This window comes from Capricornis sumatraensis, chromosome 4 (genome assembly GCF_032405125.1).
Source record: "Capricornis sumatraensis isolate serow.1 chromosome 4, serow.2, whole genome shotgun sequence".
Lineage (NCBI taxonomy): Eukaryota > Metazoa > Chordata > Mammalia > Artiodactyla > Bovidae > Capricornis > Capricornis sumatraensis.
In genome coordinates, this window is record NC_091072.1 from 67,852,928 (window position 1) to 67,955,412 (window position 102,485).

The window sequence follows — 102,485 nt, forward strand, 5'->3', positions numbered from 1 at the left end:
ACTAAAGATCCCAAGCGCCACGACTAAGACCAAGTGCAGCCAAATAAATAAATACGTTTTTCAAAAAGGAGAGTGGACTTTAGAACCTGACCACATTCTTGTTATCCACCTGCCCCCAACCTAGGGATAAAGACGGCAGTGCTGTAAAACAGAATACACTTGTTGACAGAAAGCTGCTTAGAACCTGAAAAAGGAGATGCCCTTTTCTAATCCATCAGCCCAGATCTGGAGCCACTTTTAATTTGCACAAGAAATTAGGCCAGTGGCAGCTTTATCCTTCCCCACCCCTGTGCTTAAAATGTGACACTGTTGCACTTCTAGGCCCAAACAGTTTGAGAAAACAACAAAATCCTAAACCTGCAGTCATATAACTTATTCATTTATTCAACAAGTATTTACTCAGCCCCTACTGTGTGCTCTGGAATATTTCCTACGCCTTGCATCCCCTGGGCTGCCTTTAATCTCTGTGTTCTACCCCTATGTGCTCTGCAAGCCTCTAGCCTACAATCTATTTACTGTGTCTTAGCCAGCATCCACCTCCTGACAAGCAGGTCTGCCATCCTTTTCCTTCAGAATAGAACATTCTTCTATACTTCCCTGTCCCCCAGGCTTTACCTCTTCATGGCTTAATTCGAAGCCCTTCATCCTTTTAGGGCTCAGTTCCTCTTGCTTCCTTTCCCCCATTTCCCATATTCTATCACCAGAATCTGATCTCAACCCCCACACAACAGCCTCTAGAGAGAAGAAAGGAGGTTGAAAGAAAGTAACTCATTTGCTGTGGTTACCCAATTCATGAGTAGTTCAATTCAACAAATTGTGTACAAATAGTAATGGTAATGATAATACCGTTATAATACTCACTTGAAACTGAGATGAGAGATAGGTCACAATTATTGATAGAGGACAAGTCTAAGGATTGACCATGGGAGTGAGTGCCATGAGGTGGGGTTGGGGCAGGGTCGTGGGAGGAGAGAATCCCCACCCCCCAAAAAAACAAGAAAAGATTTGAAAAAATAACCCATGAGGTTAAAACAACCATCAGGAAGTCTGACAGGAGTGATGTGGAAAAGCGGGATCTGGAGCTACACGCTTAAGGAATGAAGGTGTATGTGTGAAGGAGGATATGGCAAAAGACAACAAAGTGGAAAACAGACGGGTGACTTGAGAGCGAGAGCCAGGGAGGAGAGCTGAGGATGGGGATGGAAAATGGTCTGGAAGTAGTCCTGAGAATACCTCTGGTCTTAATCTGTTTAGGCTACTATCACAAAACTGCCAGAGCATGGGTGGCTTACAACAAAATTTATGTCTCACAGTTCTAGAGTCTGAAAGTCCAAGATCCAGGAGTCAGTGGATTTGGGGTCAGGTGAGAACTAGCTTCCTGGTTCATGGATGGCTATCTTCTCCTGTGTCCTCTTAAAGTGGAAGGGACAGAGGGAGCTCTCTGGGGTCTCTTTTATAGGGGCACTAATCTCATCCATAAGGGCTCCACCTTTATGACCTAATCATCTCCCAAAGGCCCTAATACCATCACACTGGGGATTAGGTTTTAATGCTAATTTGTGGGGGTCACATTCAGCCCACAGTATGTACCCTGCTTGTAGGCCCAAGTGAAAAGTAGCGGGACCCTGTGGTCCTTCCCTATCAAGGTCTTCCACCTGCTTTTTGTCTGTGGAAAAACTTCAGTCAAAGAATACGTTTAATCAGAGAAATGAGAAAATGCAGAAGCAAAGAAAAATAGTCCAACAAGACTAAATAATAATAGTTTAGTCAGTAAACAAAGTCCTTCTCTAAAAGAACCTTTAGTTCCTTCTCAAGGGCTATAGATAATATTCTGAGCCATATCCTGTGAGCTGTCTTATAGATACTGAAACTCCAACCAGGCAGAAGAAGTTAACTACACAATGACCAGACTGTTGTACTTAGTCATTCAAACATGTCTGGTTCTTTGAAGCCCCATGGGCTGCAGCCAACCAGGCTCTTCTGTCAATGGAGAGTCTACAGGCAAGAAAACTGGACTGGGTTGCCTTGCCTCCTCCAGGGAATTTTCCCAACTCAGGGACCAAACCCACGTCTCCTGAATTGCAGGCAGATTCTTTACTGACTAAGTTACCAGGGAAGCCCAAGAATAGTGGAGTGGGTAGCCTACCCCTTCTCCAGGGGATCTTCCTGATCCAGCAATTAAACCGGGGTCTCCTGCATTGCAGGTGGATTCTTCACCAGCTGAGCTACCAGGGAAGAAGATCAGACTGTAGCCATGACATAAACTGCCACAATTCCAAGAACTGGCCTCAAAGAAATGGAAACAAACTGACCTTGGAACTGAAGATTAACTGCACGTAAAACAATCAAAGTGTCACTGGTCAGACCACCAATGACCAGTTTCAAGATGACTGTCAGAGCTGACTGTGCTGTTTCTGCATGTAGCCCCTTCCCTCTTGCCTACTGACTGTCAGTAGGGAGAGTCAACCTTTGGACAGGGCCTGCCCTCCTCTACCCAGTTGCCAGCATCCACAGTAAATCAAGCTTTCCTTTCCACCAACCTTGCCTCTTTATTAGTTTTTGAGTGGTGAGACGCCAGACCCCACTTTTAGTTACACAAGGAGTGTTGGAGAGAAAATGGCCAACACCTGCAAAAGAACCAGTGTCCTGGGGAGAATCAGATCTCCAGTGTAGCAAGAAGGTGAAGAGAATATTCAGAGAAGTGAGGTATAGAGGGGATGTTGTGAGGCTACCGTGGAAGGGTTTCGAAAGTTGAGGAGGAGTGAGATATAGAGACAGAAAAGGGATAATGAGGCCATGTGGAGATCAGAGTCCGAAGGCTGAGAGATGACTGGGGAGATTGGGGCTGACATAAATGGAGAGGAAGGCAAGGTGGATCAGTGCAGGACCCCAGGCATGATAGTAGTGGCACAGCTGTGGGTGGCGGGAGCCAGTGGATGAGGGTTGGCCTGGAGCACTCAGAGTTCTTGACCATTGCAAATTTACAATCTGTGGGAGGAAACCCATATAAAGTGACAGAACAGTGTACCCCGGACTACCTTTGGGATTCAAAAAGTATGGAAGCCTATAGGAAGGTCACCCAACTCAAATAAGGAGAGCCAAGGAAAACTGATGGGGGGCAGGGAGGGAAAGAGAGAGAGAATAGAAATAGAACTCCATAAAATTACTGACACTACCAGAAAACAATTGAGATACTGCTACAGCAATGAATCTTTGTACTACACATGATCGTAGCCAAAAGGCCAAGTAGATATGCAGTGAGTCTTTGTACAAATGAACCATAAACTAAAAAAGTTGTACAATACTTTATATTCACATTATTTGAATAGCCTTTGATGTTGCCAGAGTGAAATTTATTGCCTTTGGCTAGAGAACTTTTCAAGATTTACACTTAAGTTGTAAAATTCTAAATAGATATAAATTAGAGATTTTCTGAGTGTAAAAAAATGGAAAACATTTTAAAAGCTAAGAGTTTAATACACCCCTCTCTATTACTTGAAATGTCTAAAATTATCTCTGGTATTTAGGGTGATGGTCATAAACAATCAAATTGATGGAAACTTCCTCAACTCCCCTATCTAAATTATCTGTCCTCTTTCTATGTCAACATTTGTTAAGCGCTTAAATGTACCTTAAGTAATCCTCATAACAACCTGAAAGATAATAATTTCCATTTTTAGATAAAATAACCTGCCGTGTTCCACAGCTAGTGAACAGCTAAAGCAAATTTACAACTGTCTGTTAAAACCACTGCCTCTTCCCTTACACTGTGATGCAGTAACATTTTCAAGACTTTTTAATTGCAAAAAGCTATTCATGTTGTCCACACTAGTCAGTGATCCACTAACCACTTTCAGAAGTCTCAAGGGAAAATACTATTGATTAGATCCAAGAAGCTTTTTATACGACTGTTAATACATAAAGCAGAATAAAATACAATGGCAAGAATCTCCCTCTCAGGTGCAGATCACAGGCTAGTTTAGTGAAGTGAATCTGGTTGTGTTCAGTAGAAGGAACACACTGGAGATAGGCTGACAAGGCTGGCAGCAAGAAAACCCTAATGGGAACACTCATAACACCATATCTAGAGAGCTGGTGTTGAAAATAGACTTAGTCTACAAAGCATCCTCATAAAAAAAAACAAACAAATAAAAAAGGTATCTGTCGGCCCATAAAGATGGATTGCTAGTCTAATGTAGAACATTTATTCATCCTAAAATAAACCCATGAGATTATGTTTTATAAAGACAAAAAGTTTCAATCAGGGATGACTGGAGACAGTGAAAAGTTTCAATCAGGAATGACTGGAGACAATGATGTATCAATCTTCATCAGCATCTATAAAGTTCAGACAAAATATTTGCAAAGCCCTAATTCATGTCAGATGATAAACCCCAGGGTTTTGTGCAACACAGTTTAAACAATTAAAATTATGTATTACTATCCTTTGCATGGCTGTTCTGTTATTTAAATAATTCCCTCTATCAGTTCAGTTCAGTTCAGTCGCTCAGTCGTATCCGACTCTTTGCGACCCCATGAATCGCAGCAGGCCAGGCCTCCCTGTCCATCACCAACTCCCGGAGTTCACTCAGACTCACGTTCATGGAGTCCGTGATGCCATCCAGCCATCTCATCCTCTGTCGTCTCCTTCTCCTCTTGCCCCCAATCCTTCCCAGCATCAGAGTCTTTTCCAATGAGTCAACTCTTTGCATGAGGTGGCCAAAGTACTGGAGTGGGGGCATTTAATTAGTTTCTATTTTTCTCCAATGTATACAGTGTTATAATCAATGCCCTTTTACTTAAGTTTTGGCATAATTGTTTCTTTAGGATAAATTCCTAGAAATCTGGGTCAAAGCACAGACACAGTTTTGAAGCTTTTGATAGATATTGCCAAAATGTCCTCTAAATATTCAAATACACAATGTTCAGATTTCTAGCTCAATGAAAGTTTCTAGGATTCTTCTAAGGAAGACATTAGATCCAGAATCATGGGCTTGAGCCCTATCTTTACTGTTTGTTAGCTGTGTCACTTGAGTCAAATTACTCAATTCTACTGTTTCTATTTCTTGAACTATAAAATGGGTGTGTGTGTGTGTGTGTGAACGCGCATGCACAAGCACGCACGCAGTTGTGTCCAACTCTTTGCGACCCCATGGACTATAGCCCTGGTACCAGACTTCTCTATCCATGGAATTTTCGAGGCAAGAATACTGGAGCAGGTTGCCATTTCCTCTTCCAGGGAATCTCCCCCACCCTAGGATTGGATCTGAATCTCTTGGGTCTCCTGCACTGGCACGCAGATTCTTTATCACTGCGCCACCTAGGAAGTCCATCTGAGAAACTTGGTTATAATATCAGTATTCAACTCACAGAGTTCTTTTACTGTCGTTGTTCAGTTGCTAAGTCATGTCCGACTCTGCAACTCCGTGGACTGCAGCATGCCAGGCTCTTCTGTCCTCCACTATCTCCTGGAGTTTGCTCAAATTCATATCCATTGAGTCAACCAACCTATCTAACCACCTCATCCTCTGCTGCCCCCTTCTCCTTTTGCTTGACTCTTTCCCAGCATCAGGATCTTTTCCAATGAGTAAGCTCTTTGAATCAGGTGGCCAAAATACTGAAGCTTCAGCTTCAGAGTCAGTCCTTCCAATGAATAATCAGGGTTGATTTCCTTTAGGAATGCCTGGTTTGATCTCCTTGCTGTCCAAGGGACTCTCAAGAGTCTTCTCCAGCACCATAGTTCAAAAGCATCAATTCTTTGGCACTCAGCCTTCTTTATGGTCCAACTCTCACAAAATATTTTTTAAACCCAGTACATAAACAGCACTTCATAGAAAAGATTATATTTTAATAACACTAAAATTTAGGAAGAACACAATGTCAGAATAAATGACTTTTATTCTTACATTTAACTTTAAGATGAAATTTTTATTTATACTTGTTTTTCTCATTTCTCCATGGAGCAGTGAATACGTTATTTGTTCACTGTGTTTGAGAACCACTGGACAGCCATATTTTCCAAAACCCCTACATTTCTATTTTTTTACTAATTCATAGTTAAAGGTTTTAAACTTAAAAAAAAAATGAATCATAGGATTTAAACAGTAGCTTTTGTGAACTATGCAAATAGAAGATAATAGAATCATAAGGTCAGCTTTGTGACTTTGCAAGATGCAAATAATAGAGAAAAAACATTATTTTTATATGGTTCTAAGAGAAAATAAAAGTGAAACTTAAACCCATTCTTTGGCCATGAAGCTTGAATAGAAGCTACTTCTATTCTGAGAGGAATTCCTATAAAGTTCTTGAAGTAGAAATGAAATTTCTGAGCACCTAAGAGCCAAATCATTTGTGAAAGATCCAGACCTTGAATTAACTCCAAGCAAGACCTAGAAAGGAACACAGAATTCTTAGGGAAACCACATAACCTAATGGCAGCAAAGACATTAACCACCAATCTCTCCATCCATAATTGTCTCCATCTTGAAAACAATTTGTTTGGGATGAAGGATGCTATTGCATGATTTGTCAATCAGCTTTTCAGGTCACTCACTAATTTTCAGGTACATATTTACCAAAGAGCTAATGGTAACAACTAGCATTTGATGAGCACACACTAGGTGTCTTGCAGTGTTTGTGGCCTCCTCTCCTTTTATCATCACGGCTATTCATATTGTTCTCACTTCTATTTTAAAGGTGGCGGAACTGAAACTTGGAAGACATTAGAAACTTGGCTCAAAGTTTACACACATGAAACCAGATCACAAACCGATACAGCTAACTCCATGGTCTTACTCTTAACCGTGGTGTCACACTACCGTTCTAGACCCTATTTTATTGTTTTTAAATCTTAAGGGGAAATAACAATAATACTTCCTCATCTCACAAGAAGAGAAAACATGCACCAGTCATAAATGAGCATCCTGGAAACGACCTGAACTACAGGACATCTTCCATCACAGGCCAGGCTCCCTACTTTGTTACCCTTGGCAGATCCCAGCCTTGGCGTTCTCAGTTCTCTCTTTTTGAAATGAGTGATGTCTGAACAAACAAGGAATTCATAGGGGCAAACGATTCAATCAATTTTTTATTTCCTTAAATTCAAAGTTGGCTCCTAGTTAACAATTTAGATGGGGGATAGTGTAGGAAAGGAAGAAGATGCTAAGATTCTTCAGTATTATTTTAGGAAATTGGCAATCATTTCATTTCTTTTAATTATACAGCTGCTGCTAAGTCATTTCAGTCATGTCCGACTCTGTGCGACCCCATAGATGGCAGCCCACCAGGCTCCCCCGTCCCTGGGATTCTCCAGGCAAGAACACTGGAGTGGGTTGCCCTTTCCTTCTCCAAATTATACAGCTAGTAAGGCCATTAGATCCGATCAAAAAATGGACAGAAGACCTAGAAAGACATTTCCCCAAAGAAGACATAGATGGCCAATAGGCACATGAAAAGATGCTCAACACCACTAATTATTAGAGAAATGCAAATCAAAACTACAATGAGGTACCACCTCACACCAGTCAGAATGGCCATCATTGAAAAATCTACAAATAACAAATCCTGGAGAAGGTGTGGAGAAAAGGGAACTGTCCTACATTGTTGGGAATGTAGGCACTATAAAAAACAGTATGAAGAGTCCTCAAAAATCTAAAACTAGAGTTGCCATATGCTCCAACAATTCCACTCCTGGGCATATATCCAGACAAAACTATAATTCAAAAAGATACATGTACTTCAATGTTCACAGCAGCACTGTTTACAATAACCAAGACATGGAAGCAATCTAATGTTTACTGAAAGATGAGTGGATAAAGAAGATGTGATATATATATTATATATATATAATATATATATTATGGAATACTACTCAGCCATAAAAAAAGAGTGAAATAACGCCATTTACAGCAACATGGATGGACACGAGATTACCATACTAAGTGCAGTAAGTTAGAAAGAGAAAGACAAATACCATATATCACCTACGTGTGGAATCTAAAATATGACACAAATGAATATATCTATGAACCAGAAACAGACTCACAGACATAGAGACTTGTGATTTCCAAGGGGGAGGGAGAGTGAGGGAAGGATGGATTGGTAGTTTGGGACTAGCAATGCAAACTATTATACATAGAATGGATAAACAAGGTCCTACCATACAGCACAGGATATATTCAATATGCTATAATAAGCCGTGATGGAAAAGAAATTTTTAATTTTAATTAAAAAAATAGTAAGGTCATCAGAATGATAGGCACACATGAAGAAATTTATTTATGAATTATGGTACTGACAGCCAAGGACTGTGAAGGCTCTGAGATTATGCCCCGCAAATTAACCTGTAAGCCTGCCATGGATTCATGAATGATGGTACAAACCATGATACTCCTGAGTAAGACACAAAAGAATTTACTACTCAGACCAATACTGCTAACCAAAGTAACAGCACATTCTTGCACTGGTTCCCAGAGTCCCAGAGTTCCCACAGGATGACAGGAAAGGGGCCAGATAACATCTGCACAAGCACTGGTTTGCATGACAGGAGAGGAACCCTGACTCTTTCACACCTTTCATTACATGTGTGTGTTCTGTCATGTCAGACTCTTTTGCAACCCCATGGACTGTAGCCTGCCAGGCTCCTCTGTCCATGGGATTTCCCAGGCAAGAATACTGGAGTGGGTTGCCATTTCCTTCTCCAGGGGATCTTTCCAACACAGGAAGTGAATTCGTGTCTCCTGCATCCCCTCATTGCAGGAAGATTCTTTACCTCTTGAGCCATTGGAGCTTCCAGAATCTTTCATAATTGGCAGCAAATAAACCTGTTCCTTTGCTGCAGGAAGTAGTACTTCTATTTTCCAAGGACATTTACTATACAAATATCTTTGAAAAGAGGGGCTGGAACCAGTACAATCAATGCCTCTGCTCATAAGACATGCAGAAATGTGAGAGACCCATGGGAAACTATCACCCAACAACAACCATTCTGCTTGTTACAAAAGTACATGTTTGAAGGCTGTATCTTGTTTAGACTCACGGACTTTTTCTAAATGCTGCAGCACCCAGAAATTATTTGCCACGCTCTTGGACTATTCCTTTTCGAAAGGGTCTGTTTTGCCACTACGCTTGTATTTTATGCAGATCCTAATGAGTCAAGATGGCTGGATGGCATCACCGACTCGATGGACGTGAGTCTGAGTGAACTCTGGGAGTTGGTGATGGACAGGGGGACCTGGCGTGCTGCGATTTATGGGGTCGCAGAGTCGGACACGACTGAGCGACTGAACTGAACTGAACTGAATGAATCAATGGATTCTAGAAATAAAATGTTCACACAAATGCAGTGTGGAAACTGACCCAGAATATTCCAAGTTAACATGCTGTAAATGTACAGTGTAGGTGGTTATACCAAGAAGACTGTTGTATACAATTTTCAATAGCAAAATGATCTCAATAAACAGTGATGAGGCTCTTTTTGGCCCCATGGTGTGGCTTGTGGGATCTTAGTTCCCTGACCAGAGATTGAACCTGTGCCCCCTGCACAGGAAGCATGGAGTCTTAACTACTGCACTGCCAGGAAAGTTCCCGTGAGGCTTTTTTAAAAAGTATGATTCTTAAAGTCCGGACTGGGGCATATTGAATCCCCATCTACTCATTATCTCTTTTGAAAGATCAACTAAAAAGTAAAGGAGTATCCTCTCTTAAGACCAGTTTTCTTAAATGAATCCAAAATTTTGAGCTATGATATATATTGCCTACTCTACCCTTTATATGAACCAGAAATTAGACCTGCATTTAACAATCATTATGCTTAATTATGAATAAGAACACTATAAACATATTATTCCTTTATCATAGACCGAAGTATCACAGACCAATCTCATAGATGAGATTGCACATATTTGTCCAAGTGAATAAAATAAATATTATTTTCTTGTATTGTATTGACAGTCTCATTTATTTATTCAAGTCATACCACACAGCATGCAGAATCTTATTCACCAGCCAGGGATCAAACTCACATCCCCTGCACCAGCAATACAGAGTCTTAACCACTCGACTGCCAGGGAAGCCCCAATAATGATGATTCTTAATTGCACTCAAGTCAAACTAAATTTTGGGCAAAATACATTCATGTTAAAATGACATGGAAAGGCAGATGGTGGTTGTCAGTGTCGGGCCATGGGGTGGGAGAGGTGAAGGTGGTCAAAGGGTGTAAAATTTCAGTCATAAGATAAATATATATATTACATTGGAGTTAATGTACAGCATGGTGACTATAGTTAACAATGCTGTTTTGCACATTTGAACGTTGCTAAGAGAGTGGATCTTAAAAGTTCTCCTTATAAGATAAAAATTATAACTGTTATTGTGGTAATCATTTTGCTATACACATATATCAAATCATTATGTTGTACACCTAAAACTAACGCAGTGTTATATGTCAATTATATCTCAGTTTTTAAAAAAGAAAGAAATAGAATGTATAATGGTAAGAATATACCAAAGCCTATCAGTCCCACTGGCATTTTTTCAGATTTACCACAATCCAGTAAAGGGCCTCACACGTAGTTGAAGTAGATAGTTGTCAAATGAGGAAAAATATTGATGTCAATGAATAAGCACTCTTCTCTGTCATTTATACCTTGCTTACCCCATTTCCTCCTAAGGAATATTGGTTTCTTTTCCTCTCACCCATCAACACTATCCTCACCCAGAAAACTGCACTAGTTCCTTCTTCCCAGTGGCTCACATGATTCGGAGTCTCACAGAACCATCTTCCAATAATTAAAAGCTTAATATAATGAGGTTCAGAGATCTATATTCAGAACATTCCTTGTAAGTATTTCTTTTGCTTGCCATAACTCTAGATAGCAGGCCTGAATTACAAAAATTAGAACAACCAATGAAGCTTAAAGGCAAACCATTCTGTTCCTCATATCCATAGGTTTATAGCTGAACTCCATGCAAGGCATTTTCATTGTCATTTCTCTAAATCTTTTGAATGTTGCTCTAAGTCTTATACTTTCCCATTTATTCCCACATGCAATGCCCCACATCATTCATAAAATGAAACAGTAGCAAAGATTTGCTGCTTCAAAATGAGGACATACTGACATTTCCGTAAATTCATTTTACCCAGGTATAAATACCCAAATACTGACAAAAAAACATGGGAAAATGTGTCGTGATATAGAATTGCACCTCAAATATAGTTTTTTGATGGTGTTTATCTGGCAGAGTCCTATATATCTGTGTTTCTGTAGCTTTGGATACACAGCCCTATAATACATGAAATAGAATTGTCTCCTAATTTCAATAAGGCCTGCTTTGGCAAATGGTGAGAAATAAACCCAAAACTGACTGAAAGACAATTTGTTGATGTTTTAAGAAATGCAACATTCAATGGAATCAGAGGTTAGTCTCAAAAGAGATGTCATTCTCCTTCTTTGAGTCTCATAAAACACGAACACACACAAACATAAATATACACCCTGGAGAATACTTACCAAGAGCTAAGCTCTAAAATTAAAGAATGTGTAGAAAATACAATGATGCACCTGAAAATATTGCCTCAGTATTTCAGTATTCAAGTTTTCATTCTCTCTTTTGTGTGATATTCAATTACACAGAAAGAAAACAAATGGAGTAAACAATGAAAATGGCATATGGGATTTTTTTCAATTACTATAAACTGCACTCTAAAACAAAAAGACCATTTATGTAGCAATTGCATCTAATGATGTGCATTTTTCTCCTGTCAGGCTACCCTTGATTTTAAAAATACCTTCTTTGGAGCCTCAAAGTACTAAACCCAGTCATTAACTCCTTTATAACAACAAATTATTTCTCCCCATAAATGCAAACAATAATAATCTTGCTCTAATCTTGACATTTCTGTCAAAAAAAAAAAAACTTTTAAAACTTTGACATTTTACTAAGAAAGACTCAGTAAGGTATTTACATCTTTCTAGAAATATTTCATCAAGCCCACTGTGACCATTCTAAAAGAGCAAAAAGGAAAAGTATGAATCTTATTGCTTTAACTTAATGTGTTGCTTTAGAATAAGAAAAAAGAAGCTACTCATATACAAATGCAACACTGATAAAAATATCAAAGCATACATCTATAAGATTAATCTTCTAGAATATTAAAATACTATAATTCTTGTTTAGATTCACTTAAATGGCAATATTTAAGAGATGACTCAATAACAATTAAAATTTTGCTCCAAAAGATGAAAAAAACTAATTTAACACATTTAGACAGAAACTCTATATAACTCTCTCCATATAAATATATATATAGCTATATATGTAACTATATATTCTATGTGTATAGAATACATGCAACTGTAATGATATATTTATATAAGTAATTATATATTATATAAGTAACTATATTTATATAAGTATAGATAATATGAGTATATATTCATAAAAGTATTTTTATATATTTATATTATACATGTAAATTAAATATATATAAGGGTTCAATCCCTGGGTGGGGAAGACCCCCGGGAGAAGGGAATACCCACTCTAGTATTCTGCCCTGGAGAATTCCATGGACTTTCCATGGGGTCCCAAAGAGTCAGACACAACTGAGCAACTTTCACTTCCACTTTCAAGAATATATATATGTATATGTATTCACTGTCTAACTTACATCATTTGAACTTGAACTGGTAAGTACTTACCATAGATGCCCACTCTCCCCCACAAAATTTCATATTTTAATAGGAAACATTCCTTTGAGTCAAAAAGAACTTAAATATCAATGAAAAGCTAGCGATGACATTTGAAACTCTTCTGCCACATGGAAAGCAAACTCTAGCACCCATCTTCTCCCACACCTCAAAACAGTACTACGTACCTGCAAAAGTTTTGGAGTTCCACCCATATACACCTGCCACAGTGGGGCAGTCAGATAACAGATGTCACCACCAGCCAGTCTTCCTCCAGGAGATGATGCAGTGCAGTTCAAGAGCAATGGGCTCTGGAAGCCACAAACCTGGAATCCAATCCTTTTGCTAATGTTGAGTCTTGGACTGTTACTTCACTTCAGTCACTCAGTGGTGTCCAACTGTTTGTGACCCCATGAACGGCAGCACGCCAGGCCTCCTTGTCCATCACCAACTCCTGGAGTTTACCCAAACTCATGCCCATTGAGTCAGTAATCCCATCCAGCCATCTCATCCTCTGTCGTCCCCTTCTCCTCCTGCCCCCAGTCTCTCCCAGCATCAGGGTCTTATCCAATGAGTCAATTTTTCGCATGCAGTGCCCAAAGCATTGGAGTTTCAGCTTTAGCATCATTCCTTCCAATGAACACCCAGGACTGGTCTCCTTTAGGATGGACTGGTTGGATCTCCTTGCAGTCCAAGGGACTCTCAAGAGTCTTCTCCACCACCAAAAGCATCAATTCTTCAGTGCTCCGCTTTCTTCACAGTCCAACTCTCACATTCATACATGACCACTGGAAAAACCGTAGCCTTGACTAAACAGACCTTTGTTGACAAAGTAATATCTCTGCTTCTCAATATGCTATCTAGGTTGGTCATAACTTTCCTTCCAAGGAGTAAGTGTCTTTTAATTTCATGGCTGCAGTCACCATCTGCAGTGATTTTGGAGCCCAAAAAGATAACGTCTGACACTGTTTCCACTGTTTCCCCATCTATTTCCCATGAAGTGATGGGCCCAGATGCCATGATCTTCGTTTTCTGAATGCTGAACTTTAAGCCAACTTTTTCACTCTCCTCTTTCACTTTCATCAAGAGGCTCTTTAGTTCCTCTTCACTTTCTGCCATAAGGATGGTGTCATCTGCATATCTGAGGTAACTGATATTTCTCCTGGAAGTCTTAATTCCAGCTTGTGCTTCTTCCAGCCCAGCCTTTCTCATGATGTACTCTGCATAGAAGTTAAATAAGCAGGGTGACAATATACTGCCTTGACATACTCCTTTTCCTATTTGGAAAAGGAGTTGTTCTATGTCCAGTTCTAACTGTTGCTTCCTGATCTGCATACAGGTGTCTCAAGAGGCAGGTCAGGTGGCCTGGTATTCCCATCTCTTTCAGAATTTTCCACCGTTTATTGTGATCCACACAGTCAAAGGCTTTGGCATAGTCAATAAAGCAGAAATAGATGTTTTTCTGGAACTCTCTTGCTTTTTCCATGATCCAGCAGATGTTGGCAATTTGATCTCTGGTTCCTCTGCCTTTCCTAAAACCAGCTTGAACATCTGAAAGTTCATGGTTCACGTACTGCTGAATCCTGGCTTAGAGAATTTTGAGCATTACTTTACTAGCGTGTTTAAGATGAGTGCAATTGTTCGGTAGTTTGAGCATTCTTTGGCATTGCTTTTCTTTGGGATTGGAATGAAAACTGACCTTTTCCAGTTCTGTGGCCACTGCTGAGTTTTCCACATTTGCTGGCATATTGAGTGCAGCACTTTCACAGCATCATCTTTCAAAGGATTTGAAATAGCTCAACTGGAATTCCATCACCTCCACTAGCTTTGTTCATAGTGATGCTTTCTAAGGCCCAGTTGACTTCTTATTCCAGGATGTCTGGCTCTAGGTGAGTGATCACACCATCGTGATTATCTGAGTAATGAAGATCTTTTTTGTACAGTTCTTCTGTGCATTCTTGCCACCTCTTCTTAATATCTTCTGCTTCTGTTAGGTCCATACCATTTCTGTCCTTTATCAAGCCCATTTTTGCATGAAATGTTCCCTTGGTATCTCTAATTTTCTTGAAGAGATGTCTAGTCTTCCCCATTCTGTTATTTTCCTCTATTTCTTTGCGTTGATCACTGAGGAAGGCTTTCTTATCTCTCCTTGCTATTCTTTGGAACTCTGCATTCAAATGGGAATATCTTTCCTTTTCTCCTTTGTTTTTCACCTCTCTTCTTTCACAGCTATTTGTAAGTCCTCCTCAGATAGCCATTTTGCTTTTTTGCATTTCTTTTCCATGGGGATGGTCTTGATCCCTGTCTCCTGTACAATGTCACAAACCTCCATCCATAGTTTATTAGGCACTTTGTCTATCAGATCTAGTCCCTTAAATCTATTTCTCACTTCCACTGTATAATCATAAGGGATTACTAGTTGCCTTCTATCTCTGTGAGTTTCAGCTGTCCTCATCTGTAAAATGAGGAAAATAAAACGAGCCTTCAGTGTTGTAGTAAAGGTAACACATACAAAGTTTCAGGCAGAGTTACAGGACAGAGAAAGGCAGGCATGAGGGAACCCTCCTGATGGGGGAAGTAAGACAGTTTCCAAAGTCTGAAGCAACGAAAGTATTTGTGAGATCTCCAAACACTTTGTCTTGGGCCAATCCTGAACACCATTATTAAGGATGGAAATTATTTTCTTTCATGCATTCACTCATCTGTTAGGTCCACAATTACTGAGCTTCTTATCTATGGTAGCAAGGCTAACCCTAACCCTAATATATATACATATATATATATATATATATATATATATATATATACACCCATATATAACTATAATACACTATAATATACTATAATACACAGATGCTATCACTGGTGAAAGGGTGAAGCGAGGGCTAGAGATGACAGTCAGTGAGGCCTTAAAAACAACAGGGAACATTTCAGGTCAAGTCACATAAAGTCAAAGAGGGATTAGTAGAAGGACACTGCCAGTGGGTATCAGGGCCACATACAAGTGGTTCACACCAATCTCTCTAGGAATATGAAGCTGGGAGCAATTGTACCAGAAGATCAGTGGGACAGTCCCTCCATCAACATCATGACAGGGACTCAGATGAGGAGTGGTCTGGCAAGTAGTGCATTCAGGCCACAAGGGGTTCTAGGCCTTTTCCAGACCAGCTGGACCATCACAATATGAATGTCCTTCAGTTCAGTTCAGTTGCTCAGTCATGTCCAACTCTTTGTGACCCCATGAACCGCAGCACGCCAGGCTTCCCTGTCCATCACCAACTCCCAGAGTCTACCCAAACTCATGTCCATTGAGTCAGTGATGCCATCCAACCATCTCATCCTCTGTCATCCCCTTCTCCTCATGTCTTCAATCTTTTTTTCCAAGTGAGTCAACTTTTCGCATGAGGTGGCCAAAGTATTGGAGTTTCAGCTTCCATCAGTCCTTCCAATGAACACCCAGGACTGATCTCCTTTAGGATGGACTGGTTGGATCTCCTTGCAGTCCAAGGGACTCTCCAGAGTCTTCTCCAACACCACAGTTCAAAAGCATCAATTCTTCAGCTCTCCGCTTTCTTCACAGTCCAACTCTCACATCCATACATGACCATTGGAAAAACCATAGCCTTGACTAGACGGACCTTTGTTGGCAAAGTAATGTCTCTGCTTTTTACTATGCTGTCTAGGTTGGTCATAACTTTCCTTCCAAGGAATAAGCGTCTTTTAATTTCATGGCTGCAGTCACCATCTGCAGTGATTTTGGAGCCCCAAAAAATTAAGTCAGCCACTGTTTCTACTGTTTCCCCATCCATTTGCCATGAAGTGATGGGACCGGATGCCATGATCTTAGTTTTCTGAATGCTGAGCTTTAAGTCAACTTTTTCAGTCTCCTCTTTCACTTTCATCAAGAGGTTCTTTAGTTCTTCACTTTCTGCCATAAGGGTGGTGTCATCTGCATATCTGAGGTTATTGATATTTCTCGCAGCAATCTTGATTCCAGCTTGTGATTCCTCCAGCCCAGCATTTCTCATGATGTACTACTCTGCATAGTACAGTACAACCAGTCTGTTGTTCTTAGATACCACCAATTCAAGAGGGTAGGTTAGTTAGAAAGAAGAACCTGCAAGGGAGTAGAGAAAGATTTCTGTTAATATAACCTTCCAGATAGAGTGAGGGAATCAGACTTATTTTATATTTGATAATATGAATAACCAATCTAAAAGTATCAAATATAAATTAAAATAGAACGATGAATGATAAAGTGATGTTTATTCTGTTTGATTCTATAAATTTCTGATTGTGTTAATTGTGGTGATGATGATAGAAAATAATAGCAGTTACCATATCCTGTGTATTTCCTGTGTCAGGAAATGATTTAAGTGCTTAGTATTTACCTTTCACAACAACCCATGAAATCGACAGTATTACATCGCCACTTTAAAAATGAGCAAATGTAGAAACTGAGAGGGTAAGTAACTAGCTGAAGGTCACACATATAGTAAGTGATGGAGCTGGTTTTCAGACCCAGAACTGCCTACAACTCCAGAAACTTCACTGTTTCTTACTGCATATATGCTAACTGGATTTCTAAATGGCTCTGTGGACATTCCAAAAAACAAGAACTTAACAAAGTGCTATTTACTAATCTTTATTATCACATAAATATTACTAACATTACTATGAATGTGATAAATTTCTCTCTATATATATATATTAAGAGCTTTAGGTCTCAAAGTGACCTTTGAGGTAAATTTAATCAACCCTCAAATCTACAAACAAGGATCTGAGCTATCTCAAGTTTCATTGAACAATAACTAAACCACATTAAAGTGCTAGACAAAGTGAAACTCTGTTTATATTTGTTGACAATGATGATAATTACAGTTTGAAATAAAGTGACAATGCACTACCAGGATAGGATCTGCTTACTCTGGGATTTGACACAAAAGGTTGAAAAGTTTTCAAAGCTCATTAACTAACTTTGTTGCTGAACAACATGACAAAAATCAAGGGGCTTCCTGGACACAGGTTATTTGGCTATCTCTTAATCATTCTGAAATTATCAAAGGTATGTCCTGGTTTAAATTATCCTTAGTGAATTAATTTTTATTAAAAAACCTGGTTGTCCAAAACTGAATTTATTTTTCTCTCAAGCAGAGCAAACCCTTTCTAAAAGTAATTGAAAATAAAAGCATTATTGAAAAAGCAAAAACTAATCAAAATCAATTACAGAATAAGGCCAATGTCAACCATTATAGAATAAGACCATTGGCTAAAAGTAAGAGAGAGAGAAAATTTGACTAGTGGCTTTTAAAAATTATTGTTGATTTGTTTTTTAATCTCTCCATCTTTAATAGAATAATTTTTTCCCATAACCAGTTTACTAGTTATTTGGAAAATGTATTTTTTAAGAAAAAATTTACTATCACTATAAAATGACAAAATTAATCCTCAGAAGTTTTCAACCTCATTAATAATAATAAAAGACTAAAATGAGATACCATGTTTATGCTGTGAAATTGACAATGATAAAAGACTTTCCCCACCCCAAATTCTTTATGTTGGTGGGGGTGTGAGAAAACAAGTTTATGTGTTTTAATAATACTAGGAAATAAAGTAAGGCAGTCTTTCTGGACTCCATTTGGCAATATTCCTTACAGTGTGTTTTTTCAAAAATATGTACTTTACACAACAATTCCACTTCTAGGAATGTGATCCTATGTTGCCTTGTGTGCAAAGTCTTGCTTATAGTGACAGTAATATCTGGGGTGTTCATTATAGCAAGAAAGAAGGAAGGAGGGGAGGGAGAGAAGGAGGAAGAAAGGAAGGAAGAGAATTTAAAAAATCAAAATACCCATCAGTAGGAACTGCTTAAATAAATAAATATCATGCAGTGCATTCATAAAAAATCAATATTATTTTTCCATTAAAAGTGATATTGTGGATAAATATTATTGAAATAGAAATGACTCACCTATGTTACTATTTTTTAAAAAATACAAAACTCAATGTAACTGTATGCTTCCATTTATATGAATTTCAAGAACAGGCAAAACCAGTCTGTAGCAATAGGTATCAGAAGAGTGTTTGCCTAGGAAAGTGGAGAGCAGGTGAAGAAAGCAGACTTATTTGAAAAGAGGTGAGGGAACTTCTGGATTGGTGGAAATGTTCCAACCTTGGAATATAGCTGGAGAGGGAAGAAGAGAAACAGGGTAAGTACATATGGCTTAAGACTCATCAAAAGGTATGATGATTTGGAGAGGACTTTTGGGTGCTGAAATTGTGTTTGTTTAGCTTCCTTTTTTCTTTTTTTCCAAGCTTGTCAACCAGCATTTTAATAGTTAAAATAAACACAAATATACAAATGTATTCAAATAAGCATCAATGACCCTGAAAAGAGAAAGTGTTAGTCACCCAGGCATGTCTGACTCTTTGTGACCTTATAGACTCTAGCCTGCCAGGCTCCTCTGTTCCTGGTATTCTCCAGGCAAGAATAGTAGAGTGAGGAGTCATTCCCTTCTCCAGGGGATCTTCTCTTGCCCTTAATCCAGACATTTCTTCCCACCATCTCAACAGGTAGTGTGTGGATTACCCAAAGCATCAAGGAGCTACTTGAGATTCACAGAGCCCTACGTTTCTGTGGAGGGATACCACTGAGTATACCTGCTGGGTGGAGGTCCTTCCTGGTTTGCATTCGCCAGTCATTTGTTTCATCTTCCAGATAGCTTCACACACCCAAGTCACATAAGAATTTGGTCATTTTGAGGCGTGCTTTAAGTAGATCTTATTAATAGAACCCAAACTCCTCTTAGGTCCAGAGGAGAAACCTTCAAATTACTGAAGGCAATGCAAATGCTTTATGGCCCAGAGAAATTCTTTCACAGGTGTCCCGCAACCTTCTAACTATGATTTTGCCATTAGTTCCAGCACCATGAACAGCGGAGCCTGAGCTCCACCCCCTCCAGTAGAGAGGCCTATTACAGAGAAATTAGCCCATCTTTACCAGATAGGGAAGCCTTCTGTGCCAGATATGTTCAAGGCCAAGGCTGGGTGTCTGCCACTTCTTGCTGGAAGACATGTTCACATGCAGTCCACAACTCTCAGCATGGGCTGCTGGGTGGTTAACCATGCAGTCACAACTGCCTCCTAGCAATAATAGCACAAACAACCTTGGGGCAGTTAGTTGACAGGTGAAAGAGAGAGGGAATAGTCACATGAAGATGAAATGTAATTACATTCCTCCTCCTTCAAACCTCTACAGGATGGATACAAATTGAGAACTGAGGTATTTGGGACAAGTGAGAATGGAAGTCTAGTGTCTCCTTGGGATACAGCCAAGGAAGCTGGTGAACAAACAGAATTAAGAGAAGCTTGGGCTCAACAGTGTGGCTTGGGTCTGGATCAGGATGTCCACAGGATCTGTCTCACTAGCTGCTAGACATCTTGCCCATAGGACCTTAGATTTACCTGGTCTCAAATTGAACATCCCTGCATTGCCTCTGTCCCGCTACTTCCTTTGCAAAGCCATCTCAGTGAATGATACCCCAATCTACCGCTTTATCAGAGAAAGAACCTAGAAGCCATTTTATACTTCCTCCCTCATCTTCCACACCTATCAGTTACCAAGTCCTATAGATTCTATCTTCCTAAATAATCTTTCTGACCAGCATTTCCTTCCAGTTTGTGCCCCCAGCTGTCACAAAACTTGTTCTCTAATGTATGCCTGACCTTATTAAATTACAGATTGGATTATGCCATCCTAGTCCAGTCTTTCCATGGCTCTCCATCATCTACCTGGAGGTTTCTTAAGACAATGCCTTCTGCTGCTGCTGCTGCTGCTGCTGCTAAGTCGCTTCAGTCGTGTCTGACTCTGTGTGACCCCATAGATGGCAGCCCACCAGGCTCCCCACTGCCAGGTATTTAAATGTGCAAAGTTAATGATATGATATAGCCAAGCAGGAGGCAGTATGGACCTGGAAAAGACCTATCCCACTTAGAGGCATTCAAGCCTAAAGCTATTTTACAACAGCTGCGCTGCCCCAGTAAAACTCTTTCTGAGGTTATTTTGATACTCCTGTCTATACAACACAGTCCAAACTCCTTAAACTCCCTGCATTTAGCTCTGTGAGGTAGCCAGTATCTGCTTCTTCGGCCTTGTCTTCAGCTATTCTCAGTAAGTAGCTTTCATTTTCCTAGATTCTTTTTCACACAGCAGTGCCTTTGAACATGATCTTCGCTTAGCCTGGGCCCCTCTTCTTTCCCTATCTTGCCTGGAAACTCTCATTTTGAGACCTCTGCTGCTGGCCTTCTGGAGTCCCAGGGGGAGTAGCACTCTGGACATCCATCTGTTATTGTTCTTCTTTCTCAACTTACAAATATTTATTTTCCTTCCCTACTAGACAGTACTTAGGGAACTTGTCTAAACTGCATAAATTATATGCTACAAAATAAACAGCAAAGGCAAAATTTTCTAGAGACAGTTTTCCTCCACAATATTTTAAAGGTTGAAAAAATATTGCTTGAATATCACAGAACACTTTTATTTATTTATTTATTTATTTGGTGTTAATTTTCAGTATGTTTAGAGAGTTAATGGAGAATTTAAGGGGCATCTGAATATGCACTACTCTATGACTTTAGACAGTCTCTGCCCACAAGACTTTACTGAATATGATATTGCAACAATCTCTTTCTTAAACTTACTATTTTGTACTGCTGCTGCTGCTGCTGCTAAGTCGCTTCAGTCGTGTCCAACTCTGTGCAACCCCATAGACGGCAGCCCACCAGGCTCCCCCATCCCTGGGATTCTCCAGGCAAGAACACTGGAGTGGGTTGCCATTTCCTTCTCCAAAGCATGAAAGTGAAAAGTGAATGTGAAGTCGCTCAGTCATATCCGACTCTTTAGTGACCCCATGGACTGCAGCCTACCAGGCTCCTCCGTCCATGGATTTTCTAGGCAAGAGTACTGGAGTGGGGCGTCGTTGCCTTCTCCGATTTTGTACTGGGGTATAGCCAATTAACAATGTTGTGATTGTTTCAGGTGGACAACAAAGGGACTCAGTCATACCGTATACATGTATCCATTCTCCCCCAAACTCCCCTCCCATCCAGACTGCCACATAACATTAGATATTGCAAAAATCTTATGCAGGAAAGCTGCTTTAGGCCTTGATCAGTTTCACAAAATGTTAACAGGATAATATTAATTATTATTGTGAATTTTTAGTGTTCAAAAGAAAGAGAGGAAGAAAGAAACTGTTACAAGTTCCAGTGCCTTTTAAAAAGTCACTTGAAGAAATAAAAGGGAACTCAACTCCACTCCCACAACTGGGTCACAAGCTCCATTGGCAGAAGCAGTTGAGTGCTCAGTCACATGAAATAGCTCTATTTCTCAGAACTTGTCCAAAGGGACCTCTCCTGCCTGCAGAGATAGAAGTAAGGAAAAAAGAATCTTTCCTGTACCTTTAAGTTTGTCCTGCTTCATTTGTTTCCCTCCCTTCCTGCCCATTGATTTAAGTCATTGGAGAGACATGGAAATAAAATGGGAAGTTGGAAAGGAAAGAGATAGTAAAGGATGAAGCGGGGGGCAGTAATGGGGTCTTTCGAGGTATCCATGCCTGCAGTGGCTGAGGTTAAATGAAGTCTATTACAAAGCTACAGTAACCTCGCCACTTTCTACCTTGCACATAACAGGTTGAGCTCTAGCACTGACTTAAAGGTGAGTGGTCTGGAGTGAACTCATTCATTCGTTGTTCACCAAATCCTCCCAGAATTCTTCTTTAATAATTATTGTTAAGATTATACATGATTTTATTCTTATTAACCAATGTGAAAGTGATTAAGATTTGGCTGGGAAAAAAATACAAAGGCATTCTATTCTAATATAAACATGCTAACAAAAGAAAATTGGGAAAATATAGAAAAGCATGCAGGAAAAAAACCCACCTATACTCAAGGATCTGTATATAATTATGACTGTATTGTATGTACTTCTTACACTTTAACTTTGTTACAAGCTCTTGCCTTGTTTTTAGAAACTAGTTTTTTTAAAATAGTTACAAATTTTGAAGTGGATATTGTAATTTATATAACCATTTATTACTAGATTTGTTTTTTTCAAAGATTCTGGAATAGCAATATGGATTTAACCCTTTTAAAAACCCTCAATACCAGCAATGAGTAAACAAGAATGCCTCCAAGATGGTCTAGGCAGCAGTAGGAGAAAGATTTAGAAAGCTTTTAGCCATTGGTTTCTTTTACCCAAGAAAAACAAGTACAATATCATGAATTACAGACAAAAGCAGGAAATACTCTGAAATTTCCTCAAGAAAAATGTACTTAAGTCTTTATTGACTTGAAGTTCCCACCTTTAGCAAGGCTTTGGGGGAAGAGAGGAATGTTAAACAAGGAATACAGATAAATGAGGGGTGGTGTAAAGATATGAAGTTGGGAATAAGAAAACACAGGCTCTTAAGTGACACCCTGAAGAGTTTTTCTCCCATTGCTGCCTTGGATGGTGACTAGACTATCTGATAAGCTTGCCACAAATCCTTAGGTGGAACCCTTTCTTAAAGAACTTTAACAACCATTTGTTAACAGTAATCTCCTTTCTACCCTAAGTGTCTTTTCTCCAAATCATTCATCTTTTCCCACGCTCTTTATACTTTACCAGCAACGGAGTAAGGGGCAGATGTTGTTTCACAGGATGCATGTGGCTGGAATCACTACTGTGGGAAAGAATGCTTTGAAAGTAATAGAGACTTTAGAGTCTCCCTAAACAGAATTTTCCTGGACTTTTGTAGCAGTCTGGGGGAAACGTGCGACTACTATTATACTTTCATTTGATTTTCACTTAAATCAAATTTTTTCTTAGATAGTTATCTTAAGGGACTTCCCTGGGAGTCCAGTGGTTAAGAATCTGCCTTCCAATGCAGGGGCTGTGGATTCAATTCCTGGTTGGAGGACTAAGACCCCACACGCTGCGGAGCCTGTGCACCACAACTAGAAAGAAGACTACACACCGCAATGAAAGGCCCACCTGCCACAACTAAGACCCAGCACAACCAAAGATAAATAGATATTTTTAAAAAGTTTATCTTAAAATTTTGAACTCATTCTGTTTTGCCAAAAGCGTTTTTAATTATTATCGCAGTTTGTCCTCATGAAACTCTGAGAGATGGGGCGGGGGGGCAGGTATTAATACTTCCACTTCAGAAAGAAAACAGTTGGAGATAATAAAGGAACTGCCATCAGAACCCAGAGAGCTTGTCTTTCAGCCCAGTGTGCCGTTCCCTATAGACTAGACTGTCACAGTGGCTTTGGCAAATGGCATTGTTAGAAAACTTAAGGACAAATGGCTCGTGCTTCTGTGATCAGGTATCTCACAACAGTTTTGTACCACAGTTTCAAACCTAACATAAACCCTGAGAATTTTTCTCAAGTACATATTGATGTATTCTGTCTTAAAACCTCCCTGTGCACATGTGCTATATCAGTTCAGTTGTGTTCAACTCTGTGCAACCCCATGGACTGTAGCCTGCCTGGCTCCTCTGTCCGTGGGATTCTCCAGGCAAGAATACTGGAGTGGGTTGTCATGCCCTCCTCCTGGGACTCTTGCCCACCCAGGAATCAAACCTGCGTCTCTTATGTCTCCCGCATTGGCAGGAGGTTCTTTACCACTAGAGCCACCTGAGAAGCCCCAAACCTCCCCTAGTTTCTTCAAATGTGAATTTTAAAAATCTTTTATCTAATTAACCCACCTATAAGTAGAAACCAAAGATAATTTTATCATTAATTTTTCTAAAAAGTTAAGAGAGATAAAGACAAATCTTCATATACAGTACCATATTTGAAAAACTATGGTTGAGATTTAAATGGTAAGCAAAACTATGAAATGCAAGCATGTCTCTTAAATGCCGAAAAACTACACTATGTGTGGCTTAAATAAATGAATATTTATCCTGACATTACCGGACTCGGTCAAATAAAGTAGAACAATATTTTTTTTTGATGATTAGCTATATAAATGTTCAGCCTGAAAAATTCATCAATAGAAAACACATCTGTGTATGGATGTTTGCCTTTTAAACTAATGTGACTTGATAAAAAACTGGAATATAGAAGACCCCCGAAGAAGATAAAACTGAAATGGAAGATGTCTTCTAAACACAATACTTTAATGTATTACTAATTTTCTTTTCAAAAATGAAAGGAAACTGATCATGCAAGCTACCTTCACTAGAGATGGGGGAATCTGTGTATGCATATGTGTACGCATGTGTGTGTTACTGTCAAAGAGCAATTTTCAAGAGCCCTCAGCTAGCCTCTGAATATAGTTATAATTTAGCACTTGAACACCCTGAATTAAATGCTGTACTCTATATGGAAATACTACTTTGTACTGTTTCATGTTTCCTGAAAAGACTGCAAGTGTCTTCAGGTTAAGAACTCAGTCTTCTATTTCTTTCGTATCCTCCACAGAAATATTGAATTTAAAGAAATAAATTCATCCAGTGTTCCATGAGAACCAGTCCAACTAACCATCCAGTCTTTGAAATGTTATTCTCATTCTCTAAGCTATAAAACCCAAACCAAATGTTGTCATTATTATTTTGTGGAACATCTTGACCCTACAGTAATCTTCATTTGTATGATATGGTTTCAAGTATGATGATGATAGTGATGATGACTTTCCTATGGTCACTCCCTGAAGGTTTTAAAACCTCAGACATATTTGTAAATGTAATGAAGATGGTAAGGCAGTAACTGAAAGCAGGGAGTCCAGCATCGTTGAATCTCTTGTAGGTTGTTCACAGCATGTGGAGAGACCTCTTAGGAAGGAGAGTTGGAATAATCACATAGTTATCTGGGAGCTCAGCCACATTAACTCATATTGACCTGTAAGTATTACTGGAAAAACTCTTGTCTTACTCAAATCTATAATCAATTCCTTTTCATGTGACAGGTATTTACTAAAACTGCCTTTGCTGTGTTCTATCTGGTTCCAGACAATTTCTGTCCCTATAATCTGAATTTTGATTTACAATCTTATGAGCAACTCATGACTGTAATATCTTGTTATTGAATGCCACATCTGGACTGACAGTGTCACCTGATTCCAACTTTGACTCTAGCTTCCTAATAAAAAATTCAGACTTGTTTTGCCCTTGTCTGGGACTTATAGATAGGTCTGCTTCAGATAGTGGTCCTTAATCTTTTTGAGGGGTTCCCTGAAAATATATGAACACTGTGAACTCATCTCCTCTAAAAAAGATATATATGTTCACAAACACACAGAGATTTGCATACAATTTCAAGAGGTTCATGATCCTTTAGAGGCTCCTTATATGGAACATCTACTGGTAGTAACCTACAGTGTAAAAGAAAAAAACCAAATCCTACAAAAACAATGCACACCTGTATAATCTAGGATTGGTTTTTATATCTATCAATGAATAAGTTCCTTTCGACTTACAGATATAAGGGAGAAAGAGATAAACTCAGCTATGCAGAACCAAATTAATGAACTTATATGGCTCTGACCTACAAGTTTCTAAACAGCCAGAAAAGGTCAAAGACCTCCTCTGTTTCAGTCACTACAAACAGATACAATTAACCTTTACTGGAGTTTGATAAAAGCTAGTTCTTGTCTTTATGACTTCCAAGATTTCCCTCCTAAAAAAAGTCACCAACGTGATATATGTATATTGTAGAAATGCTGGAAAGTGAGGAAAAGCATAAATAAGAATTTTTTAAATCCCTCACAATCCCAGCAATAAAGACACCCAATTGTCCATATTTTAGTGTACTAATTTTCAGTCTTTTTTATTTATATTTGTTAGACTTTCTCAACCTCCTTCCTTCAAATTCTCCTTCACTTTTATATAAGAACCTTTTTTGCATTCAAAGACTTAGTTCAATATTCAGGCATATACAAAACTTCCAGGTGGTCTAGGACTTGTCCCAGGCCTGCACACTTTTGAGCTGTGAGTGCAAATTCACCTCCCAGTTATCTTTATCTAAACAAAGCATGGTCTTTAGCTAAAGGTTAGGCATCCATAAGAGACTGCTATTGTGTCTTCTGTTTATTAGCTCTGCATCAATGTTTGTCACTGTGATGATAATTATAGTTCTGGAATCCTGAGTTCTACTCTTGTGTCCACTGCCATCTTCCAGTTTTGTGAACCAGATCAATTACTTAACTCATCTGTACTTCAATATTCTCATCTGTGAATGAGCACCTGGAAAGTGTGTAGAGCAGACTCTAGGAAGCACTCGGCGGATGCTAGCTGTCACCACGACCATTCATACATTGTTGTCTCCGTTCCTCTGTGACCTTTTCTGTGTTGTGTTAGTCCTGCTGTCACTTTTGATCAAAGACGTAAAGACTCCCCTTTTTAAACATGATCACGCCCCCCAAAGTAACTATAATTATTTAATATCATAAAATATTCAGTGTTCACATTTCCTAATTGTCTTCTAAATGCCTTGTTGTTTGACTCTAGAGCAAAACAAGGTCTGTACATTGCAACTGATTAATATGGGTTCTCTTATGAGCAGACATCCTTTTTTCACCTTTATTCCCAAACGCAAATGTAAAATTGTTGGGTAGCAAAAACAACCCTCTTCAAATGAAGCAGAAGTTCAAAATGCTGTCCTGGAGGAGTCGGTGAAAATGTCAAGTCATTGCCTTTGCTGAGGAGATAAGCACTCAGCGTATACCTTTCTCTGAGTGATAAAGACGGAAAGGAGGAAATGTGCTTCCCAGTAAACTTTTTTATTAGCCACAGAGAACTGCATTACAAACATGATGCTCATGAAACAAAGTGCTCTACAGTAAGCAGGAATTGAGGAAATAGAAAATGGATTGCAAATCTGGAAACCATTCCTTTATTTCAGTGAAAGAGAAGATTCTAAATGGTCAAAACAGTCTACTTTTAAAGTTCTGCAAATGGCGGTTGGCTTGATGAATCCTATTTAGGATTTTTAATCCTAAAGCTTGAACCTATTAAGGCTTTTCCATTTTCAAACTTTTCTCACTCCATTCTAGTCTGTCTTTGGTAAAAGAAAAAAAAAAAATCACTTTAGGTGACAAGAAATTAATCCAAGAGTTCCACTTTCATTGTTAAGACTGTCTGTTCCAGATTCCACCTTAAACAAAGCTCCCTTTTCATTTTAAAACAGAAAGAAACTTCAGTGTTACAACACAACACACACAAAATAATTATCATGTAATAGAAGCAAGATAAGCACACAGTAATATAGTGTAGGGGTTAAGAACCTGGACTGCAAAGACAGAACACTGCCCTCTGTTTCTTTGCCTGTAAAATGGGGACAATAAACAGGAATTGCTTCATAGAAGAGCTGCTGCTGGGGTCACTTACATGAGATCATGAGAAGCACCCAGCACTGGCTAACACTCAGTAAAGACTGGCTGTTATTATGATGAGAAAGACTCAGGAAAGGACCTTTTGTCATGACTGGTTTTATCACAGAAGTTTACTTCATGGTAACATTGTGAGTCAGTTACCACAGAAGGCAGCAAGCTCGCTGCACAGACATTTTTAAAAGAACCCAGGTCAAAGAAGTATTCTATACAGGCAGTGTTAAACTGTTTCCCTCTCTGGGGTTCCAAACATTTGAAAACAGTACAAGAAGAGGCTCTGTGTATAGTAAGTTCTAGGTAAGACAATACTGTGGTAAGCGAACTAAACAGCGATTAACTTGAAATCGGACTCTGATCCCAAAGGGAACCAGCCAGAGTAGCCCAGTTCTAACTGGCCCTGAGGAGGAAAAACAAGCTTGCATCTATCTCAACTATGATCTGGCTAGATATGATCTAAGCTTTGAACAGTGCCTTTCAGGTGGGCAATACACATTAGACAACACTAAGGAGGGAGCTTTGAGCTGGGGTGTGAGGAACCGACACAGGGAAATGAAGACCTAACACGTGATTCAGCCTTTCTCTACTCCCTCATTTCAGTCACACAAGTTTCCTTTTCTGTTAGGTTTCTCTCAAATAATTGCAATAAGGTATTAAGTTAATCAGTTAACAAAAAGGGGTGGTAGCTGCTACTCATAGTATCATTCAATGATTTGTTGCAGAATTCCTTTTAAATGAAGTTCCCTCCCTCATAATGCCAAAACCCACAGCCCTTCCCAAGGCCTTCTCCATTAATCCTCAAATCCCTGAGGAAAGGAGGGAGAAAGAGATCTTCAGTGAAAATTTCCTTATTAATACCTTAATCTTATGTTTCTTTAAATGCTTTCTAGTTTTAAAGGACTTTTAGATCCATGGTTGTAGCTTAGTTAAGCTTTGTCCAAGATAGTATAAGTACTACACATTTGAGAGGTGAGGAAAAGCTACCTATGGTAGTTAGGCACGTGTGAGACTTGAATTCAAGAAGCTTTCAACCAAGTCCTACAGTCTGGAGCCAGAAGCATGTAACCCTGTGCTCACACTCACTAGTTTCGTGCTGCTGCCTTTCCTGCCTTTGGTGAGCTGATTCCGTGCATCTTCCTCTTTCCTCCCCAGTTAATCCTGATTGGTGTTTCACCTCACATAATTACTACATAGGAAGGGCTTGAGGGAACCAACATTCACCCAACCAGCATTTATTGAACACCACCTAGAAACCAGACCTTTGAAGAGTTTTAAGCAGAGAGAAACTTAGTCGTTCTTGTCACTTAAAAAGACTACAGTGAGATTAATCACTTTATCAATTTGAACCAATGATCTAAAAATAATATTTGCATGTTAGCTGTACTGGGGTCCCTACCTAGCTGTGCTCTGTCCCTGTTTGTAAATCTGGAAATAAACTTCAAGTGGCTTCTCTAAGAAAGTTAAGGCCTAGAAAATGTCTCTGCACAGCCTTGATAAGGTTTCCAATTGTGCCTTGGTAAAACCTAATTTCTCCTTATTTAACATTAAGTCATTGTACAATCTTGCACCTGCTAGGTTCTGAGGGCAAGATGAGTTACATGCAGTAGTTCTTAAACTAAAGGAGGTCAAGGCCTAGAAAAACAAGACTAATGCCCACTCTGAGCTCTCCAAAGCCTTCCCCCTCCTCTGAATGGTCAATCCTCACAGTTCCCTGGGCCAGAAGGGGAACCCACCTCCCCAAAACCGTCTGCAGGCACACTAGTCTTTTTCTTTCATTTCTGAGGACTCTCATTCCCTCCCTCTCTGTTCTTCGCGTAAGTCCAGTTCCCTACGCCTTGAAAATGCTCCCGGTCAACTTAGCTCCTCCTCCTCCTTCAGCCTCAGCTCTTGGCCTGCTGCTTTTTTCTGACTTGCATATCTGGTCAAATCTCCCCATAAAACCCTCTACCACCTGAGACCTTGTCAACATTTGTCGTTTTACACGTACTTGGGTGATTGCTTAATATTTGTCGGCTCTCAGGTGCCTACGCTCCGGGCAGGGCAGGGGCTGGTTTGAGATGCCAGGGCCTGGCACTCAGGAGGCCCTCCAGGAATGAAAACTGAACTGTTAGATGAGGCTGGACCTAGGTGGCCCAGGCCCTGTGGAGGTGACAGGATGGAGCGGGGTGAGGGGCTCCCCTGGGCGTCCTTACCAACTTCCTTCACATTAAGGTAGGTCTCCTGGCTCCTTATCCTGGCGCTTGTGAGAAAACACAAAAATCGTTTGTCCCAAGTCCCCGAGAGACTGAGCGCCCCTAGATAGCAGACATTCCATTCTATTTGGTGATGGCGGCCCCAACACCTGGCCATGTCTGTTACTTAGCAAGAGATACACTCAGAAGGTATTAGCTGTAGCCAGCATTAATGAGTGCATTCTGGAAGGCGGGATAAAATGGGAGCCGTTATCCAGGGCTTCTAACAAACGTCTAAGCTTCAGTTGACTCTTAAAAGAATACAAGTGATGCTACCCCCAACCAAAGATTAAAAAATAAAAAGGAAATGTGCTTTCTCCCTTCCCCTGCAAAACAAAAACAACAAAACGTCTTCTTCAACGTCTTCACCTTTCCAGGCCTCACTCGTCCGCCCTACACTTGACGGGCGCTCTCTGGACGTCTACACAGTCACTACAGAGGCTGCCAGCGCAACGAGGCCTCCAGGCGTTTTCTGACCAGGAGCGATTTTGCCGAGGAGGTATGCGGTTAGGCCCCGCTCGTGGAGAGGCTACTTAAGGTCCTCGCAGGTAACATTACGAGACTTATAAACACTGGGGGAGACTTCTTTGCTTCTCTCCATTCGAGGGCACCTATCTAGAATGCCGGTTCTCCCGCGCTGGGGCGGAGCACCAGCCCGCCCGCCCCGCCGAAATCCTGCCGCCTGAAGGCTGAGGCCCCGCCCCCGGCGCCCTCCCCCGTCGCAACGGTTCCCGGCGCGCAGGCGCGCAGGGCGGTGCGCCGAGGGGGGGCGGGGCGTGCGCGGCCCCTTAAATACGGCGAAGGGGGCGGTGCGAAACTGTCGCGGCGCTGCTGCCCAGTAGGCGCCAGTTCCTGCAACTGTCTCCTCGTGGCGCGAGCCTGGAGCCTCGCTTTCTCCGGCAGCGAAGGCGGCAGCAGGAGAGAGCGGAGGCGAGCGTGCGGCGGGCTCCATGGAGAGCGGCGGACGCCCGGGCAGAGGCGGCGCTTCCACCCCGGTTCCCGGGCTCCAGTGACCTACGCTCGCGCTCTGCCCCGCGTCGGAGCGGTCGTCTGCTCCGGGACTGACCCGGCCTCGCTGCCCTTCCCCGCGCCGCCTCCTCGCTTCCCTGCGCCCCGACTCGCCCTCGACCCCACTGCCCGGCGGGGTGGCGGGGGCCGGGGCAGCAGCGGCAGCAAGAACCCTCCTCTATGATGAAGTTCAAGCCCAACCAGACGCGGACCTATGACCGCGAGGGCTTCAAGAAGCGGGCGGCGTGCCTCTGCTTCCGGAGCGAGCAGGAGGACGAGGTGAGGGCGGCCGGCGCGCTTGGTCCCCTCCGCTAGGGCGCCGGGGCGGGGTTGGTGTGGGAGTCCGGGCTGGCCGGGATGGGAGGTCTTTGCGCTTGCCCTTCCCTTTCTCCATCCCCTTCTCAGCAGACCCTCCGTCTAGCCTCAGGGCTGGAAGGGATTAGCCCCCTCCCTCCTTCCCTCCCGCCCTCCCTCTCTCCTTCCTTCCTTTCTCTGGGTTGATTGTGGAAACAAAGGGGCTCACCCAGCCCTGCGCTCTCCCACGGGGTCGTGGTTAGGACGGGAGGCCGAGACGCCTCCTGGCCCCCTGGAGGGTCCCGGGCCGTCTTGCTCCCGCCTAGCGGGAGTCACCACGTTAACCTGCAAATGGAGCGTGAAACCAAATAAAACCTTGAGTGCTAACAGAGGGTAGAAATGGCGTGAATGTTGCAGCCCCAGCCCTTCTGCCTCTTGTTATATTTTCCTCTCCCCTGAAATAGCAGTTTGCGGCTTCAGATGAATGTAGGCATGATTATGGAATATCCAGACAGTCCCCGTGCTTTAGAAACCCATTCGGTCTGGTCCTATCAGTTCCACTTTTTGGTGGATCCTTTAGTTTACAAGCACTTGGCGTATTTATACTGGATTTAAAAAAAAAAAGCCTCCTCTTTTAAAGTTTTCTGACTATAGAATGATGGGTAGTGAAAAACGTGGAATCACCAGAAGGGAGAAGGTGGACTAGAGGTGGGCAAAGTTGCCATTTTCTGACGGTAATCTCTACCTTTGCATATTTATCAGAGCTTCTTTGGTATGTTTTTCTTGACATCTGGCGAGGAGCAGTCTTTCTTGTTCTAAGAGGAAGCAGCAGTCTTCTGTTAATTCACTCATCAGCATTGGGTTGATAGTAAGGCCGTTGAGGTTTTTCTGGAGAACAGTTTATACGTCTGTTTCGTTTATTTCATTTAAAAATGGTTTACTAGTTTTATTTTGCGTGGAGCAATAAAGTCGATTGGTAGCTGATAAAAATCTTGTAGCATTGCCACTTCTAAATGGTTAGACAGGAAAAGCATTAACATTGAGTTCTGTTTCCATATCCAATTATGTCCAATAAAATATTAAGCTAAAGCTGGAGGCAGGAATTTAATGGCCTCCTTATTGCTAGTCCCTGTAGTTAGGATGAGTATGACATAGTGTACTCTCAGTGGCTTATATTGTTATGCTAACAAAAATCAAAGTACCTCAGAATAGTGCTCTTCAAACTCTTTATTTTTTTAAAAGAAACCAAGCCTTTTAGTGTTGATCTCATGCTCAGTTGAGGGTCTCTATTGGAATTTAAATTTAAATTCCAAAGGAGTTTTCTAGAGAAGTTGATGTTTTGGGGCTGGGCCTGTTTAGGAGAGCCAGAAAGTAGAAAATGGCTTTTAACATTTACAAAGTCAACGGGCTTTTTAAGTGCATTCTGTTAAAAAGATTAGAAGGTCCTTGAGGGAAGGACCACGTTAGCACAAAGCAAACTTTAAATATAAAATAATACTTACCAGAAGTGATCAAGATAGGTCAAGAATCTTATCTGATTGGCTCACTATTGTATAATTATTTTCTTAGTTGAGTGCTTACTAGGTGCTGGGCACTGCCTGAAGACATTTAAGTTTGTTACATTTACTCCTCTTAACTGCAGCTTTATAGGTGAGGAGACAGTTGCAAATCAGAAGTACTTTGCCCAAATGAGGTAATTAGGAAATGGTAGAGTTGGAATTCAGCATCTGGTCCCTGCTGATGCTGGGCTCTGAGCACAGGGCTAGGCCCAGAGCAGTTGGGTGCACAAGGTTTGCTGAATGAGTGAGATCATCCAAGGCTGAGTTTGGAAGACTTTAAAGTAGTGACTTTGAAGTCTTGCCATAATGTGAACATGGAATTCAGGCTTTGTAAAAACGAAGGTTCCCAGGGGAAAATATGGGAAATGGGAGGAAATTGAAACAGCTTGTATTGTGTGAATGGTAAAGCAAGAGTCTGAGGAGAGCATCAGAAGTTGATCGTAGCAGATAAATGAGTTGGTTTTCTGCTTTGAAATTGTTTCTACAGTAATAACAGAGAAGGCAATGGCACCCTACTCCAATACTCTTGCCTGGAAAATCCCATGGACGGAGGAGCCTGGAAGGCTGCAGTCCATGGGGTCGCTGAGGGTCGGAGACGACTGAGCGACTTCACTTTCACTTTTCACTTTGATGCATTGGAGAAGGAGATGGCAACCCACTCCAGTGTTCTTGCCTGGAGAATCCCAGGGATGGGGGAGCCCGGTGGGCTGTCGTCTATGGGGTCGCACAGAGTCGGACACGACTGAAGCGACTTAGCAGTAGCAGCTACTGTAATAAATGCTAGATTCCTAGCCTCTAGTGGAATCAAGAGACCAGTGCCATTATAAAATAAAGTGCAAGATTTGAAGAATTTATTAGATAAGCTTATTACGTAAAACTTTGTAAATGTGATAACCCGGAGGTTGCGAAACCAAGTCAGTTTGTTAGAGAATATGCTCTGAGGGAAGGCTCTGGAATTCTTTAAATAATGCACAGCCAACTTTAACGTCTGGTTTAGATCTTCAGGATCTTCATTTCTGTTGTTGTGTTTATAGAGTTAAGTGAAATAAAATAGTAATTGCTTTTCGACCCTCAAGCTGTGCAGTGTTCCAGTCTGGCTCTCTACCTAAAGGGGTTCTAAGTAGACTTTAGAATAGGTTTTTGTAGGACGGAAGGGTGTTCTCACAGCAGTTTTTATTCTTTGGGGTGTGGTTTTATGTATTTTCCCATTGCATCTCTTTCTTCCCTGTGAGGTAGATAATAAACATTAGCATCTGTAAAGGAAGAAATTAGGCAATGGAAGTAACTTGTCTCAAGGTCACAGAAGCTGACAGATCATTTGAGCCCAGGCCCTTAATTTCTAAATCTCTTGTTCATTTGATCCTCTCCAGCTAGTTATTTCTATAGGGAACCTCCCTTTTGACAGTTGGGCTTCCAGTCAAGACAACAAATAAGTATTCCATAGAGGAGCTGGGATCTCTGCCTTTGCTGTGAAAGTGGACAGTACATTCACGAAAGGAAACCTGAAATGGATTCCATTGAATGTATTTGCATATATGATGGTTGGAACCAGGTTGCAAGATGAAAAGTGCTGGCTCCTAAGGAACATGCTCTGTATAGCAGGAGGTTAGACAGATGACTGATACGAAAAGAAAAACGTATCCGACAGTTTGCAACCCCATGGATTGTAGCCCTCCAGGCTCCACAAAAAATTCTCCAGGCAAGAGTACTGGAGTGGGATGTATTCTTGTATTACTAGTACTCTAGTATTTTTGCCTGGAGAATCCCATGAACAGAGGAGCCAAGAGCACTACAGTCCACAGAGTCGCAAAGAGTCAGACATGACTGAGCGACTTAGCATGCAGGCAGAAGTACCATGAGGAGCTCCAGAGTTAAGATCCAGCATGAGTCATTTGGAGTTGGATTTCAGTGAGTGGGTAAGGAAGGACCAAACATCGTAAACAGAGCAAGACTTGGGGCTGTGGTCTAATTGAACTGTAGCTTAGGAGAACAGAGAAAAAATAGTGGCTGAAAAACGAAGAGCACCTTCAGTGTAAGATTAAGGAGTTGCTTGCTGTATTAAAGTTTTAGATTTATTCAAGTTTGGGGATTATCTGGCAGCAAAATAGGATAGAATTCTAAAGAGAGAAACAGAAATGACTTGATCCTGGGTGGAATCCAGGCACAGTTGCAAGTGAGAAACATACAGTCTTAAGAACTTGCATTTGGACTTTTTGCTGTAATTGGCTTGTAAGCTCGCTGAGCCAGTAGCCTTGAAACCTGTGGAACTCTAAACCAGAGCTCTAATAAACAGAAACTAAGCCATCCCTGTAGCTCAGGTGGTAAAGAATCTGTCTGCAATGCAGGAAACCCGGTTACATCCTCGAGTCAGGAAGATCCGCTGGAGAAGGGAGTGGTAAATAACTCGAGTATTCTTCCTTGGAGAATCCCATGGACAGAGGAGCCTGACAGGCTATAGTCCATGGGGTTGCAAAGAGTTGGACACAACTGAGCAACTAACACTACTACTAAGAAATATTATGGCCTCTCTCTACTAGTACTTTAATCCCTAGAATCAGTAAGCCTTTTCAGACATGTATCAAGAGCGTTGAGTCCTTGAAGGTTCTTACTTCAGATGGAAACCACTTTCATCAGAATTAACTATCCAAAGGTGGCCTTTTCTAACTGCTGGGAGATGTCACCAGCCTCCTTCATCTGTGCCTGCAGCTTTCCTAGACCTAGAGAAGGGCTGCTTAGCCTACCCAATCAGCCACTTCTTCAAGGGAAGGCCCTCATGTACGATTTGCATCCGTATTTATTCTTACGGATTTTGGTGTATCACCAAGGCTTTCTCCAATTTTGTGAAAGTTTATCCCATCCCCAGTGGGAAGTTTATCCCACTTCAGAACATTAACATGCTGGGAGAAAAAAGTCATGGTCAACACAGCTTACCATTATCTACCAATCCATATAATCTGGGTTAAGTACATTTTCACAGAATGTGTCTTTATTTCTGATCTTACAGCACTCTGCCTCTGTAGCCCAAAAAGTAGTACTAGTTTGCTGAGTAATAGAACTTGGTAGTGGCTAGTGGATATATTAACTGTTATTGTAACTTACTACCTTTTAAAATGTATATGTGCATAGTGGGTGTTCCCAATATACTGCTGCCCTAATTTTGGCCAAACGCCTATAAAACCGTTAAGTACAGTAGAGATAGTTTTAACCATTCGTGTTCTTCTTGTTTGTGATAATGTGGGAAAGAAAGACCAACAACCCCGAAACAGCTTCTAAATATACAGATACAATTTGCAAAATAAAATCCTTTATTCTTATATTTAGGGATCACTTCAGGGGTTCTCTGAATAGCTTTGTGTTTTCTGAGAAAGATGTGGTAGTTTATAGTGACTACTTGTTCACTTCCCTGGTGGCTCAGATGGTAAAGAATCCACCTGCGATGTGGGAGACTTGAGTTCCATCCCTGCGTTGGGAAGATCCCCTGGAAAAAGGAACAACTGCCACTCCAGTATTCTGGTCTGGAGAATTCCATGGACAGAGGAGCCTGGTATGCTAGAGTCCATGGGATCGCAAAGAGTCGGACAGGATTGAGCAGCTTTCACTTTCGCTTGTTCCTGGAGGCAGGCTGTGACCAAGAGCCATCGTAAGGGTAAAAGCTGAACCACAGGGCAGTTTGGGGCCCCTTGGTGTAGGGAACCAACAGTCCCATGTACCTCCCACCTCTGAGGGCATGGCTGTATTAGGTAGACATCGAACAGCATATCCTAGTTTACACGCTTTTACACATCCCTCAGTGAGGAGGACTTGGGTGATATAGAGTAATATTATAGAATATTATTGGAATATTGAATTTGAGCAAACAAGGAGATAGTGGAGGACAGAGGAGCCTGGTGTTCTGCAGTCCCTGGGGTTGCAAAGAGTCAGACATGATTTAGCAACTGAACAACAACAAATACTGACCAAAAATATTTTATTTGGATTTTTACGTACCATCTTATGGAAAAATCTGAAAGAACTTTTCTCCCAACCTAATACATAAATATATTCATTCACATATATATATTTAGTGGCAAATATCAATAGACTTACCTCATAGCAGCTGCACACCTTTTGTCTTGCACAACTTCCAGCAAATTTCACCACTTTCTCTCAGACTTTGCATCACAGACATCTAAGAGCCAACCTAGGATTGTGAAGCCAGTAAAATTATGAATACTTTTTAGCTGTCTGAGAGTAGAAAGAAGTCTGTAAAGGTTAATGCAGCTAGAGTGAAGTCGTGAGTGAAGTCGCTCAGTCGTGTCTGATTCTTTGTGACCCCATGAACTATAGCCCACCAGGCTCCTCTGTCCTTGGGATTCTCCAGGCAAGAATACTGGATTGGTTGCCATTTCCTTCTCCAGGGGAACTTCCCGACCCAGGGATCGAACCCAGGTCTCCCGCATTACGGGCAGACACTTTAACCTCTGAGCCACCAGGGATGTTCTAATGCAGCTATAGAATTTAAAAATTGTGATAAGCATTATTTTGAGACAAAAGTATGGATAGAGGTGGATAGTCTGAGAACCCTTCTCTCTAGAAGTTTTTGTTTGTTTTTAGTAACACCTTTCTTAGAGCATTAGTTTGCATCCTAAAGCTGCATTGTAGATCTGGTACACTGGGGATGTTATAGAATGTTAAGATGGCTTTGCAGGAATTGAGAGGGAGATACTGAATAATAATATTCTGCGGTGTGGGTTTAGATTCTTCCAGTCTATAGTAGGGGTTTTAACTGCCCTTATCTCTGCTTTTACTGTTTAGATTTCTTTTCTTAATCCCACCCACCCTCTTCCCCTACCACATAGCCTTGACCTCGTCTGCACTCCCAGGTACTCAGAATGAGTAGGCAAGTACTTAATAACATATCAGTTTCCAAATCTGTACCATCACCAAAGCCTCATTATCAGATCTCTTAATCTAGTTGTTTAGATACTGATTATCTAAACATTTGGATGCTGTACCTTAGGTATTACTCATTTTAAATTGATCATTTTGGGAAAGATACATTTGGAGTTAATGGCTTGATAAAATTTAATCACTTTAGAATGTCAAGAGACTCTTGCAGCACAATTTCTTGGTTTCTCAGCTAAATCATTTGGAAGAGAAGTTCAGTCATATGACAGTGATGTCCTGTAGATAAAGATTTGGTTTTAAATTGGAAGCTTAAATGTTAGTTCAGAAACAGACACAGACTGTTCTAATGGTTTTTCAAGATTATTAACCTTATGTAAATTAATTCTTAAAGATTGTTGTGGTCAAATAGGAACATATTAGTCATTGACCTAGATACATGACACTGAATTTCATTTTTTTTCAGAACTCAAATGTTATGAATATCGATGGTTTTGAAACTCCCTGTTTACTCAATGAAGATGTACTTTTCTGGTGGCTAGTTCCCTGCACCACCCTGTTGCATTATGAAGGTGATCAAGGAGTTTGCTTTTAGAGCATAGAATTAGGTAGTACGAATTTTATCCAGATACTAGAAACCAGTTTATCCCTAACTCATGCCTAGGAACCAGGAAAAGAAGCTTCCAGCTCTGTGGTCAGAACTGGTGGTTACCATTTGCTTTTTCTATGATACAGGATATAACACTTTTGTACCTTAAACGTTTTTTGTTCTAATTTAAAAACATATTCATTTGCCAGTCTTGATATAGGGTCACAGCCTTTGAATACCATAGACAATTGGCAAGTATACTTTTTGAATAAAATCCAAAGGTGAAATCTGATTTGCAGTTCCACTTTGTATAAAGTAGGATTTTAACTTTCTAGATTTTTAAAATTTCCTTCTTCTGGTCTTTTTTTTTTTTTTTTTTTTAAGTAATCTTAGCCATACTTAATTTGATAGCAGTTTTTAACAACCCATCTTTAATGAATTTTTGCAGAGCCTTTTTGATAACTACTTCCTGCCCTCATTTTATCATTAACGTTCAGTGATTACAAAAACAAGTGCAACTGGCAAAATCTGGGGAACAAGCTTGTCTTGACAGATGAATCCAACTCAGTTGGTGGGAAAGCAGAAGATCCAACTGTGATGGCCAGCAGTACTCACGGTAGTGGGTACAGTGAGGCCCATTGTGCTTGGCCTACTCACATGGGCTAGGATCTGAGGTATGTTATACTCCTTAACACTCAACAGTCTTGCAAGGCTAGTTACTTCTTTTTGCAGAGGAGGATGCTGTAACTAAGAAAGCTTAAATTTAAGGCTGTCTTACATTTCACTTTACCAAAATTTCTATGTTGGGACTTGGTGGTGCCCTCAATGTCAGCCATTTGGGTGCTCAGTCATGTCTGATTTCTTTGTGACTCCGTGGACTGTAGCCCACCAGGCTCCTCTGGCCATGGGATTTTCCCAACAAGAATATTGGAGTGGGTGGCCATTTCCTCCTCCAGGGGATCTTCCTGACCCAGAGAGCGAACCTGCGTCTCCTGCATTGGCAGGTGGATTCTTTACCAGTGAGCCATCTGGGAAACCCCGTTAGTACTTTAGCTAAGGCTCTGGCAATTGTTAATTTACAGTGCTTTCTCTGGACGTGCCTCTGTTCTGCCTGTTATATACTTGGAGGAGTGATGTAGTAAAGTCCTGTCCAGATCAGAATTGAGAGAAACTGTGCTCAGGATTCTTGAGTGTTAGTCAATCCACCACTATGTGGTGATGGTGTGTCTATAGGCCAAGGTGTGCTGCCGCTTTTCAGATCGAGGGGAGTTATGCATTTGAAGTTCTTCCCTCATCTCCCAACCCAGTTTTCTTGAGGTTTGGGGGAAAGGTGGGACTTGTAAACTGCTGTCAGCCTGGAAGTTTCCATTTGGGCAGATTGGGTTCTGGAGCTTACTCTTGTAGGTGAATCCTGGGCTGGCTATAAATTCCCAAGGGCCAGCCCTTTATCTGGCAGTAGGGACAAAGCTGGGCAGACAGTTGGCACAGTGTCAGAAAACCAGAATCCGCACTGAGGATCAAGCTTTGCTGTCAGCTGATTAATTTCTGGAGAGAACTGTTTGCATTTGCTTGAAGGCAATATACTAAGGTAATTTTGCAGACATTTCTGTTCAAGTTGGTCAAGACGCCTGCCTGTTACTTTCATAAACATCATTTGGTTATTTATCATAGTCTTTCCCCACCTCCGTCCTCTCAACTTGGGTGAATTCCAACCTAACCTAGTGCACAAATTTTCACTTACAGGATGGATGTTTACTTCTTGTTTCAGATACTGTTAAAAAGTGAACTGGCAGGATACTACTCTGTATTAATACAGTGTATGGGGTTTTTCGTTTGTTTTATAACTGTGTACACATTTCAAGCTTAATGCTGTTCTTGACCTGGATTTGCAGAGTTTCCTATAAAGGCCAAACAGTATTTTAGGTTTTGTGGGCCATACAGTTTCTGTTGAAATTGCCCAACTCTGCTGCTGTAGCATGAACAAATAAATGTGAATGTCCGTAGTACTTCTGGGGCTGGGGTTTACAGTTATGGTCGGGCTTGCAGGTCCTGTTGGTGAGCAGCAGTCGGTATCCAGACCAATGGATTGTCCCAGGAGGAGGAATGGAGCCTGAGGAAGAGCCTGATGGCGCTGCTGTGAGGGAGGTTTATGAAGAGGTAAGATGGAGAGTAGTGCATCCTGGGTAAGGTTCGCAAACAAGGCAGTTTGCTAAGTACACCGAGGAAGAGGCATGAAGACAGGCAGGCCACACAGTGCTGTTTGGTTGTCTAATTCAACATTTTAAAGCACGTGACTACAGCTAGCACTTTGGTAAGCAGATTATTTTTTTCTACCTGGTAAAATAGTTAAAGATCAATGTGAAAATCCCCCAGAGCTGAATAACACAGTTATATAACAGTTAGTCTCATCAGTGATCAATATATAACATGATGGCCTTGCCCCAAAGCAAGGTTAGTGTTAACTAAGCAAAAATGTACAGAGAAAAAATTCATCATGTGCTAGAATTCATTTTCAGACATACATATAGGAAGCCAGTTGCTTTTATTTTACTGGCTTTGTCTTAAAGTTCAGTAAAATGAGGGCACACACATGCACAGAAGCACACTTGGCCTGCTTGTCTTCTCACAACTGATAGGAGATGGAACTTACTTTTACTCAGGAGCAAAACAGCATAGATCAAGGGCGATAAAAACTTCTTGAACAGCAGTTAGAGCATAATGAGAAGTGAGTGATAAGGCTCTCATTGGGTGTTGGTGTGTAATTGGAAAGGTTTTCTAGGGACGGGTCTTAAGGGATAAGCATTTTCAGAGAAAGCACGTGCCAGTCTGTTAGTTTTCATTCTGGGTTTGTGGCACACACTGAAGTTCCAGTCTGTCACCGTACCAGGTAAAAGGAACAGGACTGTGCAGTGGAAGGGGAACACAGAGAAAATAACTTGCACATAAATTCTGTTACATAAAAATTTTATATTTCGTCTTTTTTTTAATAGGCTGGAGTAAAAGGAAAATTGGGCAGACTCCTGGGCATATTTGAGGTGAGTTACAAAAGTAATCCTCATCTTGCTGATAGAATTAATGACTTCTTCCTTCCTAACAGGCCAGATAATCGGCAGCAGCCTGAACTAGATATTCCTCTGAAGCTACCAGTAGGCAAGGAAGTCATAAGGATTTAGGAGGGAGGGAAGTGGAAGCTGTTTGACTTTCATATACTATTACTACAATATTCTCCGTATCCCCTAAGGGCTTAGGTCTCTCATGGATACTGCCTGGAAATGAACCCTTTGCCTTCAGCATGTAACACTGGATGATATGCCTAACGACTTTATCCTGAAAGGACACCGTGAGGATGCAAAACTCAGATGCACAGACTAGACACTAGGATAGAATTCTCTGCTATAATGTGTTACTACTTGAGGCAGAATGGAATTTTGTGCAGAGGAAATTTGAAAGTGACAGGTATTCCATGGAAGGTGGGGAGAAATGAGGTCAGGTCATGAGACCCAAGCTGTTCTCAAATATATTTTCATACAAGATTCAGACCTAGATACATGGTATATCAGACACATTGTGATTTTTTTTTTCAAGATACCCTTTAAGTGTTAGCTTAGTCCTGCTGATAGGACTATAAATACAGTCCTTAAAGATTTTATCTTTTAGCCTTTTTCAGAAATCAGAAAAAATTCTGATTGTACAGCACCTGGTAAAATTGATGACTCCCAGAATACAGTAACTGTGGAAGAGTAAAGTTCATAAGGTACTATAATTTTCCAGAATTCACCACTTGCCTTACCCAGTTAAATAGCACCATCTCCTGGTTAAACTGAAAAACACTGAGTCTGCTGTAACTGAGTAACCATGGTACACATTAGTGCATATGTGAATGTGCTGACAAGATTTTTAAAGAAAACTTCTCATGTTTGTGTAACATGGAAGGCAACAGTAATAAGTGCTTTATAATCACGATTTAAATTTCATAGAATCTGAACAGAAAATGGTAATCAGTGTACCTTTCCCTTTAGAAAAATATAAGGGAAAATTAGAATGTTCCTGCCTAGTCATCATGGTGATTTTGATTAATTTGTGAACATAGCAAATAAGTGTATTGATTTTCCAGGCATAGAGTTAAGATGGCAGATCCTTAAACATAATGTTTTAAGTGAGAGAGGCCCCTGTTTTATTCCCGTTCTCTTTCATTCCCAAAGACATAAGATACTGATTGAGTGAATTACTCGGGTGATTTGTGGTAAAAAAAAAAAAATTAGGGCAGTTGTCTGACATCTTAGACTATAGCAAACAAGGTTACCTTTAGTCGAGGTGAAGATGGGCCCCTTCCTTTAAGGCCAATTGTGTTTAATTTTGAACCTAGACACAAGGCTAGGTGGCAGTTTTAATAGGAGTAAAAACTGAGTTGGAGCATATAGGACATGGCATTCTAGAAATGGACTGTCCTCATACGATTCTCAACTTTCGCTGTGCGTAGTTCACCAGGAAGCTTTTACATACTTAGGCCTCCTCTCAGACTAACTGAATCAGTGTCTCTTTAAAAAAAAAAAAAAGAAACAAACTGCGTCCTGGGTGATGAAATAGATGGTCGAGGTTGAGAGGCCGTGGTCTAGGTTAGGTCTGCTCATGTTTTGTCTTACATAAATTCACTCTGGTGCCGAGGGTTGTATGACTAAGTATACTTGCCTGTGTTGGCAAGAAAAGTATGCTAATGTAGGCCGCACTGAATTCTTCACTCGAAACATGTGCATGACTAGCTTTTGTAGATTAAAATGCTTTTCTTTTTATATTCAAGCAGAACCAAGACCGAAAGCACAGAACATACGTTTATGTTCTTACTGTCACTGAAATACTAGAAGATTGGGAAGATTCTGTTAATATAGGTAAATTCCCTTTCCTTTTGCTATCTGAATTCTTTAAATTCATACTACATGTGTATATTCAGTTTACATCTTAAATTAGTTTCTGGCTGCTTTTTAGAGAAGATCAATATACATCTCCCAGTTTGAGTTATCTTACAATTGTAAGTTAACTTCATTTATTTTTATTATATATTTATTTCTTTTTATTTCATTTGGTGTTTTTTAGGAAGGAAAAGAGAGTGGTTCAAAGTAGAAGATGCCATCAAAGTTCTCCAGTGCCACAAGCCTGTACATGCAGAGTATCTGGAAAAACTAAAGCTGGGTTGTTCTCCCACCAATGGAAACTCTACAGTCCCTTCCCTTCCAGACAGTAACACCTTGTTTGTAACTGCTGCACAGACCTCTGGGCTGCCGTCTAGTGTAAGATAGAGAGAATTGGAAAGACCTCTTCCACCCTGTGCAGTCTTGTGGGCAGAGGCTTCTTTATTATCCTTCACAAACATCTGAATGACGCTTGCAAACTGTCTGAATTTGCCATGCAGGATTTTCAAACAATTTGCATGTTTTTCAGATGCTTTCAAATCTTCTTAAAAAAAAAAAAAAGATAGTGTAAAATATTTTAATAAGCCAAAGCCATGTGGAATTTTTTTTAGATGCCTTAACTGTACCCCCTTTACTCCAGTCCACCCACCCACCTTGTTATTTTGGTTGGCATTTTCACAGCATTTTTTTTTTTTCAGTTTGTCCATTTGCTATCAGTCTGTGGGTTTTGTCACATCAGCTTATTTGTGGGTACGTTTTCCCCCCTCAAATTGTTTTAACAAAGCACACACACACACAGACACAAAATCATTTTCACATATTCAACAAATCCTTCTGTTGTGGGAATTTATGACAATAATTTTTGATATTAAAGCAGTCCATCAACCCAAAAACTTGTTTCATAGGATCACAATTTTAATTCATAGATCCCAGATTTGGACTGTTTTTTCTATATGACCCTATTTTCAGGAATTTGTCAACTTGTGTCAATTTTCCCAAGTGGTATTACATCACCTGATATGGCCAATTCCCGTAAAGGGACTCAACAGTCACTCTAAGACAAAGTTTACCTCTGTAGAGCTAGTGATTGCTAGGCAGGTACCATGAGCAAATTGCATGTAGTAGATAACATCTTACCATGAAAACTGCACTCCTAGAATTTGCGTGAACATGCTCCATGGCCAGTTCCCTTTATCCATACTCTCTCTTCACACAGAATACATGAGAACTATACGTCCCTCAATGTAAAACTAATTTTAAAAACATTTTGTTTTCTAATTTAGTGACATCGGTTAAACTTGCTGGTAAAGGCCAGTCGGTGCTGACTGCATCACAGTTGAGTGAAATGGCCTTCTCGTTCAGCTGTTACAGACGTAGATTGTTAAGGCACCTTAGAACATCTCATCTTTTATAGCTGGTCAGTAGGTATTATATAACTAAATACTGGGGCTCTGGAACATACCTGGACTAAGAATTTGTCTTACACTTGTCTTTATATTCACTTAAATCCAAGAATCCCATCTAACAGAAACACATGAATGCCTTGTCTGTACTTCGCTGACCAAGCAAGATATGAGGTGGGGCAAAGTGATAGATGATTCTATATGTAAACATCATAACTGGTGAATATAAAGTAGAAAGTAAGCATAGTTACACATTTGTTCTCTAAATTGTCAACCTTTAAAACATAATTGCTGCTAAAAATAGAATACTGTTACACTTAATTGGTGCCACTGTTTTGAAAATGAGATCTTGTGCCGTAAATGCAGCTGAACTAAATATAAATATTAGTTCACAAATGAATGCTGTCAAAGGAATGAGTAAAGTAAAAAAACTTAACCAATGACATTTCATCCTAAATTATGTAATGTGATCAAACATGATCATCCAGAATTTTTATATTTTTCTTTGTACAGAGGTTATGTATTCTGGGTGTTTTTTTTTTTTTTTTTTAAAGGAAACATTTTAAATCCCACAGATTGACACTTTGTAGTTTTTTCTCAGTAATCTCTGAAGTTTCTTTAAATTATATACTTAACACAGCAGAGAGAACTGGATTGTTTTTGTATATAAGACTTGTGTCCACCTGAAATGTCAGAAGTACTGGGGGAGGGAGGCTGGGTATCTTGTATATGATATTATTAGAGGTAATAATGCATGAACTTATTTTATAAACTCTTGGACTATGTATTTGACATGTAAAATATGTACAGTATTAATGTCAGCCATTTCTTAAAAGTGAGCCTATAAATATTGTTGTATAATTTTCTTTGGTCAGAAACATTTGGAGTAAGTAGAACCACTGGGTCAGGATTTTCTTCAGTGCTGTTTAGCAAACCACCTGTCTTTAGTCTGTGCAACTAGGAAAAATTTGTATAATGCATCAAAATACTTCAGTTGTCACACTTTAAATTTCACACTTCACTATTCTTTTGGAACCCAGCCTAGCAAAATTTCCTAGAGGAAAGGCCCTAAGGAGACTTATTTCTGTTAAGAGAAAAAGCTGACTTCTGCAGACTCAAGAGCCGAACCTACTGCAGATAACAAATAGTGTCTACTAGCTCAACTCTCCAGAGCTTACAGAGTGCTGGGGCTGTCACCTGTGCTTTCTCAGGGGTAGCAGGATAAATTTGGGCAGCTAGAATTTTCAGTTCATTGTGCCTCCTAATTAAAGAAGTTTATAAAATAACTTGTAGACACAAAGTAGCAACTGGCTTGCATGTTTGTTGCTGGGTTGTTGGTTTTTTTTTGTAAACTGGTGAAATTTTTCAACCAGGCATATGCCATTCAATTTTCTGTCAATCACACAGAACTGAAGGGGAAATGATTGTTGTATACACTTCGCTTTGCATGGTCTCATTTGAGATAATTGGTGTAAGAATCTTGACTTTTTTTATATTTGGAAACATCAAATAAAAAATGGAAATGAATTTTTTTTAACACAGTTTAGCACTATCAAAGTGAAAACTTGTCTGGCGTTGCACAGTAACAGCTTTACTCACTGCCTTCCCATTGACGGCCATATAATTTTCTGTTAGTCGTTTATTTACACACTTGCTTTTTATGATTCTTACTAGTGGAATTAACTAATGTAAAAGGAAGGGCTCACCGGTAAGGTGTTGCCATTACTCTCCACTCTTATGTTTTCCATCTTATACAGGACATCAGTCATGCCACTGTGGTTGTCTTATTTATTGCTGTTCTCCTTTCCTAATGGAGTTTGTGTTAAAATAATTGTTAATCTTCAAGGGGCTTGGCTTATCCCGAGTACTTTGGTGTACTGTGTTGCAGATACTTTCTACACTATGGTCACGTTAATTATTACAGCTGTTTTAAAAAGGTGATGGGTGAGGCCATTTACCCAAAATAATTGTTTACATAAGAGGAACTTTAGAATCCTCACATAAAAGTTCTACTCAGATCTCATTTGGTTTTGATTAAGATTGTTGAATTGGAAAAGAAAAAGCCTGGCATTTTCTAATGTCTTCACATTGGAATACAAGAATCTTCTATAGATCTCTTACATAGAACTAGTTAGTTGAGTTTATTAAAGTATGATTTGTGACAGATACGTTACAGCTGGAATGTTGTAGCTGACTGTCCTCAAATGAAGCTTCCATCCAGTACAGTCCCTTGTTTCATAAATTCTTAATGCAGCATTCACCGTTAGCTGCACAATGGTCAGCATTTGCTTTATGCCCAGCGTTAGTGCAACAGCATAGAAAAGTTTCTACCCTCAAGGAGCTTATATTCTAGTGAGGCATAGAGGTAAGTTATTTATACATCAGAAAATGTCCTTGAAGATGTAAGCTCTATTTTTTAAGACATGTACCATTTTCAAAAACAAAATCTTTATTTGAAAATGTGATTCCCCATCAAATACTTTCATACATTTTATATGGAACTGTAGGACAAAACTCAGGTTGAAAAGTGATCTCATCCCTGGTGCTGCTCCTCTCCTTACTTTTAGTACCTTCCTGACTAAATTCCCTTGCGGCTCAGCTGGTGGAGTCCGCCTACAACGTGGGAGACCTGGGTTTGATCCCTGAGTTGGCAAGGTCCCCTGGAGAAGGGAAAGGCAGCCCACTCCAGTATTATGTAATTCCATGGTCTGTAGAGCCCATGGGTTCGCAGAGTCAGACACAACTAAGCAACTTCCACTTTTACTTGACTAGTTCCCTTGGCTAAATTTGAGCAGTTAAGATGGGAAGGCCCCAAGTGCTATCTTGGCACTGCATTATGGCAAAGACCCTAATTTACTCAGAAACAGTCTTATATTTCTCTACTTTGATGTGATTTCAACTGATTATGATCCTAAAAGTTACTCTTCCCAATATGTGGAGTACTACCCTCTGGACATCACGTTGTCTGGTTCTAAACACTAGTGCCAGACATAGTACTGTAAATCTTTCTGCTTTTCTCAATTTTTACTCAAATTCATTCCATAGTCCATGAAATAAATACTTTATTTGGCTATTACTGTAAAACAAGAGGTATGTGGTAATTAAACATACCTTTTGATCAAGTTACTACACCAGGAATCTCATCTCTAGGAATGCAGACACAAATGTACCTACCAAGGTAAGGGAACCAAACTGGTGAGGCATGGAAATAAAATGCCCAGGCCCAAAGGCATGATGGTTAACTAGGAATGTGTCCACATGGTGGAATATTATACAGACATAAAAACAGCATTCAGGTTAAAGAAGCCAGAATAAACTGGCATGGCAATGTAGTACCACTATTAAACTTTTAAATGCAGGCCTCCCTGGTGGCTCAGTGGTGAAGAATCCACCTCCCAGTGCAGGAGACACAGGTTTGATCCCTGATTCAGGAAGTTCCCCACATGCCATGGAGCAGCTAAGTGCACGTATAGTCATTGAGTCAGTGCTTTAGAGCCTGGGGGCTGCAACTTCTGAAGCCCACGTGCCATAAAGACTGTGCTCAGCAACATGAAAAGCCACCACAATGATGGCCCATGCTCTCCCCAGTTAGAAAGTCTGTGTATCAACAAAGGCCTGACACAGCCAAAAATTTAAAAAAAAACGCATATAACTCACCTACTTCTGGGAACCTAGTCAACAAAAATGCGTCGTTGCACAATCAAAATATGGTCAAAGGTGTGTACTGCATTATTTATAAAACATCAACTTAAATGTATAAATTGGGTGGGGCTGTTAGTCATCTATTTGATAGATAGCAAAGAAATGTGCTGCCAGAGATGGAGTTCCTTTCAGTAATTGCTAATTGAAAAACACTACACAGAATTTCCTGTTAAAGGTCACTTTTAAAGAAGCCTGTACAGATTTTAAAAATCAAATCCTGTATAATTTTGAACATTCTGAGTTCAGTGTTCATTCCTGTGAACATTGAGAAATTTGGCATGAAAATATATCACAAATGAAAAAATCAGGGCTTGATAAATGCCCAATCTGTATAACTTGTCAAAGTACGTTAATATCAAAGCAGAAAAATGAAACCTGCACAAATCATTCCTGTTACTGGAGTAACAGTTAACATCACTTTCAAAAGGCTTCCCAGATGGAGCTGGTGGTGAAGAACCTGCCTGCCAATGCAGGAGACCTAAGGAGATGCAGGTTCACTCCCCGGGTTGGGAAGATCCCCTGGTGGAAGAAATGGCAAACCACCCAGTATTCTTGCCTGGAGAATCCCTATGGACAGAGGAGCCTGGCGGGCTATGGTCCACGGGGTCACAAAGAGCTGGACACGACTGAAGCAACTTAACGTGCACACATCACTTTTTAAAAGGGGAGGGGGAGACATATCTTGCTTATAACACAAGAGCAAGTAATCAGTCACTGTCAAGTAGGTAGGGGTTAACTCAGCCTGGTGCCCGCATGCTCGGTTGTGTCTGACTTTGTGACCCTATGGACTAGCTCGCCAGGCTCCTCTGTCCATGGAATTTTCCAGGCAAGAGGCAAGAATACTGGAGTGGGTTGCCATTTCCTTCTCCTACAAGCCAAATGGAGACCCCAGCCTGTTTTTATATATTCCACAAACTTGGAATGCTTTTCACATTTTCAGTACTTGGGGAAAAAATACTTTGACATGAAAACTAAAGTTTTGTCAGAGCAGAGAACAGCATGCCCATTTGTTTATAACTGTCTTCTCACCACACTGGCAGAGCTGAGTAACTGAGACAGACCCATGGCCTGGAAAGCCCAAAATATTTACTGCTTCAGAATGAAAAACACGGATTGCAACCATTTGGTCCTACTCCTTTGGTTACTCACAGTTCTAATACTTCCTGCCAAAATATAAGGAAAAGAGCACCAACTTGAAATCTGGTGCAACCAACCTATCACGTCTAAGCTGCCTGACAGATCTAACCAAGTCTTCTTGAGTAGTCTACTCTTAGAACATAAACCAGTATACTTTGTGAACTTACTAGATTATAATGACACTTAGAGAGCTATTGGAATTTACTAATGACACGCAAGTTCATGAAGTGTTCCATTTTTACGAGATGGTTGGATGGCATCATCGACTCAATGGACATGACTTTGAGCAGACTACGGGAGATAGCGAGGGACAGGGAAGCCTGGCGTGCCTGGGGTCCATGGGGCCGCAAAGAGTTAGACATGACTGAGACTGAACCACAACAATCTAGATCATGAATTATTTATTTCAATAGGAGTCACATGGTGGGTGATATGGATCAGGAATATATAAAATGGAAATACGCTGGTTATTCTACAACAGGGAACCTGAGCTACCTATCAAGTCTCATATTTCTAAAGCTTTTTTGTCCCATAGGTAAAAGTGATTAGCAGAAAATGTTAAAGCTCATTAAAGAGCACCATGAAATAAACTAAGATCATGGGACTCAGTTGTTGCTCTGCTACAAGAGACAGTAAGGTCTAAATATCCAGGCACTTACCGTATGCTTCTCCAACCAATCAGAAACTACATAAAGTCCACAGATGCTCAGCTTGGTTATTAGCAAGTCTGCATTCATACACTTGAAATGCTACAACTGGCACATATCAAATTAAATCAGCTAATGGGAGCAAAGATGAATTGCCAGGAGGAGGAAGGACCCAGACTCTTCAGGTTGAGTTCTATACTTAACAAGGAAAATTTTAGTCCAAATCCCAGTTTTGCAGCCAATGGGGAACTTGTCCAATTTGTAACATAAAGATGTAGCAAAACCAACTCTTGGAACAAATCCTCCTGATTTCCGACCTCAATGATAAAAAAAAAAAAGGAAATTAATGCAGGGGGTGGAAGATATAGTTAAGGAAACAAAGTATCATCAGTCTGGGTGGTGGTGTACAGATTTTTATTCTTAATATTCCAAGTTATTACATTCAACATGTTTTGTTTTTGTGATCATTGTCATTTAAAAATAACCCCCAATATAATTTCTTAAACTAAGCGCATGCTGCACGGTTAAATGAAATGTTGCCCCCAGTCCCAAAATACATTATTCCAATGAAATTACATTTTTTAAAATAGATTGTTGAATTAGCTGCCCTATAATCATGGCATTTTACCTTTTTCTTTTGGCCAGCTTTTATAGATAAGGCTGTATTTTTAAACCTTTGCAACTGCAACTAACAAAAAGTTGATGTGGCTAGAGTTAAGTAGCCAATTCCTATTATTCCCATACCATTTAGTTCCAAAACTGTTAATGTTTTACAGGATTTCCCACCCCATACTCTCCTTTGCTAGTGCTAAACCATAGCACCTATGGCTTTTTTAGGTATAGTGTTTATTTTTAAACGCTTCTGAAATTTTGTATTAAAGTATGTTCTTGGTCTACAGCATGGTTTAAGTTATACATATCTCAAATCTAAGATCTCATTAGGCAGCTTCTGAGCAGACCAGCACTAACTAGCATGGAAGTAAATCACAGCAAAGGAGACGACAAAATTTAAAAATCACATGAAAAACATAAGGCTCCTATCAACCCCTCCAGATTTCAGAAAAGCTTTTGAATGGGCAGCTGATGTTCAAGAAGCCATTTATCAAAATACTCAGATTCTTCTCCTCTCCCAGGGCTCTGCACAAGCTGGTCCCCTGCCTGGAGGTACTGAATCCAGAAGAGCAGTCCCTCCCAAGCGCGTACTTCCCCTCTCCATCAGAGCTGCCACTGCTCTCTGTCCATGTGCCCCACCCGCATCCCTCATTAGATGAGGAGGTCCACGAGGGAACATCCTGTGCCAGTCCCATTCACCTCATCACCCCTGACAAACAGTAGTGCATCCATAAGCTAAGCAGTTACAAAGTCAAAGGCTTACCAGGGAAAAGGATTACAGAGAGGAGCAGGTGGGCTGGGAGGGGATTCTAACCGGCCTGAGAATCACTTAGTAGAAGAATGACAAGCTCATCTTAGGAAGGCGACTACTCAGCTCCTCCCAGCAGGTGCCTTGCATAAGGCAGGTCACGTCTTCCTGTTGTCAGAACTTTAGATCATTCAAATTACCAGAATTATAGATTCTCATGCGACTCTCCCAATTTTTCTAAAATGTCAGCATTGAACTCAAAATGTTTTGACCAACCATGCCGTGTGGGCCAAAGAGAACAGGCCCCAAAGCCAGACATTGCCACCAGCTTTCACACTCTCTCCTGGCCTCTCCCAGAGCCCTTTAAGTCTAAGAAAGCCCAGCCAGCACACTGGCTCCGGTTTCATCCCACTGGTTGGGAAAGCAAGTATTATCAAAACCATGAGGGCTCTTATCAAAATTACAAAGGAAAAAACCATGTTGCCGTGAAATTAGGAATTCACATATTTGTACTTCTATAACTCAAAAACTCAGTAGACATCAGAGTCCTATTTTAGATACATTTTTGTGGATCAATAGGTTTAAATCTGGAATTTTATAACTTATAAACCACTATGTCATACTAGCTATCATCTGAGCAATGCCACCTGCAATAAAAAAAACTAATCTCTATTTAACTGCTTGAGTGTTCAACTCATTTTGGCGCCAGTATGAGATTCAGTTCCCATAGTTGTAAGACAACCTCTAAAGAGATCAACAATTGTTACAAATGACAACTGCTGTTAAGCTTTTAAATTTATATTTGGTTATGAACAATTTTACTCTGAATTAAACTAATATTTGTTTCCAAGCAACGCATTTATTGAAGGATACCAGTTACCAGTCATCAAAAACTTTTGTATGTTGAAAATGTAATTTTAATAGATATTCTTCATCTTACATAGGAGCACAATAAAATACACCACATTCTGAAGAAACTCCAGAAGGTATGAGAATAAGAGTGGGGAAAATTCAGATCGGCTACAATATCCATTACCTTAAACTGCAAGAGACAAAGGTTCCAACCCACAGGTTAACATGTACATACTTATTTATGACTGACTACATTAATGTCTTAAAATAACAAGACTCAGGCATTAGATATGGAAAGGTGGGAAAGAACAGCTTTGTGGTGGGGAAGAACTCTGTCAATGCAGATAACTGCAGATTATCAAATTAAAGAATAAAAGGAGCTCCCGCACCAAATATTACAGGGATGACAGTAAGGATCATGAACCGAGGATCTGATGCCCTCTAGGGAAGAAACCTTTCTGATGATGCTTATGCAAGCTGACTGCTTGAGATCTGCTCAGCAGGTCTGCAAGAAAGAATGATAAATGCCTCAGCAAACCCCAAATGATTACGAGATTGCTGTTTTCTAGTAACAGTGGTCACACACGAAGTTTTGAGACAAGAACTAAGAGCAAGGTCATAACCCAAATGCCAGACACAACTGTGGCACAAGTAGAAGCCCCACACAAAGTCAGTCACTGGGGTGGCTGTGCTGTGACTCTCCTGAACAGTGATTTCCAAACACTGTGGCAAGACACCGATGATCGCCTAACCAATCAGACGACACACACACATTTATTTCAAATTTCTAGGAGGTAAAAAAAAAAGTCACATACTGATGTTTTAGGCATGCTCAGGGCCAGCTTATAAATACTTCATTCAGTGATATATCTTAACACAAATCTGCATCAGTGAAAAGAGATTGGCAAAATCTACCTCTCACCATTCAATTTGTCAGATGGTGAAGATCAAAATAGAATGTTCCATCAGTTTTAATTTTTAAAAACGATTGTCACATTGGGAAAATGAAATAAACCCAGTAAAAGAAACTGTACAAAGGCAAAGTAGAATAACAAAAAATATTTTACTAAAACATAAGATTTACAGGAGTTTCCAGACAAGCCATACAAAATGGTCACAAGCTTTTTCTTGAAGGGAGGATTCTACACTTGACAGCAAGGTCACAATGTTATTAGTGAGGGCTGTGATGTCTGTTTAATGTTCCCATTTTGGTTCGAACAATCAAGCTTGTCCATCTACAGCGTCTAAATAAAGTTAGACTTGGCTAGAGAGCATATTCTAAAGAATTGGTTAGCTGCTTTTAACCAATGCAATTAGATCACCATAAAAAGGGGGAAAGGAGCCCATAAAATTAAAATAAAACTACCTTCCCCCCCCACCAAAAAAATAATAATAATAATAAAGAAAAACACCCACACCCCTGCAGCTAACCCTGACAACTACCTTCATTCACAGTGCTTTATACTTAAACCATGATGGGGGAAATGCATAAAAGCAGAGAGGGGCCACTGCTTTTAAACGTTTCGCAACAATCCAGATGATACTTCTAGCCTCTGCTCATGCTTTACAACAGTGAATCAGGACAAGACATAGATTTGCTAATGTGCATTTAATCACCAAAGGATTGAAGATGTCTGGGTTTTTATTCTGTAATGTTTCTAAGACTGTGTCCATTAAATGCAAACAAAAAAGGAAGAAGTCTTGGCAGAACAGGAGAAGTGATGCACGCTTGACGATCGAATCGATTTAAATATTATTCATGGCATATAGCCTAGTCCATGCTCTAGCTGTGGACAAAAACAAACGTGATTATTACTTAAGTTCAATATGTTCCTTTCCAAATTCTATACAAAGTAAACAAACAGAATTCAGTTAATTATGAAAACAGCATGCTATAATTTCTTAAATTCATGTCATTTTCTATAATCTAGGTCAGGGCAAAAAGACTGTACCAAAACATTACAATGGAATTCAAAAGTTCTACAAAATTCTAAAGGATGAAAAGAGTTGTCTCTTTCCTTTCTCATATGATGCTCCTCGTTAACTGTTAAAATCTGTAGCAAGAAGCTTATTGCTTTCAAACTCTCTAACTATAAATGGACACATAGTTTAATTTAATCAAACAGATTGCAAAAACAGCTCAAGGAAGTTTCAAGGTCTTCCATTATCTTTACACATTGCTAAATGAATGGCAGGCACTCAGGCATTCGTTAAATCGTGTGTAGACCTGGGAGTCATGTAGTGGACCATAAGATGGAATCTGAAAATCTTTTGTTAAGAGGTTATTTACGTACTATTAAGAGAGATCTGATCTCCTTTTAACGAATCTTTTCTTTTTCTGGTTAAAACTAAAAGTTTTTGAAAAGGTGATACACAGGAATTCCCTGGCAGTTCAGCGGTTAGGACTTGACACTTTTACTGCCATGGCCTGGGTTCGATCTCTGAACTGGGACCTAAGACCCCTCAAGTAGAGCAAGACACAACCCCCCGCACCCCCCAAAAAAACTGTGGTACAGGTTGTTCTTAAAGTGGAAGTGGTGTGAGGAGAATGAACAGTAAGTACCTGTTTCTATGGCTTGGGCTTCATTGGTCTTCCACTGCTCCGCTACGTCATTTGCTAATGGATCGTCTGGATTGGGAGCACTTAACAACGCCTGGATCGATAGCAGAACTGTGCGGATCTGCAGAGCTGGGGACCACTTATCTACAAAGGCAACAGGCCCAGAATGACCATGCATGAAAACAACAGCCCCAGAGCGGCTGTGGTTCCCTCCCATACTTCTGCAGTCTTCACATAAGGTAAGATTATAATATTCAGATTCTCAAAACGGAATGTTTACGAGAAAAAAGGAAAAAATCTTAACAGCATATGATGATAAAGATAACACTTACCTTTCAAAATATCTAAACATATTCTTCCCAACTTGTCTACATTAGGATGATAAATTTTGGTCATGAAACGTACTTTAGGGGCTGCCATTGGGTATTCTTCTGGAAGGAATAGTTCAAGTTTAAAAGTCCCTCCCTCAAAGGGGGAATCCTGAGGGCCGGCAATGACCACATGAAAATAACGGGCGTTGCTCTCATCTGGTTCTGCTTTAATGCCGGGAACTGGTTCTGCCAGCAAACGCTGGGTTTCCTACAACAGAAAAACATAACACATTTGTGAAACAAATACCATTTTGCTAAACACCAAAATAAAAATTAGAGAAATTTACTTCTTGGAATTGGATATAAAAGAACCTCTCCAATCTCTCAATGGGTTTCTATTTACCTTATAAAATGTAAAGTTCAAAGAAAACAACATAAATCATCGTAAGCAGCTGCAAGCAACCGCCAGCAAATACTGATGACATCATGTACAACTGCAGCTACAAATGTCTACAAATATGCGGAGAATAAGATTAGACTAATGACATTGATCTTATACCCATGAGAAAGAAAAGGGGAAAAAAGAGAACAATAGGATTACTACACAAGTAAGGGAACCTGCTCTGTTTAAACTTAACCAAAACCAAGCTGTTTAAAAAGCAAAACTAGTTTTTAAAGTCACTGAAAATCTCCCCTCTGAAAAATCTAATGGAACAAACGCACTTAAGTGCCGAGGCACTTAAACAGGGCTGGAGATCGGCTGGTCTCCAAGCTGATTAGTCTCTAAAATCGAAAATGAACCAACCTTACTGCTCCCCCAACAATATCATTAGTTCTCTTTTCCATCTTTCTCCCTGTCCTAATTGACTGAACATTCTTTCTCCTGTCAACCTCCAACATCTCCATCCACATCTTCACTTTTGGCTGACAACTCTGTTTTGTACTACAGGAGAAAACAGAAACCCCTCCTGCAGTTCTCACTGTCGCATCTGCACATCAACCTGCATCTGCGGGCCCAGGTGCTCTGCACCTTTTCTTCCGTTGCTAAGGGTGAAAGGACTGTCACTCTGGACTAAGACCAATCTCTCCTTTAGATCTTATCTCCTCACCTCCTCAAGGACATTGTTCTAGCATCGCCTTCCTCTCTTGAATCACTGTTTCCCCTTTATTGGATTTTCCCCAAACTGTACAAAGCTACTGTAACTTCTCAAAAAAAAAAAAGAAAGGGGGGGGGAGGAAATGACCCTGACTTGAGTCGATGCCCCCCACCCTCGCTGCTGTCCCACTGCTTTACTCCTGTTTGAAAGTCATCTAAACTTGCATGTCTCCAACCTCCCTCCTCTGCTCTGGTCTTGAACACCTCTCTCGAAGCAGGCTTTAGCTGCCAGCTTGCTTGTTGAGGTCATCGATGAGTCCCACATGGTTAAAGCAAACGGCTAACACTGAACCTTCATCTTAACTGACTTAAAAGCACCATCTTACCCAGCTGGTTTGTGCTCTCCTTGCAAGACTTTATCCAGCTCCTGCAGCCACTCTCTCCTGGCTTTCTGCCTAGATGCATGGTATCAACCTCATGCCAACACTCAATATAGAAGGGCACCAGGGCTCTGTCTCAGGTCTTCTACTCTGCCTACACACTCTACAGTGATCTCATCTAGTCTGATGAATTTAAATAATCAATCCACTCCATGTATGAAGCCTCCCCAAATGCATATCCTGCAGAGATTTCTCCCTGAATCATGCCCCTATTCATAACCCTGTGCTCGACAGCTACTCTTGAATCTCTAGTAACCATCCCAAACTTAGCATGACCTTCCCCACCCTTAACCTGCTCCTCCTCAGAGCATTCCTTGAGTCATTCAGAAATCCATCCTTCCAACTGATCCAATTCCTTCATACCTCACCCATCCAATCTGATCAGAAATCCTGTTGCCTTAAACTTCAGAATCTGCCCATGACTGGACACTGCTATACTTCTGATCATCACTCCACTGCTAGACTTGTGACCCAAGCCACCACCATTTCTTACCCAGCAGGCTGCAACAGCCAGCTAACTTATTCTGCCTGCTTCCGATCTTGAGTCCCCCAGCCCCTACCTAGTTTGTATTCCACAGACCTTTTAAAAATCCAAGTCTTTATAACCTCCACGCAAAAAGAATGCATTTATTCCACCTACCTCTTAGTCATCTTCAGCTATGCTTCCCAACCCTCACCGCCCTCCTTATCTGCTTTGTTAAAGCAGGACTAGCTGCTTTGTGCGTCTTCAACCTGTCATGCATACTCCTCCTTCAGGAGCTTTGCATTCTTTTTCCCCTAAGTGGAATGGCAAACCACTTCAGTATTCTTGCCTTGAGAAACCCATGAACAGAATGAAAAGGCAAAAAGATAGCAGGACACTGAAAGATGAACTCCCCAGATGGGTAGGTGCCCAAAATGGTTCTGGAGATCAGTGGAGAAGTAACTCCAGAAAGAAAGAAGGGAGGCAGCCAAGGCAAAAACATCCCCCAGCTGTGGATGTGACCGGTGACAGAAGCCAAGTCCAAGGCTGTAAAGAGCAATCATGCATAGGAACCTGGAATGTCAGGTCCATGAATCAAGGCCAATTGGAAGTGGTCAAACAGGATATGGCAAGAGTGACCGTCGACATTCTAGGAATCAGCCAACTAAAATGGACTGGAATGGGTGAATTTAACTCAGACCTTTATATCTACTACTATGGGCAAGAATCCCTTGGAAGAAATGGAGTAGCCCTCACAGGGAATGAAAGAGTCCAAAATCCAGTACTTGGATGCAATCTCAAAAACAACAGAATGATCTCTGTTTGTTTCCAAGGCAAACCATTCAATATCACAGTAATCCAAGTCTATGCCCCAACCAGTAACGCTGAAGAAGCTGAAGTTAAACGGTTCTATGAAGACCTACAAGACTTTCTACAACTAACACCCAATAAAGATGTCCTTTTCATTATAGGGGACTGGAATGCAAAAGTAGGAAGTCAAGAAACACCTGGAGTAACAGGCAAATTTGGTCTTAGAGTACAGAATGAAGCAGGGCAAAAGCTAATAGAGTTTTGCCAAGAGAACGCACTGGTCATAGCAAACACCCTCTTCCAACAACACAAGAGAAGACTCTACACATGGACATCACCAGATGGTCAATACTGACATCAGATTGATTATATTCTTTACAGCCAAAGATAGAGAAGCTCTATACAGTCAGTAAAAACAAGACCAGGAGCTGGCTGTGGCTCAGATCATAAACTCCTTATTGTCAAATTCAGACTTCAATTGAAGAAAGTAGGGAAAATCACTAGACCATTCAGGTATGACCTAAATCAAATCCCTTATGATTACACAGTAGAAGTGAGAAACAGATTCAAGGGATTAGATCTGATACACAGAGTGCCTGATGAACTATGGACGGAAGTTCATGACATTGTACAGGAGACGGATCAAGACCATCCCCAAGAAAAATAAATGCAAAAAAGCAAAATGGCTGTCTGAGGAGGCCTTACATAAACCTGTGAAAAGAAGAAAAGCAAAAAGCAAAGGAAAAAGGAAACATATACCCATTTGAATGCAGAGTTCCAAAGAATAGCAAGCAGAGGTAAGAGAACCTTCCTCAGCGATCAGTGCAAAGAAACAGAGGAAAACAAGAGAATGGGAAAGACTAGAGATCTCTTCAAGAAAATTAGAGATACCAAGGGAACATTTCATGCAAAGATGGGCACAGCAAAGGGCACAAATGGTATGAACCTAACAGAAGCAGAAGATATTAAGAAGAGGTGGCAAGAATACACAGAAGAACTATACAAAAAAGATCTTCATGACCCAGATAATCACAATGGTGTGATCACTCACCTAGAGCCAGACATCCTGGAATGTGAAGTCAAGTGGGCCTTAGGAAGCATCACTACAAACAAAAGCTAGTGGAGTCGATGGAATTCCAGTTGAGCTATTTCAAATCCTAAAAGATGATACTGTGAAAGTGCTGCACTCAATATGCCACAAAATTTGGAAAACGCACCAGTGGCCACAGGACTGGAAAAGGTCAGTTTTCATTCCAATCCCAAAGAAAGGCAATGCCAAAGAATGCTCAAACTACCATACAGTTGCACTCATCTCACACGCTAGTAAAGTAATGCTCATAATTCTCCAAGTCAGGCTTCAACAGTCCTTGAACCATGAACTTCCAGATGTTCAAGCTGGTTTTAGGAAAGGCAGAGGAACCAGAGATAATTGCCAACATCCACTGGATTATCCAAAAAGCAAGAGAGTTCCAGAAAAACATCTATTTCTGCTTTATTGACTAGGCCAAAGCCTTTGACTGTGTGGATCACAACAAACTGTGGAAAATTCTGAGAGATGGGAATACCAGGCCACCTGACCTGCCTCTTCAGAAATCTGTATGCAGGTCAGGAAGCAACAGTTAAAACTGGACATGGAACAACAGACTGGTTCCATATAGGAAAAGGAGTACGTCAAGGCTGTATATTGTTACCCTGCTTATTTTACTTATATGCAGAGCACATCATGAGATGCGCTGGGCTGGATGAAGTACAAGCTGGAATCAAGATTGCCGGGTGAAATATCAACAACCTCAGATATGCAGATGACACCACCCTTATGGCAGAAAGCAAAGAACTAAAGAGCCTCTTGATGAAAGTGAAAGAGGAGAGTGAAAAAGTTGGCTTAAAGCTCAACATTCAGAAAACTAAGATCATGGCATCTGGCCCCATCACTTCATGGCAAATAGATGGGGAAACAGTAGCTGACTTTATTTTGGGGGGCTCCAAAATCACTGCAGATGGTGACTGCAGCCATGAAATTAAAAGACACTTACTCCTTGGAAGGAAAGTTATGACCAACCTAGACAGCATATTAAAAAGCAGAGACATTACTTTGTCAATAAAGGTCCATCTAATCAAGGCTATGGCTTTTCCAGTAGTCATGTATAGATGTGATAATTGAACTATAAACAAAGCTGAGTGCCGAAGAATTGATGCTTTTGAACTGTGGTGTTGGAGAAGACTCCTCAGAGTCCCTTGGACTGCCTGGAGATCCAACCCGTCCATCCTAAAGGACATCAGTCCCGAATATTCATTGGAAGGATTGATGCTGAAGCTGAAACTCCAATACTTTAGCCACCTGATGGGTAGAACCGACTCACTGTAAAAGACCCTGTCGCTGGGAAAGATTGAAGTTCACTCCCTCAGATCCCAAGATCTCCATTCAGATGTGCTTTCTCAGTGAAGCCTCCATAACTGAATCTGCAAACACCTTTCCACCCTACCCCACACTCTCCCTCTAGCCCTGCTCCTTCTCACCCCCTACACAGTTTATCTCTAGGGCTCTAAACGTACTATATCTCTCTTATTTTGTTCGGAAGGGGGGGATTTGTGTTTGTTGCATTTACTTCTGAATCCTGAGCTTTGGAACAGTGCGCAGTACTATAGATGTTCCGTAACACTTGCTGAATTATGAATCTATTTAATGATACAAAGAACAAGGAATAAACCATCAGAAATTTCATCTTTAACATTAAAGCAGTTTTTATTCAAAGCAGGATGCACACAAGAAAAAGAATCCACTGAGGTACAAGGAGAAATAATCTATATTTATAAATATTTAGTCAGAAAAATGTTAATATTCAATACACAAACTGACAATAGTATGTATAGTTTTATATATTAGCTCATTATTGACCAGGGGATTTTTGCAGAAACTAATGCCCGTGACTGGCGATTTTTCTCTTGGCTGACCAAAAATTAATAATTTCACTAACAGTATGCAGGTTATTACATTCAATAGTTACAACTGACACAGCTGAAAAGTCTTACAGTTTTCATGAAATTCCTTCAGTCCACTCTTCTATATAAGCAAAAGCGCTCACTCCAGAGATGTGAGTTTCATTTTCACTTTCTGTATCAGAATCAATCACTAAGGTTTTCTTTTTGTTGGTCTAATATTCGTATCATCTTAATCAGAACTATATTCTGAAGACCGATCATCTTCTGAGACATTAGTATACATGTTGCTAGGCTGACAAGAGAACCATCTACATAAAATTCACTAGAAAACTCTTTACTCAAAATTTTGTGATGCATCATTTTTGAAAATTTTATGTTTATAATATATACACAAGGTTGGAACAAAAACCTAACAGAACAAAATGTGAATGATAACAACAACCACAAGTTGTATAATGAACTCTTGATCAAGTTTAAGCTCTAACAACTTCCCATGGTAATGTTAATTGCATCACCCTCTAAAAATGTACTGATGTATCTCCAGTCAATTACGCATTAGCAGTACATTTTCAGCGCTTTCCTGGTTGTTCAGTGGTAAAGAATCTACCTGCCAATGGAGGAGACGCAGAGTTCAGTCCCTGGGTTGGGAAGATTCCCTGGAGAAGGGAATGGCTTCAGTAGCCTTGCCTGCAGAATCCCATGGACATAAGAGCCTGGCCAGCTACAATCCACAGGGTCGCAGAAAGTCAGACACGACTGAGCAACTGAGTGCACAATACATTTTCAACATTTTGAATATGTACGTGTAGTCAAAAAGGCTTAGAACACTGCAGTATTTAAGCTTCTAGATATGAAAAACAATGAATGAGAATACTATACTGCTTTCACTTAAGAAAAATTACACACCTTACGCTACTTCATTCTACAGCCTGTAATGCATATACTAGAAAAGATTTCTCTGTTAGTACAGTTATATACTGAAATAGTCATAAGATGCAGGTATAAAATCAAATTCTTTTCCAAAACTCATAGCCATTTAGAGTAATGCTTCAAGACTAGCCTGCTTGATTTTAAGCATTCCAATGCCAGGGCAAATAAAAAACTGAAATGCTATAAACTACTTTCAGCAAAATATTCTTTAGATTTAAACAAAGTCAAACATTTTTGGAGCATTAAAAATCTCAAAAGGCAATAAAGAAGCCTCCCATCTTAGGAAGTCTTCCAAAATGTAACTAGAACAGGAGTCTGGTCTTCACTTTTAGGAGAAAAAGGAAAGCTATTAGGATGAATATTAGGCGTAAAGGAATGAGAAAAGTGGATGGTAAAATTCCTTGAATTTTGACTCCTCACCTCCATCTTCCTTTTGTTTTATCCCAATTCCTCATATTTTTAGAAGAGAGAGGCTGGAGGAAAAAAGCTGGGGTCCAAGAGTCCCAAAACACCACTCCCTGGTTACACAAAATAGTAGCAGCTCTATTCAAAGCTATAAAAAGCTGCCAGAAAAGCCTCCAAGATCACATCTGAAAATAGGTTCAAAATCACTCAGTACAATTATCACAGGCAGATGGAGCTTCACTTCCTCATCTTCAGTTCACCCTCAAAATCAGACACTCTTTCTTAAGAACATACATATTAAATGTATCATGTGACCTGATCATGTATCAGATTTAATCAGAACATATTCTAGAATAAGCTCTTGGGTATGCAAAACTTTTTGAAATAGTTTTTAATGTGCTCTCAAGTTCTGATAGATTTTGATATAATGAATACCCATGCATAATTATTTCACTACACAGCACTGATTTCCCAAACCCACAGCATAAATTATAGGAGGAAAAAAAGAATAAAACCCAAACCAAATGGAACAACTCTCCCCCCCCAACAGAAATTGTCGATTTTTTTTCCCTAAAAGGGAAAAAACTGGGTAGGAACTAAAATCCTTCTGCTACTACTCACACACAGTTAACTTGAGACACATCCTAGTTTTATACTATCCTTTGGCAGAAAGACAGCGAAGTATTCAAGTCTTAGAAACAACAGGTTCGAATTATTACTGCCTCACTTAACTACATTCCTGCAGAAATTCACACTGCTCTGAGCTTCAGCTTCCTCAGCTAGCTATATATAGTTAACATTACCTCTCATGTACAACATTGTAAAACGACTTGACAAATGAAGTCCCATAAGAAGGCCAGTCTGCACAGAACCAACTCAAAAATAATACAGGGTGAGAACAAAGCAAAGAAACAAGTCTCAAGATTTATTAAATAACAGTATTCATTTTTAAAGAAAACAGAGTAACTTTTAGTTGCATTTTGTGATCCTATCTGTTTAAAAGCAATCCTGGGACTGAATCTCAAGTATAACTCGAGTTAGACCATGCAACATAGGAAGTAATGTAGACTATGTTTAGAGAATCCACGCAAAATAGAAAGTAATATAGACTATGTTTAGAAAACTGGTTACTAAAAAATAGAAAGGGAAGTACATAAAAGCAGAATATGAATTTAAGTGGCAACAAGATTAGGTCTCAAGGAAAATATCTTATTTTACTGAAGCCATACAGCAGTTCATGCTACAAATACTTTCAAAGGAATTAAATAACATCAAATTGATCTGATTATCAATAGCTCATTGGGACTCCCAGAATGACACCACTGTAAATAATAACACTAAACTCCATTAATTAGGACTTCTTCTGTTTTTAGATTCAATAATAATGTGCGTACACTTCCCTGGTGGCTCAGCTGGTAAAGAATCTGCCTGCAATGCAAGAGACCTGGGTTTGATCCCTGGATTGGGAAGATTCCCTGGAGAAGGTAATAGCTACCCACTCCAGTATTCTGGCCTGGAAAATTCCATGGACAGAGGAGCCTGGCAGGCTACAGTCCATGGGGTTGCAGAGTTGGACACGACGGAGCAATTTTCACTTCACCATGAAATAGTGTAAGGTCTCACACACTCTACGGTAATGAATTATGTACAGTAAAATTTTAGATAACAGTATTTTTAGAAAGAGTGGTAATCTGCTTGTGTGAAAAGTTGCCCCATTTATTAACTATTCATATATACACCTCCTAATGGCTCAGACAGTAAAGAATCTGCCTGCAATGCGGGAGATCCGGGGTTCAATCCCTGGGTTGGGAAGATCCCCTGGAGAAGGGAATGGCAACCCACTCCAGTATTCTTGCCTGGAGAACCCAGTGGACAGAAGAGCCTGGCAGGCTACAGTCCACGGGTTGCAAAGAGTCCGACACAACTGAGAGACTAACACACTTCGCAAATAAACCCCCAACATGTTATACCTACAGCAACTGGATTTTTCCCCATTTAGAATATTCTCTGAAACACAGAACTGCAATTGTGAATCTTTTAACTCATCTAAGATCTAAGTATACTAAATAACTCATCAATTTCTTATCGTAAGTCATAAAATGAGAAATGCCTCAATGATGCCTACTCTGTCTACTGCAACCTGTCACTATATCTTTAAATGACTCTAAAATATTAATAGGGAATTCTTTGGGGAGATTATCAATAAAGCAAAGATCAATTTTTCATTATAAACACAACTGTAAATTACTTGAGGGCATCTGCAAGTTCACCCTTGACATTTAAGTGGGCATTTAAAAAACATAACCAATGTTTTTTGAGTATTATGCTCCTAACATTTTATCCATGAGCCCTATGATTTTTACCATGTGATTTTGCTTATTAACACAATAAATTTTAGAAACACGTATGTCTCATTACAGAAGTGACCATATGTATTCTAGCTGCCTTAGGAACAAAACCAAAGTTGTGCTCAACTTCCTCATTGTATTCCTTCCTTACAAATCATGCCAGGTAGAGGTACATCATGATAAAAATGGGTCAGTGAATGCTTTTCTCCACAGCAGTGCTGTTGACAAGAACTACAATATGAGCCACAGGTGTAATTTAAAATTTTCTAGTAGCCACATTAAAGAGTAATGTGGTAAAAAGAAAAACATAAAATTAATTTTAATGTTTTATTTCACCCAATATAGTCAAAATAGCATTTCAACATATAACCAATGTAAAACTTACTGACATAGTTTATAATCTTTTTTCATACTCAGTCTTCAAAATCCCGGTGTGGTTTATACTTAGAGCACATATCAATTTGAACTAGCCACCTTTCAACTACAATCTGCGCATGAAGCTAGTAGCTACCATACAGGACAGTGAAACAGAAGACAATCCTGTTATATAATAATTTTACTTACAGGTCATAAAGAATAACTTACTTTACTTCCTATAGTGAGCAAAATTTGGTAGAGAAACTTTAAAGTATCCCTGTGTGGGCTCAGTCGATCAGTCATGTCTGACTCTTCATGACCTCATGGACTGCAGCCCTCCAGGATCCTCTGTCCATGGCAATTCTCTAGGCAAGAATACTGGAGTGGGTTCCCATGCCCTCCTCCAGGGGATCTTCCCAACCCAGGGATCAAACCCAGGTCTCCCACATTGAAGGTGGATTCTTTAGCGTCTAAGCCACTACGGAAGCCCTATTTTCTGCTCAGAAAATTCTTCACAAACAAGTAATGTCAGGGTAATTCCTTGGTGCTGCAGTGGTTAACACTGGGTGCTTTTACTCCAAAGGGCAGAGGTTCAATCCCTGGTCAGGGAACTAGGATCCCACAAGCCAGAGGGTACAGACAACAACAACAACAACGAAAAACACAAAAAAGAGTAAAGTCACAACATCTGAATCACTAGAGACAGGAATGTGTGTTACTGTATTTGAAAATGATGACTTATAGCAATTAAAAAACACTGCATGGAGAAAAATTGATTCAAACAAGGCAAATTCATGATGAAACAGGTTAATCAGTGAGAAATAATTTTAATTTTTATGGCTCACACTACCCCCTAGTGGGTATAAGACATAATCTACTTTCAATTCCTTTTCCTTGGTAAATGAAAAATCTGATGATCATAAAAATTAATCATGTTATCCTAACTCATCGTTTTTTAAAAATGGCTTATTCTAAACTTAGATGAGAATGATGATTCTCAAGGCACACCCTCCTCTTCCTCCTTTTTCTCCCTTTTTCTACTCCCACATACTTATTTTTAGGTGATATATTCAGAAAAGGAAAAATGGAGGTTACTGTTTCAAAGGCTCTGGATACTAAGGACTAAATCTTAGATCTTAGACCAAGGTATCACACTTTGTTGAAAAACTTTATTTCCCATCAGACTGCTAAGTAAGTGTTAGGAAAGTAATACCTATTCTACTTGGAGTAATACCCAAGAGATAGGATGGGATGAGGTGCACAAGAAATCTGTTTTATTTTTTCTCCTCTACCCAAGACCAGATCGAGACTTTGGTGTTAAGTTCAGTGAAAAGGAATGGAGACTTAGGAGCCAAAGAAGGACTTTTCAAAGGCTAAGTACATCTGATCAACTTATTCCTCAGGTATGAATTAGTCTGGAAGCATCTGCCCTGTACTCCCAGTTTCCTGTGCATTAATTATCTCCACTCCTCTTATTATAACTAGCACAATCATTTGGTTAACTTGTTGGACCCTACACTATCTGAAGATGGGCATTCCAGCTAGCAAATGGTAGTTTTAAGTGCTAAACACAGGTTTCTTCCAGGAATAAAAGCAGGCACACTCAGGTTCCACACAGAGCTGATGAGAAGGATTACCATACCTGCTGTGTTAGTAACTTCCACCCCAGGAATGGCATGTACGATTTATTCCAATCACTGACAGTGGACAAAAATCTGAAAATTCTTACTAACAAACTGTGCATCCAACAAAGAAAAGTGTTAGGCTGAATTCCTTGATTTCCTTGTCTGCTGTCCCCCAGCTCTTCTGCCCCACTAAATGCATGAGGACACGCTGCAGTCTGTTTCTTATACTCCCCCATCACTAGTCAGTGAATTCCATAAGGTCAGGGACTCTACTCAATTATCAAGCAAAGTCCCTGATTCACAGAGCATATAAAAGTTCAAGTAATAAAACAAACTAGGTCAAATACTGATGTTTGAAATGTATCATTAACTCATTTAATCCTCAGACCCATTCCACACATGAGGAAAATGATGAACTAAGAGTGACCACTTAACAGGGACTTCCCTGGTGGTCCAGTGGCTAAAAGACTCTGAGCTCCCAAAGTGGGGGTCCTGGGGTTCGATCTCTGCTCACATCATGCAGATCTGATATCTCTGCTCAGATCAGATCTCTGTTTGATCATGCACACAGCAACAAAGATTTCCCTCTCTGCAACTAAGACCTGGAACAGCCAAAGTAAAATTTAAAAAGGAAAAGAGTAACCATTACAGTATAACAACAGTAAATCTCAAATGTTTGCCATGATGATAAAATAGCACAGAAGTTAAGGAAAGGTTTCATGGTCATGTAGAAGTGCTTCATGGAAAAGGAAAATTAAACCATGTCACCTTTATTTTCCTTTTGGGTCTGTCAACTGAAAAAGTATATAGTCTTATTAAAACAAATAAGGCAGGAAAAATATGCGATATTTGATTTAAAAATTGGCATATATAATTCTGGCTTCCCTGATAGCTCAGTTGGTAAAGAATCCGCCTGCAAGACAGGAGACCCCGGTTCAATTCCTAGGTTGGGAAGATCCGCTGGAGAAGAGATAGGCTACCCACTCCAGTATTCTCTGGAATCCACCTGCAGTGTGGGAGGCTGGGTTTGATCCCTGGGTTGGGAAGACCCCTTGGAGAGGGAGAGGCATACATAATTTTGACCTCAAACTATCTGTTCTATGGTAAGCCATTTTCTCTCTCATATTGCACAGATCATTGTGCTCTGAAATGTTCTTGTGACTCTGAAATACAAACTTACTAACAAATGTATTAATTCCTTATTTTGCTCATAGTATTACTGTATCAACTAACTCTGAGTAAGAGAGTCCGTTGCCCCCTCCCACCCCAGGAATTTATTTCAACATGAGTGTAAAGCATACACTGTTCTTGACTTAAAATTTCATAAAATATACATAGAAGTTAGTCTTTTAAAAGATGCATTTTAGAGTGAGAATATCAAGGACTTGAAGCAGGTAAAGGTTTGAGTTAGAGACACTGTATGGACAACAGGACTACATCAGGGCATATTTTTTCTCGGCTATTTCTAAAGACACTTTACATGTTTTCTGGAAACTTTACATCTCCATCTTTTTTTTCCTTCGTTTTTTCCATAAGATTTGTAAATATTGACATCACAGTTAAAGACAATATCAACTACTCCTTCATATAACACTCATGAAATTCTTGGTGGTAAAAATGTCCTTTGAATACCCAGCACTGTAATTAGACATGAGTAGACTCACAGAAGCTATTTCTCCATTTCTCCTGATTTCTTGTTTGATGGATGCCGTAAAACTTCATGGCCTGAACTGACTGTAGCACAAAAAATGAAAATAAGCCTTTAATGATTTGAGTAACGTAACTGTCTTAATGAATTCTGTCTTCGGAATGGTATCTTAGAACTCTGAATGAAGGGAGGACTGAAAAACAGTAAAACTTCATCACTGGGATTGCTATTGCACCAAGGTACTTAAGGCACCGTTAATAAACTTATGCAAACAAAAAAGAAAACTCGCATATTTAAGATTCTGTGAGGGGACCTGTAAGGGTGTCTTCTGAATTCATACTGAACAGAAATAGGGGAAATTTTTGAATGCCTGTTCCTGTATGGTGAACACTAATTATGAGCGATGGTACACCAGCAAAAACCAGTGAACCTGTAACATTTTAAAAAATTCAGCTAAGTTAACAATGATCTAGACTATGGGTTTCTTACTTCAAGCTTTAACTCATTGTTTGAAGTTGGAAATTCATTTTAAGGCCTGTATGTGTAAGCTTAGCCATGTATCTATAAATTGGTCCACTATTAAGCAATGATAAAAATTCCCCATTTGTTCACAACTTCCCCTCCTCCTCCTTAGTGCAATGTTCAGATTGAGAGCTTGAGAAGAATGCAAAAATCTGAAGTAACTGTTTTAGGAAAAAAAAAAAAACTTATCTATGGTCACACATAGGCCTGCCTGGCACCATAAGGCAAAAGGAGATTCACAGCAGACATTCTTCATTCCTTTACCCGACAGCAATGTCATTCCTTTACCCAACAGCTAGAACACCCATGTATTTGGAGATTACACTCCCCAACCTTCATAGATCCTCACCTGCCTCAACAGAAGCTTTAGTCTTATTTCCTAACTCTCCTGCAATCCAGCATGTGAGACCTAGGCTCATTCAAAACCTGTGTTCAGAAACTAAAGATACGAAATAAGGATGCCTTCTGGAATGAACAGCAGGAGTTACCAATAGACAGCCAAGGGGAGCATCAGCAATCACACCGCAGTGTGCGATGCATACAGTGTCCGCAGTGAAGTCGGTGACGTTGAGTCCCAGCCATGTTCCTAGCTGCCTCTCCCTCTGGCGGTCCTGAAGACTGTGTTATTTATATCATAACCCAGTAAATACTACTGCGGATTAAAAGAGCCAAAGCTGGCTTTCACTGCTTGCTAAAAATAAAGTCTGAATTAGAAAAGAAAGTGGAGGTTAAGAGCTAATGGCCTGGGGGGGATGAAGAGGTTAAGAAGTAGCTATCTCTGTGAATTAAGCGGGGTCAGAGGAGGAGAGCAATGAAGCTGGCTAATCTCTTTATCAAAGAACTACCAAGTTTAAGGGCCTTTAAAGATGGAGCTAACTTCACATTAGACAGCTAACTTCAACTAGGCAGCCTAGTGTGCCTACTAGGGAAAAAACTTTAGAGCTAAGAATCTGAATTTAATTCCAGTTCTAATTGTATAAAACCATACAAATTCATTTACCTCCTCCACCTACTAAAATGTGGTCCCTTAGACATTTCAAAGGTTCTCTCTAACACTAAACTTGGCTGAACATTTTATTACTGAGATGGGTTAAATCTTACTGCTGGATGTTTCCTTCTACTGGAAAGTCCCCTTCTGTAATATTCTTTAACCTTGTAATCACTGTTCAATACTCAATATTTCATCATTTCCTCTTTCCTGTTGAGAAAAGGGATATTATGCATATAGTATTATATGCCCAGCATCTATGCCAATGCTTAAATATCTAAATAAGGAAGAAATTTGTTGCTCATGGTACCTGCTTTCCCCCCAAGATTATTTCACCTGCTCATTAAAAGAAAAAAAAGAAAGAAATCTTAAAATTGCCATACTCCTAATAACCAAAATCTGGTTAACATTCCAGCACATATTTGTTCTGATAAAGACAAAAGTCCTTAGAAACGGTTAAATACGTTTACACTTTTTCATTTATTATGTCACTGCATGGTGCTTTCCTGGTTGCTTTGTAGATAATAAATATTCTTTGCAAACCAAATGACACAAACAGGCACTTCTCCTGGCTGGCCTACCAGCTAGCAGCTACACCTCTACAACTACTATACATCATCTATTCAATTCTTTTCCTTGATTACCAGTTACTTCGAGTTTCAAACATGGCAATCCCAGGAAAATTCAGGTGCTAAAAGCTTGAGGACTCCACTAATAGGAAAGGCCTCTGTTGATATTAACAGACAAGATGACAGATGGAGGGAGAGCAGCTGAAATTTTCAGCGAGGCAAACAAAAACAAGCTGCAGTTGCTCCAGGTTTGCCCTCTCAATCCAACTGTCTCACTGGCACAGTTTTGTCTGAAATCCAAACCACCAGAAAGGAAAAATTAAGTTTTTTTCACACTGCGCATGCAGTGTGTGATAAATGAGGAAACAATCAGATATTAAGAGTTCTGCCTCCCCCGAATAAGCATCCTTTAACAAGTTGTGCCACACTGCACAACTCCAAGAACATGCCGCTCAGCTGGCAGGAGTGGCACCCCATGAAGTTACGCAGCACAAGATCCTAAACACTTTGGGTTACAGAATAAAACTTCAGTTTAGCATTTGTAAAAATAGTTTAGCACTGTCTAACACATGCAAAATTAACTCTTCTTCTCTCTCTCTCTCTCTCTCTATATATATATATATATAATATATATAATTCTAATAAAATCAAAATATATGATTATCCCAAACATCCCATTTTCCTACCAACTGTTGACAAATGAAGATTTGCTCTACTTTAAAAATCTATGCCCCACTTCAGAAAGCTATGTTTAATACCATCTATTTTGTTGAACATGAAATGACAATCATAGCTTTCCCACACAAAAGATGTTCATTCTTTTTAGACTTACAGAGAGGCAGTATCTTTGCAAAATCAGAAAACAGTAATCTGCAATATTAAATAAGGCTCAGAATTACATTAGGCTGTTTTCTGCACTCTAACCCTCCCCACCACCCTAGACCAGGATTAGTATATTTAAGCAGATAAAAAAGCAGAGGTCAAGTGAGGATGTCCAAGCTAGTATCTGGCAGGGCTACAGATCAAGTGCAGAGAGCCTGGCCCCAGACTCTATACACCTACCACACGTCTCCACATAGACAAAATCCTTTAGCTCCTGAGAATTAGGAAGTAGATCTAAGCCATAAGACATTATTCTGCCCACAAAGCAGCATTCCTACCATTTTGAAAGTCAATTGTCACGTAACAGGTAAGCAACTGACTAAATGCTACTTAATATTGCTGCAAAGCAGGGGTGCGCCTCCTCCAGAAGGGCGTCCCTGACATGCTCTGCCACCCCACTGTTGGTCTCCAAGCCACACCAGCTCCTACAGATCAAGGCCCAGGTCTAAGGCTTACAGGCTTCCCAGGTGAAGCTAGCGGTAAAGAACCTGCCTGCCAATGCAGGAGACATAGGAGACGCAGGTTCAACCCCCACCTTGATAAGATTCCCTGGAGGAGAGCATGGCAACCCACTCCAGTATTCTTGCCTGGAGAATCCCTTGGACAGAGAGGCCTGGTGGGCTACGGTCCATAGGGTCACAAAAAGTCGAACATGACTGAAGCGACTGAGCAGGAACGCACTAAAGTTTACAGTCCCAAGGCTGAGCACCACAGTGTCTCACATTCCAAATGAATGAACAGATTGAACTTTCAAAAATGGTAGGCTCAAGGCTTTAACGAGCCAGACAGTGGCTGTACACAGCTGGAGTACGCAGAAAGGAGACTGTTTAAAACTTCAAACCCAATCTTCACACACTATCTTCAAACTTCTGCTAAGAAGTCCTGCCTTGATACCCTCTGTACAGGTTGTGTACTTAAAAGGACCAAATACTAAGCACCGGAGGAAGCAGGCTTTAGTTTCTCTTGTCCCTTTAGCAACCATGAGGCTCCAATGGTTATGTTCCTCAACTTTAATAATGATAATTTGCTCAATACTAACTGGCTGACATATTAAAGATTCCATCCTCTACCTCAAGATTTTTGGCAGAATTTGAAATAAAATTGCTCAAGAAACCAAATTAACATGAAGTTAAAGATTTCAATATTTCACAGATTATCAATTTGGTTGTAAGTTAAATAATCTTAAGAGATCCAACTGGAGTATAACTCAGTACATGTACTTTTTTTTAATTCTTCTGTGATTTCAGATTTTATTTTGTCCTGTGCTATTTAGCCAGAGGAGAAATGACTACAACAACTCAGATTTTAACACAACTGGACTGCAAGGAGATCCAACCAGTCCATTCTGAAGGAGATCAACCCTGGGATTTCTTTGGAAGGAATGATGCTAAAGCTGAAACTCCAGTACTCTTGCCATCTCATGCGAAGAGTTGACTCACTGGAAAAGACTCTGATGCTGGGAGGGATTGGGGGCAGGAGGAGAAGGGGATGACCGAGGATGAGATGGCTGGATGGCATCACTGACTCGATGGACGAGTCTGAGTGAACTCTGGGAGTTGGTGATGGACAGGGAGGCCTGGTATGCTGTGATTCATGGGGTCGCAAAGAGTCAGACACGACTGAGCGACTGAACTGAACTGAACTGAGCTGAAAGAGGCACAAATATACACACTAAGGCTGAAGTATTATTTGATAGAACACCTGTGTACAGTAATACTGGGTCAAATTCATCCACTTCATCCAGGAAGCCTGAGTCTCTAAAACAATGTGATCAAACATTTAAAGAATATAAATGCTGGAATGAGGGCCTGCTGGCAACGTGAGCTAATATATTATGTAGAAATATATCTGAACCAAAAAAATGTTACAAAATCATAAAATAACTGATTTAAATTGTCCAAGTAAACAACGGCTTCTCTGAGAAAAGGAGTTTGCTGACTGGGACACAGAGGTTGTGGACACTTTTCAAGGAATACCCCTTTGTTGAATTTTGTAACGTGCAAGTACTACTTATCAAAAACAAAAAACAAGAAAACTAAATAAAATCACCTAGAGAAACTGAATGTGCATTTTGAATAACCCTATTTTCAAAGTAATAATGTCTCATCAAGACAATCTTTAATTAAAATTCAGAACAAAGATTAACTCACAGCAAAGCCTATGGGGAAAAAGATGCCGTAAATCACAGTGCAGAAAAATATTCCTGCCATATAAACTGAAAACATACTTCAGAACAGTATGATCTTTCAATTAAGTGTTCTGCTGGGGTGATGGAATGTTCTAAATCTTAACTTAGACGGCGGTTTCATAGCTGTACACATTTGTCAAAACTCAAGCTGTACACTTAAAATGAGTGCATGTAATTGTATGTAAATTTAAAGTTGATTTAAAAGAAAAAAGTATAGTATGTGTCATGAGCTTACTGAGGGAAGGAAACGGGTCTTAATTTAGGGAAACAGGGTTCTTTATTCTAAGCCTGAGTAAGTAATTGCTAGGATTTGGGGGCAGGAGCAACACAATTTGACCAGACATGAGAGAATCTAAGCAGTGGAGCAGTGCAAGAGAAATGAGAAAAGAGGGGAAAAACCAAGAGCCAACAAGGTGGGGCACACCATTTGCTGCTAAACTCCTAACTCAATAAAAATCACTAAACATGCAAAATGCTTGCAACTAAAAGACCTTGTCTGGGTTATAGCACGTACAATGCCAGAACCACATACACAAAAGGAAACCTCAAGACCTTAAACTACTAATAAATGGCCAAACTTTGGGCAGGAAATTGAACTTTCAGAGTCTAAAGAACTGGATAGCTAGATGCATTTAGTTAGAACTCTAAGGTGCAGGAATTGACAACTGATTGATCCTTAAAATTGACCTGGATATTCACATACTATACAGTTTCATGTAATCCTCAGAAAAGTGCACAGAAACCTATCAAGTGGCAGAACGCAGACCAAAAGGCCACTCTATAGTCAAGAGCTCTTTTCATACATCACAGTTAAGAGTCTGGAATCCTCAGCATCCAGCAGAGCTTCACACCTCTGCATTCACGTTAGGTGAATCAACATGTCTCTTAATTTGCTCTGGTAGTGTACGAAGCAGTGTCTTTAAGGCTGACGTAGGGCCATCAAGGACAGGCGACCTTGTCTCCCTTGGCATACTCTCTCTCTAATCCCCACTTGAAGGGATGCAGTTCTGTCTTTCCTGAGATTTGAGGGCTGACTGAACAAAGTGGGGGATTTAAAGATATGGAACAAAGAGTACATAATGCTTTCAAAAAAAACGACAATCAAAAGAAATACACACACATTTTAAAAACCTGAATAAATTCCTAACTCTGTAGGACTCAAGTCAAGCCAAATATCGCCACATCTCAGGGGATTCCTGCTCTTCTCTATCAAGGGCCGGACCAGAAAGTCAGACAGTTTCTGTCTTTAAAACCTCTACACTGGGAAATTTTTATCTGTGCCAGATTAAATATTGTTCAACTGAAATAAATTCTGTACTTATGACTCTGGGGGTGGAACTTTGCAAACCATATTTCTGCTCTTCCAGGGCTCACTGTTAACCTCTGTACACAGGTGGTTGCTTAAGCTGCAAGGATGGACTTGCTTCTTCAGGCTTCTAGCCCACCCGAAGTGCCTGTCAGCACTACCCAATCAATATCCCAGCTGCACATTCATCTAACAGCAGCTTACTCCACACCAAGAACCAGTTTGGGTTTTTTTTTGTGGAAATATGAAACATTTATTTTAGATATCAGACAAGAACAGAGCTAAGTAATCCAGTTTTACTGCAGCATTATAAAAACCGTCCCTTCACCACAGTGTAAGGTTTAAATCCATGTGCACAAGAGGACCTGTGATATAAAATGCAGGAAGACAGCTGCTGCCCTGCCAAGCGCTTCCAGTCCCTCCCCAGGCCCTGCTGCAATACTGGTGGTCCCAAGAGTTACAGAAGCAAATCATTTAAAATGGTAACAACAAAGCAATTAAAAAGACAAATCAAAATGCCTCAGTAACTGTATGTCCAACTCAAACTTTATCTATTTAAATGTTGTATTAGCTTCCCACTAACAAATCTTTATTTCACTCAAACTTGGAACAATAAATCTTCCACACTGATGTATCTTCCTTGCCTAATCAATTCAGAGGAAAAAATCAATATGATTAGTAAAGAAAAATGTAGGGAGTTAATACACCTTTTTAATTTTAAATATTTTTAAGGTTTAAAAATTGCTTCAAGTTTTTAATTTCTGGTCGGAAAACATTATCTGAATGAACACCTTAACGGCAAACCGCTGTAAAATGTTTTCAGCTGCATTTGGGGCAAAGGGGAAGGGATTACCTTCAAAGCACCCCAGCTTTCTTTATGAGAAGGTCAGTGGTACACTGGTTTGTATCACTGCAACATCCATGAGGTGATCTAAGTTGCTTTTCCTCCAGCAGGGCTTTATGTCAGAAGGGCATTATGCTTGATCTCCAACTTTAGCCAACAATTTACTGATGAGATTCCTAACCTTTGGGTTGCTCTGATATTTTGACATCTTTGCCAGGTTCTGGGTCACATCCTGGAAGGCCACCATAACTTCTGGATCCTGCATGCCTGCAATGCAGGACCTCTGGATCACTACGAATTTCATTGAGCCTAGGCTTTCCCAGCATTCCAGGCATGCCCCCTCCCATTCCAGGCATTTCTCTGGGAAAATTACCAAGCATTCCCCCAGGAAAGCCACCTGGAAAACAGCCATACTGAGAACCTGACTGTCATCTGGCTTCTTCCTCCCTCTGGGCTCTCCCATGTTCTTCCCGAGCCTTCTTAACCCTTTCTACTCTTTCTCTGATCCTGGGCTCTTAACGTTTTCACTCACACTTTCTCCGATGTTCAGCAATTTTCTGGGCCCTTGGCTGAACTTCCTTCAGCACTGCACTAGCATCTTCATCATAATCCAGCTTACAGGCAAGGGCAAGATCATGGGCAGCCTCTTCCCAACGGCCCAGAAGTCTGTGTGCTTTTCCCCTGCCACTTACTTGTATGGCTGAGCTGAACCAGGATTTATTTCAATAGCTGTCACAGTCTCAGATGGCAGCATTTGACTTCTGTAATTTGATGAAGACACTGGCTCTCTTGGCATACAAAACTGCCAAACGAGGCTTTAGCTCGATGGCATCTGTGAACAAGTCAATGGCTTTCTGGAGTTCACCATCACTTAGGGCATCAATGGCAGCCACTTTTTTATCATTTGCCTGATCCATCATCTCCTCAGTTATCTCTACATTCTCATCTCCCATTTCCTGAGAGGCATCAGCGTCTGGTTCAATCACCTTCACTGTCAATTTCTAGATCACTTTCCTCACTTGATGGGTTTGTCTTTTCGTTTTCCTCCGCCTTCTCAGTATCTGTTTTTTCTTCCTTGGTATTTTCTTCCGATTTAGTTTTATGAGCAGCAGGTAGTATTTTACCCCCAATGCTCTCCACCTACTCCCCCAGGACGCACATTTTCTCAGTGTGCAGATCACTCTGGTCCTGCTTACATATTTTCATGACGGCTCGAAGCTCGCTCACTTTGCGCGGGTCCATGGTCTAGAGGCGGCTGGTGTGGCCCGATTCCAGGCGTGGGCAGTGTGATCACATAAAGCTTCCGTGAGGCAGAACAGACTAGAACCTTCCTGGCCACTGGCTCCGCCAGCCCAACAATCTCATGACCCCAGGTCCTTCGCCTGTTCATTCCTACTCCTACCACTGCCCTGCGCACTGCTTAGAAACTTCTAGAAATGTGGCTGTTTGTGCTGCTGCCTGTCTCTCCATCCACACATTCTTTTACTAACTCAGAACCAGTGCTCTAGAGGGACCTTCCTCCTTTCAAGGAGGCGGCAGCTGTTAGCCTCTGCAAGGAGTCTTTTAGAATAGAATATTCTCTTGCGTGTGGCCATTAAATAGAACATGACCCCTGACGCTGGCCGAAAGAACCAGTTTGATTGTCAGAGCATCCCCCTGGAACCCCCATCAGAGGGCTAGACTCGCTTCAGAGTTCTGGATCCCAGCTGGGGGTCCTTCTCTCAGTGGCTAAATTTTAATAACCTCAACTTCTTTGTTTCTGACCCCAGACTCAGGAGAATGACAAGGAGTTTATAACTAAAAGGTGTGGTGATGATGATGATTTAGTAGGTAAGTCATGTCCAACTCTTGCGACTCCATGGACTATAGCCCACCGGGCTCCTCTATCCATGGAATTCTCCAGGCAAGAACACTAGAGTGGGTTTTCATTTCCTTCTCCAACTAAAAGGTGTATCAGAGCTACAAACAGAAAATATAGCTTTGATTTGCTCTAGCACAGTGTGTGCTTCCTATAGCTGCTACATCTGCAGTACCCTGAAGTTCTCTTCTCATCCTTTAGTCACCTAAGTAACAACCTGACGTGTGACAGCTCACAGGTGTTCACAGAACTGCCAGAGGAACGGATTAGCCCAGCCTGCACACTGCCTGGTACCACCCCACCCCTCTGACCCTCCACACTCAGCAAGACACAAAGGACAGCTAAGAAGCAGGAAGGCAGCTGTGCCAGTTAAGGAAATGCCAAGTCTAGAGCTGCCCACAGAAGCATCTCAGTCCCCAGGTGTCTGGGAGCCCCTCCACTTGACACTGGCGGAAGCCACAGTGCCCATATCCAATAAGTAGAAAATAATCAAACTCAGGATTCAAAGGCAATTTACTGGTATCAAAGTGAGTTTCACAGAAGTCAGGACCAACCCTGTACGAACTAAGACCCACCCTTCCTCACCTTTCAAGGCAGAGGACCTCAGCTAGATGCCCTTTAGAAAACAATCTGATAATACGCTCAAAGTAAGCCACACCCAAGTGTGAACGACCCAAACAGAATTTCACAATCATGGTAGAACTCCCAACAACTATACAACCAGCTTCTTCCCAGTCAGGTAATCTCCAATACCCTGATGAAAGATTTAGGGTCCAGCAATTCTGTACACAGCTTGGTAATACTTTGAGGTAACAACTTCACACATTTGGGCATCAAAAATAATCTATAGAAAAAAGCATGCTGCACACATCAATACTAAGGAAGGTGATTTTCCTGCCAGAGGATACAAATATCCCATCTCAATCTTTCTCACTTTCACTATAAATCATTTTCAGTAGATGTGAGAACAATAAGACTCTTGATACTGAGCAAAATGGGCAACATTTCTGTAGTTCACAATCACATTTTTTTCAAGACAACTGTCTTCCAACAGAAGTTGTATGATTAACTCTATAATATAAATGACAGAATAAATAGTATGATAATGTGAAACACTACAATTTTATAATTATAATGTGAATCTTTGGACTTGGATTGCAACGTGTATCTGGGGCTCTAAAAGACACAATCTTTGGGACTTGCTGGTAGTCCAGTGGTTGAGACTCCACACCTCCACTACTGTGGGGTGTGGGTTGCAACCCTGGTCGGGAAAGTAATCCCACATGCCATGCGGAGAGGCCCAAAAATTAAATAAATAAATAAATAAGTGTGTTGGGGGGGGCGGACATGATCTTTTTATAAAAATGAATGTTAGTGTGTTTATATACTAAAAGCAAATATTTTAATTAAAGCATTCTGACTACACATGCCAGCTAATGGCAAAATGAAGTAGATGATATGTACCAAGCAGAAAAAATTATCTCAAGTATTTGTTTTAATCTGCCATAAACCACAGAGATACCTATCAACAATCAGTATAAGGAACGCAGTTGATACTCAGCATACTAATACTCTTAATGTTTAAAATATTAACATCCACTGGTCATAATTTACATAAATATATAACCCTAATTGGCCTGATGATCCAAATGAACTAATCAAGTAAACACTTTACAGTAAAGGAGTATATGTGTGCATTCTTAAAATATTAAAATTGTTATAAAAGAGGAAATGTGCAAGTTCTATTTTCTTCTTTCATTATATGTGTGTGTGCGTGCACACGCGTGCTCAGTCACTCAGTCACATCCAACCCATGTGAACCCCATGGACTGTAGCCCGTCAGGCTCATCTGTCCATGAGATCTTCCAGGCAAAGATACTGGAGCAGGTTGCCATTTCCTACTCCAAGGGAGCTTTCTGACCCAGGGATCAAACCCTTGTCTCTGGCGTCTCTAGCATTGGTAGGTGGATTCTTTACTACTTCACCACCTCGGAAGATAGTACACCTAAACATCTGCATTTTAAAGTCCTACCTGAGGGGCTTAAGGAGTGAAAGGCTGCTCACTGATGAGGACTAGCTTCCTGGCTATCCGAGTCCCACTGCACACTAATACAGTAAGGACCCGCTGGTGCAAGCCCTGCCACGACGGGAGGCGGCACTGGGCTTCTCCACCGCCTGTTTCTGGCCCAGTTACAACTAACCCGCTGTTATGAATTCAGCAGCAGAAAACAAAAGGCTAGTGTATCTGCAGGAACCACGAGGGCAGGCATTTAAAAAGCATATATGGGGAACTTGTCTGGCGGTCCGGTGTTCAAGACTCCAAGCTTCTACTGCAGGGGACACAGGTTCGATCCCTGGTTGGAAACAAGCTGCATGGTGCAGCCAAAACAAGAATGTAAAATAAAACAAAACATAAGCATATAAAAGGCACTCAAAACCCTGACCCAAGTAGTGCCAAATACTCTATTTGTCTGATTACAGAGAACAAATTAAAGTATCTTTTCACCAGTTGTAAAAACGAATGAAATCTTGCCATTTGTAACAATGTGGATGAACCCAGGGATACAATGCTAAGTGTGATAAGCCAGACACAGAAAGGCATGGTGTCACCTATGTGCAGAATCCTGAAAACAATTTGTTTAAAGTAAAACTCGTAACAGATTAGAAAGGTGGTTATCAGAGTCTGAGAGGAGGAGGGAAAGAGAATATATGACCAAAGGATATAAACTTTCAGAAGATTAGTTCTGGTAACCTAATGTACAACAGCTGACTACAGTTAATACAGTGTATACTTGAAATTTGCTAACAAGTATTCTTTCTGACTACCAGAACAAAAACAACAAAGGTAAGGACAGATGTTGGCTTGTGGTAATCATTTCACAATGTATACATACATCAAAACATCACCTCATACACTTTAAATACTTACAATTTTTATTTGTCAAAAGTTAAAAAATTTTCACTGTTATGACTCAATTAACAATAGGATATTTGTTTCCTAGAGTGCCTTTATAGGATCATAGAAAATAAAGCAAATGACTTCAATTTTATGCCTGATTTTCTTTTCATGTAGAAAATAGTATGCTAGTTTCTAAACCACGATATACTTGATGCTAGGAATATAACCAAGATGACTACAGTCAAGATTCTCTGAGAGAGTAAAAAAAAAAAAAACCCAAACTCAACCAACACAGAATGCTGGGCAGTAACACTTCATACGAAGGATGTTCTCTTGCCAACATGTCATAATTCAAAAGTTAGAAAATATATCATTTTAACTTGTAAACACCATCAGTATCAGCAGTTGTATGGGAGAGGGCAGACAAGGAAGGAAATGTCAATGAAGAAAAGACCAAGTTGTGAAAAAGCCTTGCCTGCCAAGTCAAGGAATACGAACTCGAGCCTAAGCTCACCATGATCACACTGGGTGTTTTTCAGAATAATGTGGCAAGGTGGAAAATGAAGAGAGTGAGAGAGAGCATGCACATGTGTGTGTGTAAGTGAAGACAGATGTGTTCTCTGATTAATGCAAAAAAAAAAGTACAGGAGCGGGTAAGAGCCCACATACAAAGATAACTGGAAGGATGAGAAACAGGAATAGGTTAGGAGAAGCAGAGGAATTTCTGAGGTTCAATCCACTGGCTTAGTAACAGACTGAATGTCTAAGGGGGTGGGGAGAGAAGTAAATGGCAGGCAACTCAGTTAATGTTAGTGTAATTAATAAAGAAAAGAAACACTGAAAATACTGATGCAAGGGAGGGGAGACAGCAAAATGAATATATTCCACCGTAAAATAAAAACTGATTTCAAAATGTCTTCAAGACATCTAAGCAGACTTGGTAGGCAATTGGAGAGACCTGAAACCCAGGACAAAGGCCTTCTTATTAATTATACTGGAAAGCTATATAAAATTTCAGAATACTGCTACTACTCAGCAGTTGTGCCCCCCCCTTTTTTTTTGAGAATTGCTTAAGGGCCAATTTAAAAGCCTAAAAAGGAAAATCAGTTCCAAGATTAAATAATCATAGCTTCTTCTCAATGAAAAGTTTTAAAAAAGGAATCAGATATAATGGAGGCCCAGAGAAACTGACTCGGCCAAGGTCACATAGTTTCTTAACCCTTGAGACAAAAATAAAAGTCAATGCTGGTTCCTACTCGTTATTTACCAGAATTGGCTCAAATTTCTCAGTATCCAGCGATAAAATCCAATCTTTTTTATTTCTGGCTTCGCTGCTAGGCTTACAGGATCTTAGTTCCCTGACCAAGGGCTGAATCCAGGCAGTGGCTTCCAGCCACTCAGCAGTGAAAATGCTGAGTCCTAACCCCTGGACCACCACTGAATTCCCAAAATTCAGTCTTTAAAATAAAAATTTACTGCCCACTGACAATTTAAAAATAATAATGACTCACAAGGCTAAAGAAATTTCTTAAATTTTCGAGAGCAATACAGATTTCAAATGTGATTAGTTTTATGGAAACCAACAGATTTAAAACTTCTGCTTTGTTTCATTCAACATTTAATTTCTTTAAAGTATTTATTTAGAAAAATGTCAGTCCAAAAAAAAAGTCTGTAAGGAAATAAAGTATTGATACATACTACAATATGGATTAACCTTGAAAACATGCTCAGACACCAAAGCCATATTATGTGATTCCGTGTACATGAAATGCCCAGAATAGGTGAACACATAGGCAGAAAGTGGCTAAGTGGCGGCCAGGGGCTGAGGGAGTGAGGAGAGAGAAGAACTGCTGAAGATGCAGGGTTTCTTTTTTCAGGTGATGAAAAAGTTCTGTAATTAGATAGTGTTGATAGCTGCACAACTTCGTGAATATGTTAAAAACACAGAATTATACATTTTAAAAAGAGTGAATTTTATGATATGTGATTTGTACACCAAAAAATGGAAGCATTTGGTTTTCCTTTCATATTCAGTAAGTTTTCATATTCATATTCATTTTTATCTACAAAGTGGAGATCAGAACAGCAAAAGAAAGTAAAGGGGAAATAATTATCCATATTACTTGATTATTTTTAGTATGTAACATTCTGTATTACTATATTAATTGGATTTTTAGCAAATGACTATAAATCCATGAACTACACTTCTAAAGGAAAAAAAACTTCAAATTAAAAGACTGCATATGAAGTGTCTATGGGCCAAGCAAGTAAGTGCTGACTCACATTACGGTTTTAGCACTGCTCAAGTGTCTTCCTAGAGTTTGGTATGTCTAACCTGGAATAACATTCTCCCCACACTCCACTTTTCCCCTTATCTTTCAAAATTCAGCTCCAATGTCACTCCCCTAAAAACCTCTTTCCCTACACCGATCTGGAAGGATCTCCCCACTGAGAATGTCAGCCGTCAACATCCTCACTGATGCCTTTGTTTTCTATATATGATAAGGTAGCTGTACATGTGATTTTAATTCCACCACATTCTACCCATCTTTGCACTAGAGCCAATCACATACAAGGCCACTGTTTCTGCAAGGTACACCCTACAAAATCATCTGGAGATCTTAAGACAAAACATAACAAAAAACCAGGCTGGGGCTGACAACTGTTTAATTTATAAATGCCCGAAGAGTTCTGATGCACAGCCATACACTAGCTGCTCAGATTCTAAGCAAGTCTTCACAGAAAATACCTTCTGGTTCCTACTACACAATACATCAGCAACCCGCCCAGTTAAATGGGGAAGAGATTCTGATAAGAAACAGACAAGGTCTGGCCAAGTGTTCTGATTGCTAATCACGGTCAGTGGCAGGAACCTGAATTGAGATCGCAGCCCTTTTAGTTTAACCCTTATCTGAACCACCACAATAAAGACAGGGTAGACAGTACTTCACAGGGGTGGGGGGTGGGGGGGCGGCGGTTATTACCTAATGGGGATAGCTCTTTTATAACTAAAGGTAAAAGACTGTGCCATCCACTGTGAAAAGAAATGACTTCTTTAAAGCCAAAGCAAGAATAACAGTATGTGCAAGTGTCGGGGGAATTTTACTGGAAAGTACTTTTCCTTAGTCTCTCTGAGGCAGTGAGGAAATTAAGTAGGTACATACCCTCCCTTGAGTGGAAAACACAAAATTCTTAATATGTAAATGAGTGTAACATAATCTATTTTTAGGCTTACTGAATGAAAACCATCTTGTTTCAAACTCACACTCATGGTCTGAGGCAGTGACACCTCAAACGTATTTCCCCATCTGCTCTGTAGTTCCTTCTCACTGGAACCCCAGACGCCCCCAGATCCAGGGGCCCAGGAGAGCAGGACAGGACCCTGCCGCCCCAGAGAGGCATTCCATCTTGAGGCAAACTACAGTCCTAAACAGGACTCCCGCAGAAGCCTCTAACTAAACGACGGTAAGGCGCTATCCACCTCCCGCACTGGATTTCTGGAATCTATGATGCGTTCATTCGCTCTCTCTCCCCTTCCAGTATTCGTATTTGCTGTCCCTGTGTCCACGCTCTCCCTCCTCCTTTTCAAATTTAAAAACATTCCTCAGCAGATGCCTTTCCTCTGACCATGGTACTCCAGGTTTTCCTTCTTTCATAACACACCTCACAGTAATTTCCTGTTTCACAACTGTTTCACCAGACAGGGATACCTGTCTTGTTTACCTGGTTTAGTGAATACATCCTATGCCGTCAACAAATATCCATTTAATTGAACCGAAGCATGTTTTACGAATGGATGGTAAAAGGCAGACAAATCACAATGGTACAGAAGACTGAGCTTTGGCCTCGGGCTCCTTCTAGCCTACGACGGCCTCTTTGGCCACCGTCCAATGGTAAGGGGTGTCTCTGATTTTCCTGAAGAGCTCTCTGGTCTTCCCATTCTATCATTTTCCTGCTTCTCTGCACTGTTCACTGAAGAAGGCTCTCTTACCTCTCCTTGCTGTTCTTTGGAACTCTGCATTCAGATGGGTGCATCTTTCCTTTCTCTTTCGCCGTTCATTTCTCTTCTTTTCTCAGGTATTGGGAAGGCCTCCTCAGACAACCATTCTGCCTTTTTACATTTCGTTTTCTCAAGGATGGTTTTGATCACCACCTCCTGTACATTACGAACCTCTGTCCATAGTTCTTCAGGCACTCTTATCAGATCTAATCCCTTGAATCTATTTGTCACTTAGGCCACACTTGAATGGCCAAAGTGGTTTTCCCTACTTTTCTCCAATTTAAGTCTGAATTTTGCATTATGAAGCTCAAGCTGGAATCCAGATTGCCGGAAGAAATATCAATAACCTCAAATATGCTAATGACATCACTCTAATGGCAGAAAGCAAAGAGGAACTAAAGAGCCTCTTGATGAAGGTGAAAGAGCTGGCTTAAATCCCAACATTCAAAAAACTAAGATTATAGCATCCGGTCCCATCACCTCATGGCAAACAGATGGGGGAAAAAATGCAAACAGTGACAGAGTTTATTTTCCTGGGCTCCAAAATCACTGCAGATGGTGCCTGCAGCCATGAAATTAAAAGACGCTTGCTCCTTAGAAGAAAAGCTATGACAAGCCTAGACAGCATATTAAAAAGTAGAGGCATTACTTTGCCGACGTAAACAAAGGTCCATATAATCAAAGCTATGATTTTTCCAGTAGTCATGAATGTGAGAGTTGGGACCATAAAGAAGGCTGAGTGAAATGAACTGATGCTTTCCAACTGTGGTGCTGGAGAGACTCTTGAGTCCCTTGGACAGGAAGGAGATCAAACCAGTTAATCTGAAAGGAAATCAACCCTGAATATTCATTAGGACTGAAGCTGAAGCTCCAACACTTTGGCCACCTAATGCAAAGAGCCAACTTCTTGGTAAAGACCCTGATGCTGGGAAAGATTGAGGGCAGGAGGGGTAAGAGAGGATGAGATGGGTGGATGGCATCATTGACTCAACAGACACGAGTCTGAGCAAACTCGAGGAGATAGTGAAGGAAAGGGAAGCCTGGCATGCTGCAATCCATGGGGTTGCAAAGAGTCAGACAAGACAGAGCAGCTGAACAACACGGTGACTGAACAACAGGCTAAGGGGGTAAAGGGGGCAGTAATCCCAATGATCCTTAAAGGTCACTAAAAACACACTGACTTTACAGCAATATCATTTTCCTTAGTATAAACTACAAAGAAATCTTAGAAAGCTATGAAGATATAAAAAGCACCCATAGTCTCAAGACACAAAGATAACATTTATTGCCCTTCTTTCTAGTATTTTTCTAGACTACAGAGCCTTCAACCACTGGATTGTGACAGACTCTTAAAAACAGAAACCGATTTGCCCAAAACAGACTAAGCCTCTGACACTGGCATATTGTGACAGCACTGGAAACTAATGCTATCCCGCGCTAAGTCGCTTCAGTCACGTCTGACACTGCGACCCTATGGACTGTAGCCCGCCAGGCTCCTCTGCCCATGGGATTTCCCAGGCAAGAATACTACTAAAGGAGTTTGAAAATATGAAGACAAAACAGTCAATTAAAATTAAAAAAAGGCAAAATATGTCAACATTAGATTCTGAAATCAGTACCTAAATGTACTTCAAATTACAGCCAAATCCTAATTATTCAGAAACATCTGAGCTACAGGCCAACCCCAAATTATAAAAATGTCTATTCCTAAGTATCTTCAGGGGATTTTACAATAGCTACATCCAGAATTTTAACAAACATACAACACCCTGAATGGTGTGGTGCAGCTCTTGAAAAACTAGATGATGAAGAATTCCTTCCGTAGATTCCCAGTTCCCCAGGTCTTCCAACCACACGTTTAATAGTTTCTGTCGCCTGAAATGCCACAGCCACAGATCTCACTCTCTTAGACTACGGTGATCCTACATCCTTCGTAATCTACAAACCAAACATGACTACTTAATATTAAAAAGACCAAAACCAAAAAAAACTTCACTTGGGAAGCATTTTTAAAAGCTGCTAAGATTTTAACTGAAGTTAACTGAACTCCTATTTTTCATATCCTAATTTGTAAATCCACAGATGTCCTATATTACATTTGCAAATAAACCAAGAAGAAATCTTTAATAAGGGGGGGGGGGAAGAATCCTTATTTCTTAATGTAACACTGCTACATACACTATGCCTTTCAGATCTATTTTGGTTTTAGCAAGTAAAATCATGTAACATTAAGCAGCCACATCAGAACCAGGTTGACTAGAACTGTAATGTCCAAAGCCCCTGTTGAAAGCTATCCTCATTTCCTTGGTTCTGCTATTTATTCCTACACTGTTTATGCATCCATAACTCAGACTCAAATGTATGTTCAGAATCCATACTACTTGAATCCAAGGCAGGGAAGTTATTTTCTTCTTAAATCCATTTACACACAGGTAAAACAAATCACTATAGACACCACAGGGAAAAAAGTATAAATACTAACTTGCCAGCCAGGAATCTTAGTCATTCGATTTCTTTGGCCTACAGTCCCCTCATCAGAGAAGTAGAAGGATAATGTTCTCTACTGTATATAGCTGGAAGTCATCACAAGTGTGGAAAAAACTCAGAACCTCTACAAAGCAAATGAGAAATATTTCTGATACAACTATTTAGAAGGCCGGTTACACAGGAAGTACTTAATAATTTGACAAAACTCAATTTCTATTGTGTGAGAGTTGATCAATCTGGCCTGAACAAAGTGCATGACAAGGAGGAGCTTAAAAAAACTAAACTGACTGCTATTTTTAACCTACTTTCAATTATGCCTACATTCCATAATCAAAACATTAGGTAGCATATTAAACAATATCCATACAGACTGAAAGTTTAATCACTACAGTGATTAAACAGTAGTTCAGGGACTCCAACCTAGAATCCATGGAGACTGAGGGAGTTCACAAATAAGCTTGTCAAGAACATGAATGCCCAGAAGTCATATGCAAAAAATACAGCTGACTGTACTAGGAAGAAGCACAGAGGATTCTTAAATTGGAACAACAACCAAAAGAGCTAAAAACCAGTTTCTACTCATATTTTTACTATATGGGGTTTCCTAAAAATGTTTTCATTACAATTTATAACAAGTGCATCTTCAGATCATGGTAAGTTTTTCATGCCTTTTTTTTTTCTTAAATGGGAAAAAAACCCATCATCAGCCAAAGATTTTCAGGGCTTAAAAAAGGGGTTGGTTTTCTGAATTACTTTTCTTACTAAAAACTACCTTATGTACTAAAATACATATCAAATGATATTAAAATATGTATTACTTTTAGTGACAAAAAACCTATTTTTTCAAAATAAAAATTATTAAAATAAAAAACAGAACTCAAGACTCAGTACAACATCAGATTACATTTTTAAGAATTTGAAACTAAACCTCATGAAACAGAAAAACAAATTGTAGGAAAAACTGATGAAACTCTAATCTCAGAAGGTTGGTTTGCTAGGTTTTAATCAAATAAGTCAACTCCTTGAGTAACTTAGTAACTGTTTGCTTAGGCTATATTTTACTGATCTCATGATTAATTTTGAGAAGAAAATTAAAGGAATATCATTCTGTCAATGTAACATGTAAAACACACAAATTTGTTTTTAACCAAGCCGCAACTACAGATCTCTTTTATCTGTTCCCAAAATAACTCTGATTCTTTATGACAGATAGATTAAGGAGGACCTTTTATTTTAGGGAGCTTTCACCCTATGTGACTTTAAGCTTTAATTGCTCTGTCATTTCTATATAGACTAAAAGACGTTTAGCTCAGGAAAAAGAGGAAAGAAAAGCAAATTCTATAATTCAAGCTAAACACATAACTGCCAAGATTCCGTGTAACTCATATATTTGCAAAATATCACTGTGTAAGACTACATCACAGCAGTTTGTATAGCAAAATACAGGGAACAATCTAGAAGTTATCAATATGCAATTAGTAAAATGAAGGTCTAACCACAAGGTTTCTCAAAACAGTCCTTTAAAAAAAACTAGTCACCTCAAAGATATATTCAGGGGCAAAGGGAGGAATTAAGATATAGTATTTACTTCATGTGTGTGCGCTAAGTCGCTTCAGTTTTGTCAGACTCTGCAATCCTACTGTACGTAGCCTGCCAGGCTCCTCTGTCCATGGAATTCTCCAGGCAAGAATACTGAAGTGGGTTGTCATGACCTCCTCTTGGCAGGAGGGTTCTTTACCAATAGTGCCACCTGGGAAGCCCATTTATTTGGGGAGCAGGCCGAACATAGACTCACGAAGTCTCTCTGGTCTTTCAGGAAAAACATACAATAAAAGTTGTGGCTGTCTGGGGAGGGGAACTAGAATGCTGAATAAGAGATGAGTCTTAATCTTCCTCTACGTATCCTTCGGAACTTTTCAAAGGTGCACTATGTATTTCCTAGTCAACAAAAGACTGATTTGTTTTTAATGAATCTTATGGGTAGAATTAGAAACTTTCAGCTCAGACATCAATTCAGATAGAATCTACTAGGCAGTGACAATAAATTATATAGAATAACTCTCCTAAAGTTTTCTTCCAAAGAGACTGAATAGCATTCATTCAATCAGTATTTCAAAGTCTAGGCATTAGATTTGTAGATTATGCGTTGGAGGGATCTGAGCAAAATCCTGCCTTCATGGAGTTTCATGGAGAGTAGAGACAAAGAGTAAATAATGTGACTTTGAGTAATGATGAATGCTATACCGAAGAGAGGGAAACGGGGGATAAAGAGCAATTATGGGGGAGAAGCAAGGACCGCGTTTTAGGACAGTTTAGGTAAACCTCTCTGAGGACAGGACGTGTAAGTCGAGAACTGAGTAATACGGCAAAGTTAGCAATGCGATAAACAGAAGGAAAGCCCTGTGACTGAACATGCAGAGCCTCTTACTGTTCAGGGTACAGCAAAGCAGCAGGATGGCTGCAATGGGGCGATCTAAGGAGAGAAATGCGGGATGTGGTCTCACAGGGAGGTAGATCCCAGATGCATGGAGGGCCTTGTAGCTAGGAGGAAACATAGTCAAGATTCTAAATGCAATGAAAAACCTTTGTGGAGTTCTAAGTGGCAGAATGACTAGATTTATATTTTTAAAAGTAACACTAGCTGCTGTTTAAAAGATCAATACAGTAGGCCAGGCAACAAATGATGGAACTGAATAGTGGTTTCAGACAGACAGGGAAACGTATCTGATTCAGGGGTGGGTGTGGGTGTGGGGGTGGGTATGTGTTAGTCACTCAGTGATGTCCAACTCTTTGCAATCCCATGGACTGTAGCCCACCAGGCTCCTCCATCCATGGGATTTTCCAGGCCAGAATACTGGAGTGGGTTGCCATTTCCTTCTCCAGCGGATCTTCCCAACCCAGGGATCAAACCCAGGTCTCCCACATTGCAGACAGGCTCTTTACTGTCTGAGATTTGAAAAATAGAGCCTACAGAATTTACTGCTGGATTAGAAATTGGAATTTGACTGCAATAGCAACTGGGTGAAGAGTAATTTAAAAAACCATCTTTATGTGTATAGTTACAGTTGTTAAGGTACTTTTACATGCATTATGTCATTTCACAATAACAAGAGGCAGGGGAAGGTCCACTGGGTCAAGATCCAAGTTCTGCCTCCTCTGCTAGCTTTGAAAAGCCCTAGGAAAACTCCTTTGAATGGGCTTCTAGGCCCTAAAACAGTATCATTCACTTCACAAGATTTCTGCAGGTATCAAGTGGTTGAAGTCTTTTGCAAATGTAAATAATGGCCTTTTTGAGGCAGAAAGCATCACACTGGCCAATGAGAGACACTATGTTCCCATCATTCAGGACAGCAGTACCCCACTGCCACCACCATTGTATTCCACATAGAACCTTGTATTGTAGTTGACAGAAAACAGGCAAACTTCTTAATTCTGATATAAAATATAAACGTGTTCACCAACTATGGAAAAGCCTACATAATATAAGCATGGGCAATAGGGAAAAAAAATTGTATAATCTTTCAATCCATCCTAGAAACTAGAGAAAACAGTTCCTTTTGCTATAAACGGCATTGAAGTAAAACCACCTCTTGCAAGATAAAATCCAAACCAAGGAAACTTTCACTAGAGATGTTATCACCAAGACTTCAACTTATTGCTTCAAGTCCTATCTGTAAGTTCATATAAAAGTCCCACAGAACTTATTTTTCCCATCCAAGGCTTTCATATTATTGCAGAATATATCCAGCCTTAAGCAAAAATGGAAAAAATATATGTAAAGTCTTTTTAGTTCATTATGTATTTTTGAGAGTTATCTTGAATGTCAATGTGTACCGTGTACTTACACTTAGTCGATAACCTGAATACCAGCAAATAAAAATCCAAGGATATTTGGTGTATAACCCTATCCTCCATCCCTCATATTCAACTGGGGCCTCAATAAACATGACCATTGCGGCCATGCGATTGTATTAAAACTGAAACCACATCGTAAGTACCCTCCAAAGCACACAGCCATTAAAGTGCCTTGGACAGAGTCGAAGACAAATCTTTAACACAACAAATGGAGGTTTGCTTCATGCAACATTATGAAGGGTCATATCATTCAGACTCCAGAGCACAATGACAATCTGTTCTACTTCTGTACTTTCTAGTAAGCCTTTCTACCTTACAAAACACGTCGTATTTCTCTACATGAAGAACCTTTAGGTCAGAGACACCCCATCTGAGATATATTTCACTGCAACTGCAGGAACACTACACAATACATCATCCTTCAACAGGTCTATCACTTCACTTAGCTTGCATCTTCCCCTAAACTTTAACGACAAGTTAAATATACGTTCACCAGGTTATAGCAAGCAAACGATTTTGCAATTTAGGCACTTGAACTCGCATAGTGAGCAACACAGAGGTTCAGCTAATTTCCTTCATTAAAAATGATCAAAAATTCTCAAGGTTTTGTCTTCGTGGACTTCAAGGAACATTTCACATCTGAGTATTTGATGTTTCTGTAAAGAACTTACAAAACCAAGATGAATTTTCTATGGTTCCACTCGTACTTGTCAAAGTATATATTCATAAGAAACCAAAAAACGATTTTTAAAAAGTGCAAGAAATACAGAGGCAAAGTATTTCACAAGGTCCCCCATACTCTCTCCCCCAATTCCCGCCCGGTCTCGCGTTAAAACAATTTCCTGCAAACAGAAACAGCTCTAGAAGAGTTTGCCAAGCAGAGTAAAATCACTTCGCTGAGATAACGAACGGAAACGCATTTAAAGCAGAGGAGATCGCGGAAGCGAGGGCGGCGGGGCGCGAAGCCCCCACGTTCCCGGACCCCAGCAGGAAGGGGCGAGCATGTGCCGGGCGCTGCAGGACGCGCGGCCCTCCCGGAGCCGCCTCCTGAGGCACAGGGCCCCGCCCGGCCTCACCGTCCCGGTTCATTCATTCTGAACCTGCGGCTACCGCACCCCTGCACTCCCGCCCCGGCTGAGATGGGGCTCCGAGGCCGAGTGACCGCGTCGGGCCACAACCCCTGCCCGGAGTCCGGGCCCCACCGCGATTCCCGCGCGCCCGCGGCCTCTGCTCTGGGGTGGTCTGAGAGGCCGCGGAGGCCCGTGCCCAAAACCAGAGTCCCGCAACACCGCAGCCCCACCCTCTGCCTAGGAGCGGGCCAGGCCTTCCTCGCTCGCGGGGGAGCCTCCTGGGGGCCCCCGATCGCCGCCACCCGGGTGCCCCACTGCGGCCGGAAGTCTCCCCGGCGCCCCCTCCCCAGCACCCGACTTCCCTCGCCGCAGCGTCCAAACCGTCTCCTCGCTGCCTCGGGCCTCCTACCGCAGGCCGCGGGCCGGAGAAAGCGAGGGGCCGCGCTGCGCGGTACGCCGACAGGGCAAGAGCAGAGCCGGGGGGCCCAGGCGGTTACCTTGATAATCCTACGGGGCAGCCCGGCCATCTTGTCAGATCCCGAGTTCGGCCTCTAGTCTCGTCTCCGGCTCCGCTCGCCTCACGCACGAGTGGAAGTCCCAGGCTCCACTTCCGGGGGACGTTGCCGCGCCCGCCGCCGCCGCCGCCGCCGCCGCCAAGGCCCCTCGGGAAATGTAGTTCCTGCTCGGGCGCGGGCGGGCTTCCCTCGGACCTGGCCCCCTCCCCCGCGCTCCCCGCCCCAGCCTCGGCCTGGGGGTGGCGGAAGTGACGCGCCGCGGCGGGGCAGGGACTTGGGGGAGGCGGCACGGGGCGGCGCGGAGCTCCGGCGCTCGTGGCCGAGCCTGCCGCGCGCTGGTGGCACTGAGTGGTCCGCGCCCCGCAGGCCTCTTATCCGCGGCCACGCCCGCGCCACTGGGCGACGTAACCCATTCATCCGTTCGTTGGCTCATTCAACGTTACTGCATTGCGCGCGGTCTGGGCTGGCGGTGGGCAAAAGACAGGTCAAATTGATCGCAGGCTCTTTCCTCAAAGGGAAGCGAAACACCGAAACTGCCAAGTAGGGTCTCGAAAGTTTTCCAGTAAAACTCTGGCCAGAATTTTGGTGCCTAAATTTTGCACAAGTCGAGCCTTTTCGATACACCCCTTAGTCCTAGGAAAGCTAAAAGAAAAGGATTTGGAGAGAGTTTGGGGCGGGGAAGAATGGTTTCTGAATGCCTGGCCCTAGCGGTTGACTTGCCGATTGGATCGCTGGAGGAATGACCTAGGAGAGGATTAGAGAGTAATCCCTAAAAGAAGGATTACCCTTAGAGTGCCGGGGTGCTAAAGGATTAAAGTGAGGGTACCCGAAAATCGGATTGTTGGGAAACCATTTCGTAACACCCTGATGATTGATTGCTTGCTCTGTGATGGACTTTATGCGGTATTATTTTACTTTCACATCATAGCAACCTTAAGGTGCTTCCTCCACTTTACAAATGAGGCTCAGAGACATTCACTTTTCCCAAGGTTGTGTGGGAAGTTTTGTTCCGAGGCAGATCTACCAAAACATGGACCCCTTAGCTACTTAGCTATGGAGTTTACTCGCCCAGTAGCACAGACAGTAGACGGTGACTAAAAAAGTGCCCGGTGCTGTGTTAGTGACTGAGGTTACAAAGAGGCTGACCCTGCCTTCCAAGAACTAAAGAGTACAGTGGAGAATAGCGACAAGTCAACAATTACAATTCAGTGCGTTAAGGGCCATAGTAGAGGTTCCTTCAAGATGTTATTTGAACACAGAGAGGCATTAATTGCTTCAGAAGTCAGAGGAGGCTCCTCAAAGGAGAAGTGGCATCCTTAAAGATGAAGAAGAATCTAACTGACTTGGTCAGGGGAGCATGCCAGGCCTAGAAAGCCTGTGAATTGCACTGAGCTATAAGAAAAAAAAAAAAATTAGTGCATTAAAGAATTGAGAATATGAATGCAAGAAACCTAGTAAGAATAATAAGAGAAAATGTCATTAGCGTGATGCTAAATGATTACATGGACTATCTCATTTAATGATAAAGTGTATCAGGTAGGCTGTCTTATTACTGTTGTTTTTTAGATGAGAAACCAAGCCTCAGAGGCAATAATGAGAACTTTGAATAGCTAGAACTCTGAAATGAGTAGTTCTGTCATTAGAAGAATTTGGGAAAGTAAATGACATTGGACAGAGATACTGGGCAGAATATTTCAGAGAGGTCCAGGAACCCACCTTGATAGGAAGGCAGAGTGAATATGGGATTAGAAGGGTTCTAGTCCAGTGCATAAAAAAATCAGCTTCAATTTAGTGCTGAAAAGGACAATAATCATTTATTTAGTACTTGAATCTGCAATTTGGGCAGGGCTTGGCAGGGAAGGCACATCTCTCTACATGCTGTGTCAGCTTGGGCAGCTTGACTGAACCAGAAGCACTTCCAGGTTGGCTCACATAGCAGGCAAGTTGGTACGAGCTGTTAGTCCTGCTCCAAGTGGGCCTACCGCTGGAACAGCCTGGGCTTCCTCACTACCTTGTGGCTGGGTTCCAAGAATGAGTGTTCTAGCAGGCAGAAGTGGAAGCTGAATCACCTTTTTTTTGACCTAGCCTTGGAAATCAGGTAGCATCACTCCCGCCATAATCTATTGGTTGACTTCTCGTCATAAAAACCCACCCAGTTTGAAAACTAGGGCACATGGCCCCCCTTCTCTTGAAAGAGTGGCAACTTCTAGAAACTAGCAGGGTATACATATGATAGAAAATACGATTGTGGCCAACTTTGAGAAACACAAACTGCCACAGGTATATTTGTCACAACGTGTTTACAAGCCCCCTGCCTTAGAATCATCCACAACACTGGTTAAAATAGCATTCCTGGAGCCCTTTTCCAGAGATGCTAATTTTCTAGGTCAGTACTGGGGCCTGGAACTCTGCATGTAAACATCATGGGTAATGTTGATAGATCCTAAAATTTGAGAAGGAAAGATTTTGAATAAACAGCAAAAATGTTGCCAGTGCCTTCTTTTGGCTATTCTGTATCAGAATGGATAGTGAGAATTGTGGAGTTTAAGAGTGAGAGCACTGAAGCCCCACCTAGATTTGAAAACAGTTTGCTTAACTTGTCTGATCTTTTGTTCACCTGTAAAGTGTACTTCATGTGCTTATTGTGAAAGTTCAATGATATACAAATATGTATATTAAGTACTTAGAACACTTCATAACATATAGGGCTATTATTTTTGTAATCTTGATGAGAACCATGTATAGTTTTCCATAAGAAAGCAGATTTTTTTGTAAAGCACTTTAAGCAACTAGTTCTTTTGTGTTTTGGGCTGTGCTGGGTCTTCACTGCTGCATGCAGCCTTTCTCTAGCTGTGTTGCTTGGGCTTCTCATTGCCACGGCTTCTCTTGTTGTTTTGACGTAGGTTCTAGACACAGGCTCAGTATTTGTGACGCCCTGACTTAGTTGCCCAGCAGCATGTAGGATCTTAGTTCTCAAACCAGGGATCAAACCCATGTCCAGATTCCTAACCACTGGACCACCAGGGTAGCCCAGGAAACCAGATCTTTTAAAACTTGACAGTATAGATTGTTTGGCCAAGATCAGTTTGATGGCCTAAAATTCTCTTAGATAAATATTATATATATATAATATAATATACCCCCCAGTGGCTCAGCAATAAAGAATCTGCCTGCAGTGCAAGAGACACAGGAGACAATCCCTGGGTCTGAAAGGTTCCCTGGAAAGGGCATGGCAAATGGCAATCCACTCCAGTATTCTTGCCTGGAGAATCCCACGGACAGAGGAGCATGGTGGGCTACAGTCCATAGGGTCACAAAGAGTTGGACATGACTGAAGCTTCTTAGCATGCACTCATATATATACACATATATATATATAAATGTCTTTACCCTTTTTTTTTCCCTTTGAGAAGAGCTCACACTATACTCATCTGGAAAATAAAATCCAAACTTCTGATTTATGTAAGTCCTGTAGAACAGGATCTATTTTAGAAGAACAGGTTGCCACAGGGCTGAGATGCAGTGTTTATTCTCAGGTTAGAAAGCTGGTTAAGAATCTTAACATATTTATAAAATACAGAAAAAAATAAAGATATCCACAAAACAGCTGGAGAACAGTAGTAAAACAGACTTTTACTCTGTGATGGATAGGGAAACCTGGCGTGCTGCAGTCCACAGGGTCGCAAAGAGTTGGATACGACTGAGCGACTGAACTGAACTAAACTGAACCTTTGGATTTTGAATGTGTTACCTATTCAAAACATAAAATAATCCAGTTCACTAATTTCAAGAGTCTAAAAGGTGTTCAAAGTTCTTCACATGCTGCCCAAGAATGATATCGCAGGGACTTCCCAGGTGATTCAGTGGTTGGGAAGCTGCCTTGCAATGCAGGGGACACAGGTTCCATCCCTGGCTGCAGAACTAAGATCCTGCATGCCAAGGAGCAGCTAAGCCCATGTGCCACAACTAGTGAGAGCCCCTGAGCCATACTAGAGAGACTTGTGTGCCGCAGCGAAATATCCCACATGATGCAACAAATATCATTCGTGCTGCGACTAAGACCTGATACAGCCAAATAAATATATACATAAAAAGAATGATAGACAACCACAGAAAAAAGGGGAAAAAAGCTAATTTTTTAAAAAAGAATGATATCATGTACTCAAAATTCAAAAGATGCCGGTCCATGGTATTGAATGAAGAAGAGCGACCAAATAGCCTCACTAAACTGAACAGCGCTAGGCAGAACTCTTCGCTAGTTAATCTTTTTTTGGCTCTTCATCAGACCTCCTTCTTGTCGGTTCCCCGCCCCCCCCCCCCCCTTGCCCAGGCTCTGCTCCTTTCAGAACTCAAACTCCAAGGGCCTTTGCACTATAATACAGGGAAGAGGGCCCAAGAATGCTGTGTTGGAGAATTTAGAGGACTTCTGTTCTATGCAAATCTTACTCTTCAAAATACTGTTTTAGTGCTTCCTGTTCCTTCCCCAGCCCCTCCCACGGATATTTCAGATGTTCACTGCATGCCTGCTAAGTCAGTCATGTCTGACTCTTTGTGACCCATGGACTGTAGCTCACCAGGTTCCTCTGTCCATGGAATTTTCTGGGCAAGAATACTGAAGTGGGTTGCCATAATATCAGAAGCATATGTACTATTTACCCTGCAGGTAATATCTTAGGACCATTCTACCTGAGCTCCTCAGAGTCATGGATCTTCTCTATCTCGGGCATCTCTGGATCCCTGGGACGTAGCTCAGGGCTAGGTGTACATCAGACCTCCCAAAAAGAACTGGTCAAGGAAATTAATCCATGAGTTCAGGCTGAAGACAAGCACCTGTTTGAGAACGGCTGCCTAAATTCCTCATCCATAAGTGGTTGCTTACAGAAAACACAGGATGTTGATGTTCATCCCTAAACTTTTCAAGTTGACTTCCTGGAGGACAACAGAATTTTTTGTTTGCTTGTTTGTTTTTTTCTTTCACAAGCTGTCTCATGCTTTTTAAAGAGAGAGTAGATCAGTTTGGAAAATGATAGATCGGTCACCTTTAATAGAGGTCCTGTTTCTATTATGAGCAATAGCCTTCATGTAGAAGTATTTGTTGGCAATACACTTTTTGTTTCTTAACGAATAAGAAAACTGTTTCTTGGGCGATCAAGACAGAAGTATCTCTGAGAAGAGGGTTCATGAACACTGACTCAGGGAGGAAGTTGGTGGGGGAGGAAGAAAAGGCTGCACACTGATTTTAGAAAAGAAAAGAAAAAAAAAACAAAAACCCTGCTGCTTCATATTCGTGACTTCAACATAAATAGCTGAGCACTTACAAAGTGTTAGCCCACACAATGCCAGCCTGTGAGAAGGAACCCAGTGAGGTCATCCAGGGTCAGAGGAGCACTATCTCAAGGTGGAAGGACTCTGGAAAGATGAGACCTAAGAGGATCAGGGTAATAAGACTGGCCTTTTTTCACCACTTGATGCTTTACCAAGCACTTTTGAACACTATCTTACCCACAGGAAGCTTTAAGTGCATGCACCCCTGGAGACATTAGCCCCTCGTTAATTCTGAAGGAGGGTATTCCTCTCTTTGGGCCAGTTCCCAGTGGAAACAAGATTCCAGAGGATGGTGACTCAAGGGTTGCCCAGAAGCCGGACTGGAACAGGAACTCTGAAAGCAAGGCTTTTCCCTGGGCCTCCGTGTGTCACTCTTCCAGGTACCCCAGAGAGCAGTTGCCCAAGGTGACTCCACCTGTGAGCGCTTACTCAGCCTACCCAGTCTAAGCTCTTTCCCCACATCTTCTCCTCTGGTGTGCCCTGCCCAAGTTTCTTGTCAGAACACTCCCATCACCTTTCTTCCTCCACCCATCACTGATCTCTCTCCAGTCCTACTGACCTCTCAAACGCTTCTCACTTGTGTCTCTCTCTTTCTGCAGAAAGTGCTGGCCTGCTTCCAGCATGATTAGAAGTGTTTTGAAAACTTTGTTTTGCTTTCCAGTACAATGATTTGGGCTGTAATATGCTCTGAAGCTGGAGAGGGCAATGGCACCCCACTCCAGTACTCTTGCCTGGAAAATCCCATGGATGGAGGAGCCTGGTGGGCTGCAGTTCACAGGATAGAGAAGAGTCAGACACCACTGATCAAATTTGCTTTCACTTTTCACTTTCATGCATTGGAGAAGGAAATGGCAACCCACTCCAGTGTTCTTGCCTGGAGAATCCCAGGGATGGTGGAGCCTGGTGGGCTGCCGTCTATGGGGTCGCACAGAGTCGGACACGACTGAAGAGACTTAGCAGCAGCAGCAGCAGGCATACTCTGAAGCAGAGGTTTTCAAACTTTGCAGTGGAAATCACCTCAGGGGCTGGTGAAACATACAGGTGCAGGAGCCCCATCCAAGATTTTGAGTGCAAGTCACAGGCACCTGTGATTTTAACAAGCTCCCTGGGTACCACTGAGAGGTCCAAAGCTTGAGCATCACTGTCCAGTATTATCTGATCTGCTCCAGAAAGCAAAACAGTTATAAGACCAACCTTGATTTATACTTCTCTTGTTCCTGTTTTTCTAATTCCTTTTGGCCCAATACCCATATCTTTCCTCCTATCTGTTCTAATTCACTTGGTTCAAGTGTTAGATATTCCAGATTGTTGGGGTTTTAAGTTGGTCCAGGTGTTCAGTGTTCCAGATTGTTGGGTTTTGAGGAAGCCAATAAATAAAACCTAATTTAGGTTCCTGAAATTATAACCCATTGAAAGAGATGGAGACCAAAACATTGTCTTCATTACCAGTAAAGCTAATGGAGGAAAACAACTCTAAGTCTGCAGTGCTTTGAGCTTATTAATAGTTCCCCAACCTGCTTTCCACTTGCAGGCATAGCCACCCAATTGTTTAGCACGGTCAGGCAGCTGCAGGCCCCTTAAACCAAGACAGAGGAGATAGGCAGGCATGAGAACAGAAGACAGGCTGGGGGAAAGAAAGGAAGAAGAGAAAGAAAGGAGGAAGAAGAGAGAAGGAGAAAGGAAAAGAGAGGGGAAAGGGAGGGAGGTAGAGAAAGAGAAGCAGGAAAGAGACACAGCTGAGAGGACCCAGTTCTTTATTTTAAATTAACCAATTAGAAAACTTACTCCTGTTACCTTCTAATCACAAAACCAACTGACATTTTCTTAACCTCCTGCTTGCTTTCTATCTCGGCTTCCCAAAAGCAACCTCAGCCCACAGGCTGGACAATCTCATCATTGCTCTGAAACTCCCGTGATCCATCATACCTATGCTCTCTCTATCATCTTCACATCTTGTTGCCTTGTCACTGATGTCACGTTGCCTTTTTACCCACGCATATTCTTACTTGCTATGTGTCTAGCAGCACATATCGCCTCTTCCTGCTTTCCTTCTCTACCTGTTACAACGTATTAGGTCCTCCCCAGGAACTGTTGTTGTTGTTGTTGTTTGTTTGTTTGTTTTTATGAGCAAGATAGAGAGGACTTGCCTGGTGGTCCAGTGGTTAAGCCTCTGTGCTTCCACTGAGATGGCATGTGTTCAATCCCTGGTTGGGGCACTAAGATCCCACATGCCCAGGGTTCCTGGGTGCAGGCATAGAAACTGACTCCAACTAAAAGATAAGGAATTTATTGGGAGGACATCTGGTGGTTCATATGGTCACAGGGAAGGCTGCAGACCAGGCTCAAAATACAAAGGGTGCTGACATCCCGGAGCTGCACAAGGACGGGAACCTGGGGACTCACTCCCCAGTTCCCTGTTGGGTGCTTCTCTGGTGCCCTCCTCCGCCTGTGGGTGCTCCTGAGTCCAGAGCTTCTCAGATTCAGATGCCCATTTCTGACCAGGGTGGGCTGATGCGTATGGGAGACTTGGATCTAATTGCACCTTATACTGACTTTCAAATATCAGCGTTCAGCCCTTTCCTCACCCCTGCTTCCTGAATAGGTGGTGACACCAATTGTTTGAGCCTTGGTACAGCCTGCAGGCTTAACTTCGGTCTGCTCAATCAGGTGCCATTCTTGCATCTCTTGCCATTCACCTCTGTTCTCATTGTTATTTGAGTATAATTTTGGAAAGTAGAAAACAAAAACATCTTTATACCAATAAGAGCATTTTTGGTGTCTTTGAGGTAGCTTTCCTGCACAAGGAGATTATCCATAGATTAGTTTAAGTAGTGTTGTTTTAATTAACATTCAATTTACTCAAGTGAGAGTAAAGTCTAGTTTTTCCTTAAGTTCAATTTACAAATCTTATTATTCTGCTTATTAGACTAGCAACTAAAATAAAACTCTTTTAAGGGAACTTTCCATAAAATAAAATTAAATACATACGTTTGAACATTTGAAGTTGCATCTGTAAATTTAACATACTCAATTTTCTTGTCCAGCCCTTCAATTTTCTGATAGGTAAACATTCCCAAACATCTAAGTAATTCTTATAAATGAAAAACAATTTAAATACAGTGAGTCATCTATTAAGTATTCTAACACTGCTTCCAAACAATATAATTATTTCACACTTTTCAACATAGAATCATAAGCCTAGATCAGTCACCTAATGACAAGTTCAAATTGGAATCACAGTTTACAGCAAACACAGGAGACGGGAACATGTTAAAGTTTGCTCCAAGATGTACTCACCAAAACCCAGACTGTGGGAATCTCTACCAGACAAACACCTTGTTTCTTTACCAAAGAAGTGCAAGGAAAAAGGAGAAAGACAAATGGGGAAGGAACTCTTAAATGAAAGGGACTTAAAACCTGATATTAAGCAATTGAAAAGTGTGGATCTAATTTTGATCTGATTCAAACAAGCAAACTCAATAGAAAATATGTTCATGAACCATTTGGACAGTTGCATGTTGAACCCACCTGCCAATGCAGGAGACAGAAGAGATGTGGGTTCAATCCCTGGAGGTAGGGAAGATCCCCTGGAGGGAAGATCCCTTGGAGGAGGGCATGGCAATCCACTCCAGTATTCTTGCCTGGAGAATCTCATGGACAGAGGAGCCTGGCAGGCTACAGTCCATAGGGTCACACAGAATGGGACACAGCTGAAGTGACTTAGTAAACACACGGACTGAGATATTTCTAGATGAAATAATAGGCTAGTTGAGATTTGCTTCAAAATAACAGGGAGAGGTGCATGATGGGAGTATAGATGAAACAAAATTGCCCATGAGCTGATAATTGTTGAAGCCAAATGAGGGGTGTGTGGTGGTTTCTTATACTCTCATTTCTAATTTTGTATGTGTTTGAAATTTCTGTAATAAAAAGTTTTTAAAAAATTAGAATCAAAGCTAATCTATCAGGCCACAAAGCAAGTTTAATAGTCCAGATTCTCTTATATATTCTAAATACTTCAATATAAACACAGAAAATACATGTTTGTGAATGTATTATGTTCTCAACCCTAACTGGAAAATAATACTACATGGTGGGTTTGATTCATTTATTTAATTATTTGTTTTTGGTTGTGCTGGGTCTTCGTTTCATGGGCTTTCTCTAGCTGCAATGAGCGGGGACTCCTTTCCGTTGCCGTGCACGGGCTTCTCATTGCAGTGACTCCTCTTGTGGGACACAGGGTCTAGGGCATGCAGGCTCAGAACCTGCGGCACGCAGGTTTAGTTGCTCAGTGGCATGTGGGATCCTCCCAGACCAGGGATCGAACCCTTGTTCCCTGCATTGGCAGGCAGATTCCTATCCACTGTACCACCAGGGAAGTCCATACATGTGTTTGATTTATGTCATCATTTCTACACTTCATTCCAAATTCTCTGAGGAGCTAAAAGTCACTTAAAAACTGAAGGAAACAAGTAACCCCCAAGTACCTTGGGGTAACCTACACAAGCAATTTGAGATGCCTTCTAGGCTGATTGTGAGGGTGAGGTCTAAGTGCAGTCTTCCAGGATCTTCTTCCACACAACCTGGAAGGAGAAGCAGAGCCCCC

The 102,485-nt window shown here is 40.8% G+C and overlaps 2 protein-coding genes and 1 pseudogene across 3 annotated transcripts; 1 reads left to right on the forward strand and 2 right to left on the reverse strand.

Annotated features, from left to right (window-relative positions):
- The first annotated feature begins 31,484 nt into the window (after positions 1–31,484).
- Positions 31,485–46,488, forward strand: NUDT4 (nudix hydrolase 4). 2 transcript variants are annotated; one of them, XM_068970266.1, is made up of 5 exons: positions 31,485–31,583; positions 40,677–40,787; positions 41,621–41,665; positions 43,429–43,516; positions 43,722–46,488. In XM_068970266.1, the coding sequence occupies exons 1-5, from the start codon at positions 31,485–31,487 to the stop codon at positions 43,922–43,924; spliced, it is 546 nt and encodes a 181-aa protein (XP_068826367.1). In that variant the 3' UTR covers positions 43,925–46,488. The 2 variants fall into 2 exon arrangements, with proteins under 2 accessions (XP_068826367.1, XP_068826368.1); XM_068970267.1 differs by having other exon boundaries at positions 43,432–43,516.
- Positions 46,489–52,772: 6,284 nt separating this feature from the next.
- On the reverse strand, positions 52,773–92,643 carry UBE2N (ubiquitin conjugating enzyme E2 N). The gene is made up of 4 exons (XM_068970675.1): positions 92,537–92,643; positions 55,531–55,777; positions 55,202–55,342; positions 52,773–54,425 (listed from the first exon to the last, which is right to left on the reverse strand). Exons 1-4 carry the CDS (start codon positions 92,564–92,566, stop codon positions 54,385–54,387), a joined length of 459 nt encoding a protein of 152 aa, XP_068826776.1. The 5' UTR covers positions 92,567–92,643; the 3' UTR covers positions 52,773–54,384.
- Positions 76,001–77,112, reverse strand: LOC138077642 (hsc70-interacting protein pseudogene; annotated as a pseudogene).
- Positions 92,644–102,485: the final 9,842 nt, after the last annotated feature.

Coding starts and splice junctions, on each gene's coding strand:
- NUDT4 (XM_068970266.1), top strand. CDS start 31,485: ATGATGAAGTTCAAGCCCAACCAGACGCGGACCTATGACCGCGAGGGC. Junction 41,666..43,428: donor GACTCCTGGGCATATTTGAG/GTGAGTTACAAA, acceptor TTTATATTCAAG/CAGAACCAAGACCGAAAGCA. Junction 43,517..43,721: donor GGAAGATTCTGTTAATATAG/GTAAATTCCCTT, acceptor GGTGTTTTTTAG/GAAGGAAAAGAGAGTGGTTC.
- UBE2N (XM_068970675.1), bottom strand. CDS start 92,566: ATGGCCGGGCTGCCCCGTAGGATTATCAAG. Junction 55,778..92,536: donor TGCCCCGTAGGATTATCAAG/GTAACCGCCTGG, acceptor TTTCTGTTGTAG/GAAACCCAGCGTTTGCTGGC. Junction 54,426..55,201: donor AGCCCAAGCCATAGAAACAG/GTACTTACTGTT, acceptor TTTTGTCCACAG/CTAGAGCATGGACTAGGCTA.